The sequence below is a fragment of the Pleurodeles waltl genome, chromosome 7, assembly GCF_031143425.1.
Source record: "Pleurodeles waltl isolate 20211129_DDA chromosome 7, aPleWal1.hap1.20221129, whole genome shotgun sequence".
NCBI classification, from domain to species: Eukaryota; Metazoa; Chordata; class Amphibia; order Caudata; family Salamandridae; genus Pleurodeles; species Pleurodeles waltl.
In genome coordinates, this window is record NC_090446.1 from 286,720,764 (window position 1) to 286,864,942 (window position 144,179).

A 144,179-nucleotide genomic window follows, 5' to 3' on the forward strand; every position below is an offset into this window, starting at 1 on the left:
GGTGCTTGCAATATATTGCATTAGTTTTGTATGAATTTAGTGTGAGGGTGACAAGCCGCAAGACTTTGTCAGCTGCAGTGTGTGTGAGTGTGACGTCATTGGAGCTGCGCTGGGATAGGTCAGTTGCCGAGAGGGGTCGCGCATGGATTGGCAGCCGTCCGTGAGGGGCAATTGGTTGAGAAGGTAGGCGAAGAGTGTTCTGGGAATTAAAGTCCCTTCCTGATTAAATTCTAAAACAAAATAAGAGATGCAAAAACGAAGTTTTTCAAGACATTACAGAGTGCTTTGAGGGGAGATACGTACATTAAAGCGAGTGTGGGGGAGCCTACACCGCCAGAGGATACTCCAGCTTATACCGTAATGGAGGAGAAGGGAGTCGCGCCATGTCTTTGGCTAAAGCAATGGCGCAAATTGACAGGAAAGGAGGGATGTTCGGAATTTCCGTAGTACGGAACGTTCAATATAAGGATTTTGGAAAATTTGCAGAGGGTGTTAAGTGAGCATAAACCACCTTCGAGACCAGCTCAGTTTGAGGCATTAGCGATTTGGGATTTAATGGCCATACGACAGAGACAGCAGAAATTCATAAAAAGAATGAAGAAAGCTGAAAAGACTCTAGAAGAGGCTAGATGGGATAATGAGACCAAAATGTGGAGAAGGGAAATAGTAGACGGAATTGGGATGTTTCCGGCTATAACTCAAGAAACCGAGTCACAGGGAAAGAAAGCCACCTGTAAAACAGACAAAAGCCATAGTAAGCAGAAAGAGACTCAGAAGTCTTGGGAAGATGTAGAGGATTCAGATGACGATGAGTTTCTAAATCAGCTACTACACGACCGACCGCCGCCGGATGCCATGAATAGTGACAGACCAAGTACTAGTGCAGGTCCTGAAGGTCTGACACAAAATCAGGGAAACATGGATACAATACAGATAAGCAATACAATTTCGAAACAGAATGGTGTCAGTGTATCTACTGCACCAGGCACACAGATACAGTTGCAGCCACCGCCAATTCAGAGACTCTACCCTGATGTCCCAGTACTAGAGACGACTATGAGCTTAATGGTGCCTCCTGCTCCGGTATACACTAGATCGAAGTTAGTACAGATTGAGCCAACTCCACAACTGCTGCCCCAGCTGCAGCAACAGGTGGTTCTGAGTTATATTTCAGTCGCAGGAACGCAGTCAGCAGCTACAGCACCCATGATGAATCAAGATATGGGAATTAATGCTCCACAGGGTTTGGGAACTGGACAGACACCAGCTGCTAAATCATTGCCAATTACAGTTGGTCCACCGGTACCGCTGTATGCGCAAGCAAAGCCTAGTGTATGCGATCAAGGAATAATGACTCAAGAAGCGATAAGAGGAGAGTTCATTGGAAGCTCCCAAGGAATGACGCAGAGAGAACAGATAGCAGAAGGGTCTAGGTCATTGTTAGACTTTAGTCCGATTGGGGTTCCTTTAGAGACAATGAGGCAAGCAGGGTTAGGTCCATTAACCCCACAGGTAATGAGTACAAATACAACATAGACATCAATGATGCAGAATGGAAACGTCTCGTTGCAAGGTTTAACTGCGCAACAATTGAACGAGTGGTTAGATAGACTCAACACTCCACAGAATACTTCAGTGACTACAGAGCAATCAGAAAGAGAGGAATATCTGAATTTTGTGAGACTGGGGGCGGAAGCTACAGAGTTGGTAGAAGGAACTATGGGGGTGAAAAGGTTAGAATCATACACTGAAGCAGAATTGAGGTTTCTGTGCCCCAAAATAACCAAGGAGGTGAACAGGGTGCATCAGAGGTTGGCAAACGCAGCAGACAAATACGGCATAGAATTAGACAATACTAAGCACTTGAAGAGGAGTTATAGGTTAGACTTTGAACCTAAAGACTTTGATCACATGAGATCCACCGGAATGAAGGCACACCTCAAAGAGATATTACAGAGTGCTCAAATCTGGGGAGCACTAGAGAAGTGGGAAGGCAGATGGGCAAAAAAGAGAGATAAAGAGAAAAGCGACTGCCCAGAACCGAAGTAAGCGAAAGCTGCACCAGACACGGGGACAATAAAGATGTTACCGATGAGAGAAACAGCTGGAGGGGTATTAGTCCATGTACCGTGGTCTAGAGGTGACATTCTGTCATTCACTAATGATTATCCCAGGTTGAGGGAAAAGCCAATAGAGTGGTACCAGCAGACAGACAGGTTTGTGAAACTTGCGAAGTGTCTTTGGGAAGACTTGAATACGTTGTTCGAGATTATAGTCCCAGCAGACTTGTGGGTTGAGTTTAAGAGGGGTGTGGATTGGCCGACAGAAGAGACGACAAGGGATAAAAGTACAGGAGCACCGTCTCCTGATGTGATGAGGTATTACCAAAAGGTGATTGAATTCTTAAAGCAGAAGGTGTCGCCGAAAGTTACTGATTGGCAGAAGATTGATCGAACATCGCAAGAAGGAAAGGAGTCGATACATGCTTACTATGAGAGGTTGTTTAAGGCGTTCAAACACTACAGTGGTAAAGAGGTCATGGAGCCGAAAGACATGAATCACCTTGTGTTCAGATTTGTCAAAGGGTTAAGACCAGAGATTGGCCAGATGATTAAGAATCATTTGATCTGTTGGCAAGCAAAGCCAATTGAGGAGGTATTGCAGTATGCGAAATACTGTAGTGATGAGATTGAGTTAAAACAGAAAAAGCTGAAAGAGAAGGTGATGGTAATGCAAATTAAAACAGCTCAGGCAGGAATGCAGGTAAATGGAGTACAGCAGATGGAACAACAGCAACAGCAAGGGAACTGGATATTTCAGGCACACCCGAGGGGCCGAGGTCGAGGAGGTTTTGTGAGCCGCGGTCCAGACTTGAATACGGTTGTGGTTCAAAATGATGTGCAAGGGATGAAAAAGGTGTTACCATATCACCCGTGCGGAGCCGTGGGACACTGGAAGCGGGAAAGCCCAATGATGGCACAGGATGGTGTTGTTCAACAAAGCAATGATGTCAGTACATTTCAAAATGCGAGGGGTCCCAAAATGAGGGGTCAAAATCCGAACTTCCAGAATAACATGGTTCAGATGCAGAGTCTCCAGCCCATGCAACAAATACAAATGCTGCATATACAACCAGCACAAATGCAGCAAGTGCTACAGCAGGTTTCCATGGTACCTAGACAGCAAATGCAGTTGCCATTAGCGCCGATGGGACAGCAACAGATGATACTTCCTCAACAGATCACAGGTCAAACAGTGATTCAAAATGACACAGTACAACAGTTCCCATTGTGTGGTGAGAATGGAATAAACGATGAATGGTCGGATGATTGTTCAGACAGTGAGGAGTGTAGACTTGCAGCATCCCTAGAAGTAGATCAGAGGGGACCCTATGTACAGGGAAAGGTGATGGGTCATAAGGTTTCATTCCTGGTTGACACAGGGGCTACACACTCTAGAGTCAGAAGTGCAGAGGTTCCGAAGTTGCCACTCTCAGGACGCACAGTAAAGGTGGTCGGAGTAGCGAATCAGCTCTTGACAAACCCGATTACAGATCCGGCCCAAGTTGAGATCGGTGGTTTGTAGTCTGTGATTCAAGTCCTGTATCCCTACTGGGAAGAGACTTGCTGTGTAAAACGAGGTGTTCGATTACCTGTTCCAATGAGGGAATCGAAGTGCAAACAAATAGTGAAGATGAAGGGGATGATGGTCAGATCTCAGAGGCAGAGAGGGAGACTACAGATGAGGAGTACATGTTGATAAGCTTCTTCCCGATGTTCACAATGACTGACTTGCCAGTCGAATTACAGGGAACAGTGACAGAGAAAGTGTGGGACTTGACAGGAAAGGAAGTGGGATTGATAAAAGGAGTAGAACCAGTAAAGGTAGAGGTGAAGCCAAATGCAGTGTTTCGACAAATACCGCAGTACCACATGACACAAGATGTCCTTAGACAAGTGACGCAGATAATTGCGGACTTTGTGAAACAAGGGGTTCTAAAAGAAGCGATGAGCAGCCCATGTAACTCACCAATAATGGGTCTGAAAAAGCCTTGTGGGAAAGTTCGAATTGTCCAAGACCTGAGAAAAGTAAATGAGATTGTGGTGAAGTGTTGTCCCATAGTGCCAAATCCAGCTGTGATTATGTTTCAGGTTCCATGTGATGCAGATTGGTTCACAGTCGTGGACCTGTCTCAAGCATTCTTTTTGGTGCCTCTTTATGAGGATAGCCAATTTCTTTTCAGTTTCAAATTCCTGGACAAGGTTTACAGTTGGTGTCAAATTTCTCAAGGGTTTTCAGAATCGCCTTCCATCTTCAATCAGATATTGAAGAAAGATTTTGAATCATTGGAATTGCCTTTTAGCTCGACTTTAGTGCAGTACATTGATGACTTGCTGATTGCGTCCAAAACAAAAGATGACTGCAGGTATGATACTATTGCTTTGCTGAATCACTTGAAAAAGAATGGACATAAAGGCCCTCATTCTGACCCTGGCGGTCTTTGACCGCCAGGGCGGAGGACCGCGGGAGCACCGCCGACAAGCCGGCGGTGCTCCAATGGGGATTCCGACCGCGGCGGTAAAGCCGCGGTCGGACCGGCACCACTGGCGGGGTCCCGCCAGTGTACCGCGGCCCCATTGAATCCTCCGCGGCGGCGCAGCTTGCTGCACCGCCGCGGGGATTCCGACCCCCCCTACCGCCATCCAGATCCCGGCGGTCGGACCGCCGAGATCCGGATGGCGGTAGGAGGGGTCGCGGGGCCCCTGGGGGCCCCTGCAGTGCCCATGCCAGTGGCATGGGCATTGCAGGGGCCCCCGTAAGAGGGCCCCTACATGTATTTCACTGTCTGCTGCGCAGACAGTGAAATACGCGACGGGTGCAACTGCACCCGTCGCACAGCTTCCACTCCGCCGGCTCGATTCCGAGCCGGCTTCATCGTGGAAGCCTCTTTCCCGCTGGGCTGGCTGGCGGTCTGAAGGAGACCGCCCGCCAGCCCAGCGGGAAAGTCAGAATTACCGCTGCGGTCTTTCGACCGCGGAACGGTAACCTGACGGCGGGACTTTGGCGGGCGGCCTCCGCCGCCCGCCAAGGTCAGAATGAGGGCCAAAGTGTCCCCAAAGAAGCTACAGTACTGTCAGAAAGAGGTGAAGTACTTAGGCCATCTGATTGAGAAAGGGTCGAGGGAAATATCCAAAGAAAGAGTGACAGCCATACTACAGATGAATCCCCCGACATGCAAGAGGGACGTTAGAATGTTTTTGGGAATGGTGGGCTACTGTCGCCAGTGGATTCCCAACTTCTCGATCATCTCTAAACCTTTGGTGAGGTTAACTGTTAAAGAGATTCAGGATGGCCTGGGTGCCATAACCCTGTCCGAGAAAGAGATGAGGGCATTCATGGAATTGAGGGAGAGTATGTGTAGGGCACCAGCTTTAGGTATGCCTGATTACACTACTGTTTTGTCATGAACGTGATGCTTGTTCTTTGTCTGTCCTGACACAGGTCCATGGAGGTGCAAACCGTCCAGTAGCATATTTTTCAGCTACTTTGGACCCAGTTGCAGCAGCCTTACCGGGTTGTTTGCGTGCAGTTGCAGCAGTTGGTCAAAGCCTCACTCAGTGTGAAGGTATAGTGATGGGACATCCCTTAACAGTAATGGTCCCACATTCAGTTGAAATATTACTTACCCGAACAAAGACTCAGCATATGACGAATGCACGTCTGACTAAATATGAAACAATTATACTGGGGTCACCAAATGTATCTCTAAAAAGCTGTACTGTGTTGAACCCGGCAACTTTGCTTCCTAAAGAAAGTGCAGAAATTGATTATGCTGAGGAAGTAGAACATGATTGTCTTGAGGTAACCGATCTGTGCACCAAACTGAGACCTGACATTAAAGACACACAATTAGAAGAAAATGATTATATTATCTTTGTTAATGGGTCATGCCTGAGAGACTCAGTAGGAGTACTGAGAGCTGGATATGCCATATGTACAATTTCTGGTATCCTAGAAGCAGCCTGGCTCGAAAGAGTATACTCTGCTGAAGTGGCTGAATTGGTTGCTCTTACCAGGGCATGCCATGCCGCTGAACATTTGAAAGTCACTATCTATACTGACAGCAGATACGGCTTTGGAATTGTCCATGATTTTGGCCAGCTATGGTCACAGAGGGGTTTCTTGACCTCTTCTGGATCTCCAGTGAAAAATGGCGACAGAATTAAGGAATTGTTGCATGCGATTCAGTTACCTCTTGAAATTGCCGTGGTGAAATGCAGTGCTCATGTTAAGTCACAAGACTTTGGGGGTGATTCTGACCCCGGCGGTCAAGGACCGCCGGGGCCAGGGTCGGCGGGAGCACCACCAACAGGCTGGCGGTGCCCCGCAGGGCATTCTGACCGTGGCGGTTTGGCCACGGTCAGAACAGGAAAACCGGCGGTCTCCCGCCGGTTTTTCCGCTGCCCTATGGAATCCTCCATGGCGGCGCAGCTGCTGCGCCGCCATGGGGATTCTGACACCCCATACCGCCATCCTGTTCCTGGTGGTTCGCCCGCCAGGAACAGGATGGCGGTATGGGGTGTCGTGGGGCCCCTGGGGGCCCCTGCAGTGCCCATGCCAATGGCATGGGCTCTGCAGGGGCCCCCGTAAGAGGGCCCCACAAAGAATTTCAGTGTCTGCCTAGCAGACACTGAAATTTGCGACGGGTGCAACTGCACCTGTCGCACCTTCCCACTCCGCCGGCTCCATTCGGAGCCGGCTTCCTCGTGGGAAGGGGTTTCCCGCTCGGCTGGCGGGCGGCCTTCTGGCGGTCGCCCGCCAGCCCAGCGGGAAACACAGAATCACTGCAGCGGTCTTTAGACCGCGGAGCGGTGTTCTGTCGGGGGAACTCTGGCGGGCGGCCTCCGCCGCCCGCCAGAGTTAGAATGACCCCCTTTGTGTCAATGGGAAATGGATATGCAGATCAAGTCGCAAGGTTTTGTGCTTTGAACTGTATATCGTTCCAAGATCAGTGGGAATTGTTACCTGAAACTGAAAATGAAACATGCTCAGGTTTTGCACTAAGGGTGGTTGACACACTGGATGAGTTAAAATCGCTGAAGGGACGTGCCAGCAGGGAGGAGACACGTTCTTGGCTCAAAATGCAATGTGCACAAAGACCTGATGATTTGTGGGTTTCAGATGAGGGGAAAATGGTTTTGCCAAATAACCTTCTGTCACAATTTGTGAGGTTTTACCATGGTCAAGCACATGTTGGGAGAGACGCAATGATCAGGTTGTTCAAAATCGATTGGTTCAATCCAAAATTCAGACAAGCTGCAGAAGTTATCTGTCACAGGTGCATCATCTGTCAGCGGGGAAAGGGACCTTGGTGAATTTGAGCCACATTGGGAGAGCAGGAGGTCCATTTAGCAAAATGCAGATGGATTTTATTGAGATGCCTGTATGTGGAGGTCTGAGGTATGTGTTGGTGATTGTGTGCATTTTCAGTCACTGGATTGAAGCTTACCCTACACATAGAAATGACAGTCTCACAGTAGCGAAGCTGCTGCTTAGGGAACTGATACCACGTTTCGGGTTTCCGATCTCTTTAGAATCAGATAGGGGAAGTCACTTCAACAATGAGGTGATTAAGCTCTTGTATGCTGCATTGAACATTGAACAGAAGTTGCACTGTAGCTACCATCCTTAAGCATCAGGATTAGTGGAGCAGATGAATGGTACTTTGAAGTCGAGAATGGCAAAAATATGCGCAGCTACCAATTTGAAATGGCCAGATGTGTTGCCCTTAGTGCTGATGTCAATGAGAAACACACCCAACAAGAAAACAGGACTGTCTCCTCATGAAATTCTTATGGGCCAAACTATAAGATGGCCCGCAGTGCCTGGAAATGCTCTTGTGAATATCACGGATGATATGGTGTTGGACTACTGCAAGGGTCTGGCTGACGTGGTCCGCTCTTTATCTTACCAGGTGGAAGCAACCACACTGCCACCGATAAAGGATCCACGTCACACTCTGAAAGTCAGTGATTGGGTTGTTGTCAAGAAACACGTGAGGAAGTCATGTTTGGAGCCACGTTGGAAGGGACCGTATCAAGTGATACTGACAACTACTACTGCTGTGAACTGCGCAGGACTTCCAAATTGGATCCATGCCAGTCACACAAAGAAAGCGACGTGTCCAACTGATGAGGAACTTGAGTTGTGAGAATAACAGCTGCAGGAAAGGAAGTCTCAGGGCCGGAGAGTAATCAAAGGGGAACTGAGACTGGAGGAGAGCCCGTTGAGGACGGCTTGGTCACTCATCCAGTAAACAGTATCCAGCAGCGTGACAGTGAGCCTATCTAAACTGAGGCACCTGGAGAACCGACCCGAAGAGAAGTTCTCCCAGAAGCAGACAGATATGGGTTTGAAGTTGAACACTTGACAGACCCAGAAGGCGAAGGAGTTGAGGCGGAAGGAAGTCAAAGTGTTCCGACTCCTCCTGAGCCGTTTGCAGAGCCATCAAGAGAAAACACCATAGCACAAGCGGAGGGCATTGACCAGCAACCTGAAAAGTCAAAAAATAAAATGACACTAAAAGGAGATGAATGGCCAGAGTCGCACGCTGCAAAAGAGAAAGTGGTCATTAACGAAACACTGGAGGAAGAAGTCGATACAACAAGGAAGGAAGATCTGAGTGAAGGGGAGTTACAGGGTGATTGTAAACTGAAAAGAAAGAGAGTTGCAAACAGAAGGTACGCAGGTCCTGAATGGGCGTATGCAACATCAGCTGAGTGGCAACAATAATTTTTGGCATTCTGTTTTGATTGTGAGATTCCAGGTCAATATTACGGTACCTGAAGTCGCCCACAGAAAAGAGAGATTGTGTGAAAATTTAAAATAAACCGGAAAAGCTGAGAAAAAGAGATTGATAAATTACCGGATGTGACACTGTTAACCTGAATTGACTTTGAAAACCGATTGAGACAAGCTGCTAAACCTGTTTTGACAGGGGTCCTGGGAGTGAGTGAAATGCTGTAAATACTTGCCAAAAGAGAGACTAAACAAGAGAAAAAAAAAAAAGAGCTTTTGATCTTCCTCAGTTGATTGTTTGCTTTATATTATTCTGCTTTCTAATTCTTTACAGATCATGAGTAACATTAGAAATAATAGTAATAGGGGTAGGATTCGTGCATGTTTGAGTGTTACCTTAGGTGTTGTATATGCAGTGGTGATAATAGCTGTGATTGTGGGAATGCCATTGGTGGATAAGAGTGAGACTAACAATGCTTCAATTCCTGAGACTGCTACACTAACACCATGGGAAAAGTTTGAGCAAGATACAAAATATTTGCACAAGTGAACTAATACGAAAAGGGAACTATCTACTAATGTCTTCTATTGCTTGTTGAATGAGTATGTTGAGACAATGGATGTGAATAATTGTTATGTATGCACAAAATTCCTTCGTCAGTACAAGAAGGGGTTACTTACCATAGTTTGCCGCTTACTTACGGGATAAGCTGTAGTTTGCTAATAACTAGGGGCCAGATGTAGCAAACAAAAAATTTGCGACTCGGATTTTGCGAGTTGGTGCGACTCGCAAAATGCGACTCGCAAATTGGAATGCAGGCAAAAAAAAGTGCCGAACTTGCGACTCGCACCCGGACTCGCAACACAGTGTGCGAGTCCGCCGATTGCGAGGTTGCTTTTTGCGAGTGTGCAAAAAACGAACTCGCAATTAGCGAGTGGATGTCGCAAATTGCGATTAGCTTGTTAATTGATTACAGGTGCAGCAGAACACTCCAGAAACCACTCCAGAACACTCTGGAAACACTTCCTGGCACATGATGATGACATCACAGCCAGGAAGTTTACTAATACACCTGGGAGGAGGGAGGACCACACCCTTTTATAACTGCTGAACTACACACAGGACAAACAGCAGCTGCCATGGAAGGAACACCAAGGAAGAGGAAGCAGAAATTCTCAGAGAGGGAGCTGGAGGTGCTGACAGACGAATGCTGTCAGCACTATGATGACTTGTTTAGAAAATCAGCCCTCAATGTTCCTGAAGCCACCAAGAAACAGCTGTGGCAGGACATACAGGACAAGATAAATTCCCTGGGGGTGAGCCACAGGAGCATAGATGACATCAAGAAAAGGTGGTATGACCTCCGCTCCCGGACCAAGGAGAGGGTGGCTGAAAGGCTCCGGGAGATGAGAGGCACAGGAGGGGGACCATCGTCTGTGCCACCACCCACACCCCTGGAAGAAAGGGTGGAGGAAACCTTGGAGCAGGAGGCAGTTTCTGGATTTGGGGACCTGGACACCTCAGAGCCCAGCACATCAACCGGTGAGTACCATGTGACATGCCTGTACCCATATCAATGCCATACCCCCACCCACCATGTACACAGGGGCATGCACAACCAAGATAGCTCCATTTCAGGGTAGCAAACGCCAGAATGATGCATTATGGGAAATGTAGTCAAGTAGGCAGTTCATAGGGAAATGTTTATTAGGAAGTGTGCAACAGATAGTAGACACTGACAGTCTGTTCCCCATGTCCCACAGGTCTCCAACAAGACACCATCACTACTCCAATCAGCCAGCCCCATGAGGACACCTCAGGACCCGCCAGCACCCCCACCTGCACGGTCAACAGCATCCCTGCAGTAGCCACACCTGCTGCAACAGTATCCCAAGAGGCTGCCCCAGCAACAGGCAGGGATGAGACAGGTGAAATCACAGGGCAGCCACCGCTGCGCAGGCGTCGCAGGTCCAGGACATCAGGGCTGCAGTCTGCATCCGGGCAACTACCTCCCAGCACCAGTGAGGCACATCTGCTGCATGGTCAGCGCCTACAAAATCGAATTTTAGGGAGGATTAGTGGTGTGCTGCACCGCTTCGTGCGCAATAACCATGCCAACATGCAGCACCTGAACTCAAGGATGGACATGATCTGCACTAACACTGGGGGCCTTGCCCTTGCCATGAGGGAACTGGCGGGAGGACTACTGGCCCAGGCCGAGGGTGGGCGGCGCAGGGACCGTCAGCTCCTGCACAGACTGGACAGGATGGCCACATCCATCGGCAGGCTCGCCATGAACACCACAGGCCTGTCGAGGAGGACAGTTGGGCTGCAGGTGGAAATGGGCCAGTTCGCTGGGGATGTGGCTAGGGGCCTGGGACGTCTGACCCACATCATTGACTTGATGGAGACACAGAATATGTCTAGGGGCACAGGGGAAACACCCCAGGACAGTGAGGAGGGCTCAACAGTGAGCAGTGTCTCTGTCACTGACAGCAGGGTGCTCAGGAGTAGCAGGCAGAGCACCACGGAAGCACCAGGGACCAGCCAGGCTGGCAGGAGGGGCAGAAGGTCATAGAGATCACCCTGGACCATTAGAAGTGGCACATGACGTCAATGTGCCACATGCCTGGTGTGCATTTTCATGCCCATGGACATTCATTACTTGTAAATAGTTTCATTTCTGCACTAATAAAATAGTTATTTTTGTTCCACTTAACAAATGGAGTTTTTGGTCAATAGGTGAGTATGGTTGGAGTTGACACGTACCTTCCAAAGTATTGTGTTGCAATGTGTTCCCGTCTCAGTCTGCCTTGATTAGCTATACTCCTATCCCCATGATGGCGATGTGGTTGTTCTGGCTCTTCATCATCAGGATCTGGGTCTGCAGGGGTGAGAGGTAGCCCATGTCGGGTGGCTATGTTGTGGAGGATGCCGCATGCAACCACAATTTTGAATGCTGTAATGGGGGTATACTGGAGGGCACCTCCACTGCGGTGGAGGCATCTGAATCTTGCTTTCAGGAGTACGAAGGTGCGCTCGATAAGGTTCCTGGTCCTCTTATGTGCATTGTTGTATCGCCTCTCACATTCATTGCTGGGTGTTAAAAACGGAGTCATGACCCATGGCCTTAGAGCATATGCACTGTCACCTGTAGGGCACAAACAGTACACTGTTAGGAAGTCCTCATTGTTGTGCACAGTGACCTGTGTGTATGTCTGCAAGGTGTCTGTAGCTCTACCTAGGAGGTATCCGTCTCCAAATTCCCCACGTTCCAGGCGTTGATGTATCCCACTATGCCTAAACATGTATGAGTCATGGGTACTGTCTGGAAACTTAGCTACAATGTCTGTGATGACATAATGGGTGTCACAAACAACCTGAATATTCAGTGAGTGGGTACACTTTCTGTTGCGGAAAAGATGTTCCAGATTTGCAGGGGGGCATATTTGAATGTGTGTCCCATCTACACACCCTATGACATGGGGAAAGTGGGCAATGCGGTAAAAGTCCAGCTTGGTGCTGTTAATTTCTGCCTCATTCATGGGTAGGTATATGAAGTGAGACCTGTGTGTGAGTATGGCATCTAGGAATGCCCTGAGGAACCTTGACACTGAACTTTGGGATACCCCACCTGCCACAGCAATTACCCCCTGATAGCTCCCTGAGGCCAAGAGGTGCAGTGAGCATAGCACTTGCACATGCGTAGGGATGGCGCAGCCACACAGAGTCTGGTGTTCTAGCTGTGGTTTCAGTAAATCAATTAATTCTAGTATGGCTGCGCTGCTAAGGCGGTATTTATCGTATTTCTCATCCTCAGTTTGCTGAAAAAGAGTCTGCCTTGTTTTATATATCTTCTCCTGTCTGTGGCCCCTCCTCCTCCTCTGCTGGGCTGCGTGGACTCTCCTTCTCACTGCTATCAGGTATATCTCCGCCATGTTGAGTAACCCAGATGCCTTCTGGGTCTCCTTTTATACTTTGGTTATGGTTACCACCTGCTCTGAGTTAGTGGTAAATTGCAAGTGCAAAATGGGCTTTTTGCGACTAGTCGCAATTTGTGAGTTGCAATTGCATAAGGTTTGCGACTCGCAAATTGCGACTTGCTATTTGCGGGTCGCAAAATGGGGTCGCAACTGATGCGACTCGCAAACGGGTCCCATCGCTTTTTGCAAGTCGGAAATGGGGTTTTTGCATCCCATTTCCGATTGTGCACTGTCGCAAATAGCGAATCGGCCCATTTGCGACTCGCAAAACTTTGCGACATCTGGCCCTAGATTCTATAATCAAGAGCATGTTCAGTACTTCTATTCTAATCTAGATGTTGTGTTTTCTTTGGTGCCTATAATTGAGTTTTTGAGTAAAACAGCTAAGGAGCAGAACATAAAAAGAGTTAGGGGTTTCTTTGAGTCAACACTGACATTTGGGACAGCTTATGCACACCGCAATAATCTAACATGCTTACTAACCCCGCGCTTCTTAGATCACACTGATGAGAGAAGAAAAGCATTAGAAGAGAAGCTAGAAAAAGGATTAGAAAAACGAAGGTTTGCAAATGACTATGCTTATAGTGCAATAAAAACACAGGGCAAATTAGCTATAGATGCATTACACGTAGGAAAGCTTTGTATGTATAGGCCCAAATCTGATCATGACACTTTGTTTGTTGGAACGAGTGAATGCAGACATGTGTTTTTGTTTCAGAGTAAATGGGCATTCATGTTAAATGGACAGGATCCAGCGATCCCTGGGATCTATTACATATGTGGACTTAATGTTTATTACCGTCTTCCTCATGGATGGTATGGGACAAGTTATTTGGGAATAGTTTTTCCAAAGATGTATCAATTTAATGACTTAAAGAAGATCCCTAAAGTGTCTGAATTATATCATGCTAGAAAAAAGAGAAACAGCAGCTGCTGTCGTAGGTTACATATTTGGAGCCATAATTCCTTCAGTGGGAGTTATCTTGAACTCAATAAAGATTCGAAAGTTGTCTACTATTGTGGATAACATGCTGACAAACTTCACAGGGGCTATATTCCTGATGGATACTAAATTTGCTGCGGAGAGGGCTATGACTCTTCAAAACCGACTTGCTTTAGACATTCTTTTAGCGAAAAGTGGCAGAGTCTGTAGAATGCTTAATGAGCGCCACTGTTGTGCATTCATTCCTGATAATAGTGATAAGATTAGAAGTATGCTCACTAGCCTAACAAAAGGAAGTACGGATTTGAAGGAACTGAAAGAACCTGGAATTTGGGAAAAGGTTGGAAAAGGATTTGTTAAAGTAGGAAACTAGTTTAAAGACATTTGGAAAGGGATATGGGGAAAAATAATACATGGAATACTAATTGTCCTAGCTTGTTTATTCGGATTATGGTTATTATATAAAATTAGTAAAAGAGTTAAGGGAAAATTGACAAAACGTAATAAGAGAAAAGAAGAGGAAGAAAAAGAAAAAGAGAAAATATTCAAAGAGAATTATGAAAGTCAAGAAGGGGGCAAGAAATTGAAATGCGCGAATTAAAGAAAATGAAAGGTTGTGAAGGGAAAAGTTTTATGTGATGACAAGTGTCATCAGAGGAGGGATTGTGAGAACGTAGTTTTTACAATAAAAATTAACCTGAGATGTTTATGAACTAATGCGTAATAATGCTGCATAGAAAATGTATTAATGTGCCTTACTAAACGTGTGTTCGAAATGTGCCCAATGGGAGTGGCCATCAATGTATACGATGACTAATGAAATTGACTAAAAGTGAAGAATTAATGTATTAATGGATGGTTTTATACTAGTATTACGAGTTATATGTGTTAAGGTTTTGCAAATTAATCATTAGGCCTTAGTTAGCATGAGTCGAGGCCTAGCTGTCCGCTTTCATATTAAATGTGTTTTTCTAACATACAGTGTGCTGACTTGCTGAAGGACATTTACTCGTACTTTTCCAAAAGCTAGAGGATGTATGAAACCATAGTGGATCCGTTCTCATGAAATTCGACTTCCTCATGGAAACATTTTTGCGGAATGCAACAGTGTAGACTTGTAATAGGTACAAGGTCGCCTAAACCCGTATAGACAATGGGAATACTGACAGGGGATGCAAGAGGACCACATGAACATGAAATCATATCGGACATTCTGCCCATTGAAGATGTCAATCACAAGAACCAATAAACTACGTGAGAACTGTTATGGGGTGACAATTTTGGGGGGCACAGCTGGTAAACCATTGGATGGAGATAATGGTGCGTCAAAACTTATCCAATAAGAAATTAGGGGACTGTACACCAGAAAAGGGATAAAGGGGGTTATTCCAACTTTGGAGGAGGTGTTAATCCGTCCCAAAAGTGACGGAAAAGTGAAGGATTTACCACCAGCCGTATTACGAGTCCATTATATCCTATGGAACTCATAATACGGCTGGTGGTATATCCGTCACTTTACCGTCACTTTTGGGACGGATTAACACTCCTCCAAAGTTGGAATAACCCCCAAAATCCCTTGACACGAGGAGCTAAGGAGGAGAGAGCGAGAGATTATGAGGCAATTACCCAGCCACTTTGTCACTTTGCTGTTTGATTATTAAAACCATTCTTACCTTATGCCTGTATACTTTTCCTCCTTATGAGGGAAGTACCTCTTTTGCCCCGTCTTGCTGAACTTTGCTGAGTTTCCTGGCTGATGGCGAATCAACTGATGTCCTGAAGACGAAGACTGACTCTGTATGCTGACCCATTACGGAGGGTAATTATATAATGATGCAAATGTAATTGTCTGTTGGCCTTTCCTTTCTAGGTACCAACTGCTTCGTTTGACAGAGACCATAGTTAGAAGTTTTTCTAAATTGATGTTGTTAAATTGTTTTGGATGAAGCCCAACATGCCAATGCTAATTCATGCTTAGTTAAGGAGTTCATGGGATGACACAAATAGACAAATGACTGAATCTATGCTTTGTTGAATAATGCGCTAATGATACTCTGCTGAGGTTAATCCATGTTGAAGTCGTACTTTGTTCTAATGTTTATGACTTTTGCCTTGCTGAAATCCTATATGAGTTGCCACGTTATAACTATGTTTATGTGTTTTATGGATTTGAGACTAATAAATCTGCTATTAGAGTGTAATCAGTAGGGAATAAATATCATTAACTTGCTAAATCTGGTGTGGTTATTAATGACTGAAAGGTCATGGTGTGTTTCACTTCTTCGTATATGCTATTGATTACTTTGATTGACTTGCTATTGTGATTATTGATGACGTTATTGATATATTGATTGACATGTTGAAAAGCTATCTTGTCCTAAGGAGACTTCGAACAGGGTCAAAAGATCCATCGGCCTAAAACGAGTCCCAGAGTGAGTAAATTATCTAGATTGGGGCGCATTATCACCCTCATATACTTTTTTGAGTGCCAGATTCTGATCTGAAAGGGGTACCCAGGTCATATTTATTATGGCCAGAATGGTAATAGAAAATCCTGCTTATTGGTGAGGTTGGATTTTCTATTACTATTTTAGAAATGCCACTTTTAGAAAATGAGCAGTTCTCTGCATGTAAAACCACCTGTGCCTTACAGCCTGTCTCCAATCAATGTCTGGTCTGTGCTGGTTGACAGCTCCCTTGCACATTTCACCTATACAATCACAAACACAGGACACTCAGTCACACCTGCATTCATCTGCATGTTGGATGGGTCTTCCTGGACTGGAAGGGTGGAGGGGCTGACACTTACATTTCAAAGGCCAGTGGCCTACCCTCACACAATGGACTGTTAAACTCCCTACTTGGACCCTGGTGGACAGGACGGAACTGAAAGGGGAACTTGTGCACTTCAAAACTACTCTTTGAAGCCTTCCCCCACTTCAAAGGCATTTTTGGGTACATACGCTGGGTCTCTGGCCCCACCAAACCAGACACTTCTGGACCTACATCTGCACCCTGTCAGAGGAGCTGCATGGCTGCCCAAAGGACTCATCTGGGATGCTTTGCTGAGAAGGACTCCTGCCATGTTGTTGCCCTGCTGCCCTGCTGGCCTCTGACTTTGCTGAGAAGGACTCTGCCTTCCCCAAAAGTGCTCTCCAAAGGCTTGGTTTGAGTTTGCCTCCTGTTTTCAGAAATCTCAGGGCCAAAAAGACTTAGGGGATTATTACAACTTTCGAGGAGGTGTTAATCCGTCCCAAAAGTGATGGTAAAGTGACGGATATACCACCAGCCGTATTACGAGTCCATTATATCCTATGGAACTCGTAATACGGCTGGTAGTATATCTGTCACTTTACCATCACTTTTGGGACGGATTAACACCTCCTCCAAAGTTGTAATAACCCCCTTAATCTCTTCAGGAAACTCATTGTGCGTCGAAGCCTGCCTTGCGACAGAGAAATCACCACAGAGCAGACCGGAACAATGCAGCACCGACTTCCTTACTGGAAATTTGACACAGCGAATGCCCTGGAATGGAAAATTTGACGCATCACCTACCGGATCGACGTACCGCCCATGCCTTCTTCCAGCACACCAAGGAATTTCCCTACATCGTCCCTGGGTGTCAAACTGTCCCCGCATCCAAGTGAGGAAAGAAGACTGTGCACCGAAAAACTACGCAAACCCCTTGCAGCGTGGAAAGAAACAATGCATTTTCTGTGACGCGTTGGAAAATTCGACGCAACACCTTATTTTTCCACGCATCTCCTCCTCTGCAATATCCGTGCATCGTTATTTTTGATGCACACTAGGTACTATGTGTATCAAAGAGACAACTGTTTATTTCCAAAGATTGAGACTCTTTTAAACCTTTTAAAAGTGCTATTTCAACTTGTGCTTATTGGATCTTTGTTGTTTTTTACCTTATTTTATTCAGATAAATATTATCTGTTTTTCTAAACCTGTGTGACTTATTTTTGTGGTGCTTTCACTGTGATACTGTAAGATTTATTGTGCAAATACTTTACACATTGCCTTCTAAGTTAAGCCTGAATGCTCAGTGCCAAGCTTCCAGAGGGTGGGCACAGGATAATTTGGATTGTGTATGACTTACCCTGACTAGGATTGTGGTCCCTACTTGGACAAGGGTGTATACTTCTGCCAACTAGAGACCCCACTTCTAACATTGGGGATCAGCGGTGAGGATAGGATTTGTGTTTGTGCAGTGCCATACAATAGCTACGTGTACACTACCTACCCATAGTGAAAGGTCAATTTGATTGTTTTCTTGTTTTTGCTACAATTTCCCTGCTTGACATTTTCTAATCTAATCCAATAGATCATGTCTCTGGCTGGGTCCACAAGTGGAGCTGGAGAGTTTGACCTAGCTCGGCTGGAGGCATACTCTGTCAACCAGCTGAAAGGGTTCTGCAAGGGGATGGGAGTACCTACCCGGGGAGCCTCCAAGAAGGAGGAGTACCAAAAGACACTGAGGGTCTGGACAGAAGCCCGCTCACAAGAATATGCTGAGTTGGGAGAGCAAGTGGATGTCTCTCCTGAGGATTTGCCAACAGCAGTGGGGATGACACCCCTGGATCTGTGCCCCCTGCTAAACGAGGGAGCAGTGTCTCAAGTCACGGCCTGACAGCAGAGGAAAGGAGGAAGGAGAGAGAATTCCGGCTTCAGTTAGCAAGATTAAAAATAGAGGCAGACGAGAGGAGAGCATAAAGAGAGGCTGAGAGAGAAGCCAAACAAGCTGAGGCTAAAAGGGCCTTGGCTGAAAGGAAACTCATCTTGGCTCATGAACTGAGTCTGAAAGAGCTGGAGCTCACGTCTAGGCAGTCTGAGTCCAGCAGTGATGGTGGCAGCATACATACAGGACCTGCTGGAGGCAAAATGGTTTGTATACCCAAGGATGTGGTGCCTAGCTATGTGGTGGGAGATGACATTGATAAGTGGTTTTCTGCATATGAAGTTGCACTAAGGCCTCATGGCGTTCCAGAAGAGCAATGGGGACAGGCTTGTGGAAAGAGGCACCAATACTTGGAAGGGACACACTTCTCACATTAGAGGCTGGGGACCAGACCAAGTATGAAGGCCATTTTAATTGCCAAATTTGGACTGACCCCTGAAATGTACATCCAAAGATTCAGGGAGAGTAGCAAGCTCTCCAACCAAACCTCAGGAGACTTTATTGGAATCTCCAGTAAGGCATTGAATGGCTGGCTGTTGGGCAGTAAAGAAATTGATTACATGGTTTCGTACAATTTGATCCTGGGAGAGCGTATGCTCAGTATTTGCTTTACAGAGTTGTGCCATCACATAGTTGACAGTAAGCTGAGCATGCTGAGGAGGCGGACCTCTGGGCTAGCACTAGAGTGTCCAAAAAGGTATCAGGGGGACACCCACAAAGGTGGTCAGGGTTCCCAACAGATGAAAGAGGGGGAGAAACACTTAACAATAAGGAGTTCTCAAAAGGCCCCAAAATAATTCTCAAGGGGCTAGTGGTAACCAGTCCCAACATGTCTCCATCTAGGGATGCACCAGCTGTGGCTACAAAGGCTCTTTTTGAGTTGGAGAAACTGGAGGAGTATACAGTGGTTCAACTGAACCAGTTTTGCAAGGATCTTGCCTGCCCCATCAGGAGCTCTGCCAGGAAGGGTGACCTGCTAAAGGCTTTGAGGGCCTGGGTGGCAGCCAAGGAGGCTAGGGGGCATACAGAGAAGGACAATGAGGGTGAGGAGCTGCAAAGCAATCTGGGTGGTGCGTTGGATGTCCCTGTTCTGCCTGTGGGGAGGGTCTCCAGGGCAGGTAGCAGTGTGTCATCCAAGGGTCTTACTCCTGAGGAGTAGCAGGACAGACAGGCAGACACAGCGCACCAGTTTGAGCTAGAGAATCTTGAAATGGAGATGGAAGAGAGGAGGCTGGCAACTGAAGAGAAACAGATGCTCTTGGCTCATGAGCTCAGTTAAAGAGAGCTGGATCGGAGAAGCCAGTCTCACAGAGATGATGGCAGCAGTACCTTAGTGCAGCCTGAGAGGAGGGTGCACATTCCTAAAGACCTGGTGAAGGACATCTATCTGTGGTTCAAGGGGTATGAGTCTGCTCTCCACATGAACATGGTCCCTGAAGCACATTGGGGGGGCATGTCTGTGGAAGCACTTTGAGGTAGAGGGGAGGGATATTCTGACATCCTTAGGGGATCCTCAGGGACTCACCTAATCTATCATGAAGGTTGTCCTACTCATCAGATTTGGTCTTTCTCCTGAGCAGTATAAGGAAAAGTTTAGGTCCTATAAGAAGAAAGAATCCCAAACTTGGGTGGAGGTCACTGGATTATTGGGTGAAGGGCAGTAAGGTGACAACTTATGAGGGGCTGTACAATTTGATTGCATGGGAGCACTTGCATAGTCATTGTTTTCCAGAGCTGCGCCAGCACCTAATTGACAGCAAGCTCACTGATCCCAGGAGGCTTGCTCAGGAAGCGGAACAGTGGGAGAACATCAGGGTCCAAAAGAGGTATGGGGAGACTCCACCAAGGGTGGGCAGGTTCACCATCAGAAGAAGTGGGGGGGTGGTAAGGGTGAACAGGGGGAGTTCTCTAAAGGGCCCTAACCTTGTTTCCAGGGTAAAGATTCCCAGCCCCCAGTTGAAAAGAAACCATGGGTCTCTACAGAAACCTGCAGAGACAGGTCCCAGCAAGTGCTATGCATGTGATCAGGTGGGTCACGAGGGGGGACCCAAAATGTCCCAGTGGCAAATAGGCACCCTATTAGAGGAGTTGGTTCCAAGTGGGTGGGAGCCAGCTGAGATGACCCTTGTCTTACTAGGGGACAGTGAGATGGTCCAGAGGACACGCATCACCTTCATCACGGCTGGAGAAACGACGCAACACCTGTTTGCGACTGGTGCAAATGACGCAACCTTCATGCAGCGCAGTTTTTCAGCACTGTGCGGACGGATTTTGTACGCATCATCGCTGGGTGTCAAAATCAATGTATTGCTCTCCTGCAGGAGAGAAAAACAACAGATTGCTTACCCGACGGGAGAAGAAACAATCCACTGCCTCACTTGCGAGTAAGGAATTGACGCATCACCGACTTTTCAGTTGCACACTCGCCCGTGCAGCTTTATTTTTTACACAAACTAGCTACTTTGTGTAACAACAACATTTCCATTGTTTTCTAAGGAGTAAGATTCTATTATTTTAAAATATCATAACTTTACTTGGGTATGTTGGATTTTTGTTGTTTTGTTCTTGTTTGATTTAGATAAAAATATCAAAACTGGTGTGGTGTCCATTTTGGGTGTTTTCACTGTGTTACCATGTGTTTTGGTACAAATACTTTACACATTGCCTTTGAGATAAGCCTGACTGCTTGGGCCAAGCTACCAAGGGGGTGAGCAGGGGTTATCTTAAGTGCTTATCTTTATTGCCCTGAATGGAGTGAGGGCCCCTGCTTGGACAGAGTGCAAACTGACTGCCAACCAGAGACCCCATTTCTAAGAGTTGACAAAAATATCTTCCCGCATGGTGTACATTTTCTAATGGTGGAATACTTTTGTACAAGATACTTAGGACATAATATTTATGGTAGGCAATATTCTGTCAATGATATTCTGGTATCCCACCTCTTGCATAGAAGTGGTCCAGCTGGAAAGCGTTTTGATTGGTATACCAAAGATTGGCCAGCTAGTCTGATATCATTTCTAGTGGTGACTGAGGACTTTCATGACAGTGGCCCTACTGGTGGCTACCTTCTCAGATATGCTCCTCTCTTATGCTCTAAAGGGGTCAGTGATGAAAGATGATGGGACAAGATATCTGCTAATAGCACTGACCTCTAAATTAGGGCCACAGAATTTGAAAAAGTTACAGCAGGAGCAACAGGGAAGTTGGGTCTAGACGGTGTTCAAAGAGGGCAGTCCTCAATGCAGGGAAGATAGGCATGGAAGGTGCTTTAGAACTCAGTTAAGTATATATTTAATCATGTATTTTAAAAGTGAATGTTGTGTCTAAACTTTTGAAGGCGTGAGAGTTGAGAAGGTGGGGATGACTTTTCCTGTGATAGCTTTGAACACCACTAAGTGTAATTTGTATTTCACCTGTAGATATCTATCATCCTAATGACAGTGATAGGAGGTAGGGAATTTACTGTAGAGATTACAGAGAACACGTGTGATGAGTTAATGGTCTTCTCCAGGGAAGAGAAGAAGCAAAGTCATAAGGTATTCAGATGACTGCTGCAGTAGTTTATTCACTAAAACACCTCCAACACAATTTAATTCCCTAACAGTTGTTTGTTGCCTTAATCAGAGGAGCATGTTTTGCAAGAGTCACATACATTGGTGCCACTATCTTCAGTACAGGTAGCACATTTGAGGCAGTTCGGATCCAATACATCTAGAGATGGAGACAGATGCCGTGTCCTCGCTTACCATCTTAGGCACGTACTGACTCAAGCATCGCCTTTGCCCCATTATTACATTCTCATTCACTGAAGGCTTTTCTAATCACTTCATTCTAATCTTTCTATATTTAGCAAGCCCATCATCATTTTTACCACCAATACTTTACACCACATGCAACCTTATTCTACAGTCATTAAGTAAAGCAAAGTTTATCCCTTTCCTGGAGTTTTGACAAACAATCCACATGCTTTCACTATAGTGACTAGATACTTTTTCTTCATCTAGTGAGCTTCTTCACTTGCTGATTGGTAATCCTTCTATTATATCCTTTTGAACCCTTAATACATGGATTTAATACTATTTGAAGCAGGCAAAACCTCATTAACCTAAACCCTTAGTCCTAGATTCCTATCTGAGCATCTTGTTCCCCTTGCAAAACCCTTTAAAGCACATTGTAACATGTATACATCATTTTTCTGGCACACACCAACTTAACAGATTTAGGCCCTCATTATGACATTGGCAGTAAATCCCACTTACCACCACGCTGATTGCCATCAACATACCGCCGCCGTGGCGGATATCCATTCACCATATTATGACACACACACCAATCCGTCACTATTCAGCCACATACACAATTCCGCCACACCAAAGGTCAGTGATAAACTGGCGGTATCAAAACCCACACCGTTACGCCAACAGAACAACAGCCACCACATTATGACCCACGAATCACCATGGCGGACATTCAATGGTGGTAAACCATTGGCGGTACATACCTCTGCGCTCAAAATACACACACACAAACAAAACAACCACATTGGACAATTGAAACACCACACACCTAACACCCATACACACACCACATACACCACTATAAAACACACACCCACATTACCCACAACCCTTTACCATTACAAACAATTGCCACCAGAGAGAGACAGCAAGACCACAGACACAACCAGAGCCACACACTACTCACACCTATACACCACTCACGTACCCCACATCACACACCCCAGCACATTACCCAACACACACTCACCTACACACCTCACACAACACCCATGGCACCACAAAGACACCCCCGATTCACAGGGGAGGAGCTGAGGGTCATGGTGGAGGAAATCATCAGGGTAGCACCTCAGCTATTTGAAGCAAAGGTGCAGCAGATATCGATAGCTAGGAAGATGGAGCTATGGCGGAGAATCGTGGACAGGGTCAACGCTGTGGGACAGCACCCAAGAACTAGGGATGACATCAGGAAGAGGTGGAATGACCTACGGGGGAAGGTATGTTCCATTGCAGCAAGACACCAGCTCGCTGTACAGAGGACTGGTGGTGGACCCCCACCTCCTCCCCCACAACTAACAGCTTGGGAGGAGCAAGTCTTGGCAATCATGCACCCTGAGGGCCTGGCCGGAGTAGGAGGAGGACTGGACTCTGGTAAGTCAACTCCCTACTACTTCTACCCCTCTACCTGCATACAATCACATACCATCACATACCCCCACCCTCAACCTCACTCCCATCACTCCACCACGTCCCACACACCCCACCATCACATCCCACTCATCCCAATGCCAATCCCTGCATGCCATACCAGTGCATGGACACCACTCACAGCCCTGCATGGACACCTATCACTAAAGCATGCACACTAGGATAATCAGCTAGCCCACCACATACCAACTTACATAAGTGAGCGCTGCGAGGGCAAATACAACCAAAGAGGGCAAGCCACGGATGCACAATATGTCAGACACAGAAACAATAATACATAATTTACATCCCCACAGGTACCCCAGTCAATGTCACTGGAAAGGAGGAGCCAGCATTACCCAGTCCCCCTACTGAAGAGTCCCACAGTGATGACAGCAACTCTGGTCTCCTGGATCTGGATGACCAACCTGGCCCATTAGGGACCTCTAGACAGTCGGCTATCCAGGCCCAGTCACACACCACCATAGAGCCTCCCCCATCAGGAAACACCACGACAGCACCCACCCAGCATACCCACACCTCTGTCCCAGGACACGTCAATCAGCAGTGTATCCACCTCTACAGGGACCCCAGGCCACACCTCATACCCAAGACAATCAGGGACCTGGGGTTAGTGTCAGTGGGCACACAGTTCAGGGGACAGAGGCACAGGACAACAGGGAAACTGGGAGGACTGCTGTGCACCAGGGGGAGGACAGGCCCAGGGAACCAACTCTCCAGAAGGCACTTGCAGAGATCCTGGGAGCATATCAACATTCCCAGGACACGATGGGCCAGATCCTGGACAATGTGCAGGAGAACAGGCGGCTGCAGGAGGGACAGTACCAGGGGATCAGGGAGGACTTGCAGGCCATCAACACCACCCTGGTCTCCATAGCAGGGGAGCTGGCAGACATGGCCAATATTATGAGGGAGGCAGTCTCACAACAGCAGGCCCCTGCCACTAGCCGGACATCTGAACTGCCTTTCACCTCCGCTGCCGCTTGTGGACAGGAGCCCTGCCACAGGACCAACAGGCCACCAGCACCCCTCCCCCTGCAAAAAGAGAACCACCCCTCAAACGTTCCCTGCGATCCATATAGAAGCCAGAGGCTATTGCCAAGATCCCGCCAGGAAATGAGACTCTCCTGATTGTCACCCTTGTGTCCCACTCTGTCACCCTGTCCACCTTGAACTGCCATTGCTCCCCTTCCTATGTCCCCTTGGACAATGCACCTGTGCTACAGACTGAAACAATACCCTGGAATTTCGTCCATCATCACCTCATCCCGTTGCACTTACCCCTCAATATCTTAGCACTTCAATAAACACCATTGGAAAAAATAGAATTACGGAGTATGTCAATTTCTTTTAATATGTATTCGTTTACCCAGGTTCAAACATTGCAATTCAACTGTACACTAAATTAGCATAGGTTAATGACCTGTAGCTGGCTGCAGTGACCACACCAGGAGCTATTGTGAGGCACCAACATCTGTAAAATGAATTGCCAAAGGGTACAGTAAGTGGGAATAGAAGTGGGAAATAACATCATGCCAGTGCCACAGAAGTTCAAAATAATTACAATGAAATGTGAAGTAACACTGCTTTACCTGTGTGTCATTGGAAGTATTGTCTGATGATTGCTGTTCTGTTGTCCTCATCCTCATCCTCATCCTCTGGCTCCTCATCCGCACTGTCCACAGGGTCCACTGCTGCTACACGGGCATCACCAGCCTCCTCCTCCTCCTGCAGAAAAGGCATATGGCGCCTCAGGGCAAGGTTGTGCAACATGCAGCATGCTACTATTATCTGGCAGACCTTCTTGGGTGAGTAGCACAGGGATCCACCGGTTAGATGGAGGCACCTGAACCTGGCCTTCAGGAGGCCAAAGGTCCTTTCTATAATCCTTCTGGTTCGCCCATGTGCCTCATTGTAACATTCTTCTGCCCTTTTCCTGGGATTCCTCACATTGGTCAGGAGCCAAGATAGGTTGGGGTAACCAGAGTCACCTGCAATATTGAGGGACAACATTTAGCCACACACTATCCCATATGGCCCACACCATACCCATACACCAACATATACTGGGTGAGGACCAGGGTTCACCCATTAGCCACAACCTGTGCATCTGAAGTTGGCCCATCACATTTGGGATGCTGCTATTCCTCAGCGCAAAGGCATCATGCACCAACCCAGGATAGTTAGCATTGACATGGGAGATGTACTGGTCCGCCAAGCACACCATCTGTACATTCATAGAGTAGAAACTCTTATGATTTCTGAACACCTGTTCATTTTGACGGGGGGACAAATGCAATATGTGTTCCATCAATCTCCCCATTGCATAAAACCCAGCCTTCACAGTGGCCAAATCTTCCACCTGGGGGAAGCAATGTAGCTGCACATGTGTTTTATCAGGGCGGACAAGAGTCTTGCCAGCACTATTGAGAATATTGGCTGTGACATTCCTGCTGAAAAGCCCACTGTTACTTGGAAAAAAACAGTTGCCAGAAAATGGAGCACAGATAGAACTTTCACAAGAGGGGGGATCCCAGTGGGGTGACGGATAGCAGATATCAGGTCAGGCTCCAATTGGGCACACAGCTCTGTGATTGTGGCCCTGTCAAGTCTATAGGTGAGGATGGTATGCCTGTTCTCCATTGTTGCCAAGTCCACCAGGAGTCTGTACACAGGGTATGTCTCCATCTCCTATTCATCCGCAGAGGTACCAATCTATGGGGCAAAAGAGTGAGGAGGCGGTCACAAACTGAACAATGGGGCTACACCAGTACATTGCATGCTGTTAACTTGTAATGGGTCAGTGTGAATTGTCCAGTATGTCCAAATTTAAACAGTGATGCAGTGATTATCCAGGGCCTGCGCCCCCCCTGAAATGGCGTCCGCCTGGCCTGTGTGAAGGGACAGGTGGAAGTGAGGTAATTCCGCTGACGTTGTGTGCCGTTGCGGGAGGCGGTGGTGGACTCCACGGTAGTAGCCGCCAACAGCCAGGTGGAAGACAAAGTACCGCCCACCATATTTTGACACAGGTAACCGCCACCTTTTCCGGGGCGGTACCAAAGCCAACAAAAGCCTGGCAGAAGTAGAGCTCAGAAGTGAAAGGACTCACCATTGGAGACACAGGGAAGAACAACGCTGCCATTGAACCCGAACTGCAAGTTTTCCCGATGATCTTCTAAGTTATGCTCCACCAGGAATACCAACGCCGACGAAGGCGACAACAGTGAGTACAGCCGCCTGGCACACAAGGGAGGGTGGGAGGAAAACGAGAGTGACACACACACATGCACAACACACACCCCACACACATACACACAACCAGCTGCACTACAAAAACAATTTGTCCCCGAAAAATGGCAGAATAATGCAAGGACAAGAGGAATTGACTAAAGTGATTGTAATCGGACCAACATGAAAATTAATAAGTTGATTTAGCAATGAAAAAGATATGTACACATGTACAAAAAAGGGACACTGCCCAGTCCAAAGGTCAAAGGGCCCACATGGCCACAGGGCACAGTCTAAGGCCCAACTCAAATCCTGAGCACATCCAGATTGAACACTGCAGGGGCATCAGTTTGCAAATAGGCAGGCACCTCAGGGGGAGGGGGGAGCACCTCAGCTGGATGTGGCAACAAGCCCACCTGTTCTGGAGGGGGCAACATGCCCATTGCTTTGTCCTGGGGAGTGCAGGCCTCAGTCTCTCAAGTGGGTGTCTTGCTCACTGGTTCTGGAGGGGGCAACATGCCCATTGCTTTGTCCTGGGGAGTGCAAGGCCACAGTCTCTCAAGTGGGTGTCTTGACCACTGGTTCTTGAGAAGGCAACATGCCCATTGCTTTGTCCTGGGGAGTGCCACACCACAGTCTCTCAAGTGGGTGTCTTGCCCACTGGTTCCGGAGGGGGCAGCCTGCTCAGTAGCCCCTGGAGGATGGACCACATACTGTCTGCTGGTGGTGATGGCTGCATGGGGGTGGTGGTTGGGGGAGGCTCCTGGGCAGCCCCTGCACTCACTGATGGCTGCATGGTGGTGGTGGTTAGGGGAGGCTCCTGGGCAGCCCCTGCACTCAATGATGGCTGCCTGGTGGTGGTGGTTGTGGAGGCTCCTCTGCAGCCTCTGCAGTCACTGATGGCTGGATGGTGGTAGTGGTTGTGGGAGGCTCCTGGGCAGCCCCTGCACTCACTGATGGCTGCACATCCATTCCTGGCAGTGGGGGCCCCGTAACAGCTGGTGGTGGTGGCAGTGTTAGCTTGACAGCTTCTGCTGGCATAGAGTGCCTCATCTCCTCCTGTCAATGGGTTGTGGATCCCTTACCCTTCCTGGCAGGGGTGGATGGGCTCTTCCCCTCACTGCCTGGTGGTGCAGGCTCCTTCCCTTTCCTCACAACTGGTGCGGGCTCCTCCCCCTTCCTCACAGCTGGTGCAGGCTCCTTCCCCTTCTTTACAGCTGATGCAGGCTCCTTCCCCTTCCTCAGAGCTGGTGCAGGACTCTCCCCTTTCATCCCAGGTGGTGCTGGCTCCTTCCACTTCAGTGTTGTAGGTCTTGTATCCTTACCACCATGAGTAGGTGGTGCAACCACTGTCCCCATGGACTGTTTGGCTGAGGTGCTGGGCTGCGTCCTTGGTACCCTGCCCATACGTGCAGGACTGGTGGGAGGGGTAGGGAAGAGGTCAATTTGGGAAAGGAAAAGCTTTTTTGGGACATTGGGGTGGGAGGAGGAAGGAGTAATGGGAGTGGAGGATGAGGGAGTGATTGTTGGAGGTGTATGTCTGCTGGATTTGGGTGCAGGTGCATGGGCTGGATGCTGTTGTGAGGTGGATGGCTGGTGGGTGTCTGAGTGCTTGCATTTGTGTCCTTTAGGAGGGGGGACAGAAATGGTGGGTGAGGACACAGGGGACGCGTGCATGGATGTTGTGGTGTCTGCAGTGAGGTGTGTGTTTTGCTTGGTATGGTGATGCTGGTAGTTGATATTGATGTAGTGCATGATGGTGTGAGTGTGGACGTAACTGGGAGGGAGGTGGAGGAGAAGGAGGAGGGGGAGACAGTGGAGGCAGTGGATGTTGTCATGTCTGCAACCGTATGGTGTTTGTGTGAATACCTGTGGGATGAAGTTTGGTGCTTGTGTTTGCCTGTGACACTCTTGGGTGTTGTCTTGTGTGCATGCTCATCTGTTTGTGTGCTTGGGATGGCATAGGGTTGAGGAGAATGGGACTGGGAAATGGAAGTTGGAGGGGGGACGGTAGAAACAGGGACAATGGCTGCCATCAGAGAGGAGGCCAGAGCCTAAATCGATCTCTGTTGGCCCGCCAATCCACCATAAATGCCCTCCAGGAATGCATTGCATTGCTGCACCTGGGATGCCAGCCCCTGGATGGCATTCACAATGCTTGACTGCCCTACAGAGATGGATCTCAGGAGGTCAATAGCCTCCTCACTCAGAGCAGCAGGGCTCACTGGGGCAGGGCCTGAGGTGCCTGGGGCGAAGGAGATGCCCACACTCCTGGGTGAGGGTGCACAGGCAACTCGCTGAGGGGCTACTGGGAGGGCGGTGATGGTACAGAGGTGGCGGCTGTACCTGCAGCTGGGGTGGTCACAGAAGTGTCCGCCACCACCAGGAAGCTCCCATCGGAGGAGGTATCAGAGTCTGTGTTGTCACCTCCAGTCTCCGCCCTGATGCTCCCCTCGCCCTCCGTCCCACTGGTTCTCTCGGCGTCGGTGGACTCTGCCTCCAGGATACTGTGGGATGCAGCTCCCTCTGTCACCGGTGCCTCTGCTCCTCTGCCAGATGATGCTAATGCACATGAGGGGAGGATGACAAAACAAGAAAGGGGGCGAGAGAGACAAAGGATACACTGGGTCTATGACTCCACCAACACCACTGTTGGCATACACAGCACTCTCACACACAGAGAACAGGCCTACGCACTATGTAGTGCACTACCAGTGATATGGCTAGTCACCAAGGCATGAGGAGGAGCACACACCACCAACTGCAGCACACCTGGGACCCACACAGCCCTGCCTAGAAGTAAATACTGACAAGCTAGGTTAACTGTATTTGCCATGCAACCATTACCCTTCAGAAGACCTACACTGCTATGTCTGGCCTGGCCTTAGGGGCACCCACTAACACACAACCACCACCCGGATACCACCCCACCAGCCATAAGTTGTAATGATACGCACTAAACTCACCCCCTTGTGGCTGCTGTGATGCCCTCAAGCACCCATCCAGCTCAGGGTAGGCCACCGCCAGTATGTGGGCCATCAGGGGAGTCAGGGTCCGACGGGCACCCCTTCCTCGTTGGGAGGCCATCCCCAGCTGGGTCTCCGCGGTCTTACGTGTCCAGCATCTCAGGTCCTCCCACCATTTGCAACAGTGGGGGCTCCACCTGCCATAGACCCCCTGGGTCCGCACCTCCTTGGCAATATCACGCCATAATCCCTTCTTTTGATGGACGCTGACCTGCAGAGGTAATACATACAGGAGTACTCCATTAAACAAACAGTCCAGCCTGTTGCACACATGGCCCACCATACTTGATCACATCAACTTTGCAAAACGCATAGGCCAGCTCACAACATGTACACCGCCAAGAGGAAATACACCCACACACCCTTACATGATGCCTTCACACACAACTCCATGCATTCATGCCACATGCTTCGTGCCCACAGTTTACTCATCTATTGGTCTGGAGGCCCATACAGCTGTTCGTACTGGGGTAGGACCCCATCCTCCAGTCGCTCCAACTCCTCCGAAGTGAAGGCTGGGGCCCTTTCCCCGGTCACACGGGCCATGGTAGGTTCCAGACACAGGTCACAGCAGCACATGCAATGTAGTTCCTCTCCTGTGGAAGGTCAGGAAACAAGTGAGGAATGAGAAATAAAATGGCGGTCACATCCCCGGCAGTGTATACCGTCACCGCCGGCGTACATCCCCATTGACTACTGTTCCCCATAGGGCCCAATATTATCCAATGAGGAATTGCACGGCGGTTCATGACCGCCTACCGCTACGGCGCACAACGTCGGCGGAATTACCTCACTTCCACCTGTCCCTCCACACAGGACAGGCGGTCACCATTTCAGGAGGGGTGAACAGGCCTATTGATAATTGCTGGGTCTCATCATAAAAAGCACATACTTTTAAATTCCACTGTCCCAAAACATGATTGCACAATGTGGACTGCTGTTGTGGTATAATTGTTCCAATTGTGCCAACCTACTCACTCTTGTGTCCCTTAGATACTGTCAACACCAGGACAGTGCGCGCTCTATGAGCAACATAATGCAAAATGACAAACCTTATGCAATGTAATAATTCATGCATTGTGTGCTGATATTGCATATTAACTTTTTGCATTGCAAGTATTTATATTGAAATGTCATTATTGATGTTTATAATGTATTGTTTATTTTCAAGCTTGTTCATTTTCAAGCCTTTCCTGCAGCCTGGCTGGGTGTGGCAGGTGGGCGGGGCTTGGGTCTATTTAAGGAACCCAGCCCTGCTCCACGTGCTCACTATTCAGAGGTCCCGGTGCAGAGCAGCAGAGTTTTCCAGGGCTCCTGTTCCAGAGGCCTATTTGGACATTTCCTGGCCCTGTCCTCATTATCTTGCTGATCTTCAAGCAGGGCGGTAAGGCGGAGTTCGGGATAGGCCTCGACTCTGTTTTCTAGAAACATTTGAGTTTTTGGCTTTGTGATTTACAGTGTGTGCGATTTACTCTTGGCACTTAACCCTTGCTGTTCAGATCGGCAGAGTGCGCGATCATTTCGAGGCATTTGAATCTTGATGGTTGAACCGGCAGCAGTGTGCACGATTCATTCTTGGCAATTAACCCTTGCAGTTCGGATCGGCAGAGCGCGCAATCATTTCAAGACATTTGAATCTTGATGGTTGAATCGGCAGCAGTGTGCGCTATTCATTCTTGGCAAGTAACTCTTGCAGTTCGGATCGGCAGAGTATATGATCATTTCAAGGCATTTGAATATTGATGGTTGAATCGGCAACAGTATGCGCAATTCATTCTTGGCAATTAACCCTTGCAGTTCGGATTGGCAGAGTGTGAGATCATTTCCAGGCATTTGGAATCTTGATGGTTCAATCGGCGACAGTGTGTGCGGTTCATTCTTGGCAATTAACCCTTGCAGTCCAGATCGGCAGAGTGTGCAATCATTTCAAGGCATTTGAATCTTGATGAATGAATTTGCAACAGTGTGCGCAATTCATTCTTGGCAATTAACCCTTGCAGCTCAGATCAGCAGAGTGCGCAATAATTTCAGGTACTTGAGTCTTGATGCGCAGTCTGGCAATAAGGCACACAATAATTTCTGGGAAATTGAATCTTGAAACTTAGATCAAACAGAGTGTGATCTTTCCAGGCAAAACAAGTTTAGTCAGTTTGCCTGTTCTACAGTATCATTCATGAATCCTATAGCAGTTAATTCTTTGGGAACGAATATACTCATTGACTCTTGTTGTGATGTAATTGCTATTCTAAGGATTAACTTGAGAGAGTTCAACTTTCAGATTATGTGATTATAAAAAGGTCACGTTATTGAAAAGTTCTTGATCTCTCATGTTATCAGAACATAAAGAATTAAAACAAAGTTCATGAATATTAATGTGAATGATCTTGCTATTGTGCTCTTAACTCTTGCTTCCGCAGGTCTCCTTCCCCGCTGTTCCCAACCTAAACCCCATCCCCCACTTGGCCATTCTTTAACTCTGTGCTATGATAGCTAGTAGAGTTTGGAGCTGTCAAGAGGTGGACATATTGGGAACAGGCGCACACCCCGAGGATACGGTCTCGCTGACAGATACCTACTGCTGCAGATGAATAGGAGATGGAGGCATAACCCCATGTACAGGCCCCTGGTGGACTTAGCTACACTGGAGGGCAGGCACATAATACTAACCTATAGACTGGACAGGGCCACAATCACAGAGTAATGTGCCCAACTGGAGCCTGACCTGATATCAGCTATCCATCATTCCACTGGTAATCCGCCTCTTGTGCAAGTTCTATCAGTGCTCCATTTCCTGGCAACTGGTTCTTTCCAAGTGACAGTGGGCTTTTAAGCAGGAATGTCACAGCCAATGTTCTCAATAGTGCTGGCAAGACTCTTGTCCGCCCCGATAAAACACATGTGCAGCTACATTGCTTCCCCCAGGTGGAAGATTTGGCCACTGTGAAGGCCGTGTTCTATGCAATGCGACATATCCCCAACATAATTGGGGCGACTGATGGAACACATATTGCATTTGCCCCCCCGTCAAAATGTACAGGTGTTCAGAAATCGTAAGAGTTTCTACTCTATGAATGTACAGATGGTGTGCTTGGCGGACCAGTACATCTCCCACGTCAATGCTAATTATCCTGGGTTGGTACATGATGCCTTTGCCCTAAGGAATAGCAGCATCCCAAATGTGGTGGCCCAACTACAGAGGCACAGGGTGTGGCTAATAGGTGAGCCCTGGTCCTCACCCAGTATATGTTGGTGTATGGGTATGGTGTGGGGCATATGGGATAGTGTGTGGCTAAATGTTGTCCCTCAATATTTGCAGGTGACTCTGGTTACCCAAACCTATCTTGGCTGCTGACCCTTTTGAGGAATGCCAGAGCAAGGGCAGAAGAACATTATAATGAGGCACATGGGCGAACCAGAAGGATAACTGAGAGAACCTTCAGCCTCCTGAAGCACAGGTTCAGGTGCCTACATCTGACAGGTAGATCCCTGTGCTACTCACCCAAGAAGGTCTGCCAGATAGTAGTGGCATGCTGCATGTTGCACAACCTAGCCCTCAGACACAATGTACCTTTTCTGCAGGAGGAGGAGACTGGAGATGCCTCTGTGGCAGCAGTGGACCCTGAGGACAGTGAGGACGAGGAGGCAGAGGATGAGGATGTGGACAACAGAACATTAGTGATCCGTCAGTACTTCCAATGACACACAGGTGAGAGAGTGCAACTTCACATTTCTATGACTATTGGTGTATTCTGTGTGGCATTGCCATGCTGCCATTACCCACTTGCTTCCCCTAATTACTGTTACCTATGGATTGTCATTTTACAGATGTTGGTGATATGACAACAATGTCCTGATTTGATCACAATAGCCAGCAACAGGGCATTAATTCTATACTCTCACTATGTACAGTTCATTTGCACTGGTTGTAGCTGTTTCAATCAATACAAATTTGCAATACATGAAATACCAGTAGTCGAAGTTTGTCCAAGGGTGTTTATTGTGGTACTAAGATATTGAGGGGAAGGTGCAATGGAATGGGGTGATGAGGGAGGAATGTCCAGAGTAGTGTTCTAGTATGTTTGTAGCACATGTGCAGTGTCCAAGGGGGCATAGGAAGGGGAGCAATGGCAGTTCAAGGTGGACAAGGTAACAGAGTGGAACACAAGGGGGACAATCAGGAGAGGCTCATTTCCTGGTGGTGGTCTTGGCAATTGTCTCTGGCTTCTGTCTGGTTTGCAGGGAACGTTTGCGGGGTGGTTCACCTTCTGCAGGGGAAGGGATGCTGGTGGCCTGTGAGTCGTGTGGTGGGGCCTCCTGCCCACTAGCGGCAGCGGAAGTGGAGGGCTGGCCGATGGACTGGCTAGTGGGTAGTTACACCTTACACCAGGTCCAGTTACCATTGTTAGTGAATGTGGTAGTGTTCTAGCAGCTTAGGCTGATAGAGGTGGCTATAGCAGAGCAGCGTAGGCTGAACATGGAGAAATGCAAAGCTCATGCAATGCCACTTATAGTTACACAGTACTTATACACAAGTAAAGACAATACTCAGTGAAACCAAAAATAAAGGAATTTATTTGGGTGTCACAGTACCAAAAATATCTTAGAGACAATACTCCTTCTGGAGGTAAGTATCATACACAATATATACACTAGACACCAAAATTAGACAAGTACATAGTAATAGAACAATACAAACAGTAGGAAATCCTATAGAATGCAATGGGAGAAAATAGGTCTGGGGCAACACAAACCATAATTTCACTAATGGGGTGTATTGATAAGGGAAGACAAGGCGCTCTGGATACAAGTCAGCCAAAATTCAATAACCTATGAGGCAACCTCACAAGGGAAAACACCCAACCCTTAAAGGTTTATGCAAACAAATCCAACAAAATATAGAAAACAATATGAGGCCCCCCACAATTTTACAATCAAGGTATATGTCAACACAGTTGAGTAATGTTATAGAAAAACAATTCAGTCCAAATTTAACACAGTTCCGTAACGTCTGGTCTAATCAAATGATTTATTGAATCAAATCTTCCAATAACTAGGATCCCAACATTTCATCCACTGGAAATATAATTCAAGCTGATTTGTTGAATCTCAACATTTCATCCATTGGAAATACATTTCAAGCCAACACTTGTTTTGTCATGGGAAATTCTTTCATCCCAAACGACTTCTTCAGGGCTAGAAATTGTAAGCAAATTATTTGAGTTAGAAACCAAAATGCTCAAACGCCAAGATTGAGTGTTGTGCAAAAACCCCAAATTTAAAGCAGAAAACTCTAGACACCCAAAAGAAGTGAGAGGAAAGAGATTTCAATGTATTCTGAACAAATACTCTAAACTCCACTAGGAAGAGAATAAACCACAATTAAAACTGACCAATCACCAAGTAGAAACCCTAATTCTCCACATGCTCACACAGCTGTGTTTGTGCCTCATAATCACCACTTGTTTGTGAACACAAACCCTAAACCAAACTATTAAAAATTATTAATAAGATGCAAATTGATGCCCAAAGAACAATACTATCACCTCCAACAATCAAATCACAAAATACTGTGCACAATAACCAGTGGATTAGTGGTGCTGTCCCCATGATTATGTTTAGAAAAATTTCATAAAGCTCCTGGCAGTACCTTCTTGTTAGCCGAAATCTAATGTAAACGGGTAATCCTGTCCCTCTACAACCGTTGTCAGTATATACAATAGACAAATCAAAGTTGTCCAAATCTAGTCAAAAAAATGAAACAATAAATAGATATACAGATAGATTTCTAAAGACAAATCCTGCAAAAAATAGCAAGTCCACAATCAAATATGTGGCCACTGAAATAACATCATCTGAAATACCTTAAGTTCACAGCCCAGTAGTAGAAATAGTAAAACAAGGTTCATGTAATAGTCCAATGCCCGTCTCTGTCCGAAAACTGTAAAGAAGGAACAAGTACTTAATATAGAAACTCCCTCATAACCAGATGTCCTAGTTCATATCATATCCTTTCCAAAACAAAGGAAAACGCTATGGAAAGCTCGTCATCCTCAGCAACTCACCCTCATTATTGGGAAACCCGGCATCCTCGTATTAGAATGCCGAAATCGCGAGTACGCTCTTCGCGCTCGTGAACCCCAGAAGTTATTAAGAGACCTGCTAATGCCGCAAACAGCGAAGACGGACAACTTCCCACTGACATAGAAATGGGACCAAAGGTTCCGTGTAAAATGTAAGAAGTACCTAGATGCAATCAGTCCAATTCGTAATCAGAAGTTATCCATGTACCGATCCCCATTGCTCAGATTAAAAGCCCACAAATTCTAGTAACAACTGTAACACATTAGTAACCACAACCCAGTATATCAATCTGAAGTTATAACCTGATCCATATTCAACACACAATTTGAAGTGGAAATTCAAATATTCTCACAGAGGTTTTCCGTTTCCCACAACCCCACACCTAACTCACAATATATCAAGAAGAACACAAATGAAAAGTCAAACAAAAATGTCAATAATACTGATTTAAACCCAACAAACTATATGTCAAAATTAACAAGCTACAAATTTTAACCCAAAGATATTATGGACACCTCATAATCCCCATTATCAAATTTGAATTCATTTGTGTTTTACGACTCTTGGTTATTAACTCCGGTAATCAAAGAAGTCTCTCAGTCAGCATAGTAGTAACAGCAAGTCCTGTGAGCAACATTACATTAATATAGTATGAAATAAGTCTATTACATGAAAACACAACTTGTGCACAAATACATTTCACATTTCAGTCTCCCAAAAAGTACTCCAATTCTCTATCAGAGTTCAGACCCGATTCTACGGCCCTCAATCTCATGATCCATAATGCCTCTTTCTTTCATAAGGACAATTCCCTATTACCTCCCCTCGGATCTCTAGGAACATGCTCAAGTCCAAAAAATTCCTCTACATAAGTAGTATTACAGTCAATTGTCGAACTAATTGTAAAAACTCTCCCACCAGTAGAAAATTCTTTAGTATTATGGCATGCCCAACGACATACTCCACAGCAGCCACATTTGAAAAAAACTGTTCCTCGTGAAGATAACCAAGTATTTTTAGAAGAAGTGATAGTAAAACTAGGACTCAGAATATTCTTCAAAGTTCTACCTTTCCGATACGATGTGGGCACTCTTTCTGGTATTAGATTTTTTAGTGATTAATCTTGAAGTAATATATTCCAATGCTTCATCATAAATCTTTTTAAAATCAAAGAGGCATCATTGTAGTCTGTTATAAATTGGACCTTATTGGATTGTTCCACCACATTGTTCCGATCTTTAGCTCTCAAAGTATCACTTCTCACCAATTGTCTAGCTCAATATTGTGCCCTTTTGACTACCTTGTTCGAGTAACCTCGTGCTCTAAATCTTCTACCCGTATCATCAACATGGTCTAAAAACTCATCATCCAACCTACAGTTACGTCGTGCCCTCACAAGTTCCCCAAAAGGAATTGATACCACCTGATGCCTGGGGTGTGCAATCTTAGCATGAAGAATAGAGTTACATGCTGTGGCTTTACGAAAATGTCTACTTTGAATTTTACCATCCGCAATGAAAAGCTCTACATCCAGGAATTCAATACTTACAGAACTGAATTGATAAGTGAATTTTACATTCATGGAGTTCGAGTTCAAAAAGCTACAAAATTCAACCAATTTGTCCTCTCCACCGGTCCAAATCAGAAAACAATCGTCTATATAGCGACCCCAGAATAATATATAGGTTTGCCATTGAGTAGTCCCAGGACCCCAGACCCATTTGTGTTCAAACCACCCCATGAAGAGATTCGCATAGGAGGGAGAGAATTTGGAGCCCATCGCTACACCCCGTTTTTGTCGAAACCAATCCTTATTGAACAGAAAAAAATTATTGGTAAGAATAAAATTAATCATCTCAATTACCATTGCGGTGTGTTCCCAAAGACTTGCTGATCTTTTGTTTAGAAAATATCGTATGGCCTCCTGTCCTAACTCATGGTTAATGCAGGTATATAAAGATACCACGTCCAATGTGACTACTAACATATTGCCCTCCCAATCTACATCATTCAAAATACTGAGAATATGTGTGGTGTTTTTAAAAAAAGATGGTAGATTGTAAACCATAGGTTGCAAAAAACAATCCACAAATTCAGAAAGTCTCTCAGTGGGACCTAGTATACCAGAAACAATTGGTCTACCCGGTGGGAAAGGTAGTCCCTTGTGTACTTTAGGTAGTGTATAAAGACAAGGATATCTAGGGTGATCTACCTTCAAATAAAGATATTCGTCCCTACTGAGTAATCCCTGTAGCTGCCAAACAAACGCGATTTCGGCGTTCTAATACAAGGACGCCGGGTTTCCCAATAATGAGGGTGAGTTGCTGAGGATGACGAGCTTTCCATAGCGGTTTCCTTCGTTTTGGAAAGGATATGATATGAACTAGGACATCTGGTTACGAGGGAGTTTCTATATTAAGTACTTGTTCCTTCTTTACAGTTTTCGGACAGAGATGGGCGTTGGACTATTACATGAACCTTGTTTTACTATTTCTACTACTGGGCTGTGAACTTAGGGTATTTCAGATGATGTTATTTCAGTGGCCACATATTTGATTGTGGACTTGCTATTTTTTGCAGGATTTGTCTTTAGAAATCTATCTGTATATTTATTTATTGTTTCATTTTTTTGACTAGATTTGGACAACTTTGAATTGTCTGTTGTATATATTGACAATGGTTGTAGACGGGCAGGATTACCCATTTACATTAGATTTCGGCTAACAAGAAGGTACTGCCATGAGCTTTATGAAATTTTTCTAAACATAATCATGGGGACAGCACCACTAATCCACTGGTTATTGTGCACAGTATTTTGTGATTTGATTGTTGGATGTGATAGTATTGTTCTTTGGGCATCAATTTGCATCTTATTAATAATTTTTAATAGTTTGGTTTAGGGTTTGTGTTCACAAACAAGTGGTGATTATGAGGCACAAACACAGCTGTGTGAGCATGTGGAGAATTAGGGTTTCTACTTGGTGATTGGTCAGTTTTAATTGTGGTTTATTCTCTTCCTAGTGGAGTTTAGAGTATTTGTTCAGAATACATTAAAATCTCTTTCCTCTCACTTCTTTTGGGTGTCTAGAGTTTTCTGCTTTAAATTTGGGGTTTTTGCAGAAAACTCAATCTTGGCGTTTGAGCATTTTGGTTTCTAGCTCAAATAATTTGCTTACAATTTCTAGCCCTGAAGAAGTCGTTTGGGATGAAAGAATTTCACATGACGAAACACGTGTTGGCTTGAAATGTATTTCCAATGGATGAAATGTTGAGATTCAACAAATCAGCTTGAATTATATTTCCAATGGATGAAATGTTGGGATCCTAGTTATTGGAAGATTTGATTCAATAAATCATTTGATTGGACCAGACGTTACGGAACTGTGTTAAATTTTGACTGAATTGTTTTTCTATAACATTACTAAAACTGTGTTGACATATACCTTGATTGTAAAATTGTGGGGGGCCTCATATTGTTTGCAACACAAACCATATACTAAAAAAGTGGAATGTTGATCACGAATTCCCCCCTAGACAAGTGTAGTGTGTGCAGAATCACTGGGAGAGTGAGAATACAGTAAAGGTAAGTAAATTACCCCACCCCAGAGCCCAGAAAAGCAGGAGTAAAGTACTGGAAGTTTCCTTAGGACACACTACACCTCTTTTTTGGGATTTTGCATCAGCCAACCAAGTCTGCAAAGAACAACTGCTGGATTATTGGACCTGAAATCTGCAAAGGAAACGGACCAAGTCCAGAAGTCAAAAGAGGGTCCAGGAAGGACAGGAGCCCCTGCCAACACAGAAGAGGGTGCAAAAGAAGAGTCCCTGGTTAGTTGAAGACTGCAGCAATGCACCCTAGGAAGATGCCAGCATGATGCAAAAGATGCCCCACGGCGTGAGGATTGTTGCAGATGAGATTTCGTGTTGAAAGGCGCCAACATGCCTTGGCTACGGCAAAAGTGCATTTTCCATCAACATGGCGCTGAATGGACCCAGGAGGGACCTGGGGGGCCTCAACTCTGTGTGAGGAGGGAGAGGGGCACTCACTTTAGAGAGCCCTGAGGATGCCAGCCATCACCCCCAGAAGCCGCAGGATCTGGGTTCAAAGGAGGTGCAAAACACAGTTGATGCAGCACAACAAAAGAAGGTCCCACGCCGCCGGAGAACAACTCAGCAAGTTGAGCATCACAGGGTGGAGTGCTGGGGACCTGGGCTAGGCTGTGCATTAAGGAATTTTACAAAGAGTGCACAGAGGCCTCAGGAGGCGAAGAAGACACTAAACACCGGGGTACCATTGTTCTCGTGGAAGGCAAGGTCTTTCCTCCTCCAAATTGCATCAGCAAGACCTCAGGACAGTCTATGTTGATGATGTCCACCCTCTGTGTCCGTAGGAGCACGCTCATTGCCGTGAGAGGAGTCCCAGGGTACCAGTCATCGCCTTGGAAGGTTCCTGCTTGGAGCAGGGGAGTGACTCCTTCACTCCACGGGAGATTTCTTCGGTCCTTCTGGTGCAGGATGAAGACAGGGAGTCCCCAGAGCATGCACACCGTGGGAACTGTTGCAGTTGCTGACTTGGAGCTGAGGTTGCTGAAGAAAAGTGTCCTTTGTAGACACTTTGTTGCAGTTACAGCATTTCTTGGAGCAGGCTGCGGTTGATCCGAAGTTAAAAGATGCTGAAGTTGTTGCAGAGGATTCCTGAAGGAAACTTGCAAGCAGAATCTGAAGAGAACCCACAGAAGAGACCCTAAATAGCCCTGAGAGGGGGATTGGCTACCTTATCAGGTATGGACCAATCAGGAGGGGTCTCTGACGTCACCTTCTGGCACTGGCCACTCAGAGACCTCCAGAGTGCCCCCACACCTTGCAAAGCAAGATGGCTAAAGTCTGGGACACACTGGAGGAGCTCCTGGCACCACCCCTGGGGTGGTGACGGACAGGGGAGTGGTCACTCCCCTTTACTTTGTCCAGTTTCCCACCAGAGCAGGGGAGAAGGGGTCCCTGAACCAGTGTAGACTGGTGTATGCAAGGAGGGCACCATCTGTGCCCTTCAAAATCATTTGCAGAGGCTGGGGGAGGCTACCCCTCCCCAGACTGTAACACCTATTTCCAAAGGGAGAGGGTGTAACACCCTGCTCTTAGAGGAAATACTTTGTTCTGCCTTCCCGGGACTAGGCTGCCCAGACCCCAGGCGGGCAGAACCCTGACTGTGAGGTGCCAGCAGCTGTAGCTGCAGTGCAAGCCTCAGAGAGCTGGTTTGGCAGTACTGTCGGTCCATGGTGGAGCTCCCAGGATGCATGGAATTTGCTCCCCAATACCAGATTTGGAATGGGGGGACAATTCAAAGATCTTAGACAGGTTACATGGCCATATACGGAGTTACCATTGTGAAGCTACATATTGGTATTGGCCTATATGTAGTGCACGCGTGTAATGGTGTCCTGCACTAACAAAGTCCCAGGAAATGACCCTGAACTATGTAGGAGCCCCTTTGCTAGTGCAAGGGTGCCCTCACACTTAGTAACTTTGCACCTAACCTCCAGCAAGTGAAGGTTAGACATATAGGTAACTTATAAGTTACTTAAGTGCAGTGAAAATGGCTGTGAAATAGTGTGTGCACTATTTCACGTAGGCTGCAATGGCAGTCCTGTGTAAGGGTTTGTCTGAGCTCCTTAAGGGTGGCAAAAGAAATGCTGCAGCCCATATGGATCTCCTGGAACCCCAAAGCCCTGGGTACCTAGGTACCATATACTAGGGACTTATAAGGGGGGTCCAGTATGCCAATTGAAATTGGTAAATGAAGTCACTGGCCTACAGTGACAAATTTAAAAGCAGAGAGAGCATAAGCACTGAGGTTCTGCTTAGCAGAGCCTCAGTAACACCGTTAGCCACTACACAGGCATACACATTAGGCCACAAACTATGAGCACTGGGGTCCTGGCTAGCAGGAACTCAGTGAGACAGGCAAACACACTGACATATAGGTTTTTATCTATGAGCACTGGGGTCCTGGCTATCAGGATCCCAGTGACACAGTAAAAACACACTGACACACACTCACAAATAGGCCAAAAGTGGGGGTAACCATGCTAGAAAGAGGCTACTTTCTCACAGTCGCTGTGTACCGCCAATGGTTTACCGCTGTAGAATCTCCGCCGTGGTGATTCGTGGGTCATAATGTGGTGGCCGTTTTTTTGTTGGTGTAACTGTATGGGTTTTGGAACCGCCAGTTAATCACTGACTTTTGGGCTGGCGGATTTGTGTATGTGGATGTAATCTGTCGGATTGGTGTGTGTGTGTCATAATATGGTGAACGGATATTTGCCACCGCGGCAGTAAGTTGGCACCGTCAGCGTGGCGGTGAGCGGGATTTACCCCCAATGTCATAATGAGGGCCTATGTGTTTACGTTGATGAAATGTGAAACATTAATTTTTGGAGATGAACTCTGATTGAGGTTTATAATTGTATTAAGAACATTGTGATAAACACCTTCATTAGGACTGTGGTTGAGGCAGTAATCTTCTGCAAAGGGATTCACGATTTAATATTTAGGTGGGTAATAGCAGGTTATAACTTGTATTTACATTTCTATATAGATGTATATGCATACATAGGGTCACATGAAATAATAGTCTCAGTTCTGTTTTATTAGATTATGAATAGTAACTTCTATCCAAGAGGAAGCCATCAACTTACTAGGCGGAAGGGACATTAGGGAAGACAAGTGGGAGTCACATCAATTGGGAAAAATAACTACATCTTATGTATTTTAAAATCTCATTATATTTGCTCTATTATAGAAGCTGGAAGATGATTCTTACGTCGTCATGTGGGAGACTGGTGTCCGTCTCAAAACTGACTTCGTCCCTCCATCCCGGGGGGGTCCGGCTTGATCATAGCCTTTGCATGCTTGACTCACAGGGGAGGAGGGAACTACTTTGTGTTCCTTTCACTCCTGTAAAAAGGTAATTGCTCGAAAGTATGACACCCAGACCATTGTAGAGATCATCCCAACACGCACAGCCTGGAATGCCTCAAATGTTTTTTGTGTCCTCACATTTGTGCTGTGGTTTCTTAAGGGCAGTCACAGTCTTCTTTTCATTTGATTGGCATCTTGCTTTGGGAGACTCTAGTTTACCTTCAAGAGTATTTAATCTGTCATAGAAACCTTTCATTATTTCATAAATCTAGAACAATAATTATTTTATCTATCTCAGCTACCTTTCTGAGGCTTCATGCACATTGTCACCTCTGTCTAAGTCAACCAACATATGCCACAACAATTATATTAGAGGGTTATATGCATTATCCTGACAACTCATGTTTCCTCTTCGCTCACCAGTGATGGTAAACCTTCACTGAAGACTTTGTACTTGATTCCTACAGAGCTATATTCTACAGAAATCTCCTGGGAATATTTATTGGGTTCTCTATCGTGTTAATCATTCTTATCTCCATGCTATCCCTTCTCCACTGCTTAGTTTTGTGCCCTTGAGAATTCCATTATGTTATTTGTTTGAGCCATAGTTAGTTCTAGAGTTCACAAAAACGAGACTGGCTCCTATATCCTCCCTTACGCTCTCTGATTTTTCACTGGCCAGCCACTCTCCTCCTTTTCCTTAAGCTTTGTGATTTCTCGTTAAAGAAGCCGTTTTCTTGGTGTAAGAATTAATTTGCGCTAACAGACAGCGAATACAAAAATGATGGGCCAAAGTGACTCATTTGGTCCCGGATCTGATTATTTCATATCACAGAGTGGGAGAGGTACATTTGTGGGCTGAGAGACAGCCAAAGCCTTTCCTGAGACACACGTTTTAAAAGCTCACCCATTAACCCTTGAAAATGTGGGCACACCTCTCCACTGTTTTAGATTCAAACAGCTTTAATTGTCTATCAAGAACATCACCCCAACATCCTTTATCTTGTCACTGTGTCTGGCTGTGAGGACATTGCTTTGCGTCATTCAACTTGGTGAAGAGTTAATGTTACTTGCTTGCCACAGTATTCTGCATACGCCCGTATGTGAGACTGGCTTAATTATCTTCTTTTGCATTCCAGTATTTACTTTTAATAAGCTTTGACACCTCGCTCTGATCCACAGCACTAGCCCACTCTGCTTCTAAAGCCCCTTCACCAATACTGAGACAAGCATTCATATTGTAATACCCTTACAACGACTGATATAGGCTTCACTTCTTCTGGGGCACCATGCATGCTCTACTCCCCTGCCTGCATCACAAGCCCAGCTAATTGGAGAGGGACATACTATGAGGGAAGCCAGAGGCATACGGCGAACTTCATCAAATACTCAGTCCTGCCAGATCCCTCTAAACAGCCACATCAAATGCACAAGCATGATCATCTTCCATGCTTCCTCCTGCAGCCAAGCCATAAGCAAAAATATGTTTGCATTGAATTTGCCGGAGGGGTGGGGGGTGATCAAGGTGTCTCTGGATCTGACTCCACACTTCTTGGACACATTTGGCTGACCTCAGCTGCCAAAAAGCGCAGATCATGCACTGTGCTATCTCCAGATGGGCCCCATAGCCACAATCCTACTTTCTTTTCAGAAATCATGCTTCTGTATATTTGTTGCTTCCCAAATTTTTTAAGAAAAACTGATAACCATATTGTAAAATGCTTTATGGACTGTACAGAGAGATGTGTAACAAATTATTATTGTGCACCGGTAACCAATGCAATTGGTTCAAAGTTGGGTGGGCGTTAGATCTGTTTTCTTTCGTTTTAACAGTTGGAGATTCTCATTGTTCATGAAGGCTTCAACAACTGCAACCCACTAAGGAAAATGCAACAGAAGCAAAATACATTTTGGCAGGATAAGTAGCAAAATATGTCATGAAGACAGCAGTGATCTGTGAGGTTCTACGTACGACTTGTGTTCCACTGAGCTTTCAGGCTTTTCAGTGCTGGTGTGGGTCAAGAGCACTACCACATAGGCCACTCATAAGCTAGCATGCCCATGGAGGTATACTAGTCAGTGAGAATATGTCAGATTTGTGGGGGTCCTTTTTAAGTAATTAGAAGAGATCCGTTATCTAATTGCAAGAACACTGAAGTCAAATAAAGTAGTGAATTGCCCCATTATTTTTTTAATTTGAGAGTGATTCGTGTATTCATCTGCACATATGAAGTAAATTTGTAAGCAGATGTCAATATGACATGAAATATAAATTAAAGAGAAGATGGGAAATTGGCAAATACTGGGCGATGCCTCTAAAAACAGAGTTAACTGAGTACTCAACATTTTGTAGAGAAAACTTTGGGACACTATTTAAAACAAAAAACTCAGTCAAATCAGAGAATTACACACTGGTGGACCAGACCACTTCTCTCGGGCATTGAAGGCACTGGGGATGCTCAGAGATGTAATAAGCTTAGAAAACATCTAAAAGAATAAGAGTTCCGATAAGGTAATTTTCCACCTACAACCTATAATCATCAACAATGGACAAGACAAGGGCCACAGTGGTGGAACCAGAGAGGAAAACTACCTGAATTCGGTCAATGGTGTTATATGACTCTGAACTGTAGAGAAGGACTAATTGCAGCCCTCTCAAGTAGCTTAGTAGGAGAAGGAAGAAGAGAGGTGTAACAAAATCTGGTATGTCTGGGCAGGTATATCACCAAAGACAGAGGAGCATTCATGAATATCAATCAATAGGTTATTCTAACAAGATTTAAAGGGGAACTATGCACTAGAGTGTACCCACTCCTTCACAGGAAAGACTGCACCCTATACATGATTGTGCTTCCTTCATTTTTGGTGACGGAGGATTATTTTCATAAACTAGGCAGGCTGTGAGGGACCTCCAATGGTAGGGTAGAGCAGTTAAGACAGGTTTTCGCACATTAAGTAAAGGTATTTATAATGACAACATCATGATCCTGTACATGCCCATATATTACTGGTTGTCTCGGCTGGCAGTATTAAATGACTGGATTTTCCTCCATAGGCCTTCGTAGCTAGCACACAGGCATACCATGAGTGGGAGGGTATATTCAATGGGTATTTATAGGACAAGGACTCCACCCAGGATGCCAGGACATACCAGGAAAATGGGTCAAGCCTAGAAGACTGCCACCTGGAAACTGGTATGAAAGAGAATACTTAGCATTGAGACCTTCTAATGGTACTATGCACTGTTATGTGACCTGAAATTTGACAGGTTTTCAGAAGTGGATATAAGCAGGATATCTTTGTTAGGAGATGTGAGAGGCCTGAAAGGAAGCAAGTTCTTACACACGTAAACTAGAAATTATCTCAATATGACTCCCAAATGTTTCAGTATCTGCATTCACTCTTGAAGTTTGCTGTTCTGTTCCTTGACATACAGGAGGATATGCCCCTTGTGTACAGGTGTTGCCTGCTCCACTGGAGCATTGAACTATATCCCGGATATATGAGACTCTAGCAAGTAATCTTTAGGATTCGAGTAAAAGCCCAAGGTTAACTTTGGGAACTGATTAGGGGTTATTGGAGTGGACAGACTGGTGCACCTATGTACCACAGGGAGGTGGCTGTCTTCTCTGAGTTTGGAAGAGTGGAAATGAAAAGTTAGCAATACAGATGTTATACAAGTGTAACTGTATGGATTTGGCAGGATGAACAGATGACAGTTTTTGAAGAGGTTGTGGGCCAGAGGGTTCTACATAGTTTTTTGGGAATGCCCCACAGTAATGCAATTTTGAAAAACAGCAGGTATCAAGCAGGCACAGTCTTCAGTGAAGATATTGTATATTCATATGAATGAGAAGTAATATCCCAACAAATGGCAGCAGGCTATTAGTTAATGCACCTGACCCCTACTTTTCCTTATATATCAATTATAAAAGTAAAAACTGTGTGCACTCATACAGCACCAGCTGCCAAGGTGCATTCCGAGAGAAGGAAAACATTGAAAACATACAAATGACGATGCACCACAAGACACTAAATTCAAGAGTCCAATTTTTTAGATTGAGTCCATAGAAATCTTCTTTTTATTTTATTTTTATTCTTTTGGAACACAGACCATATTCATAAAATAACACAGCCAACGCATTTGTCCTTTAGAAGAGGACTTCTTCAGGGCTATAATTTCAGTTCATCATGTCAAACCACTGTAATCCATCCAGTGACAATGTCAAACACCTCCACTACCAACACTTCTTATCTTCATTGGTAACCAGCAAGATGACATCGAACCTCGCTCCACCGTCGTCAGGGCGTAATAAAAACTGACGACGGGGATATGAATGCGAAGGTAGCTTTTTTGGTAATATCGGTAGATAAGCTCCCATCAGAATACACTAAGCCATTCTGTGATGTGGGCAGCGCAGTGGCATGATGTGATAATACCCAGGCCTGGGGTAGCTGCACCATCATCCCAGTGTTGGACCCCTTGAGCCTAATTTGCTGGTATTCCAGTCAGATAAAATGGTCGCAAATTACACACTGATTATTTTGTGAATTGTATAGTATTTCAAAAACCAACTAATGTATTACTAGGTCAGTTCGCCAAATACCGAATCACAGAGGGGTTCGCAGACCAGCCTGTCTAATTAATAGTCATTTGGATGATTGTAAATTGCAAGCCACTGTGATTGTGTAATATCACAGCTTTTGTAGCCTGCAAGGGATAGAAGATCACCACCACTGTCATTACTTTCCAAAATTAAAAACTTTTTTTAGAGCAGTCCAAGTTCCTTAAAGGTACCCAGACTGCTTTAAAATTAAAGAAATGTTGTTCCATTTTGGAAATCTTCAGAGAGAGTCTATTTACCCTAAGGATGCTACACTGATTCCAAATAGAGATGGGGTCTAAATGGGACACCTTCAACTTTGCAAATCAATTACCACCCCACCTTGTAAGTCGGTAACAGGTCAATGAGTATTAACAGGCCCTTTCTAAGTTGCTGTCCGGTATGGGTTGCAGTTCGGAAAAAGTTTTCTGAACTGCAAAATGGAATTGGTACGTCAGAAAAAGTGATTTGTCACTCACAAACGCTGCAATTCAAGAACCTAGTTTTGTAACGTGGCCTGTTGAATGTTGGCGGAGAAGTCTGTGCACATGAGCGGGGAAATCTCTAGGAAATCTAAAAATATTTCATAAGGGCCTTGAAAGATGTTTCAATCTATTGCATAAGATTGTGAAATGTAGTTACCATGAATGAATTTGTGTTGCAACATTGAAGAGGTGTTCAGGGAGGCCAGTGCAACTTGACTCCGTTGAACCATGTACGTCTCTTGTTTAATCTATACTGTCTGTGCCTATTTAAGTGCTTCGGATACGAAGAAGGGTATTTTGTGATACCTGATTCTGTATGTTATGCTGTCTTTTATTTGTACAATTGTGTGTGTTTTATCCTTAACTGGCGTGATTCGACTGATCCAGGGAAGGTATTTTAAAAACCGTCAACTTTGAACAGTAGGGTACAATGCCAAAGTGAAGGAAGTGATTTACAAAGTGGCAATCGATCACAAGGTTCTCCAGGAAGCAAGAGGGTGGCTGGTGGGACAGGGTGTTGTCTGGGACATATCCTCTGCAAATGTCTAGTCTCCTGTCACACCTGTAAAAATCTGGACTTTCAGAAAAGTAAAAGTGCTAAGTTGCATGTTACATAAACTGAGAGAAGTGATGAAAGCAACATAGCTCCTGAAAGGAGAACATGGCTATTAATTTAGGGGGACATTAGAAAAGGGGACATTTGGAAGGTAGAAGAAGATACACATTATGCTGTGTTATTGTAACCTGCTGTATATCAGAATATCGTGGTCTGAATACCGTCCAGCGAAATTATTATCTCCTAAATATCTTTTATAAAGTCACCCGTGAGATAATGTTGAAAACAATTACATGAGTATATACATCTAAAAACACAGTTGCAAGATCTGCGTGGTGAGGTGCTCCGCAACATACACTTTATTTAAAATAACCTAACCAATATTTGGATTTGACATGCTCAGATCTGCAAGTAATTACTTCTGCCAATTTATTTATTCGGGTTAGCTTTTAATCTCTTAGTTCTTCAACCATTAAGCACTACAAATGCGATATGGTCATGTTTTGCTTCTGTGACTAATTCTCCTTTTCAGTGTACTGCATGAAATTAAGTGGTCTGATGCATAAAACAAACAGGCCTGTGGTCTAACACAAGGATTAACCAGATTTACCACACAAAAATATACATTTAGTCACTGAGGTGTTACAGTGAAGCTAACACTAGGATTAAGCTAACCTGTGCATTCTGAGCAGTTGGTTGCTGACAGAAAGGTTCTTCAGCCAACATCGAAAAGAGAGCAACATTTTAGAGAAATCAATTCTATTTTTCAATTATGTATGCATATAGATTTTGGTATTTCTATAGAGCAAACAACGGGCTGGCAATGGAGCTTTGTACAGGTGATCATCAATATTACAAAATACTGATAAAAGTACATAGCCAGTTTGTTCTACAAATACATATGCATCTACACTTCATCTAAATCATATGTGTAATTACTATTACTCGGAAGTTAAAATGTTTTTTTATTTGGAAATCAAAAAATATTTTAAAAACCTTGTAATTATTGAAAAATCGGGGGGGCATTAGACAGTCCAACACAAGATGACCGCACCGTAGTGCAGCTCCGTGGACCAGGACATGAGATCTGCATATTATCCTGCATTTATGCATCCAACTCAACCGTGAAAGCTATGACCTGCTGTACCAGAGGCAACAAAATAATTGCACCCACTGGGTGAGGCAGCTCCAATAGACCCCTCTCGGCCTGATTTGTGGTCTTGCAACAAGGCAGCAGCACTGCGCTGCAAGAGGAGACACTCTACCTGGCAACAGCAGAGTTGAGCACCATGAGGAGGACTGTAGTTGATAGACTACTCCCTGCCGGACGACTGCCTGTACTTGGTCGGTGAGCTGCGGTGGCGAGACTGGGCCCCTGTAACACCAGCAGCACGGGGACATGAGCCTGGTGAGTGCAATCCTGTCATTGCTGGAAGGGCCGATGTGGTCTGGGGCCCTGCTGTTGTGACTAAGCGGAGGCAGTGCTGGTGCGGCGTGCCATGGCACGCAAGGTCCATAGCTGGGGTCTGGGCGTCGTGCCTCTTGGGCAGCACCACTGGGCCGCGACCTGCCTGAGAACAAAACTGCTGCGTGCTGAAGTGGAATCCACATCTGCGCTGCCTGGAGAGTAAGAGAGGGCGGTGGGGTGAGCTGCCTGCTTGGATCTGGGAAGCCTGTTGCACTGGCTGGGAGAGTACCGTGGGGGAGAAATAGCTGATTCCCATGCTGCTGGGGGGGGGGCCAGCATGGGCAGACGGCATCAAAGGGCTCCGCTGTAGATGATCTGTGCCTAGTGAGATATGTGATAGTCCGTGCCCTATATAATTGATTGGTGGATGTTGCTACCTTAAGCGTTGCCACTTGGACCATTGTGGGCCTTGAGTGATACTGGACTGCCCAGGCCTTTAAGTCTGACTACATAGCTTGATCCCTGGGCACCAAGCACAATTATTGGGAATCCCCCACCTCCTATTCTGTTGCTTGTCCCTAGCGGCCCTCATGGCGGCAGAGTTGGAACAGAACTGAGCAAATTGGCGATGAGGGCACTGAGGAGGCTGGCTGATGTGACATTGTGCCTCCACTTTCTCCTACACTGCGCTGTCATACTATATTCTGAATTGCTGCACTCCCCAGGCATTGGCATCCAGGGATTTGTGCTCATCCCTCTACCCAGGCCCACGTCCCGCAATGGAGAAGACTGATTAGCAGAAATCTCACCTCACCTTTAGATCTAAGCGTGTCAGCAGCCCCCCACGAGAGACTCTATCGGACTCAGAACAAGATGGGCTGCAACAGGGGGGCAAAACATTGGAAGCTATGATTTTGTCCATGCAGCAGAGCTTGCAGTCGATCAATAGGAAAAATTGGTACCTTGAATCTAAGAATGAACCATATGGCAAATAAACTTGACAAACAGGTGGCGCGAATAACTGAGGTGTAGCAGCGTATATCTATAGATACACTCAATACCACAAGAAACTTGTCTCAACATGGAGGTTATCGCAGTTAATCAGGCTAAAAACGAAGATCTTGAGGCTCACCCTTGTAAAAAAAATATATGTATCATCTGCCTTGTAAAAACCACCAACACAGGGTAGGGAGGAGATATTTGTTGAACAACTGCTGCGTGATATTTTTGGTGCCTGTGAACGGGAGGACGCGGAGAGCACTCCTTCCATTTGATCCCCCGGGTGGATAACCGAGTTTCCAGGGGCATGGAGGAGAGCAGGATTTCACTCAGAAGCGCTCTCATAAGCCGGGCTGATGGGAAGAGAGCGCCAACGCTGCAGGAGGAAGGTGTGTGCATAGAGCGAGACACCAAGAGGAGAAAGAGAGCGGAAGATGAACAACAGAGAAGGGATGAGGAAGGAAGAAAGAACGGAGACGACCTACTGCAGGACAGGAGATACGAGGAGAAAGAAGAATGAGGGAAGGAGATAAAGGACTCCCCTGAGGTGCCGGATCTTGCAGAAGAGGACCCTGAAGCCAGGACCCACGTGACACCGCCAGCCATGTCCCAGAAAGGACGTGTCTTAGCCAGGTACGTGCTCGGGGCTGGCACTGGATACAACAGAGCGCGGGGAGTTGAAAAGGGCAAGGATGGTGGGGCTGAGGGAAAAGGGAGCATTATAAAAGAGTCAAACTCCAAAAGATACACAGGGAATCAAGGGATTGGTGTTGTGTTTCACTTCCTTTTCCCCTCTCACCACCACAAACCTGTCTTTCCCTCCCTTTTATTTTCCTAAAACCAAAGATTATCATAAAATCACTTACCTGACCACAAATCCATTTTTATCTCTTCTCTTGCTCAAGAGTCATCCACCAGCCAGTACACCGCACCTGAACACCTAGGAAGAAAGAAGAGGAGACAAACAAAGACACTAACTAACAGATGGTCTATTCTGTCTCTATACATATAAAACAGCCAATAAAACTGAACTAAACTCTCTGTCCAGAATCCCGTGTGCTACATTTGTTTCCCATACCACTTCCGCCCTCATCATACCCTTTAACAGTGCTGATTAGTTCTCTAACATGTTGATAGTGGAGCACCCCCACAGATCCTTGGTGGTGTGACCCCCTCTGGGGATCACCTCCGGGGGCCCCGTCCGGTGCCCTGCCATTGCACGGCTACTCAACTACAGAGACCACGACACGGTACTCTGTCTGACCAGGGCCAAGAAAACAATCATACATCACGGCAATGAGCTTGCCTTTTTGCTTGATTTTACTACAGCATTCCAGGCTGTGCAACGTGAGTTTTTCCTGCTACAACAGGCCGGCAAAGGATATGCCATGTTATACCGAGCCAGGCTGCACATCAGTTTTAGCTTTACAGATGTGCAGAAGATATTCTCGATGCCACAAGCTGCCTCAGACTTTTTAAAGAAGGCAGTAATTGTCCGTCCCACCTCATCGGATAAAACTGATTGTCTGGTATTGGGGCCTTATGGTGCAGAGTTGTGGGAGGAGCTGTGAAGCGTGTGGTTGCCCTCTCAGTGCACGGACATGACATATTGGTAGTTTGGGTCACTGTCCTGCTCAGTTTTAAAACATAGCTTAAATGATGTGGGATGGGTTAGATTCCTGGTCGCCTCCGTCTACCTGGAGGCTTCCCGGATCTCTATCAGCTCCCCCGGAGTGAATGCCTGATATCCCTTTGCTGGCACCTTGTGCATTTTTGTCTTTTGGGGAATGTTTGGTTTGTAGCGGCAAGGGGGCATTTGTATGAATGGGCTGTGCCTTTAGCAAGTTGGGGACGCTGTAGTGGGAGGAGGGAGGGAAGTTTAGTTTAATCATAATTGCCTGCATAATGTGCTTCAATAGTGCTCTGTTGAATCTTAGTCCTTACTGGAGTCTCATCATAGAGTTGACAAAATGGAGACATGAGTGTTAATACTGACCCCACTGTGACTCCGCTTACTCTTTTATCCTGGAACGTGAGGGTTCTAAACAACCCAAAAATAATACACAGGTACTGGCTTATTTAGATCGTCATCATGTGCACATCGGTTTTCTTCAGGAAACACATTTGTCAGACCATGCAGCAGGTGTAGCGGATGCACGGTGGGAAGGATTCCATATGGCCACTAATTACTCCATGTGTGCTCAAGGGGTGTTCATCTTAATTAAGCGGGGTGTGCCACTTAAAACTGTACACTCAGAAGCTGACACTCACGGGTGCTATGTGATTGTTCGGGGGCCTCTATGTGGCACCATAGTCACCATCATAAACACCTTTGGGCCAAACACAGATGGCCCTGAATACTTTGTACTGCTTTGGCAATGGGTGCACGCTTTGCCCTCAACGCCCTTCCTTTGGGGGGGAGATTATAATTTATGCCTGAATCCTCTACTAGATAGGCTTGTCACTATGGTTGGACATGGTAGGTGTGCGGCACAGATCATGAGAGATGGTATGGCGGAGTTTGAGGTAGTGGAGTGTGGCGTGCCCAGAACCCAGGGGTGCGGGAAACCACATTTATATTATCTGCTAATTGCTCCTAGTCATTCATAGATTATTGGGTATTTACCAGGGAGGTTCAGCCCTGGTTGAGAAATGTTCGCCATATTCCCATAACACTATCTGACCATGTGCCGGTGCGCTTGACACTAACAATTCCTACTCATATTCCTACACATTTATGCTGGCACTACGCCCCACAGTTTTACTAGACCAAGCAACAGTGATGGATCCGAGCTTTGGCTGCTAAGCCTAAGAACCCCAGAGCACATTCTCATATCATGCATGTTGCTGGGTCAGATGGTGCCCCATGTTTGGACTCCCCGTCCATCCCTGCAGCATTTTCAGATTTTTATGCTGACCTGTATGGCTCTCATCCGTCAGCGAACTTGGATGAAACAGCACAATATCTTGACGATATTGCCCTGGTCTGGCTATCCTCTGGTCAGAGGGAATTCTACACTCAGTCCTTTACTGCTATGGATATCAAGGAGGCCTTTTGCGGCCTTCCGAACAGAAAACTACGGGGTTGGATGGACTCCCCAGTGAGTGTTACAAGGAATACGCTGACTTGCTCTCATTTCATTTGCAAACAATTTTTGCGAAGTCCTAAGTGGCACAGCAGCTGTCCCCCACCCTTAGAGAGATGCTCCTCGTCATGCTTCTGAAGCCCGATAAGCTGACAGACAGCTGAGACTCCTATTGTCCACTATCTCTCATTACCACTGACAGCAAGATCTTAGCCAAATTACTAGCAACTAGACTCCAGCCCTTACTTTCTAATATGGTCCTGCCAGACTAGGTGGTTTTTATATCCACCTACCCACTACTCAGAATCTTTGTACGCTATTTGCTTTACAGCATTTTCTGGACCCCTCCACGAAGGCTCTTGCGGTTCTGCTGGACTCTGCCAAGACGTTTGATTCTATTGCCTGGACTTGTATGTTCAATATTGCTGAGAATGGGTATGTCCCCTGCATTTATCAGCTGGATACGTTTGTTAAATACAGAACCAGTGGCAAGGGTGCAAGTTAATGGCCTCACCTCAAACCCTATCCAGATCTACAGGGGGATGCGGCAGGGTTGCCCCTCGTCACCAATCCTCTTTGCCCTCACTCTAGAGCCATTGGCTTGTGTAATCAGACAGTAGCATGCAGCGGCTGGCTTGCGCTTTTGACTTTGCCTGCTGACAATTTTGTTATACACCAATGATATGGTGTTATATGAGCTCCATTTGGGCCACTTTATAGGTGAATATTTACACTGTGAGCAGCACTCGGGCTGAGTATCAATTGGGGAAAATAGTATGTCTTACCCCTGACTGCCAATACCACTCAATATCCTATGGAGTTATCTCTGAAGTGGTGCTTGGAGCTGGATAGGTATCTTGGAGTTTGGGTGCACAGAGATTGGGTGGGGAGTTACAGGGAGGGTGGTGGTGGGAAGGGAGATGGCGGACAAAGATGGTGCTGGGCTGGTCCCAGATGGGTCCACCGCTGCCAGGGAGTGTGCACTGGAGGAGGATTCCGAAGATAATGTGCTGATCCAGTCTCCCCCATGGCACTCCCCTCAACCTCCAGGACACTAGGTCCCTCGCTGTCGGTGGAATCCGCACTCTGGGTCCCGGGGCCGGCAGCCTACCAATCGCCTGTGCCTGGTCACCTTCACCTGCCGATGCTGATGCACAAAAACAGAGAGGGAGGGAGAGATAGAGAGAGTGTCATCAAATTCTTCACATACGCACATTACAACATGCACAACTGTAGGTATACATCTCCTGGCTAGGGCATCCCTTATAGAGCCCCACATATCCTACATCATGTCAAAACATGTTACTTCTATCCACCCCTTATTGTCATCTCTCTCACTGACATCATTATCCATGTAAGGTAGCACAACTGGAGCATTCCATCAAATCAACTGTAAACCTACATCAGCATGCTCGTCATGCCCTGGCTAAAGCTGATATTTCGTCCTAATCCAGGTCATTTCTCGCCATAATTTTATCACCTTTAGGAAATGCAGATGACTGATAACACCATATCATGCATGTCCCGAATCAACACCTGACCAGTCCCTGTCCATAAGTCATGTTCCATGCAAGTAAAGATAATTCTATTCACAAACGACACAGCACCTGCCATTGCAATCAAATGCCTAGCTGATCCCTCCGCACATATATGACACAATGGATACAATCACTAATGACAACACAACATGTGGCAGTCCCAAACAGGTGCCATCACATTTCTACATTCCATATCTGGAGAACAACTATGTCACTACATGTACCAAATCTTAGAGGAATAGATGCAGTCACTATTCACAAAGACTCCATATCACACCATACATGCATGTATAGCTACAGTGGCCTACCTTGCACACATCAGACATCTACTGACTATCACAGAGAGTAGTGTTACAACAACTAAACAAAAGATAGCCGACTATTTCCTAATAGGGCACATTACATTCCACCTGACATGCAGATACAGAGCCACCACATGACAACGTGAGTGCACCATAATCACTCACAGCAATCCTGGCATGTGATTTCCAGTAGCTAAGTCAAGACAACACACATGTCACACTGAAAAGATAAGTACACATGATGCACACATGGACCTACACAACTGTCATTACACTGACAACATATCCCAAAACAACACCTGTATAATAAATAGTACTACAGCAAAACCATGACAACTCGAAAGGTAAGCCAAAACCAATTCCTGTCCAAACTGCCCACATCAGCTAGGCTAGACGTAGCAATGATTGTCCACTCAACAAGATCTGCCCCAAGTAACCATTATGACATGATGTATGCAGCCAATACCATATGTTGCACTGTTATTGGTAGGGCATTGGCACATATAGCATGGGCATAGCATATTGTCAAAGGGTAGCACAGCCTAACCACCTACCTCCTCAAAAACAAAGGCATTGGGATAAAAGTGATTTGCCCTAATTTAAATGGCATGTAATTGCATGGTAAGGGCAAATAGACAAAATCAGACACCCATAGTTGGATGTCCTTCCGTTACAATCGTCACATACCCCATTGTATGAATGTGAAGGGGCATTGGGGACACCTCCACAAACCCGTATGACCAGTCCAATACTGACCATACCTATTGACTGAATGGGATTTCAGCCTCACATGGAGTCAAAACATGTAACAGGACAAAAGGTAAGTAGGCCCAGTAACAAAAATGTCAGGCACTATGTAGCAAATACAGCTGATCTTTGTAGATGGGAGCGGTCAGACACCTTAGAGCTACATATTCATATATTCAGAATAATGGACCTGGAAATACTAGATGGGTAGGATGATACAGCAGCTTACATACGTATATGTGGATGGGTAGATTCACACATGTGGCACTGTCAATTGTGCCTCTTAACATGCAGTCATAGAAATTTCTTGACACAGGTGATCTAAAAGTACACATGCGCAACCCTAAGGCCAGATCTCCATCTTTTAGTCAGGCAACTTAAGTACTATATATTTCCAGTAGTCAACATACATGTAGCACCAACTACAGTGGCACAGCTGCTAAAGTGTGACAGCAAACACCTAGCTACCAGAATAAAGTACATGGAGTCAGTCAGAACTTACCCTCTTGCAGCTGCTGTGATGCCCTCAAATGCCCATCCACCTCAGGGTTGTCCACCGCCAAAATGCAGGCCATTAGGTGGTCAGGGTCAGACAGGCACCCTTCCCACATTGGAAGGCCATCCCCAGCTGGGCCTCAGCGATCTTCCAGGCCCAGCATCTCAGGTCCTCTCACCGCTTTCTGCAATGGGTGCTCCACCAGCTGTGGACCCCCAGGGTTCTGCACTTGCTGTCAGTGGCACAATAAATCCCTTTCTTCTGATGGGCGTTGACCTGCATGGATGACACAGACAAAAGGAGAAAGTCATGTACACATGATCCATACTAATACGAGTTGTCAGTACACATCAGTCACAGCAAGTAGTCACACATACCCATTGTCTCTGCACACAGACCTTCACATTATGCCATCTGCATGCACCAACACCCTCACAAGTTCACATGCCTGATGCAATGTCGCACATAATACCTGTCACACATGGCTAGGACATTGGACTCACCTGCTCATCTGGTGCCCCATATAGCTGTTCATTCAGGGATAGGACCTCCTAGATGTACCACACTGACCGCCAGGGAGGAAACAACAGCCACCACAGCGGTAGCCACCTACAGCCAGCCGAAGACAAAGTTCCGCCCACCATATTATGACATAGTAAACTGCCAGCCTTTCCCGGGTGGTACCAACTCCATCAAAAGCCTGGCGGAAACAGAGCACAAAAGTCAAAGGACTCACCATTGGAGACACAGGGAAAAACCATGCCGCCATGGAACCAGAACTGCAAGTCTTTCCCATGATCTTCTACCTCATTCTCCACCACGAACACCAATGCCGGACGAAGACGACAAAGGTGAGTACAGTGGCCTAACACACAAGGGAGGGGGGGGAACAACAGTAACACCCACACGCACAACACACACCCCACACACACGCCATACACACAACCAGCTGCACAAGAAAACAATGTGTCCCCGATAATTGGCTGAATAATGCAAGGACAACAGGAATTGACTAAAGTGATTGTAATAAGATCAACATCAAAAATAATAAGTCGATGTGGCAATGCAACAGATATGTTCAAATGTAAAAAAAAAAAAGGACACTGCCCAGTCCACAGTTTACAGAAGCCACATGGCCAAAGGGCAAAGTCCAAGGCCCCACTCGATCCCTGCACCAATACGGAGAGAACACTGCAGGGGCATCAGTTGGCAAATAGGCAGGCATCACAGGGGGAGGAGGGACACCTCAGCCGTATGTGGAAACAAGACCACTGATTCTGGAGGGGGCAACATGCCCTGACCTTGGTCCTAGGGAGTGCAAGGCCACAGTCTCTTGAGTGGGTGTCTTTCCCACTGGTTCTGGAGGGGGCAACATGCCCTGTGCTTGGTCCTGGAGAGTGCAAGGCCACAGTCTCTCGAGTGGGTGTCTTTCCCACTGGTTCTGGATGGGGCAACATGCCCTTTGCTTGGTTCTGGGGAGTGCTAGGCCACAGTCTCTCAGGTAGGTGAATACCCCACTGGTTCCGGTGGGGGCAGGCTGCACAGCAGCCCATGGAGGCTGGATCATATGACGTCCGCCCGCCCGGCAGTGACGGCTGCACTGTGGTGGTGGTTGTGGGAGGCTCCTGCTCAGCCCCTGCACCTTCTGATGGCTGCACTGTGGTGGTGGTCGTGGGAGGCTCCTGTTCAGCCCCTGCACCCTCTGATGGCTGCACTGTGGTGGTGGTCATGGGAGGTTCCTGCTCAGCCCCTGCATCCTCTGACGGCTGCACAACCACAGCTGGCGGTGTGGTCTCTGTGACAGCTGCTGGTGCAGGCTCCTTCCCCTTCTTGCTGGTTGGTGTAGGTTCCTTCCATTTCTTGCTGGCTGGTGCAGGCTTCTTCCCCTTCTTGCTGGCTGGTACAGGCTCCTTCCCCTTCTTGCTGGTTGGTACAGGCTCCTTCCCCTTCTTGCTGGCTGGTGCAGGCTCCTTCCCCTTTTTGCTGGCTGGTGCAGGTTTCTTCCCCTGCAGTATTTGTGGCCAGGCATCCTTTCCACCACTAGTAGGTGCTGCTGAAACTGGGCCCGTGGACTGTTTGGCTGAGGTGCTTGGCTGGGTCCTTGATACCCTGGCAGGACGGAGCGGGAGGGGTAGGGAAGAGGTCAATCTGGGAAAGGAAAAGCTTTTTAGGGACATTGGGTGGGAAGAGGGAGAAGTAATGGGAGTGGAGGATGAGGGAGTGGTTGTTGGAGGTGTTTGTCTGCTGGATTTGGCTGCAGGTGCATGGGTTGTATGCTGTTGTGAGGTGGATGGCTATTGAGTGTCTTAGTGCTTGCGTTTGTGTACATTAGGAGGGGGGACAGACACAGTGGGAGAGGACACGGGGGACCTGTGCATGGATCTTGTTGAGGTGTCTGCCGGTGAAGTGTATGTTCTGCTTGGTGTAATGATGATGCAGGTAGTGGATGATGATGTAGTGCATGCAGGTGTGAGTGTGGACATAACTGGGTGGGAGGTGGAGGTGGAGGAGGAGGAGAGGGAGACAGTGGAAATAGTGGACATTGTTGTGTCTGCAACTGAATGGTGTTTGTGTGAGTACCTGTGGAATGAAGTGTGGTGCTTGTGTTTGCCTGTGACACTCTTGGGTGTTGTCTTATGTGCATGCTCGTCTGGCTGTCTGCTTGGGATGGGTTGAGGAGAATGGGACTGGGAAGTGGAAGTTGGAGGGGGGACGGCTGAAACAGGGACAATGGCTGCCATCAGAGAGGAGGCCAGAGCCTGGATCGATCTCTGTTGGGTTGCCAATCCACTGTGAATGCCCTCCAGGAATGGATTAGATTGCTGCATCTGTGCTGCCAGCCCCTGGATGGTATTCACAATAGTTGATTGCCCTACAGAGATGGATCTCAGAAGTTCAATAGCCTCCTCACTCAGGGCAGCAGAGTTCACTGGGCCAGGGCCTGAGGTGCCTGGAGTGAAAGAAATGCCCACCCTCCTGGGTGAGCGGGCAACTCGCTGAGGGGCTGCTGGAGGGGCGGTGCTGGTACGGGGGTGGCGGCTGTAGCTGGGATTGTCACAGAAGTGTTCACCACCACCAGTGAGCTTCCGTCGGAGGAGGTATCCGAGTCTGTATTGTCCCCTCCAGTCTCCGCCGTGGTGCTCCCCTCGCCCTCTGTCCCACTGGTGCCCTCAGCATCGGTGGACTCTGCCTCCTTGGTCCTGTGGGATGCAGCTCCCTCCGTCACCGGTGCCTCTGCTCCTATGCCAGATGATGCTAATTCACATAAGGACAGGATGACAAAACAAGAAAGGGGGGGAGAGAGACAAAGGATACACTGGGTCAATGACTGCACCAACACCACCGTTGGCGTACACAGCACCCTCACACACAGGGAACAGGCCTACGCACTATGCATTGCACTACCAGCGATATTTCTAGCCATAGAGGCATGCGGAGGAGCACACACCGCCAACCGCAGCACACCTGGGACCCATGCAGCCCTGACCAGTAGTGGATGCTAACAAGCTAGGTAGGCAGTATTTCCCCTTCAGACCCTTAGCCACCTGAGGACCTACACTGCTATGTCTGGCCTGGCCTAGGGGCACCCACTGACACACAACCATCACCCAGATACCACCCCTCAAGCCGTTTCCTTCAATGATGGCCACTGTACTCACCCCCATGTGGCTGCTGTGATGCCCTTAAGGGCCCATCCAGCTCTAGCTAGGACACTGCCAGTATGCGGGCCATCATGGGGGTCAGGGTCCCATGGGCACCCCTTCCTCTTTGGGAGGCCATCCCCAGCTGGGCCTCCTCGGTCTTCTATGCCCAGCGTATCAGGTCCTCGCACTGTTTGCGACAGTGGGTGCTCTGCCTGCCATAGACCCCCAGGGTCCACACCTCCTTGGCGATGGCACACTATATACCCTTCTTTTGATGGGCGCTGACCTGCAGAGGCAATACAGACAGGAGAACACCATTAGACAAACAGTCCTGCCAGTAACACGAATGGCCCACCAATCCCGTTTCCATCACTATTGGCACACACATAGCCCTGCACTCAATGTGTACCCAGCCAAGAGGACATCCCTTCCCCCTCACACAATGCCTTCACACACACCTCCATGCATTCATGCCACATGCATCGTGCCCACAGTGTACTCGCCTGTTGGTCTGGAGCCCCATACAGCAGTCCGTACTGGGGTAGGACCCAATCCACCAGTGTCTCCAATTCCTCTGAAGTGAAGGCTGGGACCCTTTCCCCGGTCACACAGGCCATGGTATGTTCCAGACACAGGTCACAGCAGCACATGCAGTGTAGGTCCTCTCCTATGGAAGGTCAGGAAACAAGTGAGGAATCAGATAGAAAATGGCAGTCACGTCCACGGCAGTGCATACCTTCACCGCCAGCGTAGATCGCCATTGGCAGCTGTACACCATAGGGCCCAATTATAACCAATGAGGAATTGCACGGCGGTTCCCAACCGCCTGCCGCCACGGCGAACAACATCAGCGGCATTACCTCACTTCCATCTGTCCCTCCACACAGAACAGGCGGACGCCATTTCAGGGAGGGGGCAGGCCTATGGAATAATGCTGCGTCACAGAATAATAGGCACAAACTTGACAAATTACACTGTCCCATGACATGTTGACAGATTGCGGACTACTTTTGTGGCTCCATTATTCAGTTTGTGACAGACTTCTCACTCTTTTGTCCCTTAGATACCTACCGCTGCGGATGAATAGGAGATGGAAACATACCCCAGTGTACAGACCCCTGGTGGACTTGGCTGCACTGGAGGCAAGGCACCTTATCCTCACCTATAGACTGGACAGGGCCACAATCACAGATCTGCATGCCCAATTGGAGCCTGTCATTATATCTGCTATCCATAAGCCCACTGAGATCCCCCCTCTTCTGCAAATGCTATCAGTGCTCCATTACCTGGCAAATGGTTCTTTCCAAGTGATAATGGGGCTTGGCAGCAGGAATGTCACAGCCAATGTTCTTAATAGTGCTGACAAGAGTGTTGTCTGACCTGATAAAACACATGTGCAGCTATATTGCATTCCCCCAGGTTGAGGATTTGGCCACTGTGAAGGCTGGGTTTTATGCAATGGGACATATACTCAATATAATTGGGGTGATTTACGGAACACATATTGCATATGTGTCCCCCCGCCAGAATGAACAGGTGTTCAGGAATCGTAAGAGTTTCCACTCTGTGAATGTGCAGATGGTGTGCTTGGTGGACCAGTATATCTCCCACGTCAATGCTAAGTATCCTGGGCTGGTGCATGATGCCTTTGTCCTGAGGAATAGCAGCACACCAAATGTGATGGGACAACTACAGAGGCACAGGGTGCGGCTAATAGGTGAGCCCTGGTTCCCACCCAGTATATGTTGGTGTATGCCTATGCTGTTGGCCATATAGGATAGTGTGTGGCTAAATGTTGTTCCTCAATATTTGCAAGTGACTCTGGTTACCCAAACCTATCATGGCTGCTGACCCCTGTGAGGAATGCTAGGACAAGGGCGGAAGAATGTTATAATGAGGCACATGGGCAAACCACAAGGATCATTGGAAGGTCCTTTGGCCTCCTGAAGGCCAGGTTCCGGTGCCTCTATCCGACAGGTGGATCCCTGTGCTACTCACCCAAGAAGGTCTGACAGATAGTAGTGACATGCTGCATGTTGCACAACCTGGCCCTCAGACGCCATGTCCCTTTTCTGCAGGAGGAGGAGACTGGAGATGCCCCTGTGGCAGCAGTGGACCCTGTGGACAGTGAGGATGAGGAGGCAGAGGATGAGGATGTGGACATCAGAACATCTGTAATCCGTCGGTACTTCCAATGACACACAGGTGAGACAGTGCAACTCTACATTTCAATGACTTTGGTTGTATTCTGTGTGGCATTGCCATGCTGGTATTTCCCACTCACTGTTACCTCTGGCTATTCATTTTGCAGATGTTGGTGATTTGACAAATACTCCTGGTGTGATCACAACAGCCAGCTACAGGTTATTGATTCTATGCTCATTGTATGTACAGTTCATTTGCACTGGTTGTACCTGTTTCAATCTATACATATTTGAAATACATGACATACTCGAAATCGATTTATATCAAAAGTTGTTTATTGTAGTGCTCATATATAGAGGGGGAAATGCAATGGGATGGGGTGATGATGGAGGAAAGTCCAGGGTATTGTTCCAGTCTGTTCGTAGCACAGGTGCATTTTCCAAGGGGACATAGGAAGAGGAGCAAGGGGACTTTAAGGTGGACAGGGTGACTAAGTGGGACACCAGGGGGACAATCAGGAGAGTCTCATTTCCTGGCCGGGGTCTCGGCAAGTGTCTCTGGCTTCTGTCTGGATCACAAGGAACGTTTGTGCGGTGGTTCACCTTCTGCAAGGGGAGGGGTGCTGTGAGTCTTGTTGCGGGGCCTCCTGGTCACTAGCGGCAGCCGAAGTGGAAGGCTGTTCAGATGACTGACTAGTGGCAGGGGCCCGCTGGTGTGACACTGCCTCCCTCATAATGTTGGCCATTTCTGCCAGCACCCCTGCTATGGAGGTCAGGGTGTTGTTAGTGGCCTGCAAGTCATCCCTTATCCCCTGATACTGTCCCTCCTGCTGCCGCCTGTTCTCCTGCACGTTGTCTAGGATCTGGTCCATCGTGTCCTGGGAATGTTGATAAGCTGCCAGAATCTCTGAGAGCGCTTACTGGAGAGTCGGTTCCCTGGTCCTGTCCTCCCCTGGTGCACAGCAGTCCTCCCAGTGTCTCTGTTGGCCTGTGCTTCTGTCCCCTGAACCGTGTGCCCACTGCCACTGACCCCAGGTCCCTGATTGTCTTGTGTGCAAGATGTGGCCTGGGGTTCCCGTACAGCTGGGCAAACTGCTGATTGACATGTCCTGGGGACAGAGGTTTGGGTAGCTGGGTGGGTGCTGTGGTGTTGTTTCCTGATGGGGGAGGCTCTGTGGTGGTCTGTGACCGGACTTGGGTAACCGGCTGTCCAGTGGTCCCTGATGGGCCAGGTAGATCGTCCAGATCCTGAATACCAGAGTTGCTGTCATCACTGTGGGCCTCTTCAATTGGGGGATTGGATAGTGCTGGCACCTCCTCTCCAGTGACATTGGCTGGGGTAACTGTGGGGATGTAAATGATGTTTTATGCTTCATGTGTATGACATATTGTACATCCCTGGCTTCCACTCTATGGTTGGTGTTGACCTCCAGCTTTTACTTGTGTATGTTGGTGTATGGTGGGATTGTTGGTTTCCCTATGCTGTGCATGCTTTAGTGATGAGTGTCCATGCATGGCTGGGAGGGGTGTCCATGCATTGGTACAGCATGCAGGGCTTGCCATATTGATTAGAGAGATTTGATGGTGGAGTGTGTGGGATGTAGTGGAGTGATGGGAGTGAGGGTGAGGGTATGTGATGGCATGCAGGTAGGGGGGTGATAATTGTGGAAAGTTGACTTACCAGAGTCCAGTCCTCCTCCAACTCTGGCCAGGTCCTCAGGATGCAGTATTGCCAAGACTTGCTCCTTCCATAGTGTGAGTTGTGGGGGAGGAGGTGGGGGTCCACTGCCAGTCCTCTGGATAGCGAGCTGGTGTCTTGCTGCTATGGTACGTACCTTCCCCCTAGGTCATTCCACCTCTTCCTGATGTCGTCCCTTGTTCTAGGGTGCTGTCCCACGGCGTTCACCCTGTCCACGATTCTCCACCATAGCTCCATCTTCCTGGCTATTGATATCTGCTGCACCTTTGCTCCAAATAGCTGTGGTTCTACCCTGACAATTTCCTCCACCATGACCCTTAACTCCTCCTCAATGAAACAGGGGTGCCTTTGTGGTGCAATGGGTGTTATGTGATGTGTGTTGGTGAAAGTGTGTTTGCTAATGTGTTGGGGTTTGTGAAGTGGGGTGCGTGAGGGATGAATGTGTGTATGTGGTGTGGGTATGTAGTTGTGGCAGTGGTCCTGGGTGTCAGTCTGGTGGCAATGATTTGTAATCGTAAAGGGTTGTGGGTAATGTAGGTGTGTGTTTTATGGTGGTGTAGGTGTGGTGTGTGTATAGCTGTCAGGTGTGCGTTGTTTGAATTGTCCAATGTGGTGTTGTTTTGTACGTGGGTGTCCATTGTGAGCGCGGTGGTATGTACCGCCAATGGTTTACCGCCGTTGAATGTCCGCCGTGTTGATTCGCGGGTCATAATGTGGTGGGCGTTGTTCTGTTGGAGTAATGGTGTGGGTTTTGATACCACCACTTTATCACTGACCTTTGGGCTGGCGGTTTTGTGTCAGTGGTTGTATTCTGTCGGACTGGTGTGTTTGTGTCATAATATGGTGAATGGATATCTGCCACCGCCGCAGTAAGTTGGCGCCGTCAGCGTGGCGGTAAGCGGGATTTACCACCATGATCATAATGAGGGCCTTATTAATCATTAGAAAACAGTGAGAATGCTGTTATTGTACAAAAGTAGCTGGGTAGTGTCAAAATAAAGCTGCAAGGGTAAGCGTGCATCGGAAAAGGCCTGCGATGGGTAGATATCTTACTTGCAAGTGAGAACATGCATTGTTCCTTCTCCGGTCGGGTCGGCGTGCATCGTTTCTTCTCTCCTGCAAGCGAGCGATGCGCTGATCCGGACAGGCACCTCAGGTCCGGGCAGGCTTTGCGTTGATTTTCCACGCCCAGCGATGTTGCATTGAAATCCGTTTGCACGAAGTCAAGAAACCACACAGCGTTGGGGCTTGCGTTGTTAACAGCAGCCGCTACGGGTGTTGTGCATCGTTTCTCCAGCAACGTTGCGTTGATCTCCCAGTTGTGATGCAGGTGGAGCAGAGATTCTAGCCGGGAGGTCGGTGGCACATCGTTTTTCAGCCGCGAGGCGGTAGATGCCCCGAACTTTTCCCTGCACAGTGGTCTTTGCGTGGATTTCTGTCCTTTTCCACCAGCTTCACCTTTCAAGGGCGCAGAGACAGGTTAGGGCACCACTAGGCAGGCAGGACTCTCTGCAGAAAGCTCAGGTGCTGGCAGAGAGAAATCTTTGTTGTCCCTGAGACCTCAACAACAGGAAGCAAGCTCAGTTCAAGCCCTTGGAGATTCTTCACCAGTGGGAAGTCACACAAAAGTCAGGCTTTGCCCTCTCTCAGGCTGAAGCAGCTACTGCAGGCCAACGCAGCAAAGCACAGTCACAGGCAAAGGGGCAGTACTCCTCCTCCAGCTCACAGCTCTTCTCCTTCGCAGAGGTTCCTCTTGGTTCCAGAAGTAATCTAATTTTCAGGGGTCTTGGGTGCACTTCTTTTACCCCTTTCTGCCTTTGAAGTAGGCCTACTTCAAAGAGAAGTCTCTGTTGTTTTAGGAAACACATCAGGGGGTTAGAGACTACATTGTGTGAGGCAGGGCACAGCCCTTTCAGGTGTTAGTGACCACTCCTCCCCTCCCCTCAGCCCAGATGGCCCATCAGGATATGCAGGCTACACCCCAGCTCCCTTTGTGTCACTGTCTAGAGGAGAGGTGTAAACAGTCCAACTGTCAAACTGACCAAGACAGGGAATCCACAAACAAGCAGCGTCACAGAATGGTTTGAACAAGAAAATGCCTACTTTCTAAAAGTGGCTTTTTCAAACACACACTCTAAAAACCAACTTCACTAAAAGATGTATTTTTAAATTGTGAGTTCAGAGACCCCAAACTCCATATGTCTATCTGCTCCCAAAGGGAATATGCGCTTTAATAATATTTATAGGCAGCCCCCATGTTAACCTATGATAGAGATAGGCTTTGCAACAGTGAAAAACAAATTTAGCAGTATTTCACTGTCAGGACATGTAAAACACATACGTACATGTCCCTCCTTTAACATACACTGCACCCTGCCCATGGGGCTACCTCGGGCCTACCCTAAGGGTGCCTTACATGTTTAAATAGGGAAGGTTTAGGCCTGGCAACTGCGTACACTTGCCAAGTCGAATTGGCAGTTTAAAACTGCATCCACTGGCACTACAGTGGCAGGTCTGAGCCATGTTTACAGGCTACTAAGGTGGGTGGCACAACCAGTGCTGCAGGCCCACTAGTAGCATTTGAGTTACAGGCCCTATGCACCTTAGGTGCACTTTACTAGGTACTTACCAGTAAATCAAAGATGCCAATCAAGGATAAACCAATCACCAATACAATTTATACAGAGAGCATATACACTTAAGCACTGATTAGCATTGGTAAAGTGCCCAGAGTCCTAAAGCCAACAACAACAGGTCAGAAAAAATAGGAGACAGGAGGCAAAAATATTGGAGATGACCCTGCAAAAGGGAAAAAGTCCAACACTATGGGCTGTACTGTATCTGTCAGATGTGCTAGGCATCCTCTAGAGATATTAGGTGTGAGGTAATGAACAAAGTGTACATGATATGTGCATACTGCATAACTCATTGTATTTCCATTTCTCCCAACATAGCTATGCTGCCATGAGGAGAGTGAGACAACCACCAGTGTACCTTCTACTAGTAGACCTGGACATCATGGAGGAAAGACATTAACTCCAGACATATCATCTTAATCCTTATACTATCATGGATATTTGTACTCAGTTGGAGCCAGATCTGATGCCTGTCATTTGCAATCCCTATGGCATACCTGTCATCGTTCAGGTCCTGTCAGTGCTACACTTCCTGGCCACAGGCTCCATTCAGAATACAGTGGCTTTAACGTCCGGATGTCTCAGCCCATGTTCAGTATGGTTGTGAAGGATGTACTGTGTGCATTGCTGAGACACCAGGACAGCTACATCAGGTTTCCCCACCAAACGGATTTGGCCTATGTGAATGCAGACTTTTATGAGATGGGACACATTCCACATGTGGTAGAAGCCGTTGATGGTGCACATGTAGCCTTGGTCCCTCCCAGGTCCAATGAACAGGTGTATAGGAACAGGAAGAACTACCACTCCATCAGCGTTCAGGTGGTGTGTCTGGCAGACCAATACATCTCACAAGTAATAGCCAAGTATCTAAGATCTGTGCATGATTCCTACATCATGCGGAACAGCAATCTCCCACAGCTAATGGCATGATTCCAAATAGAGAGGGTGCGGCTGGTTGGTAAGTTTCCATTGTAGTGTGTTTGTGAGTTATGTCTCCTGTCATCACAATATAGCCAGCCCCACATACATTTTTGAGTTGTTCAACTATGGTGTTCACAGATGACTCAGGCTATCCAAACCGTCCTTGGCTGTTGACACCAGTGAGGTACCCAATCAACCCAGGGGAACTCTGTTACAATGAGGCCCACGGAGGACAAGGCGTGTAACTGAGCAAACATTTGGACTCCTGAAGGCAAGATTCAGGTGTCTGGACTTATCTGGAGGAGCCCTTCTCTACTTGCCCCACAAGGTATGCCAAATAATCGTTTCCTGATGCATGCTCCACAATCTAGCCCTAAGACGTCAGATACCATTGACAGCAGATGAGGGGGAGGCAGCTGGACCAGTGGCTGGAAATGCTGATATGGCAAGTGATGAGGAGCCTGAGGAAGAAGGAGCAGATGACTCTGGGGCAGATTTCATCAATCAGTACTTCAGCTGACATGCAGGTATGTGAAGTGGACCTTTTGTTGTGATGAATGTGCACAAATTGAAGTATATGGATGCCATTACACCTCCTTTCTTGCTTCATTAGTGGGGATGTCATGCGCTCCAATGCCTATGCGTGAATTGTGGATGCAGACTGATAGATTGTAATGTGTGCAGAACAGTTTGTTCTGCTTGTTCCTTTATTTTTACAGCAGATGCTAACATACACTCCTGGTAAATGGTAATTGCTGACAGACATGAGAGGTGTACCTGACAGATACCTGGTTAAATAAGTTTAGTTTCAGTGGGGTGGTGCCTTGATAATTTATCCTCCATACAAGTGGGGTGGTAAATGCTTAGTCCTTTACTTTATCCTGTGGGGTTGAGGAGGATGTAAAAGGGTGTATGACGTCAAATGAAGTTTGTGGCACATGTGTGAAGGTTGGATCATGGCTTCTCACTTCACAATGAGTGGAGTACTTTGTGATGGCCATGGGACCTAGCTGTGTTTGTGTTCTAACTTTGCTGTCCAAGATGCATGTAACAGTATAGTGATGTAGGTTACTGACTATCCTACATGTATGGGGCCTATGTTAGTGTATGTTTTGAATACTGGGTTCCTCTTTCGTGTTCCTTGTGTGTTCCATAGGATATGCAAATTTCAAGCTATGGTATGGCTATGTGAATAACCTCTACCTAGTGATATAGAGGACCTATCTGTGTGCTCCTGATTTGTGGGTAATTTACCATGAGCCTGACCTCTATAACCTGTATATGTGCATTATATGACACCATGGATTACATCCTGATGGTACTCTCTGTCATGCTTTATTCGCAAATGTGCTGACCTGGATTTCAACCTCTCTGACATCTTTCCTGTGACATTTCTGTTTTAATGTGTCTCTTGCTGAGGGAGCCTCCGTCTGATGCCCATTACACTGGCTGTTCGATACAGGGGGGTATGACCAGACCACAGCTGGCAAGCATGACTATTGGACATGTATTATAAAGGACACATACACAGTAGCTGTGTTTAAGTGGGATTTAGTGAGCATATCAATAACAATTAAAGTGCATAAATGAAAATAAAAATGTGGAGTGAAGTCATGGTTGATGTATTCATAATGGGTAGCTGCTACACAAGTCCTGTGTCCTTGTACCATGGGACAATTGAGGTTGGTTTCTGAACAGTTAACAGGGTGTATATGTGGCACACAAGGGTGACAAATCAGGAGAGGTTCACTTCCTTGGCAGTGGGTTTGGTCTTGACATCTGCTCCAGCTGGATGTCTGGGTGGAAGTCCATGTTTGCGGGGAGGGGGTTCTTGAGCTACAGAGGTAGGGGTGTCTGAGGCATGAGGTTCCCCTGGCAGGGGCTCGATTAAAAAGCCTGCTCAGATGTTGAAAGGGCAGATGTAACATTGCTAGTGGAAGGGGCCTGATGTTGTGTGGAGAAGGTCATCAGAGTGGTATTGATGTCCCTTAGCATCCCTGCAATGGTAGCCATGTGGGCATTTTGTGCCTGCCACTGCTGCATGACTTCTTGGTGGGGTTCCCTCTGCAGCCTTTGATTATCCCCCAACATGGTGATGATTTGGACCATCTTGTCTTGAGAACTTTGGTATGCTCCCAAGACTTGGAAGATGGTTTCCTGGTCAGCTGTGTCCTTTTGAGGCCCCATCCTCTGCCCCACAGCATCCCTCCCACACACACTACCCCCACGTGCTTGTGCCCCGGCACAGTGTGCCCACTCCCAGTGGTTGCAGGTCCATCATTGTCTTGGGTGTCAATGTAAGACTCAGGTCCCTGTACTGTAGGACACACATTAGATTGAATAGTCCTTAGGACGCAGGTTTGGGGGCAAATGGTTGCCTGTGATGTCGATGCAACAGGGGTGGGAGGGGTTGAGGTGGGCAGGGTGAAGATGAGAGTCCTAGGCTGATCAGGTGTCCCAGATGGACCAGGTTGTTCATCAGGGTCCAGACATCCAAAGATGTTGTCCCCACTGGGGCCTTCATCCTGAGGGGGACTGACAGTCTCAGGTGTCCGCTCCATAGTGGCAATGGCAGGGTTACGTGTGGAGGGAGTGAGACACAGAGTTGAGGTTAGAATGTGTGTTTGGTTACTTATTTGCGAGATGCAGACAGTGGCTTTACATAATTCCCTGCAATTACATTGACAGATGCTGCACAGCATACCTTAGTTGAACATACAGCTCTGTGACTTGTTTTCCTTAATCCATGTTGTGAGCTGTCATACTAATTGGGTACAGGTTTTTGTGCAAATGCAGTCTGATTATGTCTGATATATGACATGACTGTTCAGCTCTGTTACCTAGTGTATAGTAAGGCTTGCTAGTTGTCTCACATTAGAGCTGCACAATGCACCATGGTGTTCTAGTGGGTACACAGTATGTGAGTATGTAGAGGAAATTGACCTGTAACGAGATGTTGTGCATGCACTATCCTACATGTATGGGGCCTATGTTAGTGTATGTTTATACACACAGCACAGCAACCCTGTAGGACACACAACACATACACCACTACATTGACACGTGGCCAGGAAGACACTGAGGTTGTGACCCTGCTAGTCATGTTTGATATCCCCACCCAATGGGATACACGCCTATGGACAAATGAAAGATGCAAATAACAACAGATACCACTCCAGAGACACAAGGGACCAATTCAAAACCACACAGTGACAATGACATGGCCTTAACTGCCAGTACAACTTGGAAGATGAATCTTCCAACATCACATCAATAACTCTCAATCACACACCCTTCCAAGCAATATGTACTGTGTAAGGGGTATGTAATGTGTTTCGCTGCAGGCCAAACACCATGAGACACACAGCATGATGATGATGACTCTAATGAATGGGACATGGAATCATTGAGGCTGTACCGACATCTCACATCACTCCTGGGGTGACATTGCCCGCTACCAATAAGCAAGTGGTCTGTGCTAAGAACACATATTGATGTGACAATATTGCAAAGTGCAAATTGCTACACATATGGATTGAGACAATTACACATATACACAACAGATATACAGGCATATGGACCTTCTGACAATTAAACCTTCACCCCCACAACCAAGTTAGCCACCTTACCTGGACTAGGTTCAGTAGTATAGGTAAACGTTTGAACATGAGCCAACTTCGTGAGGGCACAAAATATAGGTTTGCATAGAACTTGTCACACATGGGATATTTGTGCATTGTTAATTGTCAGCACTTCAGTGCTGCCAACTTATGGAACTGTGTTAGTACATTGTCACCTAGCCAAATCAAAGTCCCTCACTGTTGTTTAACACATGCTATTGCATATGTTTAATTGGATGGGATGTTCAGGCCATATAGTGCAACCGTGTTACCACCACTGTGGAATTGATTCTGTGTGTGGAAGTATCATGTCACCCCCAGTGAAGACACATTGACACCTCTTTCACATGACATAATGCATGGGAGATACACAATGTACAGCAACTCTACAAAAATACCGCTGACATCCGGTCAATCAGCCAAACACCAGTTCAGATAATGAAACAACCCAATGCTGATGGTACATCCTAGAAGCCTAGGATTCCACACAATAACACCAACACAGATGAGTCACAGACAAACACAAGATAACAACTGCCATGCAAAGTGATAATCATAGTGCAAGCTCCATGAAAACATTTTCACTCATTTTCTCATTCAGCTGATCAGGGGTATGGGATCCAGCCTTGGATCATGACCCCATTCGCAAACCCAAGCACTGCATCAGAGGGTGCCTATAATGAGGCACATCGGAGGACACGCACCATAGAAGAGAGGGCTTTTGGCATCCTGAAGTCAAGATTTAGGTGCCTTGACATCACCGGAGGCAGACTCTTATATTCACCGGAAATGGTCTGCAAGAACATTTTGACCTGTGCCATCCTGCACAATATATGTGTTAGGAGGAACATTCACCTCTATGAACCAGACCCACAAATGCCTGAAGAGGAGGAAGAGGAGGATGCTGTCCATCAACATGAGGGGACCATCCAAACACTGCAGCAGGATTGCGTCGGAGACAACACATTGTACAAAACTTCTTTTAACTATAGTCACCATCACTACTTTCTTACCATGTGTCATTAAACACCTCATTTAATCACTAAATCATGGTCTGGGTAATTATTTATGCATCACATGATCCCTAGAAATCACAATCAGAGTTTAGCCTCATGGAGCAGTGCAGTAATACAGATTAGGATACTTAGAAAGCCACATCACATTTGATGGGGATGAATGTACACCCAACTTCACACACAGTGTAAACGACATATATTGTGTTCATTTCACATTTGAAGGGCAATATCAGAGTATCACAGCTATGCCACACATCAGTGTTGGCAACATGGTTCATTGCAGCATGTCGCACACAACTAAGACACCATCTATCACAAGGGAAAAACCTGCGTCATACATGAGGCAGTGGATGTGCAAGTGCATTGTTAAGAGGAATGTATGACCACACCCTTGACAGCAGTAAGTGTGACCTCAGCTTTCTCAGCAAGGAGTATGTGTGACAAGAAGTCCATGTAAACTGCAAATGGATAGCATGAGTGCCCCAGGGATAACAAGCATTGCTCACAAGACATGCCCTGTGCATGCCATCCCAGGTTATAAGTTCGGGCACGGGCATTTATTCAGTCTCTCCCCAACCTTCCGTAGGTGGCCCTGTAACTGGACTATTTGGACCCTGATAATCCTTCATCTATACACACCCAGACTCACATTCTGACTCTAGTGTACTTCCCTCTTTAGTATGGCATGCCATAGTCCTGGTTCATCTGTCTGCATGGACTTCAGGTCCGCAAATGCACTGCCTGGTAGTCGGTAGGACCTGTAATCAGCTGTCCATTGCTTCCCATGTGAAAGGTACTACTGGCCCTTTGAACTGGATTCACTCCTACAGGACTTGTGAGAGACTGAAGCTGCACACACCTTTGAGCACTTCCATGCAGACCAGCCATTTAAACCTGCACAGCCATTGCTGCTGCCTGGAACTGCTTAGAAGCTGCCATTTTCTAAATGTCCTTGTTGTGCATTGTCGTATAAACCACATGTGTAACACAGTCCTTGGGTTACTGTGTAACGTTGCAGCCCACAGCACAAATCCAGTTTTTATTTTCCACAGTGTTGTTCCAGCTTTTCCCATTCTGAGTCTGCTCACTGTGCATTTGCCTTGTTCATGTTAGTTCTTGACAGAGCATGCATCCTGTTAGCCTGATTGGTTCCTGTATTTGTGTTCCCATAGATGTTCCCTGTGGCTACATTTCTCTCATAGTTGCTTTCCATGCCCTCACTTTCCTCCTGGGGTATTGTGTCTGGTAGTTCTACGATGAATCCACAAACATTTTGTATAGTTTAATCAGTTTACATATGGTATCACGGTCTGGGACATGAATTCAAATAACCGAATCCCGGCCCTGTCCCTTGCCTGGGTTTCATGTATGCATGAGTGTCAAACAGTGACAGTGTACTATGGCTGTATGCATGGATTGTGTATGGTGCCTCCAGCACAACAAACAATGTTTGTTAATGTGCATGAAAGGACAAAACATGTTTGTGCCCTGATGGTCCACACACAGATTCACATTGGCTGCAACCCAATGATGGTGCTTGCGTGGTGACTAGCTATGAGATTAATCAGCACAGAGGCACTGATGTTCCCTGTTGCAGTGGGAATGTTAGACGCCACCCTGTGTACAAATGTTGTGATGAAAGCTGACGGGTTCTATTTACAGATCCATTACGTTTGTGAGCACACCAAGGTTGCCCTGTTGTCAGCCTCATATAACTTCTGCAGTGCCATAGCTGGACTATCCCCATGTGTGTTGTGCAATTGCTCTTTGGCTTTCGCTCAATTCTGCTTTGAAGGATACTCTGTTAATGTAGGGAATGGATCCACAGACTCATGAGTATACATGCACGTAACAGTGACAACATGGAGGACAATACTGACAAAGGGTACACATGGCCACACACTTGAACTGGACACCTTTGTGCAATTAAACACTGAAAATATGTGGTCACATGCAGCTTGGTCTGCTGGTCCTCCACTGCTGCACAAGTCATATATATGACTCACACTGTGGAGTGACATTACATTTTTGGATTGTTTTTCCAACTCTGTGTCACAAACACAGTACCTACATAGCATTTTCAAATTGCTGACTCATGGGTAGTATACAAACAAGTGACCAGGATGTGGTATCCAACATTCCTGTACATGTGATGGCTTACTCATTGCCATTATCAACCGTCCTCTATCTATCCTGTGCATAGTTTGTCATGGGAGATGTATTGTCGCAAAAGTCAGTGCATTTCACACACCGTTAGATGCTACGTGTATGACAAACACATATCCTGACTCATTGCTACACTGAATAGTTTCTGATGGTTATCCACATTTACAACACATGCATACAAGCACAATAATGAAAGCACGTCTTGTGACGTTCACACAGAGGCCCAACAAAAATTTAAATAGCCAGTTCACAGACATTAACACACAGGCAATGAGTTAATGTATTAAGTTGCGTAGCCTTGCTATCCTCTATTGACGCACAACCTGCTAAAACTGGGTAATACTAATTTTTATTCAAAAAGTTTGGGTATCTAATGCGTCAGTGAAGAGTGCTCATCCGGTACAACAACATGATCCGCAATAGTGTGGTCTGCAACATGTGCCCAAAAACTGGAACACACAATGCAGGTGCAAACAGCCTATCTCTGTACAGTTACAGCTTTCATGTACTTGAAAAATGAGAGAAATGACACAAACACAGTCAAAGACATATATTTTGACGCAAACGCATCAAAAAAGAAGCATATGCGTAAAAAATCGCCACATATGCATTGAAAAATGACGCTCACAGCCATTATACATCCATTGGCCCAGGGCGGTAATTCCTACAGTATACCCCATGAAACTGGTTACCAATGAAAAATCTTTAGAACTATGAATGCGCAGTAATTTTTAAGCATTTGCGTTAAAAAAAATTGACGAACACACTGTAAGCGTCACAAAAATTTGACGCATCATAATAAAATGCACCGCAATCGTGGCAGGAAGTGATGTAATAGGATTTCCTGTTTACAGAAATGGTACAGGGGGTGTACTTTCACTTTCACTTTGCAGTCTGTGATTTTTCTAGACTGTGTGGCTGTGCTGAGAGTTGTGTCTGTCCAAACTGTGCTTTTGTCTCCTGTGTGCCATACTATTTGTTATCTGTTTTTTTTGTAATTGTCTCAGTTGTTCATTGTAAGTTTGTATTTGTCATATTTGGTGTCTAATTTTGTCTTTGTACTGTTGGGAGTGTGTAGTGGGTATTGTTAGTTTGGGGATAGTTGGGCTGTTTGTGGGATACTTTACTTTCATTTTCCTCCCTCCTTTCCCTTTATTTTCCTCTGTACCCTTTCCTATTCATATTATTTTGGTCATGTTGGGTAGGCCACGTCTGGGGAGAATGGGTGAGCAGGAGCTGGGGGCATTCATTTGGCTGGTGTGCCACTTCCTCCTCCCGGTGATTGAAGCAGGTGGCAGGGTGATACAGGGGTATCACACGGGGCGAGGAGGGTCAGGTGGTCCAAGGTGCTGTACCATCTGAAGAGAATATTCAACACAATGCGCAACGACCACCAACTCAAGCACCGCTGGGCTGACCTTGTTGCAAGAGAGCAAGACCTGCTGGACAACATGGGTGTTGTGATTGGTGGCCCTGTTGGTGAGTACAATTCAGAGTAATGTGCCAATTTAAATGCTCTGTAGTGACAGTAGCAGATTTGTTGATATGCTGCAGGCAATGTTTTTGGACATGTGGAATGCAAGTTAAACATACAGTGGCCCTGCGTTGTACAATACTTGCTACAAATTACCATAATTTGTTGATGCAACAGCTGCACAAACTTACAAAACACAACTTGATTTTGTAAATTAGTGCTGCTTTCACGTCAATAGATGATGGAAATGCAGCTCAAACATATCCATGGTCTGTGGCATACCAGGTAAGAGATGTATTTCACAAGCTAAAGCAAGGAATGAATGTGGTCCCCAATTATTTGGAATACATGCCTGAACTGTATTCCGGGGCATACGTAAAAAGTTCTTCCTAACCTCAGGTAATATCTTAGGCTGATAGTTTGACTTGGTTTGTGCCACAATTAACTTAGAAATGGATGCCAATGTAATGCACACAGGTTCATATCTAAATGTTTGGTGCTACTTTCCATAGCTGTAGCGTAAAACATGAAGCAAATGCTACAAACTGAGGAATAAAAAATATCCCTGGCCCTCTGTTCATTGTTCCTGTGTGTTTTAAATTGCCTTGGACACAATAGCTGGAAAAGAGCTGATGCATTTGCCATCTGTGTTACTTTATAGCCATGCACTGCTCATAGGTTTTTGGGTCATCATGGGATACCTGAAGTTGGTGAATGCATGGTAACAATGTATTACTTGCATGATGTTGTGCAAGGGACCCCTGAACAATTCCATCATACATATAGAGTCCCCAAATACTTTGCTACTTTACATTTGGTACACCCCTGCTGATTTAGTGCAGCATATGTACAATAGCTAACTTCCCAGTGTGAAGGCTGTCACAGACATGGGTGTATGCTAAGATCAGAAGACCAGCATTCCAGTGACTGCTGCCATTTCCAAGGTGCATACAAATTGAAACCTACATCATCATGATTGACACATTAGGACATTTGCTAAACCATGTTTCAAAAATGAGACAGTGTCAGTTTGCTGTATACCCGCTGATCTCCCAACTTGTCTAATGAAAGATGATGAATGTGGCTAACTGTGAATTCCAATACCCAATATGGGTACACAGGGGAATGAGTGACACATTTCAGGTGCAATGACTACACCTGTGCCCATGCATTCTGTCATTGATGACCAAAATATACACTGTCAGCATATATTTCTTTGTTGTATTAATTATGATAAATGTCCAATCCATGTTTAGCGTCAGATTGTCATCAAGTAACGCACAGGATCCATGCCATTATGGTGTCATAGGGGGCTTATGTGGCTCAGGGTACACTGTAAATGTAGCATATGTAACCTACACACAACACAGGCCCACATGTAAGGGACCATAGAAAGCATGATAATTCATGAGCTTAACTCATGAGCATCACACAGTAACTGATTGTCCCTTGATGCACAAGCCACAATACCTGAGTGACTGGTATTGTAGTGCACCAGGAATGTGGGTTTGCATGTCTCTCATAACAACAAATGATGAAATGGAGTACACTCTATAAATGAGTCTGCAACCAATTGAGGAATCATGTTTGTCACCACATGATAGTTAGGGCCACTGCATGTGTGCATATGTGTGTGCGTCATGCACTGGAGTGACAGGGTCTATACATGTTTGCAGTGGTATCTTGGTCGGAGTGTCATCATGCCTGAGGGGCTGGACTTTCAGATATAATGTCACACACAGTAATACTACTTTAAAGTGTTGTACAGTGTACAGACATTGAGCACATTTCACCCTTCCATGCTTTCCAGGTGGACCTGCCCCTTACACAATTGGAGAAGTGGCTTGAATTGCGGACCCAGACATATCCAGTAAGTGTTGATATTTCAGTTCTGTGTTGTGTTTGCAGCTGTTGTGTGATTGACTCCTGTGTGTTGGACACATAGCAAGGTATGATGTGCTGGCACATGATCTGATATGTGACTTGACTGGAGTTTGACTTGTTTTTCCATATTTGAGTTGGACAATCAGTGCCGTAGAGTCATATTTTGGGATTGTAGTGCAGCCCTGTGGGCATGGCCTTGTGAATAGAGTGACATTTGTAGTTACATTTCTTGTAATTAAAATTTTTGAGAGGGCCATTTTCATGATTTAGTCAGCAAGTCATACCCCGAATCACACAAAGTAGGGATGCCGAAGTATTACCCGCAGACTTGAGCCTCCCGGTTCAGTAATGAACATGTTAGACTGTATGTTTGACTTCCTAGCAGGATCTAGCTCCACATGTTCTGCTAAGTTTATGTGGCACTTGAGTACAATGTCATAGGAGTGCATGCAGCTCATGCCCAGATGGGTGCTTGCATCTATGTGCTTGTTGTAGGACAGGTATTGGTGGTATCAAATGATGTTGACAATTGTCCGCAAATAGGAACATAAATGTGGATGGGATTGTACAATGTTTTTGTCTATTCTAGTTGGACACCCTCCTTACATGTGGTGGACTGACTAAACCCCTGGAAGCTGTCCAAAGCTTCCTGGATGTCCTTGATGTTTGAAAGTATGTGTTTCTTGTCCATCCACCCCTGAGGCACAGGCTTAGGATTATGAAATATGTGTACCTAGCTGTGAGAATCCAAGGGCCATATTTATGAAAGCTTTTTCCTGTAGACACAGAATGGGTAAAATCCTTTCGTACATCTGGCCCCAAGTGTAGTACACAGACATGTAATTCTGAAATTCATTTGTTCCAAACTAGGATACCCACTCTTGTTTAGCAACTGCATACCATCCTGGCAATTCCATTTACAAATCTTGTGGCCCTCGATTGTCATCCAGAAGATAGTCATTAGTTGGCCTGTCACATGTGTAGGCCTTGCAGCATTTGTTATGTGACTAATGGCAGAACAATGATACTTAGAGCATTTAAGTAGGTACGCACCTTTTTGAGCATTGCTGTGCTGTTAGATAGGACATGTGTAGGCTGCATTGGCATGTACTTTCTCAGGAAGAATCTGTGATCTCTATTGTGATTTTGCCTGTTTAAGCTAAATTAGATGAATTTTTTGATTATCATCAGCAACTGTATCAAATAATGATGTAACTAATGTTTGGCTTTATCTTTTTTAACAGCAGCCAATATGGATGCCAACCAGATCCGTGAATTCCAGAGGAGGGCAATGCGTTACCCCCACATTCTTGATGCTGCGTTTGGGTCTCGCAACATGGCACGGCGTTATCGCCATGAGAGAGCCACAGGGGTGTGGAGGGCATTTGTCCAAGGGGGCCCATCTGTGTCCACAACAGCCGCCACCACCAGCACCACCACTACGACCCAAGTGGCAGTTAGGATAACAGCCACTACTGCAGGTCCATCCACATCCTCCGCTCCTGGACCACTGACTGTAGCCCCTGCACCTCCCCCTCCAAGCATGGCAACGGCAACTGCACAACCCTCCACAACTGGTACACAGACCACCCCTGATGCGGTCATTGACAATGTGGAATTTCGTACCATGCAACGTGACATGCAACTGATGTTGCGCAGACTGGACAGGCTGCAGCAGGAGGTGTCCCAGAGCAACAGGAGAGTGCATGGGATAAAGAAGACCCTGTGGAAGGCAAACGTGTGACTTGGACACCCTCAGCCATGATTCCCTCCCTCCTCTTTCCTGATTCTTATATTTAGTGGGTTCAGGGGGCTTAGTGCTAGGTTAGAATAGGTTGTTAGTTTAGTTAGTATAAGTGGGTTGGGGGTTAAGGGTATGATATTTTTACATGTGTTTTTTGTGGGTGGGGGTGTGGTGGATGATGTTGGTTTTTTTTTATGTATTAAAAAAAAAAATCCAAAAAAATATATAAAAAAAATCCCAAAATATATATAATTGTTTAGGATAAGATAGTATGTGTTTAGGTTAGTATATGTTGTCCTCCATGTGTCCCGTCATATAAGGGGGTGGGGATTGATGTTTAGAGTGTTTAGTTAAATGTGATAAGTAAGTTTAGCTTAGGGTAGTTAGGGCCAGTTGAGGGTAATGTGTAGTTAGGATAGGTTAGGTTAGTTAAGGTGTTTCCCATAGTTTTAGCATCCTATTTTTACAGATAAATAAATACTTAGGTAGTCCTTTACTGTATGTGTCATATGTTTGGGGATCAGGGCCTTGGCATGGGTGAACAGTGTCAATTTAGTATTTGTGTTTGTGTTCCATCCTGCATCAAAATCCCAACTGAGCTGTCACATTGGCAGCTATACCAAAGGAACTTCGCTAGGAATCTGCCATCCATTGCACCCACCACTCAAGGTCACTATGGTTCAGAATGTGTACTTAAGTTTGGATGTATGCTTTTAATCTGACATACTTTGGAACCAGATTTTGTATCAAGGACACTGTGGTACGTCTGCCTGCTGCCTGATGTTCATGTGAACCCTGATAAGGTGATTGATGGTATAATCTCATGTGGTATAGTATACATAACTCACACCTACCATTTCTTACATTGTACTGCCAGGTTCCTTATTTGTACGTAAACTCGTACACATCCATTCCTGCTGTATGGTGTGTGTGATGAAATTTTAGAGTCAAATGTCACATACCTAGAGATTGTCTGGGAGAAAAATTTGAGGACAATGATTTTCTGCTTAGACATCCCTTGAAGCAGACTTCTTCTGTCCAACACAGCATTATACTGTAATTTTTCTATTTACTTCAGATTTAACTCTCATGAAGGGCAGATGATGGTATAATCCAGACCCCAGTGCATAGTTATCAGCCCACACTCTTTCAAGGCAGTTGTATAGACATTCTATGAGCATTGACATGAGGCAAACATCACTAATCTCCCTTACGGTTGATGTGTCACATTACACAGAGACAAAGTGGTTGTGTAAGTGCTATTTATCTTAACCCCTTCGCTGCCAGGCCTTTTCCCCCTCCTGTGCAGAGCCTTTTTTTAGCTATTTGGGGCAGTTCGCGCTTAGGCCCTCATAACTTTTTGTTCACATAAGCTACCCACGCCAAATTTGTGTCCTTTTTTTCCAACATCCTAGGGATTCTAGAGGTACCCAGACTTTGTGGGTTCCCCAGAAGGAGGCCAAGAAATTAGCCAAATAACAGTGAAAATTTCATGTTTTTCAAAAAATTGGGAAAAAGGGGCTGCAGAAGAAGGCTTGTGGTTTTTTCCCTGAAAACAAAGGGTTTGCGGTGCTAAAATCACCAGCTTCCCAGCTTTCAGGAACAGGCAGACTTGAATCAGAAAACCCAATTTTTCAACACAATTTTGGCATTTTACTGGGACATACCCCATTTTAACGATTTTTTGTGCTTTCAGCCTCCTTCCAGTCAGTGACAGAAATGGGCATGAAACCATTGCTGGATCCCAGAAACCGCAACATTTCTGAAAAGTAGACAAAATTCTGAATTCAGCAAGGGGTAATTTGTGTAGATCCTACAAGGGTTTCCTACAGAAAATAACAACTGAAAAAGAAAAATATTGAAATTGAGGTGAAAAAAACATAAATTTCTCTCTTCGTTTTACTCTGTAACTTTTTCCTGCAATGTCATATTTTCGAAAGCAATATACCGCTACGTCTGCTGGACTCCTCTGGTTGCGGGGATATATAGGGCTTGTAGGTTCATCAAGAACCCTAGGTACCCAGAGCCAATAAATGAGCTGCACCCTGCAGTGCGTTTTCATTCTATACCGGGTATACAGCAATTCATTTGCTGAAATATAAAGAGTGAAAAATAGCTATCAAGAAAACCTTTGTATTTCCAAAAAGGGCACAAGATAAGCTGTTGAGGAGCAGTGGTTATTTGCACATCTCTGAATTCCGGGGTGACCATACTAGCATGTGAATTACAGGGCATTTCTCAAATAGATGTCTTTTTTACACACTCTCTTATATTTGGAAGGAAAACATGTAGAGAAAGACAAGGGGCAATAACACTTGTTTTGCTAATCTATGTTCCCCCAAGTCTCCCGATAAAAATGATACCTCACTTGTGTGGGTAGGCCTAGCGCCCGTGACAGGAAATGCCCCAAAACACAACGTGGACACATCACATTTTTTTAAAGAAAACAGAGGTGTTTTTTGCAAAGTGCCTACCTGTAGATTTTGGCCTCTAGCTCAGCCGGCACCTAGGGCAACCTACCAAACCTATGCATTTTTGAAAACTAGAGACCTAGGAGAATCCAAGATGGGGTGACTTGTGGGGCTCTGACCAGGTTCTGTTACCCAGAATCCTTTGCAAACCTCAGAATTTGGCTAAAAAAACACATTTTCCTCACATTTCGGTGACAGAAAGTTCTGAGATCTGAGAGGAGCCACAAATTTCCTTCCACCCAGCGTTCCCCCAAGTCTCCCGATAAAAATGATACCTCACTTGTGTGGGTAGGCCTAGCGCCCGTGACAGGAAATGCCCCAAACCACAACGTGGACACATCACATTTTTTTAAAGAAAACAGAGGTGTTTTTTGCAAAGTGCCTACCTGTAGATTTTGGCCTCTAGCTCAGCCGGCACCTAGGGAAACCTACCAAACCTATGCATTTTTGAAAACTAGAGACGTAGGGGAATCCAAGATCGGGTGACTTGTGGGGATCTGACCAGGTTCTGTTACCCAGAATCCTTTGCAAATCTCAAAATTTAGCTAAAAAACACATTTTCCTCACATTTCGGTGACAGAAAGTTCTGGAATCTGAGAGGAGCCACAAATTTCCTTCCACCCAGCGTTCCCCCAAGTCTCCCGATAAAAATGATACCTCACTTGTATGGGTAGGCCTAGCGCCCGCGACAGGAAATGCCCCAAAATGCAACGTGGACACATCACATTTTTTGAAAGAAAACAGAGGTGTTTTTTGCAAAGTGCCTACCTGTAGATTTTGGCCTCTAGCTCAGCCGGCACCTAAGGAAACCTACCAAACCTGTGCATTTTTAAAAACTAGAGACCTAGGGGAATTCAAGATGGGGTGACTTGTGGGGCTCTTACCAGGTTCTGTTACCCAGAATCCTTTGCAAACCTCAGAATTTGGCTAAAAAAACACGTTTTCCTCACATTTTGGTGACAGAAAGTTCTGGGATCTGAGAGGAGCCACAAATTTCCTTCCACCCAGCGTTCCCCCAAGTCTCCCGATAAAAATGATACCTCACTTGTGTGGGTAGGCCTAGCGCCCGTGACAGGAAATGCCCCAAACCACAACGTGGACACATCACATTTTTTTAAAGAAAACAGAGGTGTTTTTTGCAAAGTGCCTACCTGTAGATTTTGGCCTCTAGCTCAGCCGGCACCTAAGGAAACCTACCAAACCTGTGCATTTTTAAAAACTAGAGACCTAGGGGAATTCAAGATGGGGTGACTTGTGGGGCTCTTACCAGGTTCTGTTACCCAGAATCCTTTGCAAACCTCAGAATTTGGCTAAAAAAACACGTTTTCCTCACATTTTGTTGACAGAAAGTTCTGGGATCTGAGAGGAGCCACAAATTTCCTTCCACCCAGCGTTCCCCCAAGTCTCCCCATAAAAATGATACCTCACTTGTGTAGGTAGGCCTAGCGCCCGTGACAGGAAATGCCCCAAAACACAACGTGGACACACCACATTTTTTCATAGAAAACAGTGCCTACCTGTGGATTTTGGCCTCTAGCTCAGCCGGCACCTGGGGAAACCTAGCAAACCAGCACATTTTTGAAAACTAGAAACCCAGGGGAATCCAAGATGGGGTGACTTGTGGGGCTCTGACCAGGTTCCTAGTGGTTTCTGCCCCCTTGGGGGCAGATTGACCTAAAATCAGGCAATCTGCCCCCAAGGGGGGCATAAATGGTCTAAATACAATTTGCCCCACAGGGGAGTGACCCTTGCCTAATGGGTCGCCCCCCATCTCTAAAAAAACAAACAAACAAAAAAAAAACACACATTTTTTTTTTGCCCTGGCGCCTAGAGGTTTCTGCCCCCCCAGGGGCAGATCGGCCTAATACCAATAGGCCGATCTGCCCCCAGGGGGCCAGAAATGGCCTAAAATAAATTTGCCCCCCAAACCCCCCCCCCCCCCCCGGGAGCGACCCTTGCCTACGGGGTCGCTCCCCCGCGTGACATTGGCGGCCAAAATAAAATCCCCGGTGCCTAGTGGTTTCTGCCCCCTTGGGGGCAGATTGACCTAAAATCAGCCAATCTGCCCCCAAGGGGGGCAGAAATGGTCTAAATACAATTTGCCCCCCAGGGCAGCGACCCTTGCCTAATGGGTCGCTCCCCATCTCTAAAAAAACAAACAAACAAACAAAAAACACAAAAAAAAAAATTTGCCCTGGCGCCTAGAGGTTTCTGCCCCCCCGGGGGGAGATCGGCCTAATACCAATAGGCCGATCTGCCCCCGGGGGGGGCAGAAATGGCCTAAAATAAATTTGCCCCCCAACCCCCCTCGGGAGCGACCCTTGCCTACGGGGTCGCTCCCCCTGCATGACATTGGCGCCAAAAAAAAAATCCCCGGTGCCTAGTGGTTTGTGCCCCCTTGGGGGCAGATTGACCTACAATCGGCCAATCTGCCCCCAATGGGGGCAGAAATGGTCTAAATAAAATTTGCCCCCCAGGGGAGCAACCCTTGCCTAATGGGTCGCTCCCCATCTCTAAAAAAACAAACACAAAAAAAAAATTGCCCTGGTGCCTAGAGGTTTCTGCCCCCCCTGGGGGCAGATCGGCCTAATACCAATAGGAGCGATCCTTGCCTAATCTCCCTATCTCTAAAAAAACAAACAAAAAAAAAAAACACAAAAAAAAAGATTGGCCCTGGCGCCTAGAGGTTTCTGCCCCCCCTGGGGGCCGATCGGCCTAATAACAATAGGCTGATTTCTGCCCCCAGGGGGGGGCAGAAATGGCCTAAAATAAATTTGCCCCCCCCACCCCCCCGGGAGCGACCCTTGCCTACAAGGTCGCTCCCCGTGCGTGACGAAGCAAAAAAAAAGATCCCTGGTGCCTAGTGGTTTCTTGGGGGCAGATTGACCTAAAATCGGCCGATCTGCCCCCAAAGCAGGCAGAAATGGCCTAAATACAATTTGCCCCTCCAGGGGAGGGACCCTTGTCCAAGGGGTCGCTCCCCATCTGTAAAACAAAAAAACAAAAAATCCCTGGTGCCTAGTGGTTTCTGCCCCCTTTGGGGGCAGATCAGCCTAATCAAAATAGGCTGATCTATATCCCAGGGGGGCAGAAATGGCCTAAAATAATCCCCCCCCCCCCGGGAGCGACCCTTGCCTAAGGGGTCGCTCCCCTTGCTTGAAATTCATGTAAAAAAAAAAACTCCCTTGTGTCTAGTGGCAGGTCATACTATTGGGGTGGTGTGTGGGTCCTCTGTGATGGCTGCTACTTCTGTGCTCCTCCTTGCCACTGATGGTGAGGTCTGGAGGGTTCCAAGGACATCTTGGAGGGTCTGCTGGCTGATGTTTGTCAGCTTGTCATCCATGTCATCAGGGAAGTCCAGGACAGGCATATCCCCAGGAGAGCCATTGTTCTCTGCAATGAGATATTGTACAATTAGTGTGTCTGTGTTGTGGCTTTTGTAACATGACGTGCCTGACTTCCTATTAGTTGCACATTGTGATCGTGGTTCCTGTTCATTGTTCCTGTCATTAATATTAGCATTCTCCCAGGCCTATGCCCCACCTGCATGTCACATGTAGTGTGGGCAGTTTGGGAAATTGTCTGCGTCACATCCTCTAGGTGTAGGTTCTGCCTAAATTGTATGTTGCTACCTTATTGTACAACTCAACCCTCCGTCTACTTCCATTCTCATGTTGTGGCCTTGCACTGGCTGTGGGTGTTCTGATGGCACTTGCACCACACTTAACAATCTGGAACTGCCCCAGTCTCTGATATTTCACATCCAGCTATATGTTGGTGAGACCTAGCATATAGTATGTATAGCATTGGCAATGACACAATACAGATGTCATCATTGGTAGTGTGTAATGCTGATGTTGGGGAATGTGTGCTACATAGGATTGCACTGATGGTCCTAGCAGTGTTCCATTTCCTCTTATGAATGTGCGGGTGTGTTTCACTAGCCGGAAACATATGTCCTCTCCCTGAATGCTGTTGTCTGAGCAATATGACAGTTGGGATGTTGCATGGTGTCATTGCAGCTATTGTGACCCAGACACAGGGTGGGCCCTAACATGTGCAGCATGGGTATGACATTACTGCTGTGTACCTCATAATGTTTATGACAATGGCTGATGTTTGCAGCTACTAAGGACATTAGCATTTGACAGGATTAGCAAATTTTTATTTATTACAGGGGATTGATAACGTCGTCATCCTGAACCCTTTAATTTGGGTGTGTTTGATCCATGGGCACGTAACTGCCATTAGCTACTTGACCTGCACACACAGCAGAGGTTGTAGTGGCAACTGTTGTCAATGTTAAATTCCACTTGCGGATATGGTCTGAGACTGTTAATTGAGCCCTAGTTCATGTAGCGAGAATACCAGCTGTCGTGTGACAGCAGGCCAGTTTTACGTTGTACCCTACCCTCCTGGAATGGCCTTGCCTTTCCAACATCCTTGGCATGGCAGCATACCCCAATGCAAAGGTTGTTGGTTTAGTGTTGTACTGTGCCCTAGGTTTTCCATGCACGGCCATGCCTCCGTGCCGTGCCCCTATGCCCTTTCCACTCCCTGATTATCATGACTTACATGCATTGTGTAGTAGGTATGCCCCCCCTGGCTGCAGTTAACAATTACACATTTTAGTTCCCCATGCCACTTACCCTGTATCTGTGTTGTCTCCTGGTAGTCTGGGCTGTCCTGTCCTTGAATCCCTGTGACGATCTCCTCAGGGATGACGGCTGCCACCATCTCCTCCATGTGGTCCAGGGCCTCCTGCGGTGCTGGACTCCCACCTCCAGTCTGCAGTGCTGCCTTCCTGTTCTTTGCCATCTTTTCCTTGGTCCTGCGCTTGCAGTCATGCCAGCGTTTCTTGCACTCGAAGACTGTTCTCCATACTTCTGCCACACTGTTTATTTTGTCCACAATTTGTTGCCAAATTGCCTCTCTCCTACTAATTGGCAATTTAGAGGTGACAAAAAGTTGGTGCTGGTGTTCCATCACCTCTTTCACCACTATTTCCTGCTCCTCTGAACTGAACCGACATTTCCTTTTCTTCTTCTCCCTCTCCTGGGTCTTGTGTGGGTCCTCCTGGCTGGTTCCTGGTCGATTGTCATCTTCCTGGGGTCATTCAAAGCTTCTGGGATCCATTTTAACTCTCCTTTGCACATTTTGCTGTGTTTGCGCCGCTTTTTGACGCAATTGCGCCAAAAAAAGGCGCCTATCCGGTTTGCGACATCATAAACCGGCTAAAAGTCATTTTGCTGCGTGAACATACTTTTTCTTAATGACGTGGTGTATTGGTTTGAGTAAAAAAAATTACTCTAACCAGTGGTTTGCGTCGCAGATCTTCAAAGTATAAATTTGATGCCGGAGCGGCGCAAAGAAATGTTGCTAAACTTTTTGACGCAAAAGTGCGTCGGCACAGTTTTGCGTCAAAAAGTATAAATATGGGCCCTAGTATTGCCTCTTAATCACACAGCATCACGGATGGTTGTAGCATGTCTGCCTGCGGACTAAACATTTCCGACAGTCGTGGTAAAACACCTGGAAGGTGAACAGTCACATTAATAAGGTCATACATGATGCGTTTTTAGTCTCACTCTTACACGCTTAGGTGGAGATTGGTAAAATGAGTACTATTGAGGTAGGTACTTCGTAGCCATGACATGTTGCCTAAAGCGCCACCAAACAGTAAGCGCTACATAAAAAATAAGCATTGGCAAAGCCAGATGTTCTTTTCTCCCGCCCCTCCAAAGCAAACCTATCAACTTTGGCAGTACTTTTGCTAAACTTGTGATGCATCAGCAGAAACAAAAATACATTATTGCTATATTGCCAATGTTGAACAGCACCTGCAAACTAGAAAAAAGTGATGATGCATAAACACACATGCATCATTACGCATGGACTTAGGCATCATAATGCTACAGCAGCCCCAGCATCACCATGCACCAGCAGTCGTTTTGAGTTTTTTAGGGTTGAGTGCGCAAGCACTCTAGCCCCTGTTGTAATCTCTCTGTGGGCTTTTAACCACGCCCATGTCATGTCCATCATTTTCGTTGGTTCGTGGGCTTGCCTTTTAAAATTAGCTTGATTTCATTAGTGAAAGGCATGCATATGTTATGCCTTTTCCTGTAGAAACCAGCCAAATACTGAAAACATACGAGGCTCCAAGTTTCCTGTATGGTTGTTAGACTACTTTTTATTTTTATTTCGTAGGCGGCGCAATCTCGCTGGGCAGTAATTGCACAATTGTCATGACTACCAGTTTAATTCTGTTGTTTAAGGTTTTACACAGCACGATCACGCTCGTTTTTTTTTTTTTATTACTATGCAAAGGCGAAACCGGACTGGTCTTTTTGTTCTGATTAGTCACCTTCACGCTCATGGCATGGCTCTTTAAATCAGTTCCCTTATGTGAAATTGTATTTTTCATTTTCAGTTTATGTGGCAAGAAAAGTCCGGTTAGGCTTTTATAATGTTAATAGCTCTAATTCGAGCTAATGCAAGACCCATTTAATTGCAAATGCTTGTTAGTACTTATTGGTCACCCCTAAGATAGGCCATAAAGATTCATAGAGCAGGGTGCATGGTATTTAAAAAGTAGGACATGTGTACTTGCATTTTATGAGTTATGGCAGGGAAAAAAACTCCTTAACTCCAATAAGGTAAATCAGTAAGCAGTTACTCTAAGGGAGAGATTGGCAAGGATATCTGTCCCCTATACTAACACTGATTTACCTTATTCATTCATTTGAATGCAATTTAAAATCTTCTCTAATGGTAAAGTGAGATTTTAAGTCACTATTTTGAAAAAACAACATTTAGAAAGTTGGCATTTTTCTTAATAAACCAAATGTGCATTTTTGCCCGTGCCCACGGTTACATGACAGCGAATGGCTCTCCTGAAGTGTGTTGTGTATTTCTTGTAGACATGGGGCTAAAACATAGTCTGGGTGTAGAAGTGGGTCTTCCTGACAGTTTTGCTGGGAAGGGACTGAGCCCTGTCCTGGTCACACTTCAAAAGAACCTGTGTGCAGCACATATGAAAGAAACTGACAGCTGGCATACCCTTGCATTTGTCACCCTAGACAGTTCGAAGCCAAACTCAAGAGAAGGGGAAGCACTGACAACAACCAGTTTGGGAGTAGGCAGATTTTGCCACCACACCCTCACAAAGGTTGTCAGTGGGTGTAAAGAAGCATCTTCAAAATCTATCATCAGAACACTCATGGACCTGTAGAAGAATCAGACGAGTTGCTGTTCTACCTAAAAAAGGAAGACTGGACCTCCTTGCCTTGACCCGAGGTCTCCCAGTATTGACTCTAAGGATCAGTTGGCTGACCTCCTGTTTTAGCTACAGCAACACAACAGGCTTACAGAAGCCTCCCTGCAACTACCTAGCTGACCAGCCCCCACTGGATCTGCCTGAACCCTGATGCTGGCTTCTGCAGGAGTGAGTCCTGACCCCCAAGAGGTGCCACCCAGTTCCTAAACTGTTGGCTGGCATCAGGGTATACTGTGCCTGTCTCAAATTTACATAATTCAGCATTCCAGGGGAAAATCCAGATATTTGGGGCTCTTTACGACCATGAGTGGGCTCTCTACGTCATCAATGGTCACTGTGTATCCTGTCAACATGAAGTTCTAGGGTGACATGCTCTTCGTGCCAAACAGTGACTGCTCATGTCAACTGCCAATGCAAAGCCACCGCAACGACCATTCCTCACACTGACAATGCCATTCTTGTAGCCTCTGCGGTGTCAAATTCCAGCTCAGGCTTCTTGCGTAGACTTGAACTTTGAGAAGGTAAACTCCTTAGCAGGACCTGATCCCTGTATCTGACCCACGCTCCAGCAAGGTAATCCTCAACTTGTGACTTTGACCTGGTCCAGTGGCACTAGATACCCATGAGTTGGGCTTTGTGATTCTTTGCCCTATTTGTACAAAGAAATTAATTTTGTTTTTACCCTGATTGGATTTTTATTGTTTTAGTTTCATTTTCTTCATTAAAATTGGCTCTATTTTTCTAATTAGATTGGTTTGGGAATCTTACTGTGTTGTGTTTGCACTTATTACTGTTTGGGTGCAGCATAAATACTTTACCAATTGCCTCTGGTTAAACAAGACTGCTTTTGCGCCAAGTTAACAGAGGGTTAAGAACAGGCTTATTTAGTGACTTTTGTGGTTCACCCTCACAAGGATTGTGTTTATTACCTGTGTGAGGCTTTCAACTAGTAACCCAATTTCATACCCATCCCTTCAGCTGATTTCTCCCACCCAGCTACTTAATGTGCTCTGGGGTGAGGACCCAGAGTGGACTAGTGTCCAAGGCAAGCCCGTCTCCACCGGTCCACGCCCAGTCAGGACCTAGGACGAGAACCCCTGCCTGTTTGAGTAAAGGTAGAATCAGATACTCAGTGGGCAAATTACAATCGCTTAACCTTGCTAAAAGGAAGGTATGTGCACACAAAATTATCCTTGACAAGAAGGCTCTAAGCTGTGAAGATTGCTATTTGAGCCTCTTTGGGTCAACATCAAATGCTGGCACAGACAGACCACAAAATATAAGTACTAAGAATTTACATTGGCAGCTATATCTATTAAACTGCAGGTCTTTATTGAGCACAGCCTAGACTTATATACCTTCTTTGAGGAGGAGAAACCAGTAGCCATGTTTTTCACTGAGACATGGCTGCAGGAGGATTATACGCTTGGCATAGTAATGACTCTTCCTATAGGCACTGTTGCCAGAAAGGATAGAGAAGGAGGGAAAAGAGGTGGAGGAAGAGTGATTATTCAGAGGAGATTAAAGGGAAATTCAAATCCTTAGCTCCCCCAGGTAGTGAATGCCTGCTTTTTTCTATGGAAATGGTCCTAACCTTCACATTCTCTGGGATACTTATATATAGGCCCCCTGGCTCAGCACCTCAGTTAATATAAGCCCTTTCTGATGTTGTAACAGAACAAAGTCTACGAACAGCCAACGTTTTAACCCCCATTTCAATAATAACAATTGTGAAATTACTAGGAAGCTCACAATTGATTTAGAAGCCATCCAATTCACGTTGCGGGTAAACACCCCTACTTGGAAGCAAGGTCATTTACTAGACTCCAATTCTCGAATTCATCGGATTTAGTCACAGAAGATCCTATAGAGATTACTTTCTCAGATCACAAAATAATACTATTTTTATAATAATTCATCTGACCAGGTCTAACAACCCAGTCATCGAACCCAATAAGGTGAGGATCAGGCGGAATTGGTCTAAACTAGAAAAAAAGACTGGGAAAATTTGCTCACTGACTCCATTTCTGAAATGAAAGGAGACTTTGCAAACAGGTACAACAGCTTTGAGATATGGGTACAGAATGCCATGAATTTAGTATTGCCACTATAGCAACAAAAGGCCTCATGCCCGAAGGTAAAGCTCCCTGGTTCACCACAGATCTTTTTCAACATAAAAAAAGAGGTTAAGCAGTTCAAAAGGGCTTGGAGGAAAAACTAAGATGAGATTATTAAAAACACCTGCAGGAAGGCAAGAAGAAAATACCATTACGTCATTGGGGAAGCTAGAGGTAATTACTATGCTGTTAAAACTAATAATGCTCCGAATTCATCAAAATTTCGGTTGCAATTCAGCTGTCTTGAGCTCCTAGTCTGCTCATTTGCAATCCATTCTCTAATACTTCACAAATCTCACTGTATCCTTTTGAGGATAGACAAAATCTCAGATACACAATATATGAACCGCTTGGGGGGGAATGAAGTCTTGCATGCTGGAAGGGATAGCCAAGGATGCTTGGTATTCTGTTGGAGTTTTCTTGCCAGACAGCCTTCTTTCTTGACCTTTCTCCTTTTAGGGTACCTCGGCTGGAGGCATGGAATCTTTCTGGAGTTGCTGGCAAAGGCCAGGGCATTAGAACCAAGCTCTCTTCCTTATTGATAAAGCATGCCCTGACTTTACTCACAAATGCTATCAATCAGCTCTAATAGATACTGGAGCCTGGAACAGGATCTTTATCCAGTGGCAGCAGATGTCATCTTTGTAGTGAATTTCTTGGTGTTTCTAGTGGCTTGCGGGTTATTCTATAGAACTATCAATTCTTATTGTTCTTTTTCTTAATGTACCACATAAATTACATATTAAGGAACAATCTATAAAATATTAGCCATACACCCATACGTAATTGATAAGAACAGAGAAACATTACATATTTTCTGAAGAACAGTTTCCAGTATAAATGTCAAGTTGGTTCTAAAAGAACTGATGAACTGAAAATGACTTATAAAGTTTACATAAAGAATGATAAGCAGCCTTTCTGGTGAAAGGAACCCAAGCCTTCCAGGCATGAGCAGAAAACAATTGTGCATCTTTCTGATTATTGGTAATTAATTTAACAGTAAAGGACACAAGAATACCAAATAGTTTCATTTGTGTTAATCATAAAGGGTGTAAAAACATGTTCTATAACTAATAACTGCAAGTTTTTCAAAACTGTTGGCCTCATTACGAGTTTGGCGATCCCAACATGGGACCTGCAAGCTTGCAGGGAGGATGCCACCGCCATGGCGTTGGTGCTCCCCCAGCCCTATTACAATGTTCCCGCCGGTGTGACTGGCAGAAATATTGCAATAGAGCGTTCCCGCCGGTCAGACCAGTGGGAACAGTTGCTGAACTGTGATACATTTAGGAGTTGAAGCAGGATTCACAGTTTGAAACTAAAGGATGAATGTCTAGTTATAAATGTTGAGTTATATTTATGGAAGTCATAGTCCACCAAAACGATTCATTTTGGCAGCCTTGAGTTTGCTACAATTCATTCTGAGAGCCTAGTTGGTCCACAAAAATGTGGACATTATTGAACAGAACATGTTGTAGAAATGGCAGAGAACTGTATTTTACCCTACCTACTGTAGTATAACGAAGACCAGTTATTGGTCTTCCCTTTAACATTCAAAAGTACTGTTTTATGATTTAGGTGGTTTTCAACAAAAAGTGCCAAAAATAATATTTAAAAGTCTTTCTAGTATCTAAAGCCAAGAGGCTAAGGGGGAACAAAGAGGACCCAATGAACGGCAAAACATGGCACATAACTATTGTGTTAAAAAAGGAAAATCTACCTTTCTTAAATTGACCAGGATGAATAGTAGACTAGAAACTTTGGAGAATATGTATTCACATAGATTTTAACAAAATTAATTTATAACAAAATAGGAATATAGATGGGCACAGACATATGGTGTTGATGCTTATATTCATAAGCATCAAACAGAGTTTTAGGGAGGAGATAACCCACAGAGCATTGTGTTCAAATTCCCGAAATAAAGTTAAAAAATTTAAATAAACTGAGATTCAGCAGTTGGGTCATCTGGGCCTGGTGTTTTGGTGGTATGAAGTGAATTACTTACAGTAACTATTTATTTAAACATATAAGAAAGTCAATGATTCATTAAACAGAGATCAGTGAAATGGTAGAAAAGTAAAATACCTCACATTTGTACCTGTAACATCATATTGAATTCCCTCCAGCGTTTTCATACAACTTATCATTGAAAATCATAAAATATATTAACTATGACTTTAGCAGGCTACAATGGAATTTTGTTAGCTTTTCTACTAAGACTAGTCTGATTTCTATGTGTTTGCATTTTTAAATAGTTGTCCAACAACTTTCCAGGTCTATTGCAGTCTCAATATTTTCGATATTGTTAGATAGTTAAAAAACAGCTGTTCAACTAAGCACAGAGTTATGTTCATATTGTAGCTTTCACAATTAAAATGTGTAGTTATTATCATTGGAAGAGATGTACAATATGTAAAATGTATCAATTTGCATTTCCAAATCTGAAACAGTAGTTTTGAACAGTGCGTGCCACAGTGGAAAATAATGCACATCTCAATGCTTTTTTCCTGGTGTCTCAGCAACATTATCAAAAAGGTAAATCATTAAAATTTGATAACAGTTTTCTTTTTTTAAATCTTCATTAAAAAAGTGATATCAGGAGTCATTCTCCACGTTGGAGTAGAAATGAGAACTTTATTCAGTTTGAAACACATTGGGATTAGGGTGTGACCAGAAATGTCAATTTGTTCAGTTTTGGGATTAGAGATCATCTAATAGCATTTCAAGAAGGAAGGAAATAATTAATTCCATAGTGCATAAAATGTGAATTAGAAAATGTCAAAGTTATATGTGTTGAGAAACAAATACATTGATGATAAATACTTTTTTGTGAATTTAAAGAAGGCTTTTAGTAATGTAAAGGATCCTGATGACCTGAATACTCTATTTAGTAATGGACCACTTATAAGACTGTAATCCTCATCATACATAAGGTGACTCTTATCCAAATAAATTACATATGATGTGATATCTTTCCAAAAACTAGGACCAGCAGCAGTTGGACCATGCCTGATAAATGAATGAGGAGAAGATTTATGAAACATAAATTTAACTTAGATAAATCTTACTTCAGTACCACAATGTTGGTATAATAGTTTGTGAGGGTCTTTGCTTTGCCTTGTACAATGTAAAATGTAGTAGCAATTTACCACATATTTTAAAAGATTGCAAACAAAGTGCCCAATTGCACTGCACCACGCAAAATGCCACTCGTACGTTAGTAAAGACACCAATACATATATGAGTATACACAAGATGTTCTTAAAAAAGAGACTAGCACACCAGTTTTCCTATCTATAGTCTTCAAAAAACAAAACGCCAATCTAACCTTTAGCCATGGTATAGGATTTATATGAGTTTCTAAAAAAACATCTTTCAGACCTATGCCTAAGTATCTGTAATCATTATTTCTACATTGTATAGCCCTTTAAATATAGGTATCTTAATATTTTGATATTGTGATCCCAGCCATGACTTATGAAAATGAGTGAATAAGGAAGGTGGTAAGCAGCAATACTAGAGAATGTGTGATACATTTAAACTGTAGCCTACAAAGAAAAAGATAAACAAAACTGTTGTTACAAATAGTAAGTTATATGTTGAAAACTAGATAAGGAAATAAATTAAGCACTATGGAGCAAACCAACATTACCAACAATGAGACCACTGATATTCGGATAAAATTAACAACATGGAAAGAAAGCTAAGAATACAAAGCAGATTTTCAAAGCCCTATAAAATAGCTTCATTAATATCTGGCAGGTTTTGAATCCTTTGAGAGATGACTGTGTTGCTGCTAAAGATAGACAATTGTATCTGCGGGAGAACTGAAGGCTTTAGATACATTGCAGACTCTGGGGATGTATTCCCAAAGGTATTTGGGAGTATGCAAAGTAGTACTCATGAAGTACTCTTTTAGTTTCCCTTACATTTCTTTGTGATTTGGTCCCAAAACTAATGGGAACAAAATGGTAATATTCATGAACTATTCACATCCATTTAGTACAAATAAAAATATCTGTGCACTCTTTGTACTTAAAATAGCAAGTTTGATATTTGTGAGCCAGTTCACAAAGGCACATAGGTGTACATGACAACGTTCTCCGGTAGTACTAATTTCTGTTGCTATAAGTGGTATTGGGAATCAGCCTTACTATTTTCTCATAATCTCATTGTGGATGGATAGAAAACATCATATTTGTATGCAGCATCCTCTAGTATTGATCTAAGGGAAGAATGTTTTTTATTCTCTATATCTATGAGTGGAAATAGTTTCTTTGGGGGAAGATTGATGAATGCATATTCCATTCTATTCCCATCCACTGTCATGCACAGTATTTCCAAATTACCCTTTTTAATTCGGACCAAGTAATGATGTAGATCTTTAAAGGAACTTGCCTGTCTTTAGATTCATTCACTTTTTGATGCAATTATATGAGATGTGCTTTATCAATTTCAAAGTTCTTTTGAAATTTTATGTTCAAATGTCTTGATAGAAACAGCTCTGTAGATATGTCATTCTACATGCTCTGGTGAATTAAAAAGGATATATTGCCTATTGCTATTCTCAAGGTCAATAAGGAGTTTTTTCATTGGAACAGCTTTGTTTAGTACTATTGTTGTAATCTGGTTAATGACTAACTTTTATCTTTAATTCTGATTTTATTATCAGACACTCCCATTGACAAACCAGTTATATCTTGTTGAATATTCTTTAAAACATTTTTTTTTTATTTATTCAGTTTTGCAGGTGCAGCAGAAAAACAAACAAGATAATGGATAGTTAAGGTACAAAATTGTCAATAGTTAATTCTATAAGATTAACATCAAGGAAATAAAGAAAACCTCCTATGCAAAGGGTAAATTGTTAGTCATCCCCCAAATGCCCTCAAATTTACGCATAGCACCAATGTGTTGTGCATATAATTGTTCCTTTGAATGTACAACATGTATTTTGGCTTCCCAAGCCGCTAAAGTTGGTGGTACCGGCGACTTCCAAGCTTGCAGAATCAATTATTTGGCAATAAGGAATGCAATAAGCAAAATTTGCTTCAAACGGTTGACAGTCCTGGATGACTAGAAATGCTAAACAATGCTCCAGTAGGGTCTGGAGTAAGAGTGACCGAAACTACAGAACGTATCCACTGAAATATTTTACCCAGAATTCTATCAGATGTGGACATGTAAAATTTTAATGCAGCCAGTCACCTTTATTTATCTTACATCATAGACAAAGGCCGGACACGGCCAGAAATACTTCACTTAAACCAGCTGGAGTGTAGTAAAGCATCCATTTTGAATAGAATGCAATTTTTTTTTTTAAATGGCACCTCTCAAACCCTTGTATGATAGAGTATTATAGTTCCTCCATAGCTTTAAGTCAACTTTACACCCTGTTGACGTGTCGGCCTTCATAAAGAAACAAGAAATAATTCTGGATGAGAACCGAGAGTTGAGGATCCAATACCAATTGCCTGTGCCCCGCAGATACCCATAAACGGTCTCGAAGATTGTGGAGCTAGGTGGATCAATAGTTCTCTCAGCAGCTAGGAAAAATTTTAGTCACATCCACTTGACATTGAGTCAATGTCTTAATTTGGCCACCTATTAGAAAGTCAGAGAACCTAGCAAACTCCACCTGTTCCCACTTTCAAACATAGACCTGGTTTAATTCAAAACTGAGCATTCGAGAATCGCGGAGCATGAATGCCGGATAAAACTGTCTAGCAGTGCTAGAGCCCAATTCTTGTTCTTCAAGAGGACCCTCTTCCTGAGTGGCATGTCGGATTGTGACTGCTGCCCTTTTTTGTTTTTGAATTGTGGTTTTAGTTGGGCAGGTTTCTCTTCCTTTTTAACAGAAACCTCGTAAGAGCGTTGTGATTCTTGTCTCGGTTTCTCGTACTCTGACCTTCGTTCTGATCGCCCACCTCTCTCATTTCATTTTTACGATGAGTCCTGAAAGGAACGAGATTGGCGTGTATCAGTATATTGATATCTATCAGACGTTTTTATGTTATCTCTATTTCTAAGATTATACCTATTCTGCGGGGTCTCCATACGCGGAGATTCTCCCCTCTCTTTTTTAGGAGTTTATTGCTTTTTATCCCAGCGTTTCTTATTACCCTTAGGTGCTTGCTTAGGGGAATCTTTACCTGATTTTCCCTCAAATTGTTGTTTTTGTGGTCTGGCCCCTAGACTATCTCGACCAATACCTGAATAGGTCCCTGCCATTATTTTAGGCAGCTTTCGTTCCTGATCCTGTTGTGGAATGTCACGGAGCCACATGGGCACTGCTAGCGCCACCTGGCGTTGCTGTTTGTGGATGTGCTGGAGCAACACATGCTGAGTTTGTATTTAGTGTTTGAATCACAAATTGTACTAATCGTCTATATATCGCTATTAGTTCAGTATATTAACAACGAACCTCAGGTACTGCTAAATTTGCAACCACAGGGTGTGGTGTATATGTGGCCAATAAAGGCCAGGTAGGACCATCATTACTTAGAGAACCTAACCTTACTGGTAATATTGTGTGGGGTAGGGCACCATCAAGTCAATTATTATGTTCTTGATAAGATAGAGGCATCTCTAAATATGTGTATGCTCTGTATTGTCCAGGCGCATTTGCAGGTGTATATTGGTGAAATGTATTTGTGTTCCCATCCACTGCTGGAAATGTGACCCAAGAATAGAAAAGTTCTATTCTATAAGCTGCATGGGCGTCCACCACAAATGTGACTGGACCCCCCTGGGCCATTAGGCCATTTGCTAATAAATGTGCAGTTAGAGGTTGTCTCATATTAACCTGCTGTGGATTCGCCATTGCAGTGATACTATGAGTTCAGAGAAGGCACACCAAAATAGGGCTTTCCTTTTAAAGTTTAAGCTTGAACAACCTCCAGCTGCAGTAGGATAGCCTACGCAGCTGTGGTGGAATTCCTCAGTACCACGGACGTCTCTGCATACGGTATTGAGGCGTCATTATATATAATGAGACAGAGATACTCCGGAGGACCCAAAAATTAGAGCCTGCCCAAACGTTGGCGGCACCATGTCGCGTAGGCTCTCATTATTCTAATGAGACTACTGGATTTTGAGCAGCAGGATCGTCCGCGGTGTGGCAGACTGAGTCTAACCCACTGCAGGTGACACCTGTCGCTCTAAATCCAGGTTTTGCTCCGGCTAACTAGCAGTGCCTCATCCCTATCACAGGATAGTGATGATTGGGCAGCCGAGCGCATGACATACTATGCTTCTCAGGGAAGTCGTGGTCACTCAGGTCGCATCTGGTTCTCTTATTTACAATTCAGTCTCATATATAAATGACAAACAGAAGCAGTATCTGTTTCAATGATTAGTTTAATAGAACAACTGCAGTTTAGATAGCAAAGCGTGAGCTGCTATAACCAGGACGACACAACATGACAGTATTAAAATGGTGACAAGAAGAGTGAAGCATAAAAACAACACTATCATATTGTCACAATAGTCGAGGGTCTATTTCCTATCTAGATTATCATTTGAGCACAGCATGTTAAGCTCTAATTCTGCCTTTCAGGTTCCCCTGGGAAGACATCAACCCCCATACCTGAGCAAAGGCCTATGGTCTGCGTTAGCATCTGTAGCAAAGCATTCAGCAATCAGCATACAGTCGTGGTTCCCTGGCTGGAATCTCCCTCTAACGTGTAAGGGACAAGGAAGTGAGCTGATGTTCTGAGAAAATGTCCCTTCCTAAGTATGTGTATTTTCTACGAATGTTGGAGACTAAACTTCTACCACGTTCACCGGCAATGTACCGAACTGTAGCCTTGAATGAAGCACAGAGTGATCAAGAATGTCTTGTTTGAGAACACAGTGCTGAGCTAGGCAACAACAGTTAGACAGATGAAAATAAAACAAGACCGTAAAAATGGTTATTGTAAAAATAACAATACGAAGCCGAATAAAATATATCTAGGTTAAAGTGCACAGCGGCTTAGTGTGTTAAAATAACGTGCCTGGAGCTATAACTAAAATGGCTACACAACAGTGTTTTTCTCATGAAATAACAATGTCCTGGCGCGGATGGCTATCAGAACTTTATATCTTGTACGGTTGGGCAGTCATGGTATCTTAAGACATATTGAATATTCTTGTCAGCACTAATATGGTCTGTGCTTGCAAGAATTTCATGTAATTCTTCGAAAAGTACTCCAAGAGAAGGCTGGTGCAATTATCTAATTTTAGATTTAACTTGAGGTGTTGACTTAGCCTTGTTTTATTTTATTGGCAATAGCAGGTTCAGTGTTAGAAGTAGTTAGTGGCCTAGATTACTTTATTTCAAAGAAGAATCACAGTTACTAAAAAGCTCAAGTGAATAAAATAAGGCTAGAAAGTGATCCAGCTGTGTCATAGAAAGTCCCATAATACTAATATTTTCATTTACTGTAATACATATATTGTAAAGAACACTATACATTGAAATGCCATGTTAAATGTAAATTTCAATAATGTAATGCCACCAAATAGCAGGATTAATAGTGAAAGAACGAAAAGTACCCATGTCACTTTAAGAATAGATGAAAATATGCGTTCTTAAAGTTGTATAGCAGATAAGCTGTTTGAAGTAATGTTTCAACCAGGCCTCACCTCTCCTCACAGCACTGTGTTGCAAGCAAGTCAAAATTTGGCCTGCATACTGATATGGTTCAAAATTGAGACTGGAAAATACCACAATAGCTTTCCCCAGAACACCATGGAGTTAGCAAACCCAATGACAAACATGGGTATGGCTATAAAATAATCCCCAGTGATCGTATATATTTCATCAGTTAGCAGGAATGCAGAGCTTATGATGCTGCGGTCCTCTTTGTGCAAACACACTCTATTCTGCTATTCTGCACATTAGACAGCTATCTTCACATGGAAGGTAGTGAAATTAGCTTTAAATAGGGGTGGTGAGATCTGATTTCCTATTACCATTAGCCAGGACGGCTGCCACATTGAGCATATCTTTGAGAGGAGCTAAAGTGGATTTAGGGAGGCCTGAAAGCAAAGCATTGCCTCTGGCAAGGTGAGAGAAGTTCAAGGTCTGCACCACTGTTTAGAAGTCGCTGGAATTAGATGGAATGTGATGATGTGAAGTAGCACCATGGGATTTTTGTAGATGGTGAAGCGAAGTGATTCGACAAAAGGAACATGATCTTATACAACACCTAGTTGTGTCATTTGGAGACTCCAATTTCAGACTAGAGGACGAGTTTCTTTGGACAAGAGAATTGTAAGATAAGTATTCAATTTTGAATAGTGAGCCGAGTTAAATAAAGTTGCCTACGATATCTTTTTAATGGAAGTTATGCCAAGTGGTTCTAGGTGGGGAATAAATAGAGGGAATATGAGGTAGTGCTATGGCCCTCCACTCTTTAAAGGAAGGGTGAGTGATTGGAAAGAGTCACATTTTACAAATTGTAATTTAGATGAGATCAATATAACTAAAAAGCGTCAAAGCTGTTCAGTACCTAATCATTTAATCCCATCCAGGTGAGTATGAAAGTGAATCTGCATAGTTTAAAAAAGCACATAGATCAAGTAGCACCAAAAGGATTTTGACTGAATTCTGCTGTATGACAAATGACATGTATTGCTTTTTTCTGAACTACATTTGGGTCAAAGAATATAGGGAGCAATGTCCTGAGTTCATATTTTGATCATATTTGCTGCAGTTGTACTAGCTGTATAAGATGAGGGGTGGGACAATGCAATAATCTGGAATTCAAAATGGTGAGGTTTATTTCTTAGTGAAAACTATTTTGGAAGAAAGTTTAAAAGGATGGTCTCCTTTTTCCTCTATTTATTCTTAAGACTTTTATGGAGAAGTCGTTGTCCATATAATTTGTACTGAAGACTGAGTTTATGATTTAAATTCATACATAATTTAAAAAGGTTAGAAATATACTATGAGCAACTAGATGTGTCATTGCTTTGTGTTTTGTTAAATATTTGGCTTTTATAATAAACATTTTCTCTTTTAGTGCTTTTCTCTGTAACTTTAGTGCTATTTCCGACAAGTGTTTTTTTAAGTTTTCTGGTTGCCCACTTGCACCATTCAAATTGTTGGCATACCCCTGTGCTGAAGAGTTCTCTTCAATTGATGTTGACAAGAGAAGCAATTTTGCTAATGGATTCAGGGTCAAGTAACTAATGAATCTTCAGTTGATAGTAGTGTGGTGTAGACTGATGGTATAGAAAAGGGCTACATATGTTATTTAGAGGATATTCTATTTTGTTTTTGTTTTGGTTTATGTTATGGAACTCAAGGTGAGTCATAAGAAAATATAAAGTTTCAAGGTCTCTCCTGTGTAGTCTGTTCTAGTCTGTTGAGGAGTTCAGTTTTATATGTCTTATGAGTAAGGAATTTGATTAGTTGTGAGAGGTTGTGTATGATACTGACGTCTTTTAGTTTTGGAACAAGTGAGTGTTTGTGGATGTTCCAGGGATACTGAAGTCACTCATAGTGTTATTGGTTGAGTACTGTGGTTTCATGGAGATGATTAGTTAATTGAAGCATTCTAGGAAGGCAGTATTATAACAGGGAGGAAAGGGAATGGCATAGAGCATAATGTGTTCTTTAGTGTGGATTGTTATAGGAATAATTTCAAACAAAGGAAGGAAAGAAGAAAGGGGAACTCCTTCTTACACATTTCCTGAAAGTTTTATGTATGGCTGCAAAGATGTCTTCTGTTCATAAAGAGAAGAATGCTACATTTATTGATTAGGATGTTAATTGTGAGAGAGGAGTTTGGAGACCACCAGTTTTCAGTGATAAAAAGTAAGTATAAATTGTGTCTTATAATGACATAAGCATTTTGCACGCATGTGTTGTGGCAGATCACGCATTAATTAGATGAACCTTAAGCTAGTGTTTTGAGTTGTAGTAGAACAATACTTATGACAGGTTTTAATATGGATTGGAGAAGATTTTCACTCAGATTGAAATCTGAGTTGGTCGTTTTGTGCTGGTTAATACACAAATGAGATTTCCTAAGTGGTAATATATTTATTGTGAAGGGTTAGAGTTTTAGATGAGGTTACAGTGACGGAGATTGTGTGTTGGCGATGGAATGCGTCATGAAGTGAACCTCACTGTGAGGCTGACCTTCGTAGGGTCCTGCCTGAGGTGAACCTTGTGGGTGAATTTCCATACAGCTGGGACTAATGTTACAAATTAGCATATTCTTTCACATGATCAAATAAAAATCCAGCATGCACACTGCTGTTACCTAGAAAAATGTTTGTATGCCTAGACATAGCCATTCAGTAGCTATGTTGTTCTGCAAGAACAGCCCAGCCTGTTATCCCATCAGAACATTTATTAGCATTTAGGAGGCACCGTGCTGAATATGATACCTAGGATCATGATAGCCTTAGCCTCTAAAACATTGTATCCTGCCACTATGAGGTATATATCTGTGGTGGGGAACACATAAGTAGAAACCAAGAATACAAACTGATGTTGACTGAAAAGCCAAGTGAAACTGACCCTTTTTATTTCTATGAAGTATCCAGTTTTTCTGAGGATTGATAGAAGCCGTGCAGACAGACTACAATGTCTGCAATGCCTTAAATGATTAACACTCCATCAACCTCTCAGGCACAACAGTTGGCAGGTAGGGGTCTTCAATTACTTAGATGTATTTTAAAATTTGTTACTTTATCAACTTTCCTTTATTTTGAAATTCTTTTTATTGGAATTTTTCATTTAAGCATACAATTGTACAAAAACATCCATTTATCACCCCTGCCACCCAACCCATCCCAAAAGTACATCAAGCCCAATCTCACTAACGTTTTAAATAGTACATTATTACACAATGTCAAGGGGTTGCCACAGCCACTTAGCTCATCCTCCCTCATGCCTTCCACCCCTGCGACTTGCTGGCTGCTCTTTAGACTCTAGTCCTTTATCCCCCCGTCCCCTGATACTGTTTCCCAGATTAGCTGTCCTTCCTCCTCTACAGAGGGCTTCCTCCTGGTGGTCTGAGCCTGGTAAGCCCTGATCTTCTCTCCACTGATTCCAGATTTATTGTACTTATGAGGGCAGGCTCAAGACCTATGTATTGCTTCTTCAACTAGGAAGCATTGGTCCTTTATTCTTATCCACTTCCCAACCGGAGGGGCTTCGCTAGATCTCCAGTGGCCATTAATGTCTTGTTTAGCCAGGATAGGTACAATCCCAAATAACAGTTTTTATTCCTCTGAGAAATTGGGTTGTTGGTTGGCTAGTGTATGAGCCAGGGTCAAGCAACAGCCACAATCCCTTGCGTGGTGAACCACAATCTGGGTTAGAGTTAACTTGTAGTGGGATTCTATGTCATCCCGAAGGAATTCTTGGAATTTAATGTCCCTCATCCATCTGGCGTGAAGGCTCCAGTGGAAGTTAGATCGGTGTGTCCCTGGCTCCAGTATAATCTCTATGGGTGATTTGTCAGTTAAAATCCTCGGAGGATTCTATCTCCTGACACATTGGAGAGTAGGAACAAATAATTGATTCTTGATTATCATCTGTGGAAATGAGAGTAGTGTATGTATCCATGCTCATTTGGATTCCGTACTCTATGGAGGTCGTTAAGTCTAAGACAGTCTGCCCAGTTTGCCAGAGTTGAGTCTCACCCCTGCCTGTTCCCCCCTTAGGCATTGAGTTGTGGATGCATAATATCATGAAAGTCACCCCACAGTATAAGTCCCGCTTCCAGGGCCAAGGCTATGATTATTGTCAGGTCAGTCACCATGGACATCCACAGGTAGGAGGGACATACACAGCTATTGTCGTACATTTTCTCACATGTAGGGAGCCTGTGACAATGACATTGTCCCATTGTGTTTGTGACCACTAGGGGAACTTTTTGTAGAAAAGACTAGCCTTTCCTCCAGAGCCACTAGTAAACCCTTCATGAGACATCTGGTTAAAGTCATATCGGGTCAGAAGGGTACATATGATTGTGAGGAAGTACGTTTCCTGTAATAGGAGGACTGCTGGAGTTAATTTGTGTGCCATATACCTTACTATTAAAAATATAAACAAAAAAAATACAATTAACAAATCAACATAATTATTAATCAATTACTTAAAAAACTAAAATTATCAATACATTTAAATGAAGTATATTTTAATTAGCTTCTTACCCTAATCCCCTAATGTCTCAAAAACCTGCTTCTAAAATGTAACTTAATATTAAAAACAGTACAATTAAAATATACACTAAAATTAACAAATTAAAACACAAAATAATGTAACAATTAGACAATTAACACAGTTAATAATCAATCAAATCATTAATTAAAAAATCAGATTTTCAATAAATGTAAATTATATTTTAATTAAGTTCCCCCTCTATTCCTCTACAACCTGCCACTACACTATAAATAACTAATTGAAGTTACAAATAAATTATTATAACACTTAAAAGTACAAACTATACATTAAAAAAATTAATAGCAATCATACTAACAATACTTATACCTAAAATGTTAATGACTAAAACACATTAAATTAATTTACAAGAACAATATTTTCATTAAAGAAAACCCTATCAAAGACAACAATATTCTTGAAAACAATATACTTCAACAAAAATGTGTTCTTGACGACGATCTTCTGTGCCACAATATTAACAATATTTTTCACAACATTTATGTAGCACAATATTTCATAACTCAATAATATGTCCATGTACCTCTAGTCCTAGGAGTCCGTCCACCATAGGATCACTGGGTCACAGTGACGGTGATTCTGCCCTATTTAGAGCAGAATGACCGTCACTCATTTTCCCAATAAATGTCAAATAAGGAGATTGTTTCTTGAAATCAAAAAAATTGCTGAGAAGGTACATTGAATATGGTGCCCGCTTGTCAAACTTCACAGCTGTGAAGGTTGTGCGGTGGCAGCAGGTCCCTTTACAACAGTGGGGATTATCTCTAATATGGCAGGCAGTACTTCACCAGGGTGGGGGATGTCATAACGTCTGCCCACTGGCAGAACAACAGGACATCTGCAATAGACTAAGGGCCTGATTATGAGTTCGGAACTTCAGATGGGGAGGTTGCCGCCTTACTGTTACCTCCCTGCCGGGCCCATTCTGACTTTCCCGCTGGGCTGACAGGGGAAACAAAGGTTTCCACCCAACAGCCCAGTGGGAAAGTGGCAGCAGCATTGCCACCAGCTCGAAATCGAGCCAGTGGAAATGCTGCCGCCCGCAGGGGGCACCAGCACCCTCGCAATGCTCACTGTCTGCACAGAAGACAGTGAGCATTGCGAGGGTGCTGGCCAGGGGACACCTGCACATGCCCTTGCCAACTGCATGAGCAGTGCAGGGGCCCAGTCGCCCCCTGCACCTGTTCTCTGCTAGCCTTTTCCTGGCGGTGAAACTCTCATGAAAAGGCTGGCAGAGAATCAAGTCGTAATCAGTAGGGCAGCGTTGCATGCAGCGCCGCCCCTGCTGATTGCGACCGGCACCTGCTGTCAACCCGTCAAGCTCACGATCCAGGCGGAGACGGTGGTACCCTAGCGGTTTGACCATCAGGCTTGTAATGAGGCAGTCAGACCGCCACAGCAGAGGTGGTCCTGACCGCCACTGCGAGTCTGGCGGTCTAGTGACCCCCAGACCCGTAATCAGGCCCTAAGTTTTTGTTCTGTAAATTCATGTTGAAACTTTGCTCAGGGGGGTTTGTGTCAGACCTAGAGAACATATCCAAAAATTTGCCGTGTAGCAGCTATACTCCCAGCAGTAAGTATCCCACAAACAGCAGATCCAAACAGGGCACCTTGGTGCTTTAAAATTGATATAAGGCTCTAGGATCCAATTCAATCGTTTTTCCTTTTAAAGTACACACAGAATTGTAAGTGCCACATTTGTTTTAGCCAGCTCAGTGTAAGATGGTGTACACATCTCTAAGAAAACAAACAGTATGCTTTAATATCTAAAGCAAACACGTCCCCCGTAATTTGTTATCTAAGAACCTCCTATGTGCATTTTTAGTACCACCAAAGTTATAACTTTTGTTGCATGTTCACTGTCAGCAAGTAAAATTTCAAGCTAGGAACTGGATAGCTATCAATTAGTAGGCTTACAAAGTACTCTATCTTTGACATCAATTAACATTGGAACTAGGCACGATTTTCCTGTCTCCATCCCAGTATGTACTGTACATGTAACATTGTCTTGTAAAATTGATAAATGCAATCTCCCATATTTTGCTTTTACTGCTCGATTTGTACTAAAAGCTATACTGATAGTCTGGTACTGCAGTATATATTCTTTATCCTAAGATATTAGAAATACGATGTGACATTTTTAGCTGAAAGGCAGGAATGAGTAACAGGTGTGGACGAATGAGACAGAACAGAATTGGTGGGGGTAAGCCATTGAGGGTAAAAGTTTAGTAAGGAGCTTAGATAATGAAACAGGAAGACTTTACAGTTGTGATGACAGGTGTGAGATCATTCAGACCGTGTTTATGAGATTTGATGTACCCTGTGGCTTGGCGTTTCTTTCATTACCAAAGAAGTACTGCGTTTTCTTTCTTTTTTGCTAATGACGAAGAGCAGCAGGGGCAGAACTACAGAAAAGATAGGATAGTTCAAAGGCTGTCTTCAATATGCCACTGAGCTGTTCATATGATGTGGAGTTCAGAAACAGTGCCAGATCACTGTGACTATAATTTTAAAATAATGCAAGGGTGCTTGCTGAGGATTTGCATTTTGATGAAAGATATTTTAGGTGGGAGCGATGGGATGGAGGATCGTGGCCAACATTCACCTGATGACATCGTCAGTTGGGGTGAGCTAATGGTGGGACAAGAATGAATGATTTTTTTCAACATATTTCGATAAAGTGGATTGTCATGAGTGTGTAGGGTACCATTGGGAATTTAGTTTAGGCAAGGAAAACAGAGCATGAACATATACATACGTTATAGAGCAAAATGCTATAAAGTATACCATGAGTTATGGGCATTCTAATAGGTCATTGGAAAGGGTTAGAACAATGGGTGGACCTAAAAAACATTGGGAGGGGTTAGTATTGCATCAGTCAAGGATGTAATGTCTGCGTCCAAACAGGTGGCATTTTACATCTTTCCTGAAAGCTGTAAGGTTAGGAATTTTAGTTTTAAGTAGTCTTGAATAGATTTTTATAGTCTGGAAGCTAGACATAAGAAAGCCTAATTGTGGTTTGGGTTTTCTCAGCTTCAGAAAGTTCAAGATTGTTGCCTCTGTCAAGACACTGAATGATGGAGTCAACTTCCTGATGAAACAAAGCTCCTTATGATATGTTACCAGGGACGTCAAGCCTCCGGTTTTTCTCCTAGGAGGTTGTTTGGGCTCTGTGTAATAGGGCAAAAATACCTATTTTCAAGGATTCCTTTAAACTTTCTAAAAAAAAGAAAACAACTGGGTGTGTTACTTTTTTATTTTAATTAGGACTTTGAACTCTAACCCTTCAGCTCCACCTTTCTGATGTCTCATGTTTCTGATTCTAGGTTTAAGGTTAGTGACAGGTGGTGAGCACATTCTCCGGTTTGATGCTACGTGCAGGAAATGTTTTCATGTAACCCTACTTCTGTATATCAGCTCTTTGACCAATGCCAAACTAGTCATATCCTGTCAGAACCTTTGGGCTGCCTATTACAGCCTAGTCTTTTCTTTATGTTTATTTCAAAGGTTCAGAGCTACTATAACCTTTCATGCAACTTTGTCAACTCGTCAGTGTTCTTCTAAGCAAAGGTTATCTCCTGTACTACCTCAGAAAATAGTGCAACCTTTTGGACAGCCACAGAAAAAGTATGCCAATGTAATAAATACGTTAATGGAAAAGCATTTTCATTTTACAGATGCAACCAGGCCACAGTGATAAAAAGTAAAGGAAATGAGGGGGGTCCAGTCAGATCCAGCAACCAATATTTATCAGCTCCATGAGCACTGATATGTTCATTTTTTGGGCGGGTGTAATTTGCAGATGTAGGACACATTCAGCAGCACCTGCACTTAATCTATTTTGCATTCAGAGTAACAGCCTCCAGGAATTGAGATAGATTTCTTATATTTACTTCACCTGGGCTTCACATAGTGGGCCATCAGCACTCCTTTTGTTCATCCAGGTTGGGGGTCTAGCTGGAGCCTAACAGCCAGTCGCAGCTCTCGGGAATTACACAGTTGGGCCTGGGGTGGGCGGGGGGGATTTTAATAACATTACAATTTTTTTTTTTTTTTTTACTTACCTACGCTCCGCACCACCGCTCCTCTGTCTCCTCAGCAGGCACAGGCTCCCAGTTTGCCCTCCGGCCAATCGTGACTCTGCTCACCTCACAGAAGCAGCGTTAGTATTGGCTGGGAGCCTGTGCCTGCTCTTTCCAGCCCGGCAACACAGTGCAGGGCTGGAGAGAGCACAGTGCACATGTATGTTTGGCCGTCCCAAGATGGCTGGCCAAACACACATGCGCACTGAGGGGACAGTGCACTCCCCTCGTCTCCGTCATCCACCATGGCCCGCCCCTTTCACAACGAAAGGAGAATAAACTTAGTTTATTATCCTTTCCTTGTAAAAGGTATGCAGAGGCTGCTGCTGGCAGGGGGGGCTAACAGCTTGATGTCAATCGCTCAATCTCAATTTGTGACATTGTGGCTAACCCTAGACTGCCACATACCACACCGAACTATTGATAAAGATAAGATTGAAGAAAGTAAACTACAGGCAAAATTAACGATTACGCAATCTAAACCTATAATATAGTCAAAGGTACACATTGTCCCATTTGGGCAATCACAAGAAAAGTAAGTTTGGCTCAGTTTTACTCACAGGAGGAGAAAGTTCCTAACTATCCAGCACTACCTCTAACCCAAGAATATATTGTAAACACAACCCTAGCCCTTAAAGAAATAGTAAAGGTCAGTCACTTTTTTTTTTAGGGTAAGTTCCTAACACTGACACACCTTAGAGGATTTAACCCAATTTAAATGTTGATTACATTAATACATTTCAGAATAAAAATGGCAGCCCGTGCAGCCTTTCTTTCCCTGACCGACCCAGAGGTCTAAGTGGGCGGGATTTGTGGAGCCTGTTTTTAGCTATAAGAAAACCCTCCCGGGGACCATTAATTACATCACACGAGATGTCTCAGCTAAATAAAGTAGACGGGAAGGAATCTCCTGTGCTGTGATTCCGAGTGAGGGCGTGGTGTTGCCACAGAGGGGCAGACACTTAAACGAGGGACAAACCTTCTTGCCTTAAAGAAATGTAAATATGGATAATTGTGAATCTACAAATGTAAATGCTGCTTGGAAGCCTGTATTGGCTTTAAAGGTTGGAATCACAAGCTTCCTGACAATGATGTATTCTTTTTGAGAGGCATTGTGAGTGTGTTATCAACTGAGCTGGGGAGTGTGTGTTTTTAATAGACAGTTGTAAAAAATGTTTGCTCCAGGTACAGTATGCTTATTACTAAAGTTTATATTTTGGAAGCACTTTTTATCTTAAACTTCTATCTTTTTGGGAACTTTGTGGCAGCCTATCCTTATACTGTGTGGAATGCAAGTTTAAAATAACTACTTGCATATTCACAGTACTTTCTTTCACAGACTAGGACCTCATAGCATTAAAAATACACAAGTCACTATTCCCCACTGCACTAATCAGGATTAAATACTGTGGTTCTATTGTTAGAACACGGACATTTGCAGTGATTGCATTAAACAATATAGGTTTCATCTCATATAATAGTGCATGTCCAACTGGTTAGTTTACTTTGCATTTATTTTTGGTTGTGTGTTATTTTATATGCAGCTACCTGAAGGCGAAAGACCAAAAAAATCGTTACAGAATATTTTATTTTTAGCCATGCTTTTGACCCTATCCCAAGCTCACTAACTCTGCCCATTGCACCCAGATTCAGATTTATTAATAAATGCATAGTCAATTCCACCATTACACATGATACATAAAAAACGTTGCAATAAAAGAAGGAAAAAGACAAAATCAACAATAATTAAGTTAAAATAAAAGACAATTATTATGGAAAATAGCCGATTACCAGAAGGCAGGTTACTTGGCTTAAAATGCTATTTCCGTGTTCACAGGGCTCATACTGTGTTTTAATGGACAGACCCCTTGAATTCCTGCCATTAAAACAGATGACTTTGGATCAAGACACTAAACTCTATAAATCACAAACAGATTTATGTGACACTACACAACATTTGGCTTCTGGGTGCAGAGAAACCAGCCTTGGTACTGGGGCATAACAAAGGCCCTCGCAGTGCAGGAGGGCCCACACTTCAAACTACTCTGCAGGGCCCCCACAGTCCTAGCAAATATCATAAGAAATAAAACAAGCATTTGCTATGCAATCAGTCTCGCATTCACAAGAGTTAGAGCTATTGGCATTGTAAATTACAATGTCTTTTACCCATGTGTTTTGGTTTGGAGTGGATTGGATGTATGTGGTTTGGAGTGGAATTATGTGGGTTGGATTGGAATTGTTAGTTGTGGAATTGTATGGGGTGGAACAGTGTGGAGTGGAATTATGTGGCATGGTGTGCAGTGGAATTACGTGGATAGTAATTATGTGGTATTGCGTGTACTGGAATTATGTGGAGAGGGATTTTGTGTCACTGACCGAGGAGTGGTATGTAGAGGAGTTTAATTATGTGGTGTGCTGTTGAATTTTGTGTCATGATGTGGAAGTCGGTGGTGTGGATTGGATGTATGTGGTGTGTTGTGTAATTGTGTTGTTGAGCTGAATTATGTGGTTTGTTGTAGAATTATTTGGTATGGAATGGAAATATATGGAGTTGAACTGTGTGGCATGGAACTGTGTAGCGTTGAGTGAAATTATGCCAATTGGAATTATGTGGCATGGCGGGGACTGTATTTATGTAGATTCTTGCTATGTGGCATAGAGTGGTTTTATGTGGGGTGTATCAAGTCAATCAAGTCAAGGCGCACCACGTAAAATCATAGACAGTGGGCATACATAGTATATTGCATAGTAGCTTCCCTCACAGGAAAAGCCGACGTAGACAGATCAGCCAAAATTGCTTAATGAGATGTGAACCTTGACCCTACTGTACACTAAGGCAAGTGGATGGACACAAACAAATGTAGTCAAGCAATGTACTGAGTAACCAGAACCTTTGGACATAGAAGCGACAGAAGCTTCCGATAAAAAAAAGAGCTGAAGCCTCATTACGAAGCTGGTGGTCCATGGACCGACAGCCTCATGGAGACGATCGGACTGCCGCAACGGTGGCGGTCGGACCGCCACATTACAACCGTGGCAGGTGGACCCACCAGGGAATCGCGGTCCCTGCTAGGAACATGGTTCAGTGGTCAGGTTGTACTCATCCAGGGTGGCGCTGAACTCATTGCTGCCTGGCTGATTACAACTCAGCTTTCCACTAGCCTTTCCCCGCCATGGAAAGGCTGGTGGAAAGCCAGTGCCGGGGTCCACAGGGAGGCCATGCACTGCACAAGCCCATTCCCAGCCCGCTTGGAATGCGTAGAATCTGCTTTGCAGACAGTGCGCATTCCAACGGTGCTGATGTGCTGTGGTATTGGTCTCGGCTCCCTTAAAGGAGCCGAGGCCAATATCGTAGCACTGTTCCCACCGGTCAGCCCGGCGGGAACGTGTAATACAATGTTCTCGCCGGTCAGCCCGGCGGTAACATTGTAATAAGCCTGGAGGGGACAACACCGGTATGACAGTGGTGTCCTCCCTGCGAATTTGGCAGCTGGCTCGTCTGACCTCTAAACTCCTAATGAGGCCCTAAATCTTGACTTTGGAACTAAAGACATTGGTGGATGATTCATGTTGGGGGAGAGGGTGCGAAATAAAAAGTGGAAGTAGGAGGTTTGAGGTAAAGCTACATAAAGGCTCAAACAGGGGATTTAAGCGAAATACTCAAGATTCAGGGTGGGGCAACATTAAAACCAGGGATAGGGGCGAGCTAGCGGAGTCACATTGGGTGCAAACTTAAGACATTGGAAGTGAAGCCAATTTTGTTGGCGCAGAGAATGGAAAAAATGACTGAAAAGGTGCCAAGTAAGGTGAATTGGGGGCAGACGAGGAACGTAAGGGGTCAAGAAAGAATACAGGGACAGTCAGGATAAGGCAAGCAGAATGATAGGTAGCACACTGTTAGAAGGGTCCCTCTGAGGGTACGTATCAAACTTTATCGCAGCAGATATATTGCATATATCACTTTACCAAACTGATATTTCCTTGGTAAATTTCAAATTGTTTGACCTACGGAAACATAGAGCCTCATTATGAACACAGCGGTCAAAACTGCTGTGTTCATGCTGGCGGTCTTACTACTGACCGCCAGCGCCTCCGGAACCCCACCAGCTGTATAAAGAACATTCCTGTGGGCTGGCGTGCTGAACCATTGTTTCCGCCCGCTGGCCCACAGGAATGCCTGGCCGGGACATTGAGGGCGGCTCCACATGGCGCCTCCGCCAATGCCTCTGTGTGGCGGGTGCAGCTGTTGCGCAGATCACTGCCCGTAAATCGGGCAGAGACCTGCGCAATGGGGGACTGCACAGGGGGCCCTGCACTGCCCATGCCATGTGCATGGGCAGTGCAGGGGCCCACAGGGATGCCCCGGTGCAGCCCTTCTGCCAGCAGGGAAACTCGCCAAGGAAAGGCTGGTACCTGAGGGATCATTATCCGAGGGGCAGCAGCGCTGCCCTGTTGGATGATGATGCCGACCGCCGCCAGGCTGCCTGATGGAGGCAGCCTGGCAGTGAGTGAGGGCCGGATGGCCCTCCATCGGTTCATTATGTGGCGGTGTGGCCCGCCATCCCAGCTGGTGGAATTTCCCACCACCACCGGCATGGCAGCCACACCCCCATGTTTATAATGACCACCACAGATTGGTGACATGCAAGGTTAAGTGCGACATGAGCAGTCATAAGAGGAAACCGACAGACAGTATTTCATCCACCAGACCACAATAGGAACCAAAGTCTTCTGTCTAAATTAACTCTAGCCTGGGCCCTTACCCTCCGTGATTGTGCCCACCTCGGTCTCTATCTGTGAAGCTTCCCCTCATATTGTTGTCACCTAAATACAGGGTATAGGCGAGTGACGCAGAGAGGTTATTTGTGGCACTAGTGTTTATATTTTGGACCTTTCCTCTTTGCTGACAATGATCTGCTCAGTTTCCAGCACAAATCTTCTCTGCAGAGCCCCTTACACCCTCTACCTTCTCTGTTTCGACCACACACAAAATGGTCGACTCTTCTTAACTTGCTTCTTAAACAAACCTCTACACAACAAGTGTAGGAGGCCCCTCCCATTTGAGGCTGTACCAGTAACAGGATTGTCAAGAAGTTGGTCCAGAACCCACTCACCTGCAGGATTCCTGATGCTATACTGGGTGTGCGCGCACCTACATGGAGTAGCCTGCGTGGCTTTCATAAACGGTGTCTACAGCACTGGGATACATGCAAACAAAAAAATGTCAGCAACATAGGAGAAGGCTGCAATAAAATTCAAGCAGCTACAGCCTGAAGTATCCACAGTGTAGCAGGAGCAACAAAGAAATGATAAAGTAGTCTGTCAAAGCAAAAGATGAAGAGCCAAAGTGGAATTATACAATAGTTAGTCCCTGCTCCGAAAGAGAAAAAGGAGGGACAAAGAGGTAGGACTGACCACTAGCAAGCAAGGATTTTTAAAGGACACTGAAACAAACATATGAAATTGCTTTAAGCCCACAAGAAGTATCCTACAGTATACAAGAGATCTGACGCTTACGCTCGACCTAAAAAATGCAGCCTAACAGTTGTCGTTTCTGCAGAGAGGCAGCTGAGCTGACGTGGATTAATTGCAAAGCTTGAATTTCCAGGCCTTAAATAGGAGGTGGGGCTCTTTCAGTGAGCAGTGAAGCCCGTCAGCAGCTGTGAACTAGAATCCTCTACTGCCATTGTTGCAAGAGCAGACAAACCTGTCGGAGGATGAGGTCGCGGCAGAAGACACATCACATGGGAGGCATGTACATGCAAGCCTCCCAGCTTTCTCTTTCACTTTTTATTTAAATAACGTATTTGTTTAACACTTACTCATAGCCAGCTAAGTAAATGCTTTGCTCTGTTATTAGAGCCCATAATACGGTGTGCTGAGCGGAGTCACAGGCAGGCATAAGAATGGTCCCATCTCCTCCCCAGACCTTGGTGGGGGTTTGCAGTAGGCCTTCATTCCTCCTCATCCTCTCCCCTCCTTTGTACCAAATCAACCAAGTTGTTGAAACCAGAAGGTCCACTGTGCACTTGTGCCACATTTAGGGGGTCTTTATGAGTTCGACAGACGGTTTTTACCGTCGGACGAATTTCCGATGGGGAGGTTGGCACCACACAGGCTACCTCTCTGCCGGCCCCATTAAGAGTTTCCCGCTAGGCTGGCGGGCAGCAACCTTAGTTTCCGCCCGTCAGCCTAGCGGGAAACAGGCTTCAGCATTGTCACTGGCTTGTAATCGAGCCGTCGGCAATGCTGAAGCCCCCACTTGTTTTCCGCCAGCCTTTTCATGTCAGTGTTACTCCCATGAAAAGGCTGGTGGAGAACAATGTTGTAATCCCGAGGGCAGTGCTGCTTGCAGTGACGCCCTGGAGGATTAGAATCTCTGCTACCTCCAGCCCGCCGGGATATAAGATCCTGGCAGATCTGGTGGTTCCCTGGCAGTCAGGCCGTCAGGCTACACTCGTAATGACCTTCATAGTGATTGAGCAAAAGACACTTTAATTTTAAGTAAAACTCAGCTACTCAGCTAAACCTGCTAAACACACCAGAGATCAATGAGTCTATTAATTCCCTAGTATGACCTGTCTAGGAAAGTAATGGCACCCTTAAACTATGTCCCCCACACAACACCAATCTCAGGTAGAGGTGTATAACCTGAGAAAGAGGCAGAGTGGTCAGGGGAGCAAATGACTCAACATATTGATAGAGTAAGACAGTGGAAAGGAAAGAGAGAAAGTAAGTAATGTGAACAAAGGAACAATAAGGGACAGTGAGGGTTGCAGATTGCGGAACAATAGAGAGAATGGAGAGAATAAATATGAGAGGAAAATAAAGAGAATTAAAAGAAAGAGAAAGAAGAAAGGGGAAGAACAAAGAATGGATACAAAAGGTAGAGATGCCAATAAAGTAGAACTACAAGCGGGAAAGCAACTAAGAAAGTGGTAACAGGACCCAAAAAGAGGATGTTATAGACAATACAAATAAAATCAGGGCTATGAAGAGAATTGAAGGGGAGTGATAGAGATGAAAGAGGAAATAGTGAAAAGACAACAAAATTAGGTAGGAAAAGATAATTAGCAAAGAAAAGAGGAGAAAAGAAAAATGAAATGAAATGAAATTAAAGAAAACTATGTGAAACTCATAAGACAAAGAGGAGAACAAAAGGAATTGAGAGAAAGGAAAGGGGTCATAAGGAAATTAATGATGGACTACGATAAGGATGGAAGAGTATGGGAGAAGGCATGGGAGAGGGGGTCTGAGAAGGAAGCTAACAGAAAGCTGGGACAGACAGTAAAGAAAGGTAAAGAACATTCCAGTGCAAGGTTTAAAAGGCAGTGTTTGTGGTATGGGGTGAAGTGCAACACAGTATCATAGCATTATTTGTAACCAGATGACACTGCTGCCTGAAACTGCAAGACTGTTAAATAGGGGGAATTATTAAATAGGGGGAATCTATAGCAGTTACTAGCCAAGGCACTTTGCGCAGTCATAAGGACAATGCTACCAAGCAAAACCACTGGTAGATTGAACATTCCTTTCTTGATTGATCAGCACCATTTGATCCATGTGGGTTGTTTGGCTCCTTTGAGATTTCGATTATTAGATACTTTCCGGCACATACACTTTATGAGCTTATACAGGATTTGCAGATACAAAGAAATAATGCTTCTGTAGTGGATTTCATTTGCATTTCCACATGCTTTACATAATAATCTGCTAAATACCCTTAGGATGTCTGTTGATTTAAATTTCTGAAATACTCGGGGGACACACTTTCAGCACATCAACCCCATTGTGAAAATCAGGGACACTGAAACCGTTTTTTAAAGTGCTCTACTGTCGCTCTGACTACAGTGTATCACTCAGGGTTATCAGGATTTATTTTATGAGAGTAGTAGCATATAAATCATGAAAATGAGTTTTATGCAGCACAAAGTAAAACATTGGGCTTGACAGGTGCCAAATTGAGGTTATGGGGCTCCCTCACCATACCTTACAGGGAGCCCATCGGAGACTTCATGCCACTGCCTTGGCTTGGAGATTGCTGACTAAATTTGGGACTACTGCTATGCACACACTAAGACAATGTCCCTGAACTATAAACTCAGCTTATACAATTCAAATTCCAGAATAAAATATATTACACTCCAGTGAAACTGTATAAAAATGACCTCACAAGCAATCTCTTTTGCCAGTGCTGGTCAGATCCTGGTGCTCAGTTCATAAACCTCGCCTAGCAGTGACTTACAGTTTATAAATTTTGGGAGAATTGTTTTAGAAAAATTACTGATATCATACAACCTTTGAAACACTCTCCGCTGGCAGCATTGCTGGGATACATTGCCGAGATCACTGCACAGGAGGCTGTTGGCTATGTTGTTGCCCCTAGTCACCCACAGAATTGCAATGTAATGAGCGAAAGGTCCCAGCCTAAACTCAGAGATTGGTTAAGTGATGTGGCTGTGTACACCCAAACAGGAGCTCGCCAATCAACCACATTTATATGCATGGCTGTTGGACCTTGACCTTTGTGCAGGGCATCCCCCAAACGTTTTGCCTTCCTGCTCCCCTTTTTGCTGAATTCACTTTTGGTGGCTTTAGAACTCTGGGCACTTTACCACTGCTAACCAGTATTTAGGTGCAGGTGCTCTCTACTCTAAACATGGTAACATTGGCTTATCCACAACTGTCATACTTAATTTACGTGTAAGTCCCTAATGAAGAGCACTATGGGGGTCATTCCTACATTGGCGGGCGGCAGACGCCGCCCGCCAAGCGGGAACCGCCGAATGACCCCACCGCGGTCAAAAGACCGCGGCGGCCATTCTGGCTTTCCCGCTGGGCCGGCGGGCGACCGCCAGAAGGCCGCCCGCCGGCCCAGTGGGAAACCCCCTTCTAAGAGGATGCCGGCTCCGAATGGAGCCGGCGGAGTCGAAGGGGTGCGACGGGTGCAGTGGCACCCGTCGCGATTTTCAGTGTCTGCAAACCGCCGGTTTCCCTTCTCTGACCACGGCTTTACCGCCGCGGTCAGAATTGCCCCGGAAGCACCGCCAGCCTGTTGGCGGTGCTTCCTCCGTCCCGGACCGCCAGGGTCGGAATGACCCCCTATATGTGTTTGTGAATTAAATGCTACTAGTGAGCCTGCCGCACAGAGTGTGCCACCCATTTCAATAGCCCTGTAAACATACCTCAGGCCTGCCACTGCAGAGCCAGTGAGTGCAGTTTTAAACTGCCATTCGACCTGGGAAGTGAGCCTACTTTCCAGGCCCATACCTTCCCTTTTTTTACATGTAAGTCACCCCTAACATAGCACCTTGTTAAGCCCACGGGCAAGGAGCAATGTATTTAAAGAGTCGGACATGTACTTATAGGTTTAGCATGTCCACATACTGAAAAACGATCACATTTGTATTTCACCACTGCAAAGCCTACCTCTCATAGTTTAACATTAGGACTGTCTTAAAACATATTTTAACTGTAATTTCCGATTGGGACAAGATATAAATGTGGAGTTTGGTGTCTTTGGACTCACAATTTAAAATCACAACTTATGGTGAAGTCGGATTTTAAATTGTAAGTCTGAAAAGTCCCTTTTAGAAAGTTGGCATTTTCTTACTTTAACCATTTTGTGCCTTGCCTATCTCTGAATACACATCTTGGATGTTAATGACTGCTGGGCCTTGTGCATTCCCTCTGAAGGAAAGTACCATCTTTCCTAGCATGTTACCCCTGTTTTTACCTGTATGTCAGTATGTTGTTGCCTGTCTCACTGGGATCCTGCTGGTCAAGACCCCAGTGCTCATAATATATGGCCTAATGTGTATGTTGTCAGTAGTGCTTGACTGTGTCACTGAGGCTCTGCTAACCAAAACCTCAGTGCTTATGCTCTCTCTGCTTTTACATTTGTTACTATAGGCTAGTGACTTCATATACCAATTTCAATTGGTACACTAGACCCCCTCCTTATAAGTCCCTAGTGTATGGTACCTAGGTACCCAGGGCATTGGCGTTCCAGGAGATCCTTATGGGCTGCAGCATTTCTTTCGCCCCCCCATAAGGAGCTCAGACAAACCCTTCCACAGGCCTGCAATTGCAACCTGCATGAAATAGTGCACACACTATTTCACAGCAATTTTCACTGCACTTAAGTAACTTATAATTCACCTATATGTCTAACCTTCACTTGCTGAAGGTTAGGGGCAAAGTTACTAAGTGTGAGAGCACTCTTGCAGTAGCAAAGGTGCCACCACATAGTTCAGGGCCAATTCCCAGACTTTGTGAGTATGGGGACGCCATTACACGCGTATACTACATATAGGCCAATACCTACATGTAGCTTCACAATGGTAACTCCGAATATGGTCATGTAAGGTGTCTTAGATAATGGAATTGTCCCCCATTCCAAGTCTGGTATTGGGGAGCCAATTCCATGCATTCTGGGGGCTCTACTATGGACCCCTAGTACTGCCAAACCAGCTCTCTGAGGCTTGCAATGCAGCTACAGCTGCTGCCACCTCACAGACAGGGTTCTGCCCTCCTGGGGTCTGAGCAGCTCAGTCCCAGGAAGGCAAAGAAAAGCATTTCCTTTGGGAGGAGGGTGTTACACCCTCTACTTTTGGAAATAGGTGTTACAGGCTGGGGAGGGGTAGCCTCCCTCAGCCTCTGGAAATGCTTTGAAGGGCACAGATGGTGCCTTCCTTGCATAAGCGAGTCTACACCAGTTCAGGGACCCCCAGTCCCTGCTCTGGTGAGAAACTCCTCCAGTGTGTCCCAGACTTCAGCCATCTTGCTTTGCAAGGTGTGGGGACACTCTGGAGGCCTCTAAGTGGCCAGTGCCAGCAGGTGACGTCAGATAACTCTCCTGATAGGTCCATACCTGATGAGGTAGCCAATACCTCTCTCACGGCTATTTAGGGTCTCTCCTGTGGGTTTCTCTTCAGATTCTACTTGCAAGTTTCTAGCGGGAATTTTCTGCAACTACTACTTCATCCTCTGACCTCGGATCGACTGCTCCAGGAACCGCTGTAACAGCAACAAAGTATCCAGAAGGGCTTCTTTTTCTCTGCAACTTCAGCTCCAGCTAGCAACTGCAACGGTTTCCATGGTGTGCATGCTCTGGGGACTCCCTGCCTTCACCCTGCACCAGAAGGACCGAAGAACTCTCCCGTCACTTCCCTGCTCATGCAGGCACCTTCTAGGTCGATGACCGGTTCTCTTGGACTCCTCTCCTGGCAACGAGTGTGCTCCATAGAACACAGGTGGTGCACCCCTTTCGACACAGACTGTCCTGAGGTCCTGCTGTCCCAATTTGAAGGAGGTAAGACCTTGCCTTCCCCGAGTAGGACATTACCCCTCTACACTGCGTCCTCTTCATGTCCTGAGGCCTCTGTGCACTATTTGCAAAAATTCCTTCATGCACAGCCTGTCCCAGGTCCCCAGCACTCTATCCTGCGACGCTCAACTGCCTGAGTTGACCTCCGGCGGCGTGGCACCTTCCTTTGTAGTGCTGAACCAACTGCATTTTGCACCTCCTTCGTCCCCATGTCCTGCGACTCCCATGGGTGCTGTCTGAACTTCTGAGGGCTCTCTAAAGTGTTGAGAGCTCCCTCTTCCTCCTCACACAGAGATGATGCTCCCAGATCCCTCCTGGGTCCAGACAGGGCCATTTTGATGCAAAACACGACTTTAACGGAACCAAGGCTTGTTGGACGAATCCAGTGCGAAAACTCGCCGGCATACAACTTCTCTTCGTGGAACATACATTGCATCATGCAGGAACCCGCTGACGTCTTCCTTGGGTGCATTTCTGCAGTCCTCGTCCAGCCGGGGACTCTTCTTTTGCACCCTCTTCTGGGTTGGCAGGGGCTCTTGTCCTTCTTGGAACTTCTTTCGACTTCTGGACTTGGTCTCATTCCTTTGCAGGTCTTCAGGTTCAGGAATCCACCATTTGTTGGTTGCACTCTTGCTTGGTTCCTGCAATAACTCTAATCACGACTTGTAGTGTGTCCTAAGGAAACTTGCAGTAATTTACTCCTACTTTCCTGGGGGCTCTGGGGTGGTGTAATTTACTTACCTTTACTGTATTCTTACTCTCCAAGCGATTCTTTACACACTACACTTGTCTAGGGGGGAATTTGTGGTTCGCATTTCACTTTCTTATGGTTTGTGTTGCCCCTAGACCTATTTTCTCCCATTGCATTCTATAGCATTTCCTATTGTTTGCACTGTCCTATGTCTAATTACTTACCTTATTTTGGTGTCTAGTGTATACATTGTGTATAATACTTACCTCCAGAAGGAGTATTGTCTTTAAGATATTTTTGGCCTCGTGTCACCCAAATAAACTACAGTTGTTTTTGGTAACATTGAGTATTGTCTTTACTTGTGTATAAGTACTGTGTAACTATAAGTGGTATTGCTGAAGCTTTGCATGTCTCCTAGTTCAGCCTAAGCTGCTCTGCTATAGCTACCTCTATCAGCCTAAGCTGCTAGAACACTACTACATTTGACTAATAAGGGATAACTGGACCTGGTGTAAGTACCCAAGGTACCCACTACAAACCAGGCCAGCCTCCTACACCCTCTAGACAGTCATACGCAAAGGGAGCTGGTGTGTGATATTTGCATCCTGATGGCCCATCACCAGGCTGATAGCTGTTCCTGGGCGAGATGGCAGGGAGAAGCTGACACTTGCACCTGAATAGGGCTGTGCCTCTCCTCACACAAAGGGCTGCATACCCCTCTGTAGAGTGTCGTGAGCCAGGGAACGAAGGGAAGGGACCTTGTGCACTTCAACAGCCTCTCTTTAAAGCCTGCCCCAGTTCAAAGGCTGAACTGGGTATAAATACTGGGCCCCACACCCCACCAAATCAGAACGCTACTGGAACCAAAGGCACTCAGTCAGGAAGAAGGACTACTGTGCTGCCACGAGGGACTCCCACTCTGCTTAACTGCATTGCTGTGTTGGCCTGCTGCTTACTGTGTGTTGTACTCTAGGATGGACTGCCACTTTTGCAACTTGCTTTGCTGTGTTGGCCTGCTGCCTGCTGCTTCTTGCCTGAAGGGAGAAGGACTGGACTTGTTCTTTACATCCTGGCTTGCCTCCTGTCGTTCTGAAGTCTCAGGGACACACAATACTTCCAACACACCTACAACAGCTCCTGGACCAGTCTGCAAACAGCTCCTGACTCGGAAAATGCACCTCTCCAGTCCTGGGCCCTTGGAAGTGGTTTTTAGCCCCTGAAATCAAGCTTTTGGGCTCTTTGCTGACAGGCCTGTTTGCACCAGAACAGCCCTGCTCGCACAAAGGATCTTGTTTTAGTGAGATAAATACTCCCTATTTTTTCATCTGGTCTGGAGTCTTTTTGTGGTGTTTTCACTGTGTTACTGTAATTTAAGTGTTGCACAAATAATTTACGCATTGCCTCTTAAGTTAAGCCTGACTGCTCTGTGTCAAGCTATGAGAGGGTGAGCACAAGTTAATTTAGGGTGTGTATCTAACTTACCCTGACTAGGACTGTGATCCCTGCTTGGATAGGGTGCATACATCTGCCAGCTAGAGACCCAATTTCTAACAGTGGCCCACATTGCAGTGAGAGTTTAAGTAAGGGAGCTGAATTTTACAATGTCACAAGGATTAAGGCACGGCCTACAGAAGTCTTTGTGTCCCCAGCATATTCCAAGACATAATAAAGGTAAGATAAGTATGATGATTACTGCACTTGCTGGAGTGATCTGTTTACAGTCTTGTCGAAGGTTTGACTCATCATAAAATAGTATAGATTTAAAAAAAGCTCGCCATAACATAAATACATCCTGATGCTAATGCCATTAAGACATAACTTGTTATCACTTCACAAGCGCTTAAAAGACAAACGGTGATTTGGAAGCAAGCTTTGACTTTTCTAACCCGAGGATCTAAGACACACAGGCACTGTAATAATGGCACATGTCAGATGTATTTGCCTGTATGAATAATTGCAGTAAAATCACGTCCTAACCTATTTTTATGTATGTATTTTCTTTGAAAGTGGTTCGCAGCCCATCCCAGTGTAGGGTGTCAGAGTGCTTTATATCACACAGATGTTAAACTGATGCAATGAAGGAGAGAAGTGTCAAAGTCAATATACAGGAAGACAATAAGGGCTGCAAGTTTTTGTAGTCATATGTTTGATACATTAAGGCATTGCGTGTTAAGAGCGCTTATTCTAGTTGTACAAAAATCTTTTGTGTTTGATATAGTAGACTATAATGTTGCTCTAAAATATTTTCGGCTACATACAAGGTTTATCTTACAACTGTCTTGCTCTTAGTTCACCGATTGTTCAATTTAAAAAACTATCACTTTTATTTAATAAGGACGTCTCAGTGCAGTGCTATAATGTGACATATTAACGCCAAAGCTTTCACATGTTAAAGAACTACACTTTTTTGTATTTTGAAGAGACTGTATAATATTTTACATTATGGGGGGCATTCTGACCTTGGCGGTCCATGACCGCCATGGCGGAGTGCGGCGGTAGCACCGCCAACAGGCTGGCGGTGCTTCCTGGGCGATTCTGACCGCGGCGGTAAAGCCGCGGTCAGAAAAGGGAAGCCGGCGGTTTCCCGCCGGTTTCCCGCTGGCCCAGGGAACCCGCCATGGCGGCGCTGCTTGCAGCACCGCCATGGGGATTCCGACCGCCTTCCCGCCAGCCCGTTTCTGGCGGTGTCCACCGCCGGAACCAGGATGGCGGGAACGGGTGCCGTGGGGCCCCCTAACAGGGCCCCACAAAGATTTTCACTGTCTGCTTAGCAGACAGTGAAAATCGCGACAGGTGCCACTGCACCCGTCGCACCCCTTCAACTCCGCCGGCTCAATTCCGAGCCGGCTTCATTGTTGAAAGGGCTGTCCCGCTGGCCCGGCTGGCAGTCTTCTGGCGGTCGCCCGCCGGCCCAGCGGGAAAGCCGGAATGACCGCCGCGGTCTTTTGACCGCGGTGCGGTCTTTCGGCGGGAACCACTTGGCGGGCGGGGACCGCCGACCGCCACGGTCAGAATGACCGCCCATGTTTCTTGTATATTATGTCCTGCAACAATCACAAGGATCACTGTGACAAACTGGGTAACCCATTGGACAGGGGTGTAGCTTGGTCACTAATATTGGGAAGGGGGAGATTCAGATTTTCCGACAATCAAACTAGCATATAATGTTTAAATACATTACACAACAAGCAGGGTACATGAGAGGGGCGTAAGGGGCAGTGGAAAGGGAGCGGAAGAGAGAAAAGACAATATTTTGCAAAATTGCCAATATTTTTGAGGACTTTCAAAGCAGACAATGGGAGAGTGTATGAGTGTTTTTGTCTGTATGTAAATAATTCCTGCTGAAATCTGACTGACAACTCACAATATGAGACAGAAAGCACCTGTAGCCAAATAGTTTTCAGAAAATACATTTATTAGGGGGGGTTTAACACCCCAAACACCCACTTAATGCTACGCCCCTACCCTTGGACTATCTACTTGTATACAAAGCAGTGACCTGCAAGTTACACGTTGTACTTTGCAGCAGGCGCGATCATCATCTATGCTAAACCGGCGACTGGACTGCAGAAAGATCACTCCATCACGTGCAATAATCATACCACTCTTACCTCTAATATGTCCTGGAAAATGCTGGGGGCGCAAAGAACTCTGCAGCAGGTGCCTTAACTCTTGGGACATTGTGAAATGCAGATCCTTTGTGACAAATTACCGAAGCCAGAATACATTTACTCTCAAATTTGTCTTTGGTGCCGATTTCTTTAGAAAGAGTTTTTTTGTTTTAAATAAATGTACTGCTGAAGCAGGTGTTTTAATTAAAAAAAATTATGAATATTAATGTAATTTGAGTGATGGATTTGCGTAGAAAATGTAATAATCTAGAGAAAATTAATGCAACCATTTGAAGATGTGTGCACGTGGGTGGCCACCAATGTTCACGAAGTATACTTATTAATGGCTTATTGAGCTGAAATACGGAGCTTCTGTTTGATATATGTCCTAATTAAGGGTTATGCATTATGTGCTAGCTTTATTAATTGTAGGCCTTAACTTAGCAGAGGTCTTGGCCTAGTTGCAAGGCCCCATATCAAGCTGTATTTCTTAACCGATTAATAAAGTGTCTGCTTAGAGAATCAAATTGTGAATTTCCACTGTGCTGACCAAATGTGATCATAGCTAAAGGTCTTTCTCATGAGAAACTGCTTGCTAGGAGACGTTGTTTTTGTGACTCAAACATTGTAAATGTAACGTGTGTAAGACTGACTTTCACAGGAGAAATCAATGGATGCCCTGACTGGAGTATAAGCTGCAACAATATTGTTACCTGACGAGGTGGATGGATGAGAACAGTACAGAAGGAGCCAATCATCAACATGTGAACCGTGTACTAGTAGAAAACTTAGATTTTAAGTTTTAGTTTTATTGGACAAAGTGTGAACATGCGATCCCTTGACCATTAGGGACTTGGGAAGTAGTTTTAGGGAACTTAACTTAGCCGGACTGCACTGAGAAGAAGTCAGCATTCGCCCTTTTGCTATTGCCATTGTGCATTCGCCATTAGCCCATTCTTGCCCATTTTCCGTCTTGATAAGAGATGTGCTTAACTTTAATGCTTAAAGACTTTGGGCCTGATTCTAACTTTGGAGGACGGTGTTAAACCGTCCCAAAAGTGGCGGATATACCACCTACCGTATTACGAGTTCCATAGGATATAATGGACTCGTAATACGGTAGGTGGTATATCCGCCACTTTTGGGACGGTTTAACACCGTCCTCCAAAGTTAGAATCAGGCCCTTTGTGTTTTCCGAACTTTGATGCTGAATCCTGGTGCCTTGCTGACCGAACTGATGTCCTGATGAAGAAGACTATCTTAGAATGCTGATCCAATTGAGGAGAGGTATTCTATTACTGATGTGTTTTGCAATGCTTATTTGCTTTTTCTTTCTAGGTACCAACCGCACTGTTTTGATAGAGCCATAGTTAGATGTTTTTCAAATTTGTGTTGACTAAATTGTTTGGCATGAAGCCCTACATACTGATGCTAATGTGGTGTTAGTTAAGGATCCTTACTAATGAGGTCTGCTGTATGGAGTAACCTTTGATGTTTTTCCTTAGCTGAATCTGAATGTATGTGATATCGTTTGCGCAGTTATTCATGTTATTCATTTGTAGTGTAACATTGGAATGAGTAGTAGCTCAAGCTTTGATTAGATTGAGTTTCTTTCGCAGATTTGGACAGCCCGTGTTGTTTCTTCATGTTTATCATTTGATTTTGAGATTATCTTACGTGTAGGGAAATAAATATCCTAACTTTTAATAAAAGGTGTGGTTATTCATGATTGAAAGGTCATGGTGCGTGAAAGTGACTCTAATTAATTACTAATGTTATTGATTCTCATTGATTATTGATCTGCATGTAGTGGATATATGGTGGGAACATCTTATATGCGAGTCAAAAGGTTAATCAACCTGTTCCCGTCCCCTTGTAAGTTTACTTATTAAGGTCAGACGCGCTAACAGAGATGGTAGCAGAGATTGATGGTTAGTCTCCTTAAGAGCTCATTATAGATGTCGGGTACAGGTTTGTCTCCTTAAAAGCCCATCATAGACGTCAGGTATTGAATAATAGGTTTAACAGGGATGACAGCAGAGCTTGAAGGTTTGTCTCCTTAAGAGGTCATCATAGAGGGCCAGAGAGAGGTAGCAGAATATTTGGTCTCAAAGCTCTGAAACGAAAAATAGCAGTTGTTCCCAGAGATGGTAGTAGCTTGATGATCGTGCCTTTTGAGAGTTCATTTTTACTGAAATTTGGATTTATTTTTCAGTGATGCAATTTGAGAGAAAATGTTCCCCTAAGTCCAGAAATGACTTTCCCAGAATCTCAGAACTTGCCAATGGCTGTTTGTGGATGTTTCCTGCATTCTAGTGACAGTGTGAATAAAGTAGGGTTTTGCGCTTGCACAGCTTATGCAAATTGCAGGTGAATTGTGAGATTTGTGATGATTTTAGGGAGTTTGCGTACTGTAAATGAAGTTGTAGAAGGAGTGTGCATACTCTGCAGTGTGAGAGTAGGGAAGTCATCAAACTTCACATGAGTGTGGCGCTTTGGGCTCAAAAATTGTCCATGTGGTTGTTGATGTACAGACCCTGCATGGTTTAAGACTCCAGAGAATTTTTAAAAGTGTATGAGACACTTGGTTTTATGTTGTAATTGTTCTGGTTTAGTAGGTCGATCGGGCGTGGTCGACAAGTCAGAGTTTGTGTCAAAGTGAGTGAGAGGAAATTTAAACTGAGATCTGGCAAGTCCTATGTGAACCAGGACAGACCCACTGATCAGTTGAGAGTAAAATTTGCGGGTTGAATTTTGCTTGCGAATCATGGAGACCGAGAAGGAAGGAGTAGCTGTAAGTGCGGGAAGAGCCGTCAGTGAAAAATCCGTAAAGTTTCTGAAGCGAATGTGTTACCTTTCCTGTAGTAAACCAGCAAATTGGTTTTGGTTTTTGGGTTTAGTGCTCGCAATAATTTTGCATTTGTTTTGTGTGGTTTGGAGTTTGGGAGGACAAGCTGCAAGACTTTCAGCTGCGGTACGTGTGAGTGTGACGTCATTGGAGCCGCACTGAGATAGGTGGGTTAGTGAGAAGGGTCACACACGGATTGGCAGCCGTCCGCAAAGCGCAATTGGTTGAGAAGGTGGGCAAAGAGAATTCTGGGGATTAAACTCACTTCCTGATTTGATTTGAATAACATAAAAGTCGCAAAAAATGAAATTTTCCAAAGCTTTAAAGAGTGCTTTAAGGGCAGATAAGTACATTACAACGAATAAAGGTGAGTCTACACTGCCAGAAGGTACACCAGCTTATACTGTAATGGAAGAGAATGGTGTCGCGCCATATCTTTGGCTAAAGCAATGGTGCAAGGTGACAGAGAAAGATGGGAACTTAGCATTGCCTACAAATGGAACGTTCAATTTGAGGGTTTTAGAGCATTTAAGGAAAGTGCTGTATGAATCGAAGCCCCTTCCGAGACCAGCACAGTTCGAGGCATTAGCGATTTGGGAGCTAGTAGCCAGACAGCAAAAACAACAGAAATTTGAGAGAAGACTGAGAAAATCAGAGAAGACATTAACAGAGGCTAGGTGGGACAGTGTTCATAGAGTTTGGAGAAACAAGACTTTGCATGGAAATAAATTGTTTCCAGAGATTACACAGGACACTGAGAAAGAAGGGAGGAAAGCTGCTAGAAAGACTAACAGAAGCCCTTCGGAGAGTAGGGAAGTTAGGAAATACTCGTCAGCAGAGGAAGTCAGACGATGATGAGTTCATTACATAGTTATTGAGAAATCATCCACCACTGTATGCAGCATATGAGAATTGTCCAAGTACCAGTGCTGATCCTTCAGCTTCAACACAGGTTAATGGGCTAGTGAGTCAGGTGCAGGCTAATGTTAACCTGGCACAGAGTCTGATGCAGAGTGGTCTTAACGCACCTATTGCTCCAGTGGTACAAAACCAGGTGCAACCGCCACAGGTCCAGAGAATTTACCCTGATGTACCCGTTATGGGAACAGATGCAAACTTAATACTGCATACAGAACAGGTTTTCCAGAGGCCGATTTTGGTTCAGACAGAACCAACTCCACTTTTACTGCCCCAAGTGCAGCCACAAGGCATGCCGAGATGCACTCCAGTAACAGGGACACAGTTAAATATGTCTTCAATGATGAATAAGAACATGGGAGATTTTCTCCCACAGAACTTAAGTACCAGACCAACCCCAAATGCTATATCGCTACCTATTACTGTTGGTCCGCCCATACCCCTATTTGCACAAAAGAAACCGAGTATATGTGAACTGGGTTTCCTGACACAGAATGCAATGGGAGGAGGACATATCGAGAACACTCGAATAGTCTCTCCAGTGGGACAGACGTTTGACGGATCAAGATCACTGCTGGACCTTAGTCCATTTGAAGATCTTCTGGGTACTATGAAAGGGTCAAACATTAGTCAGAGCTTGAAATTATTGACACCGCAGACCCCAAATGCAGTTGCACAACAGGTACCACAGGTACAGGCTAGCAACATTTCATTGCAAGGTTTGACAGCACAGCAGTTGACTGAGTGGTTAGACAAGCTGAGTACCCCGCAGAATGCTCCAAAAGGAGAGGAGTATCTGAATGAAGCTCAACTAAGCATGGAAGCGAGTGAGCTCAATGAGGGAACTATGGGTGTGAACAGGTTAGAATCCGACACAAAAGCAGAACTGAGATATCTGTGCCTGAAGATTGCGAGAGAAGTGACCAATGTGCACCAGAAACTAGCAGATCTGGCAGAAACGTAAAGCATAGAAATAGAGAAAACGAAGCATTTGAAAGGGAGTTACAGATTAGATTTTGAGACTAAAGACTTTGAGCACATGAGATCTGCCAGAATGAAGGCACACCTTAGAGAATTGCTTCAAAGTGCCCAGACTTGAGGAGCTTTAGACAAATGGGAAGGCAGATGGGTAAAGAAGAGAGATAAGAGAATATGGGATTCTGCAGAACTGGCTGCGAATGTGCAGCAAGACAAGGACCCAGTGAAAGTTTTACTGATGAGCGAGATCCCAGGAGGGAATTTTGTTCATGTCCCTTGGAGCAGAGGTGACATTCTATCATTCACAAATGATTATCCAAAATTGGGAGAGAAACCAGTAGAGTGGTATCAGCAGACAGACCGGTTCGTAAAACTTGCAAAGTGCCTGTGGGGAGACTTAAACACTATACTAAAGATAGTGGTCACAGCTGATCGGTGGATAGAGTGTAAGAGAGTATAGATTGGCCAACAAGAGAACCAGAGAGAGATAAAATTGCCGGTGCACTGTCTCCCAAGGTAATGAACTATTAGTACAAGGTGAATGAGTTTCTGAAAACGAGAATTTTGCCCAAAAACATTGATTGGCAGAGGATTGAAAGGACAGCCCAGGAAGCAAAAGAGTCAATATATGTGTATTATGAGAGATTGTTGCAGGCGTTCAAACATTACAGTGGTACAGAGACAATTGAGGCGAAAGACATGATTCATTTTGTGTTCAGATTTGTGGAAGGACTGAGACCTGAAATAAGCCAGATGATTGAGAGTCATTTGATCTGCTGGCAAGCAAAGCCGATTGATGAGGTGTTGCAGTATTCAAAGTACTGTAGTTATGAGACTCAATTGACGCAGAGAAAGCTGAAAGAGAAAGCGATGGTGATGCAGATTAAAGCTGCACAGACAGGCATGCAGGGACATTTTCCACAACAGTTACCGCAGCAGCAGCAGGGAAACATGGTATTTCAAAATCAGATGAGAGGTAGAGGTCAAGGAGGTAATGTGAATCGCGGTCCAGACATGGGTACTGTAGTAGCTCAGAATGATGTACAGGGAATGAAGAAATTGTTGCCTTGTCACGTTTGTGGAGCTCTCGGACATTGGAAATGGGAGTGTTTGATGTTGGTACAGGAAGGTGTTGTTCAGCACAGTAATGCCATAAATGCATTCCAGAATATGGGGGGACTGAGAATGAGAGGTCCCAATCCAAATTTCCAAAATAATAAGAATCAAATGCAGAATTTTAAACCAATACAGCAGTTGCAAATGCCATATGTAGAGATGACACAATCACAGCCAATGCAGCAGCAGGTTCCCATGGTATCTAGATAGCAAATTCAAAAACCTCAATCCCCAATGGAACAGCAACAATTGATGCTTTCTCAACAGGACACAGGTCAGAAGCTTAACCAAAGTAATAACACAGAACACCAAATTCCGTTACACAGTGAGAATGGAATAAACGATGATTGGATGAGTGAGAGTTCAGATGAGGAGGCATGTGTGCTTGCAACTTCCTTAGAAGTAGATCAGAGAGGTCCCTATGTGAATGTAAAAGTCATGGGTCAGAGAGTTTAATTTTTAGTTGACACAGGAGCTACATGCTCTACAGTAAGATCAGCAGAAGTTCCAAATTTTCCTCTTTCAGGTAAAACAGTTCAGGTTGTAGGAGTAGCAAATCAGTATTTGACCAGCCCAATTACAGAACCAGTTCAGTTTAAAATTGGGAACTTTCAGGGAATGCACAGATTTGTGGTTTGTGACTCAAGTCCAGTGTCCCTACTGAGAAGAGACCTGCTGAATAGAACAGATGCTTAATTACTTGCTCAGATGATGGAATCGAGATTCAGACGAATAGCAATGATGAAGATCACCAAGCCCCAGAGACAGAATGTGAGACAGTAAATGAGAAATACCCTCTGATTAATATCTTTCCAATGTTCACAGTAAAAGAGCTTCATCCTGATTTACAGGGAACTGTTAAAGAGAAAGTGTGGGACCTGACAGGGAAGGAGATAGGTCTGATAAAGGGAGTTGAGCCAGTTAAAGTTACTGTAAAGCCGAATGCAATTTTCCCCCAAATTCCCCAGTACCACATGCCACAACATGTCCTTATGAAGGTTGCCCAAATAATTGCAGAATTTGTAAAGCAAGGGGTTTTGAAGGAAGTGTTGAGCAGCCCATGTAATTCACTGATAATAGGTCTAAAAAACCCTGTGGAAAGTTCGAACTGTCCAAGATTTTCGAAAAATAAATGACATTGTGGTCAAATGTTCCCCCGTGGTACCAAATCCAACTGTGATAATGTTTCAGATTCCATGTGATGCTGAATGGTTCACTGTCATTGATTTGTTGCATGCCTTCTTTTCTGTGCCTCTTCATGAGGACAGACAATTTCTCTTTTGTTTCAAATTTTTGAATAGAGTTTATTGTTGGTGCAGAATTCCTCAAGGGTTTTCAGAGTCACCTTCCATATTCAATCAGATCTTGAAAAAGAATTTGGAGTCATTTGAATTGCCTTTCCAGTCAACCTTGGTGCAGTACATTGATTATTTGCTGATTGCATCCAAAACTAGGGACGAGTGCAAGTATGACACGATTGCCTTACTGAACCATTAGGGAAAGAACGGTCATAAAGTGTCCCCAATTAAACTGCAATACTGTCAGAAAGAAGTGAGATACTTGGGTCAATAGATTGCAAAGGGACTGAGAAAGATATCCAGAGAAACGGTTACAACCATATTACAGATTAATCCTCCGACCATACATAGAGATTTCAGGATGTTTCTGGGAATGGTAGTTTACTGCCTCCAATAGATTTCCATTTTTTCAATCATTTCAAGACCACTGCAGAAGCTGACTCACAAGGAAGTCACTGATCCCGAGGTGTTAGACCAGGCTGGAATGAAAGCGTTTACTGAATTGACAGTGAGTCTGTGCAAAGCTCCGGCTTTGGATATGCCTGACTACACTAAACCTTTCATATTGTTTTGTCATGAGCGCGATGCATGTTTTTTGTCTGTCTTGATGAAGGTCCATGGAGGTGTAAACGGCCCAGTAGCATATTTTTCAGCTACTTTGGACCCAGTTGCAGCAGCCTTACCAGGTTGTTTGCTGCAGTTGCAACGGTTGGCCAAAGCCTTACACAGTATGAAGGTATTCTGATGGGACATCCCTTGACCATTATGGTCCCTCACTCTATTGAAATCCTACTTGCAAAGACGAAAACCCAATATTTGACTGGTGCAAGATTGACCAGATATGAAACTAGTAATCTTGGGTCACCAAACGTGTCATTAAAAAGATGTACAGTGCCGAACCCGGCAACCTTACTTCCAAATGAGAATGTTGAAATTGAGAAATTAGAAGACATTGAGCATTATTGTCTTGAAGTAACTGACTTCTGCACAAAACCGAGACCTGACATTAGAGATAATTGATTGGAAGAGAATGACCAAATTATCTTTGTTGAGGGTTCTTGTCTAAGAGCCAATACAGGGACACTGAGAGCAGGATATGCTGTGTGCACAATTACTGGTATTCTGGAAGCTTCTTAGCTTCAAGGAGTGTATTCTGCCCAAGTAGCAGTACTGGTATCCCCTAGAGTGTGTTTCTGCCCAGCTGAAAGTTACTACCTATATGGATAGCCAGTATGGATTTGGAATAGTCCATGATTTTTGCAAGCTGTGGTCACACAGAGGTTTCATTACCTCTTCTGGTTCACCTGTGAGAAATGGAGAAAGGATTAAAGATCTGTTGCATGCTATCCAAATACCTGAAAAGATTGCCGTGGTGAAATGCGGTGTACATCTGATGTCACAGGACTTTGCGTCACTGGGAAATGGATATGGGGATCAAGTCGCAAGGTTTTGCACATTGAACTGTATATCATTCAAAGGTAAGTGGGAACTGTTAACTGATTAAGATGAAACGGGTCCGAGTTTTGCAATGAAAGTAATTGATACATTGGAGGAATTGAAAATGTTACAGAATAATGTTGACTGGGAGGAAAAACGATCATGGAGCAAAATGAAATGTGAGCAACGAGAAGATGAATTGTGGGTTTCAGAAGAGGGTCAATTGGTTTTGCCTAGTAGTCTGTTGTCTCAAATGGCTAGGTATTAACATGGTCAAGCCCTCATTGAGAGGGATGCCATGATTCGTCTGTTCAAAAACGATCGGTTCAATCCAAGGTTTAGACAAGTTGCAGAAGGAGTTTGCCATTGTTGCATCATTTGCCAGCAAATGAACGCGGGGAAAGGCACAGTGGTCAATTTGAGCCACATTGGAAGAGCAGGAGGTCCATTCAGCAGAATGCAGATGGATTTTATTGAGATGCCTGTGTGTGGAGGGTTGAGATTTGTGCTGGTGATTGTGTGAATCTTTAGTTACTGGATTGATGCTTAACCTACACGAAGAAATGACAGCCTCACAGTAGCGAAACTACTGCTTAGAGAACTGATACCGCGTTTTGGGTTTCCGATCTCTTTAGAATCAGATAGGGGAAGTCATTTCAACAATGAAGTAATTAAATTACTATGTGCATCATTAAACATTGAGCAGAAGTTGCACTGTAGCTACTGCCCTGAAGCATCAGGACTAGTGTAACAGATGAATGGTACCTTAAAGTACAAACTTGAAATGGTCCGACGCACTGCCTTTAGTTCTGATGACAATGAGAAACACACCCGACAGGAAGACAGGATTGTTGTCGCATGAGATCCTTATGGGCGGAGCCATGAGGTTGCCACTGGTGCCTGCAAATGCACTTGTCAACATTACAAATTATATGGTGTTGGACTACTGCAAAGGCCTGGCTGATGTGGTTCTCCCTTTTTCTCAGCATGTGGAAGCTACCACACTGCCACCGATCCCTGACCCAGGGCACAACCTGGGAGCTGGATACTGGCTTGTGGTCCAGAAACACGTGAGAAAGACGTGTTTGGAGTCTTGTTGGAAAGGTCCTTTCAAGGTAGTTCATACATGCATGCAAACAACACTACACACACATTTGCATTCATACACACACTCACACATTCATGCACACCCCCCCACACACACAACACCCCCCACCCCTCTCCCCTGTCAGAAACCAAACTTACCTGAATCCTGGGGTCTTCCGGCAGGGGACAGGACGGGGCGCTGCTACCACCAGCAGTGCCCGCCAGGACAACACCACCAGGCCGTTTTATTTGTCATAATATGGCTGGCAGTGGTCTACTGGTGTGGCGCTGCTGGTGGTAGCAGCGCCACCTTAACACCGTCCGCCAGTATGGCCACAGCCAGATTTCCACCCTTCTTGTGGTGGAAATCTGTCTGTGGTCATAATTTGACAGACGGATGTTAGCCGCGGCGACGGTCTTTTGGCGGCGGTAGGCAGCACTTACCGCCATTGTTGTAATGTGCCCCTTTGTGTTTTCTGAACTTTGATGCTGAATCCTGGTGCCTTGCTGACTGAACTGATGTCCTGATGACGAAGACTATCTTAGCTTGCCTATCCAATTGAGGAGAGGTATTCTATTACTGTTTTGCAATGCTTATTTGCTTTTTCTTTCTAGGTACCAACCGCGCTGTTTTGAGCCATAGTTAGATGTTTTTCAAATTTGTGTTGACTAGATTGTTTTGCATGAAGCCCAACATGCTGATGCACATCTGGTGTTAGTTAATGACCCTCACAAATGAAGTCCGCAGTATGGAGTAACCTTTGATGTTTTCCCTTTGCTGAATCTGAATGTATGTGATATCATTTGCGCAGTTATTCATATTATTAATTTGCACTGTAACTTTGGAATGTGTAGTAGCTCAGGCTTTGATTAGATTGCGTTTTTTTCACAGATTTGGACAGCTGGTGTTGTTTCTGTAATGTTTATCAATTGATTTTGGGATTATGTTATGTGACATTAGCTTTGTTAATATAGGGAAAGAGATATCCTAACTTTTACTAAAAGGTGTGGTTATTCATGACTGAAAGGGTGTGGTGCTTACTGACTCTGATTAATAATGTTACTGGTTCTCTTTGATTATTGATCTGAATGTACTGGATATATCGTGGGAACATATTGAGGGCCATATTTATACTTTTCGATGCACAACTGCGCCAACGCAGTTGTGCGTCAAAAAATGTAACGCCGGCTAACGCCATTCTGAAGCACCATGCGGGCGCCGTATTTATTCAATGACGTTAGCCGGCGTTAGCCGGCGCTGTGGAGTGGTGTGGGTCAAAAAAAATGACACACACCAGGCAGCGCCGGCGTAGGGGAAAATGGAGCTTGGGCGTCAAAAAATGGGGCAAGTCAGCTGAGGCAAAATTATCGCCTCAACCCGATTTGCGCCATTTTTTTTTTACACCCAGACGCCATTAACATGACTCCTGTCTTAGCAAAGACAGGAGTCATGCCCCCATGCCCAATGGCCATGCCCAGGGGACTTTTGTCCCCTGGGCATGGTCATTGGGCATAGTGGCATGTAAGGGGGCCCATATCATTAACGCAAGGTAGGTGTCCACGCTAAAAAATGACGCCAACTCCATGAACTTTGGCGCTAGACGCGTCTAACGCCAGAGTATAAATATGGAGTTTGTTTTGCGTCAAATTTGCGTAAAAAAAAAACGACGCAAATCCGGCGCAAACAGAGTATAAATATGGCCCTAAGTGCGAGTTAAAAGGTTCATCAACCTATTCGCATCCCCTTGTAAGTTTACTTATGAAGGTCAGACGCGTCTTTGGGGCCAATATCTTTTTAGTAAGATTTTTTGTTTTGTTTTAAATAAATGTACATACTATCATACTCCTCTTCTAATAACTCTGCTCGCAGTGGCTCCATCCCTTGACCCCCAGTTGACAGTATCCTGGAGTAAAAGTTTTCAATTTCAAGCTATACGAACAAGTAAGTATTCCTGAAGGTTTCATCTATTCGGTGTTTACTAGTTTATTGTGCGAATTAATTTCAATGGCTCAGGCTGGAGCTGTGAAAACTTTGTTGATGCAGCTATCTCCTTTCCTACAATGTCGAATTAGTGCCACCTTCTGGAGAGCATCAGAAATAGTCTGAAAAAGTAAAGAAGAAATTATTAAAAACATCATTTCGCTTTGCAACCAGGATACAACAAAGACGTATTCATCATGAACGACCCTCACTTTTGATGCATTCTTATCTTAGTCTGGTTTTTCGGTTTAAGTATGAACCCCGAGTTGGTGCATAACAATAGTTTGTTGTTAAAGAGTGGTTGCTAACACAGTAAACATAGAATAGTCATGGACTGGAAGGACCTTGTCAAGATTCAACAGGTCACATCTCGCTGAGCTATCGTGTTAGTTATAGAAGGATGTCCTGATTCACAATACATTTTTTTCAGGAGGAAGAGTGGCTTACAAAGGTTCAGGAGGAAATTATATGTACATCAAAAACAAATCACTACTACCCACATAAGATCTTTGTGAATCGGACCAGAATCTCTAGATGTTTTTTAGATTTTCTGAAGCTCTCAGAAAGATATTACATCTACGAATTCTAAGGCATTGTTTTCAAACTATCCATCTGCGAAAAGGGTAATGGAGATTTTAGGCATAGAGATTGCTCACTTAGTTATGTAATTGAAGCCAACATCTGCTGTTATGGGCAGCTCATGAGATTCAGTGCCATCAAAACCAACTCAGCCTTCGGTGTAGAGGTGTCAAACCATGAAACATTAATTCATAAAATAACACCGGGGCACAGATGTACGAATTGTGTCGAGTTTGTGTTATGTTTTTTTAAGGCAAACCAACACTAAATCCAGGTTGGTATTTACAAACCATAGTAAACAGTGATTTGAGTTTTTAACTAAAAGTAATATAACTCAGTGCAATGCTCTGCCTTGCATTAATTTGTGCCACAGGGCATTCCATGTGTGGTGCATAAGTGTACCCCTGCATCCATGTATGGATGTTGACACAAATCCACATCTAAGAAGAATTGTAAACATGGATTTATGCCATGGATTACACCTCCCTGAGGCTTGCGTAAAAGGGAGAAACATTTTTATTCTCCTAATTTTTCCTCTTTTGCATACTGATAAGGCCCCCAATAGAAAATTAAAATCATAATACTGATCACTAACATGAGAATGAATTGCTAGGCCTAAAAATTGTAGTTTCTTAAATGTTAAAAGCATGCTCTGAACTTTATATAACCCACGCTGCATGATTTGCCAAACTTGGAACATATTTCTATTAAAATGTTTCTTCTATAACCTCTTCTTGATTTGTAAGATGCTACAACTTTTCTGAAAACAATAGAACCAATATTATTTACACCCTTTGCCCACCAACTAAACTGCTTTGTTATGGGCTGATGTGTATTTAGAAAATAACAATTGCTTGTATATTTGAAACATTGATATTATATGAATGATGGGAATTGAGTGGGTGTTATGTATATAAAATTGTTCTTACAGAGGTACAGTAATGCATGAGAAAGGAAGTTCTTGTACCCAAGCCCTACTGTTTGTCAACAGAAGCATTGTTCTATTCTGCAACATTGCAAGAAATGTATAACTTTGTTAACAAATGTATAGATCAAACTAATTAAAAAAGGTGTCCTACGGAAAAGCAGGGGTCGTTCGTTTGAGAAGAGCAGAGAGATTGAGGGAGTAAAGAGTGGGAGAAGCTAGAGAGTGAGTGACAACCACAGTGCCCTTTTGCTTTGAGACACTAATTATTTGCCGCTGCTGTTGGAGCTGAGTGCAACAGGTGGTAAGAGAGCATTATATATATCAACTGAGCTATAGAAAAATTGAGGCAATATTCTAGAAAGACTGCACTGAGTTCATTGCATTAGCTTATGGAAATACGTTTGAGTGTAGAGAACTTTGTGAGAACTCTCCAGCTACAGAGCTATTAGATACAACACAGTTAATCATTCCGCTGAAGAGATATTGTATTGAGGCTGAGAGAAAGAGTGTTGATAAATTGTTTCAAAACAGTGAGATAGCCATAAGCACATCAGGCAGATAACCATGAGTATTTTAGTTAATGTCACAGACTGAAAGTTGTTTTCCAACTTTCTCAGACTATGAGGCAGTATTATTCCAATTTAAGACATTTTTTAATACAGAGATGAACAGAGTAGGGACAGATTCAGGACACCCTTCACGCGTATTTCTGTGACCTTATGCTTCATTAATAAATTTAAATTAATTCATTTGAAAATAAATACTTCAAAACTACTGAAACTCTCTTTATTGACTCTAAGAAAAATGATTGATTAAATAAGCTTATATTTTGAAATTATTGTTTGCAGCTTACTAAATTTCTTCAGCCACTCTCAGATCAAGATCCATACTGAGGGTCCAGCCAAAGACAAAGTGGTAGCAGGGAAAAAGTATAACTAATTAATCAACATGTGATGGCGTATATTGGTGAGGGAGAGGTGCCCCCACCAATACAGAAATGGATGAGAAAGATATTTGAGAAGTCATACAAAATGGACGAATTTTTGTTTCTCCGGCACCACACACACTTTTCATGACAAAAAAACTCCTTTTGTTACCTTCTAAAGGAAATGTTTTAGGTTTCACTGCTTTGATTTAATAAAGATAGCTTCAGGAGTGCCACCCTTTTGTCATAAATAAGAATGTTAGTGCTCCAGGTGTTCATTAGAATCCCAAAGGAGGCGGCAGTAGAACACTGGGGAATCAACTGACAGGCTGCTGCTGCTATTGGGAGTACATGTTTTACGCGGAATGTCAGAATTTATTCTCACATTCCTGAGATAGACGGTGTGAATTTACCTAAATTGTCCTCTCATTTTGGCTTCTGGAGCTACTTGATCTTTGTACTGCTAGGCGCCTGACCAGATGATACTCCAACAATAGGATGTGGGGCTTTTTTCATGCTTTGTTATACTTTTTTATTTTTTTCTGCTTTTGCCCTAGGATCTCCCATAATATGATGTTTGTATTTACCATTCTATAGGTTGATTTCAGTTTAGTTTGTTGATCAACAAGGCATTTTTCCATTCCGAGGTTTGGATATCCATGGTAGTTGGGGATTAGACACACTTCCTTGTGTTTAATTTTAAAGATTGTTCTATTTTTGAAACCCGAGGCCCCACATCAAATGTCATCTGTCAATCTATACAGGATGCCTCCATTTCTCTTTGTTTTCTGATGAAATAAACATTCCAATATGGCGGCCATATATATCTTATCCTTGCCAGCTTCTGTGAAGTCTGTCGTTCAATAAAGAATTGCTCCGCCCAGGAGCGTAGTTATTTCTGAGTTATGCCCGCAAAGCTTTGGCGTCTATCTGCCTCGTGGTTGATATGGCGTGCCTCGGTTCTCCTCCCCGTATTTCTTTGTGGGAGCACCATTATGCCATGCGTTTGAGAAACACTGCCGACTTAAAGTAAGCTCGTCTAAATTTAAAAGGTAAGGAAACAATGAGACGTGTTGGGAGGTGTCTGAGATCTGGCTGCAATATAGAGGTTGTTTATATATCTAACAAAATGTTTTCTCATCATCTGTAGGTCTAGTTTTAAATTGTCTGTTTCGTGCGTTTCCACTCCACTTTAGGATTCCCTTATCTAAGATGATTACAGAGGAGGAACTTTATGAGGCTTTGGAGCCCTGTGACTTTCCTTCATACTAGTAAGAAGCCTGCGCTTTAACCCCTTCGCTGCCAGGCCTTTTCCCTCTCCTGTGCCAGGCCTTTTTTTGCCTAATTGGAATAGTTCTCGATTAGGCCCTCATAACATTTTGTCCACATAAGCTACCTACGCCAAATTTGTGTCCTTTTTTCCAACATCCTAGGGATTCTAGAGGTACCCAGACTTTGTGGGTTCCCCTGAAGGAGGCCAAGGAATTTGCCAAAATACAGTGAAAATTTAGGGAAAAAAGGGCTGCAGAAGAAGGCTTGTGTTTTTTTCCCTGAAAATGGCATCTACAAAGGGTTTGCGGTGCTAAAATTACCAGCTTCCCAGCTTTCAGGAACAGGCAGACTTGAATCAGAAAACCCAATTTTTCAACACAATTTTGGCATTTTACTGGGACATACCCCAATTTTATGATTTTTTGTGCTCTCAGCCTCCTTCCAGTCAGTGACAGAAATGGGTGTGAAACCAATGCTGGTTTCCAGAAACCTAAACATTTCTGAAAAGTAGACAACATTCTGAATTCAGCAATGGGTAATTTGTGTAGATCCTACAAGGGTTTCCTGCAGAAAATAACAACTGAAATAAAATAAATATTGAAATTGAGGTGAAAAAAAACAGCCACTTCTCTCTACAATTTACTCTGTAACTTTTTCCTTCAATGTCAGATTTTTGAAAGCAATATACTGTTATGTCTGCTGGGCTCTTCTGGTTGCGGGGATATATAGGGCCTGTAGGTTCATCAAGAACCCTAGGCACCCAGAGCCAATAAATGAGCTGCAGCTTGCAGTGGGTTTTCATTCTATACCGGGTATACAGCAATTCATTTGCTGAAATACAAAGAGTCAAAAATAGGTATCAGGAAAACCTTTGTATTTCCAAAATGGGCACAAGATAAGGTGTTGAGGAGCAGTGGTTATTTGCACATCTCTGAATTCTGGGGTGCCCATACTAGCATGTGAATTACGGGGCATTTCTCAAAAAGATGTCTTTTTTACACACTGTCTTATATTTGGAAGGAAAAAATGTAGAGAAAGACAAGAGGCAATAACACTTGTTTTGCTATTCTATGTTCCCCCAAGTCTCCCAATAAAATTGGTACCTCACTTGTGTTGGTAGGCCTAGTGCCCGCGACAGGAAATGCCCCAAAACACAACGTGGACACATCACATTTTCTCAAAGAAAACAGAGGCGTTTTTTGCAAAGTGCCTACCTGTGGATTTTGGACTCTAGCCCAGCCACCACCTAGGTAAACCTACCAAACCTGTGCATTTTTTAAAACTAGAGACCTAGGGGAATCCAAGATGGGGTGACTTGTCGAGCTCTCACCAGGTTCTGTTACCCAGAATCCTTTGCAAACCTCAAAATGTGGTCCAAAAAACACTTTTTCCTCACATTTCAGTGACAGAAAGTTCTGGAATCTGAGAGGAGCCACAAATTTCTTTCCACCCAGCGTTTCCCCAAGTCTCCCGATAAAAATGGTACCTCACTTGTGTGGGTAGGCCTTGTGCTCGCAACAGGAAGTGCCCCAAAACACTATCTGGACACATCAAAATTATCAAATAGTAAACTACCTGTTTTTGCGGGGGGGACACCTGCGTTTTTGGTAGCTGGGCTGAGCAGCCATCTAGGGAAACCTGCCAAACCTAGACATTTCTGAAAACTAGACACCCGAGGGAGCCAAGGGAGGTGTGACTTGCGTGGATCCCCCAATATTTTCTTTCCCAGAATCCTCAGCAAACCGCAAATCTAGCTAAAAATACAATTTCTTTCCCACATTTCGGTGTAGGATCACTGCACCAGGAAATATTTCCTACCACCCAACGTTCCCCCTCAGTCTCCCGGTAAAAATGATACCTCACTTGTGTATGTGGGCCAAGTGATTGTGACAGGGAAGTGCCAAAAACACGTCAAAATTGAGGGGGAACCAAAGTGGGTCCAAAAGGGCAGTTTAAAAAAAAACATTTTTAGGCTGACAAGTTCAGCAGAAATTTTATCGGTTTAGATGAGACAATGCTGGGTGGTAGGAATTTTGTGGATTACTGCAGATTCCGGAACGTTCCATCACAAAAATGTGGGAAAAATGTGTGCTTTCCAGCAAAGTTGCAGGTTTGCAGGGCATTGTGGGTAAGGAAATGGTGCAGGTGCATGTGAAGCACACCACCCTGGAATCAACTAGATGCTTAGTTTTCAGATGTATCTAGGTCTTGTGGATTTTTCTACATGGCAGCGTCCCAAAGTAAAAAAAAAGCGCAGCCCTCACCATTCCAAGTGGGACGATTTTGAGAGTTACCAAGCTCTCATGGCCCAAATGTAAAACCAAAACCAAAAATAATCAAGGGGCATATTTATACTCCGTTTGCGCCGGAATTGCGTCGTTTTTTTGACGCAATTCCGACGCAAAACTAACTCCATATTTATACTTTGGCGTTAGACGCGTCTAGCGCCAAAGTCCATGCAGTTTGCGTCATTTTTTTGCGTGGACACCTACTTTGCGTTAATGAGATGCAAGGTAGGCGTTCACGTCTAAAAAATCGACTTTGAGGCATGTGCGTCGGATTTATACTCCCGGGCAAAATTCACGCCCGGGATTGGGCGGGTCAAAAAAAATGACGTACGGCCGCTTTTGCGCCGTTTTTTAGCGCCTGCAAAAGGCAGGCGTTAAGGGACCTGTGGGCTCTGAAGGAGCCCAGAGGTGCCCTCCCATGCCCCCAGGGACACCCCCTGTCACCCTTGCCCACCCCAGGAGGACACCCAAGGCTGGAGGGACCCATCCCAGGGACATTAAGGTAAGTTCAGGTAAGTAATTTTTTTTATATTTTTTTTGTGGCATGGGGGGCCTGATTTGTGCCCCCCTACATGCCACTATGCCCAATGACCATGCCCAGGGGACAGAAGTCCCCTGGGCATGGCCATTGGGCAAGGGGGCATGACTCCTGTCTTTGCTAAGACAGGAGTCATTTCTATGGGGGTTGGGAGTGAAAAAAAATGGCGCAAGTCGGGTTGAGGCGAAAAAATTGCCTCAACCTGACTTGCCCCATTTCTTGACGCCCAAGCCCCATATCCCCCTACGCCGGCGCTGCCTGGTGTATGTCGTTTTTTTCCACGCACACCAGTCAGCGCCGGCGGCTAACGTCGGCTAACGTTATTGATTAAATACGGCGCCCGCATGGTGCTTCAGAATGGCGTTAGCCGGCGCACATTTTTTTGACGCAAAACTGTGTTAGCGCAGTTTTGCGTCAAAAAGTATAAATATGGGCCCAAATGTCCTCTTGCTTGCCATGGGATAAGATGTTTTAGTGTGTGGGGGAGAGCTGAAAGACTGTTAGCCCCTTCAGTTCGGGTGGGGGCATAACCAGGCCCATACTGGTTGGTAGCAACCACCCCACTATTTTCTTTTATTTTTTTTTATTCCCTGCATCTAGTAGAATTTCTGTCCCCCGGGGTGTGGATCGGGGTTAATTGCCCAGTCTGTCCACTGGTGGGCAGAACAACTTTGGCCCCATTTATTTGGGGTGCGGGTATGGCCATACCCCCAACCTCTTATTTTGAAAAAAAAATCTTCCCTCGTCTCTGATGGGCTTTCTGCCCCCCCTTGGGGGTGGATGGGCCTACCACAATAGGACAGTCTGCCCCCAAGCGCGGCAGTTATGGCCAACAGTAATGTGCTCCAAACAAAACACACACATACACACACACCAATCCATGGTGTCTAGAGGTTTCTTCCCCAAAGGGGGCAGATTGGCCTTACAAAAATAGGCAAATCTGCCCCCAAGGGGGGCAGAAATGGCCTAAATACAATTTGCCCTCCAGGGGAGTGACCCTTCTAAGGGGTCGCTCCCCATACATAAAAATATAAAGAAATAAAAAAAATATATATATCCCTGGTGTCTAGAGGTTTCTGCCCCCCCTGGGGCAAATCCGCCTAATTATAATAGGACGATCTGCCTCCGGGGGGGCAGAAAAGGACTAAA